Consider the following 140,605-nt stretch of genomic DNA (forward strand, 5'->3'; position numbering starts at 1 on the left):
CTATTAAGTCCACAATTGTCAAAGCAACCTGTCAGATGTGGCAGATATACTATATCATCGGAAAAGACATTATTAGCAATATGGATGATGGCAACTTCTAATTCATACAGATAAGTAAAATTTATTAATGATATTTACATAGCAATTTAATAATCCAACACTAATAATTACAACTAGAAAAGAGTTAAATCAATTTAATGCTATTCATATAAACATAGACTATAGGCTCTTCTTTTTTATTGATTCTTTTTTATTGATCTATTGTCGTATTGGATATTAATTATATTATAGATGTGTTGCTGATCAATTTGGTGTTGGCAAAAGAATTGCTTGGAGATGTGTCCAAAAAGTTGTAAATGCTTTATATTCGCATCTTGACACATTTATCACATGGTCACAGAGAAAGAGCTGAAGAAATATGGACATGTGTTAAAAACAGATATAAATTTCCAAAAGTTATAGGCTCGATAGATTGTACTCATGTAAAAATTACAGCACCAAAAGTACATCCTGATGCTTACACAAATTGGAAAGGGTATCATTCCATACAGTTGCAGGTATATTTAAAATTGTTACAGATATATTGAACATTCAAATTAGGTATGTACACTGCGCGTCAATGATCCTGTCCTACGCGGGGCAAGAGGACGCGCAGTGTACTTAATATGGCAGAGAAGTCATTTGGACACAATACGATTGAACACTCATATCGACCAGTGCCTTTTAATTTTCTTTCTATTAACAATTGCAGACTTTAAATTTTAAAATGCTTATTTTAAATTTAAAACACCTAGCCCAAATAAATGAATAAATTATCAATTATTAAAAGTTAAAATATAACTTGTAAAGATTTAAAATATATATTATTTTTATACATGTCTATATTTAGAATTTGTATTTAACATTTTTATAATTCTATATCCTCTTTATAAAATAATAATTATTGTTTTTTGCAGGTCATATGTGATTATGAATTGAAATTCACTCATGTTTATGCAGGACAGGTAGGATCAGTGCATGACATGAGAGTTTTTCGTTTATCAGGTGTTGAAAACTTGTGTACACCGCAAAACTTCCCTGAAAATAGTCATTTGTTGGGTGATGCTGCACATACAAAAATATATAATGGTCCCATTTAAAGATAATGGGCATTTAACTGATGCACGAATCACGTATAATATTCGTTTCTCAAGCTAGAATGATGATTGAAAGAGCAATAGGTTTATTGAAAGGAAGATTCAGAAGTCTTCTTGATAAATTGCCTATGACACGAACTGATTTAATTCCAAAATATATTATTGCATGTTGCATTCTGCATAATATATGTTTAATGAAAAATGACCACATGGGCATATCTATTATTGTGCAAGAAAATGAATTTGAAGAAAATACTGCTCAAAATAGAATGGTCGAATTTTTGCGACATTGACAAACGCAATGCAATTATATATTCTTTACAAAATAAAAATTATAATTTTTTAATAAAATTTTCTATAACAAAATTACAAGTGTTTTCTTTAATAAAATTAATGTAATCTGTATTATAATAAACTTATATATATCCCCAATAGCCAAGTCTGCTAAAGCAGATCTTGTCAGGTAATCTGTTACAAATTTTTGTCGACAGAAAGATTACAGAATTGATGCAGGTTCTGATATATCATGTGATGTCGGCAGAATGTCAACAGAAATATAACAAAATCTGTTCACATAACTGGACAACAGATTATCAACAGAAACCGAGCAGAACTTGTTGATATAATTAACGGCACATTGATAGCAGAAACTGAACAGGATCTGTGCGGCGCAATTTTGACAGCAGATTGGTAACAAAAATCGAGCAGGATCTGCGCAATGAAATTTGATATCAAATTGTCAGCAGAACCCGAGTAGAGCCTGCTGATGTAACTGACGGCAGATTGATGGCAGAAATGGAACAGGATCTATGCGGTGAAATTTGATGTCAGATTGCCTGTAGAAACCGAGCAGGATTTGCGCACACAATATCTGATAGCAGATTGACGGCAGAAGCAGAACAGGGTTTGCATGATTCGATAGTTCCTTCGTTTACCGCTATGTGACATACTTTCTCGCAATCAAATCTCTGTCAAAAATATATATAAAGTCGCGATTATTAATAAAAGATCAAAAATATAGTAACTATTTCTATCACTTTAATTTCTGACATCTGATACAAGCAGATGAGATTCAGAATATTAAACTGATTAGAATCAATAGGATAAATGGTAAATTATTCATTTACTGCCTATTTGAAGCATAAAGCAAGAATTAATTCTAAATAAATTATATCTCGTTTTATAAATTAAATTACTTTTACTTTATTATTAATTTAATTAAATTGAACTAGTCCTTCGTTATGTGAGAATAATTACAATATAATATATATTATTATACATTATGTCATATCAGAAAAAATTGTAATTAACCGATAACTCACCGATAATACTCTTATTTAGCACCTGTAATAATCAATTTTATTGCATTTATACAACATTAATATAAGTAAGCCCAAATCTTGTTCGGTTTCTGCTGTCAATTTGCCATCAGATTGCGTGCGCAGATCCTGCTCGATTTCTGCCGACAATCTGTTGTCAGATTATGTTTACAGATTCTGCTCGGTTTTTGCCGCCAATCGAGCGTCAAGTCATGTTTACAGATTCTGCTGGATTTCTGCTACCAATCTGCTGTCAGATTCTGTGAGCAGGCTCTGTCAGCAGAATATAAGCTGAATGAGGACGCAGTTGATGTCAGTCTGCTGATATACTTTGATTAAATCTGTTACCAGTCTGCCGACATACTGCTAACATTTTGCTTACGGGGTATTATATATATTATAATAAACTATCATAGCGTCTTAAAACGAATATATCTTTGAACATAAGACAAAAATCTGTAATACTGTAAGATAATATCACACAAATTCAAAGTTTTATATAGCAACAATAAGATTATTTATCAACCATCTTTACCATTAGACTTTCCATTTTTATTAAGTAGACCATTTTCTCGTCATATCTTTTTTAAGTATTGCTCTCCTTTTCTTCTTTTAGTTTTATAGATTTTGCAAAATAGTCTTCTATTGCATGAATTATTTTTCCTTTCTTTGGCACTATAACTAAAAGTAAAGTAATTAAACTAATTAAAGGAATAAGTAAACTAATTAAAGGAAAATGATATATACGAAATGTTATAAATTTAAAAAATTGTGTACATATATATTTTAATGTACACTGTCCGTTAATGATTTATTCCGTTTTCCTAATGAAGGTTGGTAATATCCCATACAGCACAGAAGCTTGCATCAATATTGCTGCAATGTTACAACATTGCTCACTGCAGTGTAATATTGCAGAAATAATGCAGAGACATTATTTTGTAATATTACTTTGGCAATGTTGCAGCAACGTTTTAACATAGCGAAAATGTATAACATGTATTTCTATTGTTACTTGCCGCTACGCAGCGATACCAAATTTAACTAACTCTTATTCGAATTCATCTAAAGTGGATATAAGGTCTACAAAGGACTAATGTAGTATTTGTCTTGTGTCAGTTTAATTTCTGATAAACTGACTTGGTTTATTTAATATTCTGAATCCTAATGAGGGATCTAGATTATTAAACAAATAATTTGTTTAGTAAAATCTGGATTCCTCATTGGGTTTCAGAATATTAAACAGATTTTTCTTAATTGAATGGGTAAATAGGAAATAGTTCATTTATTGCACGAATTAAAATATTCTAGTGTCGAATGTATGTTAAATAATTGTATGTATATTATTGAGATAAATATTTAAGAAACATCTAATAAAAAACACTAATAGATGTTTTTTAAAGGCATTTTTTCCTATCTTTCTTAAACATTTTTTTATATTTTCAAAGTTTATTTATTAAATTTAAAACGGTGTCTGCATTTGTAGCAAAACGGGTTTTAATATTACAAATACGTTGCACCGTAACATTGCTACAATCTTACATTGCAATATTCCTAAAAGCGGACAATTTAACGTTGCTGCAATCCCACAACAATGGTACAGCAACATTTTGCAAGTGAATTTGCAACATTGCAATATTGCGGTGAAAAATTGCTGCAATGTATATGCAATTTTTGTGTGCAGTATGGGATCTATCCTTTGCTAATGTATAAGAATCTTATGCTTATATCTTATCTTAGTTAGAGAAACGGAACGAATCGTTGATGCGTATTGTACATACATGTATTTTATATAATTATTCCTTTTTAGAGATCTTAATTACTTTTAAAAAGTGTATTGAGTCCTAGATTCAGTAATTACGTCATATAATAATCCTGAATAAAATACTTTTTGGATCTTCGTTTTCTACGTTATTGTTACATCCAGGCCCGGAGAAGGATGGGCATAACAAGCAAGGGCGTAACACAGATATTTTTCCGAAATCGTAGTAGGAGGTAAGCGACTCGGGTCGAACGAACTTTAAGGCTCGAAAACAGGTAAATGACTCTCTTTGAGTCGCTATTAGGCCCAGTTCCACAACTTACTTTAACCGAAGTTTAACTCGTTAAAGAAGGATTTACATTGCGTTCAACGTCCGATGTATGGAGTGAGTCCCGATTGCGCACATTCCCGATCGGACACGACGACATTTTCCGATTGGACACAGTCCCGATCGGACACAAACCTATGTGAAATCGTACAATAATAGACTTCGTTTTGCACTGAAAGCACAGGGCGGTGTGAATTGAACTCATTTCGCGTGTAAAGTTGCAAACCCATGTGGAACCGTACAATAATAGACTTTATTTCGCATTAAAAGCACAGGGTGAAAGCATGTGTCCGATCGGATCTGTGTCCGATCGGGTCTGTGTCCGATCGGGTCTTTTGCGAGCGCTCGAATTCAAAAATGTATTCTTGAATCAAAGATGCATATTCGCACGGTTGCGTATTCGCAAATTTTCACTTGCAATGCAACGAGTGGGTATATAAAGCACTCGCATCTATAATTGCGCATACAAAATAATGGATTTTATAAATCAAGTTATTGTATTAAATGAATTAGAAGCTGCAGAAATTGCTGCAGAACGAAATCCTCGACATATTTTTCAAGAACGTGATCCCTTTGAATTAAGTGACGATAAGTTTATTAAGATATTCAGGCTGTCTAAAAATTTAGTTAACGAGTTCATTGATGATATTCAACCTTTTATGCAACAACCATCCAGAAAATCTGCTTTAAGCATACAAAGAAAGGTACGTATAAGAAATGTATATTTTTATAATTTTGCATTACACATTATTCAATTATTTTAATAATTTACTTATATTGTTTGCCTAGTAGGTATTCTCTGCATTACGTTTGTTTGCAAGCGGTAATTACCAAATGGATATAGGTCATAATGTAAACATTGCTGTTAGCCAATCTTCAGTATCAAGAAGTATTCACAAAATAATTAATGCCGCTAATCAACCTAATGTGATAAATAAGTGGATACAATTTCCTCGTACTAGAACAGAATTTTATAATCTACGTAATGGGTAATTCACGTTCTTATATGAACGGTAAAATATATAAATATGTACATACAAGTGACATATAAATATTTTTGTTTTTTACATATAGATTTTACCGAAACCACATATTTCCAGGTGTATATGGGTGTATTGATTGTACGCATATTGCAATATTACCTCCTAAAATTAATGATGAAGTTTATCCGGAGCATGTATATGTTAATCGTAAAGGGTACCATTCAATAAATGTCCAGTTAGTACGTATACTTTTTTACAATAGCAATATTTATTTTGTATATATATATATTTTTTTTTAATGGCTGCATTTTTCTTTTTAGATATGTGATTACCGGTTAAGAATCATAAATGTAAATGCACGATTCCCAGGAAGCTCGCATGATGTATATATTTGGAATAATTCAAATGTTAGACAACTAACGGAACAAATATATACAAGGTATGGGAGAGATACATTCTGTTTGCTTGGTATACATAATATTCTGAATCCTCTTTTATCGATAAAAGTGCCTCTAAAAGTGGCATATAAGCCACTTCTGATTGGCTACAGGCCACTTTTAGAAGCACTTTTATTGATAAAAAAGGATTCAGAATATGGACCAATATATATTTATACAATTTTTTATTTCATTCATGCGTTTTCATATGTACGCTTTTATATAATAATTACATTAATTTGCAGGTGACTCAGGATACCTTTTAGTCCCGATCTACAATAGATAATTTAAGCCTTAAGCCTTAAGAAATTGACCAATCACAGCCGAGTATTCTCTTCATACTTGTTGACTGTGATTGGTCAATCTCTTAAGGCTTAAGGCTTAAATTACCTATTGTAGACCCGGCCTTACGACCATGGCTGTTAACACCTATTGCTAACACAGCCGATGACCCTAGAGGCTCGATATAATGAACGACTAATGTCTTGCCATTCGTTAATTGAAAGATGTAACGGTCTTTTAAAAATGAGATTTTGTTGTTGCCTAAAGCATGGAGTGTTACACTATTCTCCAGTTATAGCATCTAAAATAATCAATACCTGTGTCATTCTCCATAATATGTGCACACAATATTCCAGATCCATTACCGGAAGAAGGAGACAACGTATTAGATTTTGGAATGTATGATGATAATATTCCAGAAATTGATATTCCAGAAATAAGAAATGCACGTAGAATAAATCCGGATTTAGCAGCGGGCCGATTAATACAAAATCAAATAGTTAGAAACTATTTTACTTGAATTACAATATATTTTATAATGTCTTTTCTCGCCGTGTATTTACATATTTATATAGGTCTTCTCAACATGTTTGATTAGAAATACACTATTTATAGAAAATTACATTATAATACATTTGTCAAAATTTTATAATTATTACATATAAATTAAAAAATATTCATTTCATAACATTGTTTATTTATTATTAATATTAATTCTTTGGTAAGTTTTCGTAATACATTTACATACGAATATCACAATAGAGAAAGACATTCCTTATAGAAAGGCATTCCTTAAATAAAAGCATCGATTAGTAACATAATCTTACTCTTTTTGTAAGTTAAAACTACTTATGTAAATAAATATAAAATTAATCATCATATATCACGTTACATGTATAAAATTACGAACTTAAAATAAACAAAAAATATTTCTTTAGAAATAATAATCTGAAACTCCTTTAAAAATAATAATCTCTTGAAACTAAAAAACGTTTAAATAAAAAAACAAAAAATAAAAATTATAAAAATATAATCACATTATTTTGCAGTTCTCTGTTGCACATTTCTCTGCAACTGTTGCTATTCGTTCCTGAGCTTTGCCTTCCTGTTCTTTTTCTACATTGTACAATCTCTTCGCAGAATTTCCTCTTTAAAAGATATGTTTTTTCTGCAACTTCGGCTATAATATACGTAGAATCTTTTATTTCGTTAACCTTTTGCCTTGAGCATAACCGTTTCAACTTTGTACGCGTAGATGGATCATAATTTTCAATCTCCTCGTTATAATTAACGTTTGATGTTTTGGTTGCTTGTATAGAGGAAGTAGCTAATGAAGTTTGAACGGCATCGCAGTCATCATCAAGGAATTCTACTTCTGTTTTCGTTAATGGCAAATTATCCTATAGATATAAATAACAATTCATAAGTATAATTACTAATTATTAAACTAAATAAATATGCATTTTGATCACAAACCTCTTCGCCAAAAGTCATGTCCATACATGACTCTAAAACATCTGCATGGCCCTTAGTTAATGACGATGGAATTAATTCTAATACTTGTTCTTCATCTGGTGTAAGAACTACATTGCATTGTGTCCCACCTCCAGTTTTACGCCGTTCTATATTTATTTCTGCTTGCTTCGTTTTGCTACGAGAACGATAATTTTGCCAACACTAGAAATAAAATATGTTTGAAATTTATGTTATAAATTAATATCCTGGATTATTTAATAATTAGTGAATATTCTATAAATATGAAAAAATTAATAGATAATTATTATTGTAATTACCTCGCGCCATGATTTCCAATTTTTCTCAGCACCGTTGCAAGCATTCAAAATTTCCGTCACGTCTTGCCATAACTTTGCAGCATGATCGTACGTAAAGGTTTTAGAAAACTCCTGATATTAATTCTGGATGAGCTTTCATAAATTCGATGAGCAAACATCTTTGCTTTTCTGTTAAATTACTGCTTCTTTTCTTTTTATCCATAGTGTTGTAAGATATATGTTGACATATGCAGAACAAAAAGGTTATATGTAAGAATATTAAACATCAGTTAGGTTAGTATTTGCACTGTTACCAGATTTAATTCACGTTCGTAAAGAAGCGTATACGCACAAGTTTCGAGTACACGAATCTTTCGTTCGAGAATAGCAATTAACGAGCGTATTCGCATTTTCGACCGCTTGAATCGTTCGTATGCGCAAGTTTGCGAATGATTCGAGAATAGCGCCCCTGTGTCCGATCCAAAGCTGCCAGATCTTCTCCGCAAGCAACATGCAACACGTAGGAGGGAGTAACGAGGATGTGAACGTAAGCGTACGTGTGAGCTCGGCGCTTCGGCTAGCTTCGGATAGTAGAAGAGGACAAAATACAGTCTTCTGTCTCCTTCCTACCAAGCTGGCAACGAAAGACGGGCGACGCGCGACGATTCTCGCTTCTCGATATCTCAATGCGTGCGACAACGTTAAATGTTTTTCCCTTATAGCTTTCTATATTATACACATATTTTTTAACTGATAAATATATTTTTTATCTGATAAATATTAATCTATTTAATATATTTTTTAACTGATAAATATATTTTACATATTATACATTTATCAGTTATAAGAAAATATCGATATATTTTTTCATGTGAAAAATAAAATGGCATAATTTTTAATAAACAAATGTATATATATTTATATTCATTTTTAAGAATTATACGATTTGATTTTTTAATATGAAAAGATATCACAATATTTTCTTACAATTAGCAAATATATATAATATATTTATCAGTTATAAAAAATATCTAATATAACAAGCTAAAAGAGAAAAACGTTTAACGCTGTCGTACGTATCGAGATATCGAGACACGAGCAGCGTCGAAAATTTACATGCTTGTTATGTATCTAGCGGAAAGAACGAATTTTAAACTAAGAGCGTAGCGCAGTGGATAAGGCACCTGATTAGTACGCTGCGTGTCGCTGGTTCAAATCTTACCTTTGACTTTTTTTTATTTTATTATTGTGCTATATATTTTTATTATTTTAATAGACAAATTAGTATTTTAATTATAAAATATACTTAAAAATCATTGAATTTATTTATTTGCTATGCAAAAAAAATTTAATTAAATTATGTTTATTTCATAAAAAACTCAAAATTAATTATTATTTATAATTCCCATTGCATAGCAAATAAATAAATTCAATGATTTTTAAGTATATTTTATAATTAAAATACTAATTTGTCTATTAAAATAATAAAAATATATAGCACAATAATAAAATAAAAAAAAGTCAAAGGTAAGATTTGAACCAGCGACACGCAGCGTACTAATCAGGTGCCTTATCCACTGCGCTACGCTGTTAGTTTAAAATTCGTTCTTTCCGCTAGATACATAACAAGCATGTAAATTTTCGACGCTGCTCGCGTCTCGATATCTCGATACATACGACAGCGTTAAACGTTTTTCTCTTTTAGCTTGTTATATTGGATATTTTTTATAACTGATAAATATATTATATATATTTGCTAATTGTAAGAAAATATTGTGATATCTTTTCATATTAAAAAATCAAATCGTATAATTCTTAAAAATGAATATAAATATATATACATTTGTTTATTAAAAATTATGCCATTTTATTTTTCACATGAAAAAATATATCGATATTTTCTTACAACTGATAAATGTATAATATGTAAAATATATTTATCAGTTAAAAAATATATTAAATAGATTAATATTTATCAGATAAAAAATATATTTATCAGTTAAAAAATATGTGTATAATATAGAAAGCTATAAGGGAAAAACATTTAACGTTGTCGCACGCATTGAGATATCGAGAAGCGAGAATCGTCGCGCGTCGCCCGTCTTTCGTTGCCAGCTTGGTAGGAAGGAGACAGAAGAATGTATTCTGTCCTCTTCTACTATCCGAAGCTAGCCGAAGCGCCGAGCTCACACGCACACTTACGCTCACATCCTCGTTACCCCCTCCACTACGCGTTGCATGTTGCTTGCGGAGAAGATCTGGCAGCTTTAGTCCAATCGGGAAATGTCATCGTGTCTGATCGGGAATGTGCGCAATTGGGACGATCCCGATGTATGACGTCTGATTGGATACAATGGGTTTGGGACGCAATGTAAATCCTCCTTTAACGAGCTAAACTTCGGTTAAAATAAGTTATGGAACTGGGCCTTACTCTGTTTCGAACGTTCGTTCGGTGGTCCCCTTTTCGGTAAGGGAATTTAATCTCTTTTACACGGGACAGGATCAAGTGCGATCCTTAACAACTAGAAATGAGAGCAGGGTAATTAATCAATAGAGAAAATTAATCACAAAAATTTAAATTTATTCATAAAAGCAATTGATTAAATTTAAACATAAAGGTAATGATATAATTATATTTTTTATAATTAATAGCGCTATATCAAGTGTAATGAGAGTGTGAGTGTGAATGTATACGTGTTTTCACGCGGGTATTACATAAGTACGGAGGTCGTCAGTCGAACAGATTAAGGGGTGATGCTATTTTTATCTTTATGCTCGACTGGAGCTTACAATGATTTTTTCTCTTTTAATAAATCAAAATTAATTGTGGATGTGTGTAGAAGATGATGGGGACAAAGGAGGATCCCATTAAGAGTCAACGTCAGATTTTAAAATATAAAAATTATAAGCGCAAAGAAGAGAGAAAAGAAATAATTTAAAGATCAGTTAGAGTTTTGCAATAAAGACTTTAGTGGTGATTGAGTTGCGACTCTCAATGGATTCTCCTGGCCTTCAGCATCGAGGATGACGGGACGCTTGTGGCACTTGTTCGATGACCGAAAGTGTCCGCATCACGCAAACTGAAGATGAACTGTTAGAAACCAATGACGAACTGAACTGACTATGAATGATACTGATGTGACTGATTGAACTGACTGATCTGAAGTGACTGACTGAAGTGACCGATGCTTTTTGGAAACTTCTCTTTTTATACCCGATTTGGTTTACTTTTACGTATCTTATCCTTCGATTAGATTTTAGATTCACAACATTTGTTCAGGTGTCTAAGATTTCGAATTTTTGTAAGATTTATCTAGCTATTGTTGATTAGATTTGTCGGTTTAGGTCGGCTAAATTCGTCATCGATTTTTTATTTTCTTCCCTGACAAGTTTCGAAATGTTACTATTTCTATTTACAGAGGGAGATCTATATTGTTTTGTCATCGATATATTTCTCTATTGCTCTGCCTGTATTTTTTATTTTCAGGTAATTATTTGTTAAAGGGATCGGTGTTGCTTCATTGTTAACATTTCTTGCGTGTTTTTTCGTGATTACTCATAGAAATTAGATGACAAATATAGATTATTATGATGCACGAGAGGCTCTATTTGATCAATGATTTTGCTTATTACTAATCGAACGATTCTTGCCGCAACTTCGTGAAAGGAAGGAATCGTAGAGACGGCTGGCGTAACATAAATATCATCCTCCTTTTTATCATCGGGCAGCGAAACTGCTCTGTCATTTTTCTTACCTGCTCTAACATTTCAACCTAGCTACCCTTAGTAAGCCTTAAGCCGTAAGATATTGATCAATCACAGTTGAATGTAAGAAGAATAATTGAATATGATTGATATACCTATTGCGGATCAGTTGGGTATGAACTGATAGGTACCGATCAATTGATAGACCAACATTCTGTAAACAATAAGAATGATAATATGCTGGCAGGGGAGAGATTCATTTAAACACAGTGCGATTGCATACAACCATTCAAATCGACCGATATCTAGTAGCGTTTTCAAGTGGTCGGGTTTAATCGCTCCGGAGTAGTTCATTAATCATTGACCAATCATAGTCATTTTTCAGAAGAATGTAACCATATAGTCTTCAGAAAAATAGCTGTGATTGGTCAATAACATCTAGTAAACTACTCCGGAGCGATTAAACCCGACCACTCGAAAACGCCATAAGATAACCAACACGATCAATGGCCGCATTCAGCAGACTCAACAGTTGGGCAACATTACTAGATTTTCCGATGTAATCCGACACTGATTAGTCGGATCTGAAAGTAGAAACCAATCATGTTCAATTGCTACTTAGCAGTTGAGTCCACTCAATTAGAGGACTTTATTTTCAACTGGTCAATAAGCAGTGTGTGTAATTTACATACATCCTGTTAACAGTACTATTAGTAAATTTTGGAACGTAGCCATTAATGTAATCTGATACGCAAAAATGTTTCACGAACACAGCGGCTCATTTAATTCCATTTATACTAATTCCATTCATTCCATTTCATTATGCTTATTTTTATGTGCCTCTTCAAATTTGTAGAATAAGCTTCGTATAGACTTTTTATTGAATGCTATCGGCTCCTGCACACAGAACGCGGCAACGCGTTATGCGCGGCGGAAGACGATGCGGTAAGCCAATACAAAAGTTGGATTGAGTTCAACTTTGACGCGCGATGGACGTTATGTATCTGCTGATTGGTTATCGCGTTAGCTTCCGCCGCGCAGAACGCGTTGCCGCGTCCTGTGTGCAGGAGCCGATAGCATTCAATAAAAAGTCGCGTGGCGAGAGGCGGCGCGATAGCCAATTAGCAGATACATAATATCCGAGCATCAAAATTGAACTCGATCTAACTTTTGTATTGGTTTATCGCAGCGCCTCTCGCCACGCGCAACGCGTTCGAGAAGAGATCAAAAGATTTTTCGAAAGATTTTTTTGAACAATATTTTACACATATTTTTAAGAGTCGGCTGGAGAGACAGTGGAGACCTCCCGCGGAGAGTCGGGAACTACCAATTCGTAAAAGCATTATTTTAGCCAAAATATAATACAAAGAGAATTGTATTAAAATTATGATATTTGTAATCAGCAGAATCATTTCTAGCTCGCCACAGTCATTTTTTGGAAAAAAGATTTAAAAAATTTTTCAAGTTGCGTGCGGAACTATGCAGCTACTCGCGGGTCAGGTGCAGTTAGGTATCGTCCGTGTATTTTATTTATTATAAATTTTTAAGAGCCAAAATGCAAAATCCGACTCTGTGGCGAGCTAGATAATTTTATAAAGAATATATTTAAAAAAAATTCATGGAAAAATCTCATTTTTTCGAAGAGAAAAAATGTTTTTACGAATATTACTAGATTTATCTAAGAAACAGCTCATGGGGAAATTTCCGTGGTAACATACTGGCGGCTTGACAAGGAGAGATTATTGCTCTGTCTTTGTCTCTCTTTTGCAGTTCATATGTATGTAATGTCTGTGTTGGTACAAACACCAATATACTGCGTACATAAATGACTATTATTGAAGGATAATGCCAGACAAGAATGGGCTATTATCCTTGTTCCTGTCAGCAACCATAATCATAATTTTACAAACCAATAATGATATTTTTTCAATTATATCGATATAAACATATACATATATATACTGGCACATAAATCTTAGTAATATAAAGTCGTAAACGAGTAACATGTAATGACATAATGTGAGGTGTTCAGTCTATCACCCAGTAAATTCAAGTTCGAGTCCGTGCACGTCAGCAAGTTTTAGTTATATATTTTATTTAAAAAAACATACTTTTTGTTATAAATTTAAGAATAATTTGGAAAACATTGAAAATATTTTTACTTATTTATAATTGTATATATGTATAAGATATGAATAATAATTATATAATTATAAATAACAGTTTAATCAGCATATAATTATTTTTAATAATAATACATTTGAATATATAAAATATATTAAAAGGTATTCTCTCTGGAAAGACCATAAATTTAAAAAGAATATTTAAATTTAAAAATAATATTAATCTTTTTCTTTTTACAGTTGCTATCAATTTATTACCTTAAAAAGATATGTCAATGTAATTCAAAAAATAAGTTTTTTACACACACACACACACACACACACACACACACACACACACACACATACACATATATATGTATATATGTATATATATAAGTAAAAATATATACTTTCGATGTTTTAAAAATTATTTTTAAATTTACAAAAAAATGTAATAAGTTTTAAATGAAATATTACATAAAAAACTGTTAACGTACACGGACTCGAACTTGAGTCTATAGGATGATAGGCTGAACATCTTGCACCTCACCATTACGTGTTATTCATTTTATATTACTAATAATATTTTTATGTGCCAGTATATATATGTTATATCGATATAATTGAAAAAATATCATTATTGATTTATAAAACTATGATTACGGTTACTAAAAAATAATATCAAATAAAGATTGACCTCACGCTATCTCTCTATATCATTAACATGATGTACGAAGTATCGATAATGTGAGAACGCAATGAATTACCAAGGTCTAATAGACACCCGTATCTTACATATTACATATTTGTTCACCCTATTATCTATAATTCTACTGTTATTATTCATCAACATACAGGGTCCATTATGAAAGTAATGCGCATTTTCTGGGAAAAATATATTTATTGATCCTATCGGTACAAATGCTTAAAATTCTTCGAAATAGTCCCCTCCTGCATCAATGCACTTGCGGAGACGTGTCTGCCACGCCTGGAAGGCACCCTGAAACTCCTCCACAGGAATGCCTTTCAAGAACGTTGTAACATGCGTTTGGATGTTTTCCACGGACTCCCAATGCTTTCCTTTCAGCTCCCTCTTCAGTCGGGGGAACAAAAAAAAGTCACAGGGCGCTAAATCGGGACTGTAAGGGGGCTGGGGGACCACTGGGGTGCTGCTTCGGGCCAGGAAGTTGGTTACGATGAAGGCCATGTGGCTGGGGGCATTGTCGTACCGCTGTTCAAGCGAACCGTCCATCACGCCGTGTTACAAAGACAAAAAACACACTTCACGCAAAGACACGTCCTTCCGCTCTCACTGCTCGGAGCGAACTGAGACCGGGCGCGTTTGAACGGGCAGACCTCACACCACATTTTCCGACCGGTCCGAGCGCGCTACGATGGATAGTCGCGTCACAATAAAATCATGCGCATTACTTTCATAATGGACCCTGTATAATATCTAATCGCATATATAATTTTAACTATAATTTAAACATACAGGTATATATACACATATATATATGCAAATATAAAATTCACAAAAAGTGGGCGCCCGTTAGTCTTGTTACATTACTGCTTTCTGCCATGAGAGGCCAGAAAGCATTTTCAGGCCATATCTCGGCCGTAAAACGATATGCTAGAGGAAGAAGGATAGCATGATTGTCGATCTTTTGCCCTCTTTCTTCTCTACGGTGCGTCCGCGCGAGCAATGCAATGGTGTTTGTACGTATACGGACATACACCTCTACATAAAGACCGAGAATTTATTTCTTAGGTTGGTAATCCTAAAACCGAAGTTTCGCATTGTCACCGCGTGAGGTCTCCAATATCAATTCGGAGTTTGCCCGTCACTCCAGCCGACCCTTAAGCTGATTTTTCATGGGTAATGAACAATAGTAGCATTTTACTAAGTTATTGGCCGCATTCAGCGGACTCAACCGCTAAGTAGCAATCGAATATGATTGGTTTCTACTTTCAGGTCCGACCAATCAGCGTCGAATTACATCGGAAAATCTAGTAATGTTGCCCAACTATTGAGTCTGCTAAATACGGCCATTAACATTGGCTGCGTTCAGCAGAAAAAGCTGCTTTGCAGCTGTTGTAAAATTCGTGAATCTGATTGGTGTATGCTCTTAAATTCAGTCAAAATTAAAAGCATACACCAATCAGGCTCACGAATTTTACAACAGTTGCAAAGCAGCTTTTTCTGCTGAATACGACCATTTATTAGTTACTAGGATTTATTAGTAAATTACTAAAATCTTTTTTTAAATGATTTAAAATTTTTTTATAAGTTACTAAAATGCTGCTGCTGATCACTTCTTATGAAATATCATCTTTAAGGTACGAAATCGAGATGGCATGTGGCTTAGGCGGCAAGTTACTTGCCTGCCATATGAAGAGTACCGGGTTCAAGTCTCGCTGAGGCAAGAATTTATTTCTCTCTTATTAATACTTTTATGTACAAAATAATGAGAGGAATCAATTGGTGTAAAGAAAACACATAGTTGTTTTGAAGAAAAAATATGTAATTTGCAATTAACAATTCCATATTCTTTCTTAAAAACAACTATATGTTTTCTTTACATCAATTGATTCCTCTCATTATTTTATACATAAAAGTGTGAAGGTAAGATAATCAAGAAATGAATATTTTACAAGATGTTTTACGGTTTATGTAAAATTAAGAAATGATTTCAAGCCTTATAATTCAAAAAGTACTTGAGGGAAAAATATTTTATTATAGTGTTTTGGAAAGCCCTCGAGATAAGCTACAAGAATATGCAATAAAAAATAGAAGGTTCTATTTAAGAAATTGACGGTGACCTTCACGTGACCTTCAAATGATTCTCCAAGGTCAAATCGTTGCCACCATCTGATGGCCCCCTTCAAGCCATACAACTTTTGTTTGAAACATTTTTTTATTTAACTCACTGGTTTAGAGATATTTGAGCGTATTATTTAAAATGGGACACCCTGTATGTCCCGAAGATACGAAAGGGTTAGAGTAAAAATAGCTTTGCATATAAAATTTTCAATTTACATATTATAGCTTGTTTATTATTTACTTGCTCATTTTCTGCGTATTTAAGTTATATACATAATCACTATGCATGAAAAGCTTCAAGTGAACTCTGTATAAGTGAAAAGTGAAAGATGAAAAACAAAAAGTGAAAAATGAGAAATTTAATGTAAAATTACATGATCAACCCCCTGATTTGTTATCACGCCGCTCCGAAAGTGGGAGCCTCGGGGGTCCAGGGGGCCCCCTACCCTTGAAAAGGAGAAAGGTGGCAAGGAGGAACTCGAAAACAGCAGCGAGTTTTCCCCCCAGTCGCCGTAAGGCGAAGGGTGTGACCTTAGGGCCTAATGGGAGATGCGCTGGGGGGGCCGGATAAATCGGCTGGGTCGTCCGCGGGCTCAGCTGCAGAACCCCGATCGGAACGGTTCTCCTTTGCGCATGTGGTTAGAGGGGTAAAATCCCAACAGGGCGGCAGCGGCGGGCCGGCTAAACCGTTTCCTATGGGCTCAGCCACAGGCCCCCGGCTGGACTGGTCGGCCGAAACATCCGCGCCCAAAATATCCACCGGCGCCGAACTCGTAGAGATACGGCTCGTGAGAATGTGCTGGCTCAGTACTGGGGATCTCTTTTTAGAGGTCCCTGTACGCGAGCTGCCCAGTGAGGACGTGGGGGTCGCTAAGGCGTAACCTGCTCCTTCGAAATCCGCGGCTAATACAGCCGCACGTGTGCGCAAGTACTGCGCGGATCGTCTCTCGGAAATTTTGTCTCGAAAGTCCCGCGCGGTGCTACAAATGCTTGGCAATAGGCTATATCGCGAGTACCTGCCGGGGGACCTGACAGGAGGAGGCACTGCTACCGTTGCGGCGCCTCCTCCCACAAGATACATTCCGTGCGGTGTCCCCGAAATATCCACTGTGTGTGGACATGGGACTCCCGACGACACACATCCTGGAGGCGGAAGGCTGTGCCTTCCCCCTCCCCCGGGAAAGAAGAGAGGACGACAGAAAGGTCATGATAGCGGGGATCCTAATTCCTCCGCTTAACGAGTGAAACGGTACGGGGTCCCTTCTTTGAGGGAGTAGGGCCCGCTACTGGTCTTCGATCTGTGTGTGGTGTCGGGGGGGGGGATGACCGTGGACCTCTCGCGGACCCTCCCCCTCCGCTGAGTGGGCTCCTTAATTGGGACATGCCGACCGGTCGCGGGGTAATGCGGTAGCGGGACCGATCCTTGGTGGCTAAGGTTGACGAATAAGAGGGGGTTTTTAGTTAATATATCTAGAATTGCACACCTGGGGGCGGCACTAGGTTGTCTCTTAAGGGCCACAGAATCCAACACAACCCCCGACGCGCCGAATGCGTCGGGGGTGTGCGTAATGCATTTTCCCCCTCTTTGAACAAAAAACCAAATTTGTTTTAAATCAGGAATAGATTTAGGTTAGGTTATATCTTACGAAAGTGGAGCCCCCCATAGAGGGGGGGGGGAGCAGAACCCATTGTATCCATGCATGTACTTTGTAAGATAAAAGAAAATTTATTCTACATCTTACTTCTTACTGAGAGTACAGTTTAAGCAGATTTATCCAAAATAAGTTCAATGGTCTCGCATGGGTTTTCAATTTTTTACATGAAATGAGGTTTACTCTACAGTGCCTACCAAAAGTTCCGGGCCACCTAAATAATTTTTAAATGGCTTGAAATATAAGATTGAAATTTATAGGGATACAATGGGATCACAAAGTCTATTATTTAACCACAAAAACACCCACCTCCACACCCCCGGGGGACGGGGGGAGGGGGAGCAAAAAAATCTTAAATGGCATGTGGGGTTGAGTGAGGGCTCGTTCGAAAGGGCTTTCCGAGACGAAAACAACGCGAAGTCGCCAAGGTCTCTACGATTTATTTTCGCAGAGTTATGATCATTTGAACATTTCTATTGAGATTTTGCGATAGCGAGGGCCCACGGCGACAACAGAAGAAAGATAAGGCTTCACGCGGGCACGCGCGTTCCTCTGTGTGTGTGTGTGAGCGCGTGTCCGGCCAACCAAGGCAAGACCGCTAGCGTGTCCGGCCAACTAAGGCAAGACCGGGATGGGAACACTGATGTATGTGAAGGAGTAAAAACACTAATTATTTTATCAAATGTTTAAATTGATGTCCTTCGACAACTTGGCAGTGTCCTAAGCGAACGTAAAACGTATCGATAACGTTAGTTAAAAAATCGGGTGTGATTGAATTTAAAACGTTCACTATTTTTTCCCGCAGCTCTTCTAAATTGTCGGACCTAGTCTCATAGACCTTTGTCTTCAAATACCCCCAGTAAAAGAAGTCTAATGGGGTCAAATCTGGTGATCTCGGTGGCCATTCTATTGTGCCTCTTCTACCAATCCATCGATTAGTAAAAACATCGTTGAGAATATTTCGAGCTTCCAGAGAAAAATGAGCCGGAGCCTCATCCTGCTGAATCCAAACATTGAGGAAAGCTTCTCCAGCAATATCCTGAATAGCCGGTATCACTTGGTTTCTTAGCAAATTGCAATAATTTTGAGAATTTATGTTTCCTTCAATAAAAAACGGTCCAATAATACGATTAAGCATTATTCCGGCCCAAACGTTAACCTTCTGAGAATACTGCGTGTGACTGTTTCTCATCCAATGCGGATTTTCATCTGCCCAATACCTCATAAACTGTCGATTTACAGAACCATTTAATTCAAATGTTGCTTCGTCAGAAAAACAGATTCAGTTGAAAAACTGACGATTATCAGCAAGTCGTGTCATCATTGTGTCGCAAAATTCTATCCAATGATAGATCATTTTTAGTCTGTATACTTTACATATGTATATTTTATACATGTACTGTTTAAAATACTATATTCTTGAGGTAACGCAAATCCGATACTAATCTACAATAAAACTAATGGACTGTATATACTAATAAAATGAAAGAAAATCCCTTTGATTATCTATGAACATTAATGAAAAGGTTTGAAATTTCAAATAGGAAATCTATTAAGAATGTTTGAAGTAACAAATTCGGATAAAATTATAACATAAGAAACATTAGCAAATTATAACATAAGAAACAATTCAAATATATGACATTGCATATCTAAGCATAAGGAGAGGTTGACATGTATCTAATCACTATGATCAGCGAGCAACAGATGAAAGAGAAAGTAAACAAAAAAAAAATAAGTATAAAGAAATTCAAAAGTGCGAAGATAAAAATGAGCTTAATATCAGAGCTGTATTATCTATTAATGAATTAACAAGTATTATTGTTTTGTTGAATTCTAATTATGGTTAGTTTGGCTACATAAGAAAATAGGACATATATATGTATGTATATAAATAACCATAAATATTTGTGCTTGACGACGAAATTATACCTTAGTTGAATACAATATGTGTTACTTAACTGAGATATATAAAGTTTAATATGTTTGTGTGTATCAACTTAAGACTAAAATGATATATATACACGTAACTAGAAATTAATTCTCTGACTTTTATTTACTGTACAAAAATTAGGTGAATGTGAAAGACAAATGGATCTCTTATGGATCTTATCGAATAAATCACATAAAATAAACCGAAATAATTATGATTACTTTTATAAAGGATAATTTCTCAGGCACACAACGCTGATACTTCGACAATAAAAAAAAAGGATGATTAAAGATCACGCAATATGATATTGATCTCACGCTTCGTGAAGAAATTATTATCTCTGTCGATGAGATATTCCAATAATATCTATCGTTACCTTTAAAGGCGCTCAATATCGTATAGAGAATGCTTATGCCAATTAAAACCTTCCAATAAGTCTTCCGCATTATTCCTGTCCGGTTCACAACGAGAATTAATGCGCACGTAAGTCGTAATGGCGGCCCGTACACGCTTCCGATGCTCGCCCCTTTAGCGGCCGGTTTACACCTTCGGTCTTTGATGTCAGGAATACTCTCACTAAGATTGATCCGAAGTCCTTTTCAGATATAATTAATATTCACAAGACTATAATCTATCGACACTTCGCTGAGAGTTCTTCTACAGAAACTAGAGCGGACTTTTTCGCTTCTCTCGTTCGTCTTGTCTTCTTGTCTCTTCTTTTTTCTTGCCGATAGGAGCGCCGCGATTTCGGTCGATAACGTGGTCGATAACGCGGGATGTTCTTTACCCACCGTTATCAACATTTCTATTTTTAACATTCCGTCCGCCTTCATTAATTACTATAATTAATGAACGAATCAGTTGTGTCCGTGTTTATCGGTAAAAGACATAATTTGGTAATGGGTCGTTTATACTCAGACATCTGTGTCTTAACTGTGACGACTCTTATTAGTCCGTCCTGTCCCGGATGAACCTGAACTACGCGCCCCAGTGGCCACTTAGCGGGTGGATAACGCTCGTCCACAATCAGAACCATGGAACCTTGTTTAATAGGAGTTGTAACTTCGTTCCATTTATAAGTAGAACCTTTGTAAATATTCAGTCGACCATCTCGATCACAATGAATCCAGCATTTTCCGGAGTAGCTGCCATCTGGAAAGCCTGGTTGTTTTTTCATCTTCAAGTGACGGCTCAGGTATTACAGTGGGAGCGCATCCCATAATAAAGTGACCGGGTGTGATTGCTGTTAGATCTTCAGGATCATCCGTCATCGGACATAAAGGCCTCGAGTTTAGAACTGCCTCAACTTGGGCTAAGAGTGTTGTCATCTCTTCAAATGTGAGTAAATTCTCGCCAATGACTCTTGTTAGATGATACTTCATCGATTTAACCCCTGCCTCCCATTTGCCCCCGAAATGTGGCGCTGAGGGGGGGTTAAATTTCCATTGAGTGCCGTCTCGTGCTAATAGTGTGGCTAATCTGTGAGATTCTTCGGTTGCGGCTGAGAAAAGACGCTGTAATTCTGCCTCAGCTCCTTTGAGATTAGAGCCACAGTCGCTTATGAGAGTGGCACAGAGTCCCCTACGATTTGAGAATCGTTTGTATGCTGCTAGGAAAGCTTCAGTCGTATAATCAGTTACAAGTTCTAGGTGGATTGCGGATGTGGAGAAGCAAACAAAGAGTACTACATATCCTTTATATGTGCGTGCGTTCCTTCCTTTCCAAGTCTTAATAATAAAAGGACCCGCGTAGTCCACTCCGGTATTTAAGAAAGGCCGTGAAGGTATGACTCTCTCCGAGGGAAGCTGGCCCATTAACTGTTGAGCTCGTGTCCTGCGAAATCTGGCACAAGTTACACAATTGTATATATGACTACGAATTGTGGATCTGCCTCCTATAATCCAGAATTCTTCTCTTATGAACGAAGATGTGAGTTGAGTGCCTCCGTGTAGTGATCTCAAATGAGCCCAGGAAATTATTAATGTCGTTAATGTTGATTTCTTCGGTAAGATGGCTGGATGTTTGGCTTCATATGTTAAGTTGGACGAACCAAGGCGTCCTCCCATGCGTAGGATTCCCTTTGAGTCGTTAAAAGGGGTGAGTCTAACCAGAGAACTGGTTTTCGGTAACGATTTTCCCGACGATAAAACCCTTAATTCTCGAGAGAAGTTATAACGTTGTACCTCTTTAGTCCAAAATTCCTTTGCCTGCTTAAGTTCAACAGGGCTTATGGGATTTCTCAATGATGAATCTGGTGAACGTTTAAAGCACTTTGCCGCTCTTTGACAAACAGCTGTGATGCGTATCAATTTATCAAGGCTCGAATATCTATCGATTAGATTCCAATTTTGAGTTGACTGAACCATATTAGTTGACACACCAACGGATCGTTCTTCCAATTGAGTTTCATGTTGTTTCTCACAAGGAGTTGAAGGCCAGTATTGCGAAGGCTTGGTGAGCCATATAGGCCCGTGCCACCAGGTTGATAATTCCGACAGTTGTGATGGGGTAACTCCTCTAGTGGCCAAATCAGCAGGATTTTCCAATCCCGGTAAAAATCTCCAACTTGCCATGGGTAGAGTATCTTGTATAAAGACCACTCTGTTATGTACAAAATCCCTCCATTGGGCCGGATGTCCGGTTATCCATGTGAGAGTAATGGTTGAATCAGTCCATAGGTATACTTTAATGTCTTCCCTTTGCAGACTTGTAATTACACGTGCTGTTAACTTAATCAAAAGAACGGCTCCTGTTAATTCTAATCGTGGTATCGTTAAGCGTTTCAAAGGAGCTACTTTCGTCTTTGCACATACAAATTGAATGGAGACTTGCCCATCTGAAGCGATATTCCTGCAAAACACGACGGCGGCCATTGCGTTAAGTGAGGCGTCGCAGAAGCCATGTAATTTCAGTTTGCTTGAAGAAGAAGTACCGATCCACCTAGGGAAATCTAACTTGGACAATTCTTGAGAGTTATTCACGATTTTAGTCCATTTCTGTAATATATTAGGAGGTACCCTTTCATCCCAATCTATCTTTTCCATCCATAATTCCTGTATCAACAATTTTGCTGTTACTGTAACAGGTGACAAGAATCCTAATGGGTCGAAAATCTTAGCAATTGTAGATAGCATAACTCTTTTAGTTACTGTTTCCTTTGGCCCATATTCTGAATCCTCTTTTAGCAGCGCTTTTAGCGAGCTGATTATAAAAGTGGCAATGGTTGCTAAAATCGCGCTACTAAAGTCAGTCATATTCTCAATATACATTTATAGCGCTTTTAACTTAGATGTTACTTTTGACTATGAAGTCACCCATCATATTATTGTATATTTATGATCGCTAAGATGGCGGCTAATGAACGCGCTATAAGTAACAAATTTGACTTCATAGTATTATGTGGAAACATTTGTCTTACAATATTTTTTTTATTACAATACTAAAACTGCAAAGTAAGTATTGAAATACGTAATATATTCTCATAAAAATAGTAATATAATGTAAAGCTATTTATGTATGTTGTGTTAGAGATGACTGAAAAGCAAAGAAAACGCGAAAATTTCTCTCAAGAAGAGAAAATGTTAGTAGTACAATTTGTTAAAGAAAATCATGTCATAATGGAAGATAAAAGCAGTAATGTAAAAACACAAATAGCAAAAAAAGATAAGTGGAAGGAATTGGCTCAGCAAATGAAAGCAACAGGTTCTAACAGAGAGTGGACTGAACTAAGGGCAGCATATCAACGTTGGAAAGTAAGAGCAAGAAAGACAATAAACAATTATAAAAAATACTTAAGAAGTACTGGTGGTGGGCCATCCGCGCCAATGCCCTCAGACATTGATTATAGCATAGCTGACATATGTCCTGAAGATTTTGAAGAAGATCAGAATAATAATGATAGCGATGGCCAAGTAAGTTTTACGTACAATAAAAATTTTGATTTTAATATTACAAACTTATTAAGTCTTTTGCCGTTTGCAAAACAGACACTGATATTATGTAAGTTATCAATAATTAATTAAATTGATGTGAAATATATATATATATATATATATATATATATATATATATATGTACATTTGAATTTAATATAATGGCAGTGAGCATTTATCCATTATATTTGCATAATTATATTGTAGCATTATTGTTGTTGGATGTTTACTAAGATTTTATTAATTTTTGTTGCAGAGACGTAGAGTACAAAATATGAATTCTAATGAATCTTGTGAAGATGAGATAATACTGGATCCTATAACTGGGTAAGATATATTGGAAATGGTTTTTTATAGTAAAATTAGATTTCATATAAGCTATACTTTAGTGTTTTAATGTTATAAAAAAATATGATATTATTTGCTTTAGAATGTTTGTATTTAGAGACGAAAGAAATTCGTCAGTAGAAGGTTCTTTAGTAGATCCTCCAACAGTAACAGATATAGAAGAATGCACAATCTCTTCTTCGGAGAGATCATTAAGAAATACTTTTTCTAATCAAAATAATGAAAATATATCTAGTACATCCGTAAGAAGGAAGAAAAAGAAAGAATTAACTGCATATGAAGAGATTTTACTGGAACTTCAGAAGGAAAAACACAAAATGACTATAGAATTCATGCAAATTGAACATGAAGCAAAGCTAAAATCTATTTCGACAGAACATACACACAGAAACCAACTACACGAGTTACAAATGAAAGAACTCCTATTAAGAATAGAAAAATATCAAAATGATGACATGGCTTAAGCATTTACTAATGATTATTTTAAGATCCAATACTTTAAGTTTGATGTTATGCTAGCAAATTTCTTGATTCTTATATTATTTTGTTGCCAAGTTTTATTTCTAGTTTTTTAAATTACTCTTAAAGTAATCCTATATAATGATGTTACTGTATTTACATGATATTAGGTTTTTTTATGTTATTTATCAGTATTTTATTTATCTGTGATATGTACTGTGACCGTTTATTTTTTTGATACTGGGCTGATAATTGTGGCCGGTGATTTTGGCCCACGGCACACCTTCGGCGCGATTTCTCTTCAAAACTTCAACTCTAAATCTGCATGGGCGCCAGGTGCGGGGATACGCACCGCTCTAATAAAGTCTTTGGACGATATACGATACTTAAAAGAAAGCGAAAGAATTTCAAAGCTATCGCGACGGACACTCGGCTAGCCCCGTATCGAGAATGGTAGAGGGGCGGTCCGTTTAATTTCCAATTTAATTAGGAAGGATCGAGAATACAAGGTCGCTGAAAATAACACAAGCTATTAAGATAATAAAAGTTAAAATATATTTGGCGTAGATAATTATGAACATTAATATTGGATATCAAATCGACGCGGGCGGTTGGAGAAGAAAAATTATACAATCGATTTTAGTTATTTTATCATCGGCAGCAACAGGCCGGTGTACGGGTACAAGCACCGCGGTATCACATGTCCAGCATTGACAAAAAGCGTTGAGAAAGTTTTTGGAATTCCGCGCTATGCGAGGCTTGTCGGAGCCTCGACATCCCGCCATGCAGAGCTGGTTTATCTGGTTCACCAGTTCTTGAGCTTGAGGAATGGAATCTGCGCCTCCAAACAGATCGTCCACGTACCGACCTCTTTCCATAGTGGTAACGGCCTTGGGGTATTTAGATCCTTCGTCATGTGTAAGTTGTTGCAACATACGCAAAGCCAGAAATGGTGCACATACCAAGCCATATGTGACTGTTGTCAACTCGTAGATGACTGGTTCGAATTGTTGATCGTGCCATATTATGCGTTGATACTTCCAGTCTTCCTCATGCTGGTTTATTTGCCTAAACATTTTCTCAATGTCGGCTGAGAATACAAAGCAGAATTGCCTGAACCATAACAGGACTTCAAAGATGTCAGTTTGTAATTTGACTCCTGTATGAAGGATGTCATTTAATGAATACCCCGAAGAAGTAGGGCTTGACCTGTTGTAAACTACTCTCAACCTAGTAGAAAGGCTGTTTTCTTTCCAGACACCGTGGTGGGGAAGATAGTAGCAACAAGATGGTTCCGTTGCAATGTTTTGGACTTGCCTCATATGATTCAACTGTTCATATTCTTTCATGAATTCGAAATACGCTTGAGTGTACTTGTTATGCGTTGAAAGACGTTTGATTAGCTTGTTGTGTAATAGAATCGCACGTCCCTTCGAGACACCTAATTTCTCAGTGGAGTCCTTGAAGGGCAACCTAACAATATATCTACCTGAAGGATCTCTTGAGTGGGTCCTTTTAAAATGCTCTTCACATTCAGCCTCCTCAGCTGTCATAGTTGTTTGAGGGATTGTCGGGACAGATTCCAACTCCCAGAATCTCTGCATTAATTTACAAAGTTTTCCATCATATGAGACATGATAGCTTCGAAATTGCCGTTGTGAAGTGTCGGTTTTAGTGGGCCCTGAGATGATCCATCCTAAATTGGTATATTGAGCTATAGGTGTGCCGTCTTGACCTTTAATAAGTCCCTCCTTTATAATTTGTCCATATAAGTCAGCTCCTATTATAATATCAATGTTTCCTGGAACGGAAAATTGAGGATCCGCTAACTGTAGGCCTTCCAAATGCGACCAGGATTTAGCAGAAATATCCGAAGAAGGTATTGATGTGGTAAGAAAGGGGAGAATATGAGCCGAAATCAAGCTCTCAAACTCTGATGGAAAATAAGATCTAATTTTGAATTGAACAAATCCCTTTGATTTGTTTGAAGATTTTGCTCTCAATCCAACAAAAGTTATTGGAGAATGAAGTCTAGACATTTTAAGTCGTTATGCTAATCTCTCTGTTATAAGAGATATCTCGGAACCTTGGTCCAATAAAGCTCTAACGCGTGTACTATTACCATCCGGAGACAAGACCACAACTTGGGCTGTAGCCAACAATATGTGATGTTGAGCTGTTCTGTTAAAGGCTTTCGAATGTAATACTCTAGCTTCGCTTGTAGATGTAACAGTAGTATTATCCTTTGAGTTCTTAGAATTTTCAATATTTGACTTATTAGGATCAGTGTTTATCTTCGCATCTTGAGGTGCATCAAAATGAGTGGAAGTATGATGCCTTTTACCGCATCTTTGGCATCTTCTTGTCGATGTACAATTGGAAACTCGATGAGTTCCCAAGCAGTTAAAACAAAGCCGATGTTTGCTAATAATGGCAAGTTTTTGATTCCGTGTTTTTGTACGATACTGAGGACATGCCGTGATATAATGTTTGTCTGTGCAAATGATGCAGTTTCCTGTTTCATTAGATTTACCATCCTTAGTTTTTCCGTAATAACAGGACTTGGCAGTTTTAGGATTAGCTTGAGTATACAATTTTCCAGCTCTTGTTTTTTCGAATGCTTGCAGGGATCTTAGCCGAGTGAGGAGAAAGTCACTGAATTGTGCCCATGTGGGTGGGTCTCTGGTAGAACCTAACTGCTGTTCCCATGTCTTTACGGAATCAGCATCCAGTCTTTGAGTTGCAATATATACCAGGAAGTCATCCCAATATGCCACTGGTCGTTGCAACGTTTCGAACGATCGGTAAATCTGCATAATATTCGTATACAGTTGTTCCAGTTCCGTAGCCGACTCTTTTGCCATCCTCTTGACGTTTAATAGTGAGTGAAAGGCTGCGTTTACCAATAAACGCTTGTTTTCATAGAAGGATATCAAGGCATCCCAGGCCTTCTGAAAATTGTCCGCAGTTAAAGTTGTATGTTTAAGTAGTTGAGCGGCCGAACCTACTAAACTGGTCTTCAGATACTGAAGTCTTCCGACTTCCGTCAAAGTAGGGTTAGATAAAACCAACGAGTTGAATAGGTCCTTATATGACAGCCATTCCGATGGATTCCCATTGAACCTCGGTAGATCAATACGAGGCAACCTTGCTTGATGAAAACACGTGGTCGCAACGGTCGAAGAGGTATTCGACGATTTCTGAGTCGTCACCTCTTGATTGGTTCCATGTTCTGACCGTGAATCGAGCAATGAACGCATCTTCTCTGTATTAGAGAGATAACTTTCATATGCAGTAGAAAATAAGTTCTCCGTATAATACGAATGTGTCTTTATTCTTCCTGCCTCCGCTTGAGACAATTCCTGTGTCGCTATATTAATAGCATCATGAATCAGAGAGAATTTTTGCCATATTTCGTCAAGAGAATCGACTCTCGTTTTAATCCGTAAAACCGTTAAATTAACTGAGTCGACCGCGATCAAAAGATCGTATGAGGTTGAAATGAGATTAAACAACTCGTATTGTTGCCCAATGCGAGCCTGGATATGTGAGAGTCTCATGTTTGGCTGATTCATTAAACATACGTATCCGGCTCGAAGGACCTCTATGTTTAAAATACTATATTCTTGAGGTAACGCAAATCCGATACTAAACTACAATAAAACTAATGGACTGTATATACTAATAAAATGAAAGAAAATCCCTTTGATTATCTATGAACATTAATGAAAAAATTTGAAATTTCAAATAGGAAATCTATTAAGAATGTTTGAAGTAACAAATTCGGATAAAATTATAACATAAGAAACATTAGCAAATTATAACATAAGAAACAATTCAAATATATGACATTGCATATCTAAGCATAATGAGAGGTTGACATGTATCTAATCACTATGATCAGCGAGCAACAGATGAAAGAGAAAGTAAACAAAAAAAATAAGTATAAAGAAATTCAAAAGTGCGAAGATAAAAATGAGCTTAATATCAGAGCTTTATTATCTATTAATGAATTAACAAGTATTATTGTTTTGTTGAACTCTAATTATGCTTAGTTTGGCTACATAAGAAAATAGGACATATATATGTATGTATATAAATAACCATAAATATTTGTGCTTGACGACGAAATTATACCTTAGTTGAATACAATATGTGTTACTTAACTGAGACATATAAAGTTTAATATGTTTGTGTGTATCAACTTAAGACTAAAATGATATATATACACGTAACTAGAAATTAATTCTCTGACTTTGATTTACTGTACAAAAATTAGGTGAATGTGAAAGACAAATGGATCTCTTATGGATCTTATCGAATAAATCACATAAAATAAACCGAAATAATTATGATTACTTTTATAAAGGATAATTTCTCAGGCACACAACGCTGATACTTCGACAATAAAAAAAAGGATGATTAAAGATCACGCAATATGATATTGATCTCACGCTTCGTGAAGAAATTATTATCTCTGTCGATGAGATATTCCAATAATATCTGTCGTTACCTTTAAAGGCGCTCAATATCGTATAGAGAATGCTTATGGCAATTAAAACCTTCCAATAGGTCTTCCGCATTATTCCTGTCCGGGTCACAACGAGAATTAATGCGCACGTAAGTCGTAATGGCGGCTTCCGATGCTCGCCCCTTTAGCGGCCGGTTTACACCTTCGATCTTTGATGTCAGGAATACTCTCACTAAGATTGATCCGAAATCCTTTCCAGATATAATTAATATTCACAAGACTATAATCTATCGACACTTCGCTGAGAGTTCTTCTACAGAAACTAGAGCGGACTTTTTCGCTTCTCTCGTTCGTCTTGTCTTCTTGTCTCTTCTTTTTTCTTGCCGATAGGAGCGCCGCGATTTCGGTCGATAACGTGGTCGATAACGCGGTCGATAACGCGGAATGACCTTTATCCACCATTATCAACATTTCTATTTTTAACATGTACATATGTATAAAAAAGCTGAAACAATATATACCATACATATGTATGAGCGGATCGCTGTGCGATCCGCTCGAATAATGAATTCAGCGAATCATCAGCGTATCAAAAACGGCGGATAGTCTGTCATTGGTCGGAGCTCGATACGCCCGATACGCGCGTATCGCAATACGTGCCATAGGACGTCATCCTGAAGGCGAACAGCAGAGCACAATCCGAAGCATCCTAAAAGCGTTAAAAGGCCAGCAGGTAGTGAGAACGCCGCTATACCTCCCACATACATCCCTATCTTTCTCTGGAGGCCTGCCCCGGCCCTATCTTAGGGTCCATCCGCCACTGCTATTTGGTACAGTGGGGATTTTAGTATATACTAGAGGGATCTTGGGGGATGTGGTCACTCTACGGCGTTGTGCTCGTCGGTGCCGTTTCGTACGGAAGACCAGTCGGAAGCCAGCATGCACGCGAATACCTCCACCGGCACTTATTTGGTCAGCGAGCGACCTTTCAGGGATTCTCCGTGGCAATCGGCATTGCATCCATCGAGTGAGATACCAACATCGCTCTGGAGTCGCATATCACTGTGTTAAAAAGCAGCATTAGGTGTGAGGTCTGGATAGCTCAGTGGTCTAGAGCAGTTGCCCGGAAAGCGAAAGACTCGGGTTCGATTCCCGATCCAGCCACTTGCGCCTCACATATTTTTCTAGTCTGCGAATATTGTTTTCTAGCAATTATTCGTTAGGCTGAAAAATGTGTGAATGCTCTCTCCACAGGATATGCGTCAATGCCGTTGCCACGGATGGATTCTGTCGCTCGTTGATCAAATGGGCGTAAAGACACGTCCGACCTCCTCCCACATACATCCCTATCTTTCTCGTGAGAAATGGCAGAAGCTCATTTTGATAAGAGAGTGAGTCGGTTCAGATGTGATAACGATCGAGAATATATCTCAAATGAAACTAGAGATTATTTCGAAAGTAATGGTATACAGTATGAATTTACTATAAGGTATATTCCGCAGCAGAACGGTGTCGCAGAACGAATGAACAGGACGATCATAGAAAAAGCTCGCTGTATGATACTCGACTCAAACACTAATAAAAGTTTTTAGTCTGAAGCAGTACTAGCAGCAGTGTACCTGATAAATCGCAGTCCAACGAATGCCCTGCAAGACAAAGTACCGGCAGAACTGTGGTACGGTGAGCGGCCAAATCTTCGGAAATTGCGAGTATTCGGAAGCGTAGCCTATCTACATACTCCTAAGGAAATTGTAGGAGAATTCGAATCTCGCTCGAAAAAGTGTCACATGATGGGATACTGTAGAGGCGTGCAAATCTGCTCTCACTCCCTCTCGTTCCCGACAGCGAGACTGGATTCTCGAGACTCAGATTATCGGGAGCGCTGTTATCAAGAATAGAGGCTCGAGAACGAGCGAGTCCCGAGTCTCGATGCTCTATTAGACGGAGTGGGGGTAGATTTCTATCCCTACTCCGTCTAATAGAGCATCGAGACTTGGGACTCGCTCGTTCTCGAGCCTCTATTCTCGATAACAGCGCTCCCGATAATCTGAGTCTCGAGAATCCAGTCTCGCTGTCGAGAACGAGCGGGAGTGAGAGCAGATTTGCACGCCTCTAGGATACTGTCCGAATGATTATCGATTATGGTGTCCGGAGGACAGGAAGTTACTTTTCGGTAGAGATGTTATATTCGATGAGACTAAATTCAGTTTTGAAGCTGAAAACTTCTATGATAAAAGTTTGCCAAATCAAATGGAGAAGCAAAATCAAGGAGAAGCGGGAATTTCAAAGAACGGCGATGATATCGGAAATCGAAGTGACGTACTGGCAGGGGATCAGTCAGAAGATACATCGAATGTAGAATCTGAAGAAGAAATACGAGAAAAAAAGGAGCGACAACGTAGAGCCTCGACGAAGTACTAGAACGCGAAACAGGCCAAAGCATCTAGATGATTACTGTGCAATAGCACTCAGCGCGGAAAACTTTCTCGATGAAATTCCCACAAGTCTTAAAGATATAGAAAATAGAGAAGATAAGGATCACTGGAGGAAGGCAGTACAAAATGAGATAGATTCCTTATTGGAAAACGAGACATGGGATTTGGTGAAATTGCCACCAGGAAAGAAAACGATTGACAATCGATGGATTTTTAAATTAAAAAGAGATGAAAATGGAGATATTGAGCGCTATAAAGCGCGTTTGATGGTGAAAGGGTGTTCTCAACGAAAAGATTTCGATTACTCGGAAACGTGTGCACCTGTAGCTCGTTTAATCACCGTTCGATCTCTACTGTCTGTCATTACTCACGAGGACTTGTTGACAAGTCAAATGGACGTCAAGAATGCATTTCTACATGGTCGTATCGAAGAAGAAATTTACATGAAGCAGCCTGAAGGTATCAGCGAAAGTCCAGATCTCGTGTGCAAGATAAATAAATCCCTGTATGGACTGAAGCAGGCACCACGCGCTTGGAACGAAAGATTCGATAATTTCATGAGACGTCTAGGATTCAAAAGATCTGAAATTGATAAGTGTTTGTATACTAATACGAACGGAAATTCCAAGACCTATTTGTTGCTGTACGTAGACGATATTGCCATTGCAAGTAACAGTGAAAAGGATTTACAAAAATTAAAGGCTGACTTAAAGAATGAGTTCTTTATGAAAGATTTGGGAAGCTTGCACAACGTCCTGGGAATTAAAATAGAAAGAACAAAAGCTGGAATGTTCCTGAGTCAGACGGTCTATATGAAAAATCTGTTATCTCGTTTTAATATGGACGAATGTAAAGCTTCGAAAAGTCCAATGGAAGTCAATCCGTGGAAGAATCAGGATAATCAAAACAATGAGAATTTGGAGTGCATCATCGAAAAGAAACCGTATCGAGAACTCGTCGGGTGTCTCATGTACTTGATGTTGACCACAAGACCGGATCTAAGTGCCTCAGTGAATTACTACAGTCACTTTCAGAGTAATGCCACTGATCTGCACTGGAACGGTTTAAAACGTATCCTACGCTACGTAAAAGGTACTCTTAACTATGGACCTTTCTATCGACGGTCTGAAAGCAGTAACGAGACACTCCAAGGTTATGCCGACGCGGACTGGGCAGGTGATGTGGACCGAAAATCGACCTCAGGATTCCTGTTCCAAGTGTACGGTGCTACAGTTTTATGGGTGACGCGCAAACAGATTACGGTGGCCTTGTCCTCTACAGAGGCTGAATATGTGGCACTAGCGAGTGCTGCTACAGAACTGGTTTGGATGCGAAATTTATTGCATGATCTTAATGTTAAAATTGATGGCCCCACTGTAATTTTTGAAGACAATCAATCGTGCATTCAGTTACTCGACAAGTGGTAGACTCAAACATATTGACGTAAAATATAATTTTGTCAGAGATCTCTTTACAAAACAAGTAATTCGTGTAAAGTATGGTTCCATCTACAGAACAAGTGGCAGATATTTTTACCAAAGGTTTACCACGAGAACAATTCATTAAACTACGAGAATCTCTTGGTGTTGTTGAAGTATGATTAAAAAAAAAAAATATTTTATTATCATTTTTGTTTGTTTGATGAAAGAGAACTTTATTTTGTAGTTTTGTACGTATGCCATTTTGGTATATTGAGGCGGAGTGATAAAATAGGCAATATGCAAAATGTCGCGTGTTCATGTATGAGGAGTGCGCTCGCGTACAGTTCGTTTTTTATGTTCTTTTAAGTATCTGTGTATTACTTATTCCATGGCGTGTGCGGCGCCACTGCTGAGTTTCCTATCTTATTTTATAGTCTTTGTCTTTGTTTTTCTTCTCAACGACTTCTTTTTACTTTTTTGTGCAATGCAGTTACGTCGTAATTAAACTACTGTTATATTAAACGAATACTTTCTTTTTGCCCTACCAAGTATTGAGGTCCAAGCGTACTTTGTCAATATAAAATTAATAAGAAATATTCTTACTATTTATATTTATACCTCAAATAAACAAGAAAATCGTGCAACTTATTTATTCTGTATTTTCTGTTATAAAAAATAAATTTTCTTTCCATTATCTAATATATTATTACGAGCCTTACAATGTTTTCGTGTCACGATGTTATGCCGCCCGTTGCGGTAAAAGGATCATCTTTTATTAATCCTTAAGTAATTATTATCTTCTATTAAATTTTTACTTACTATCATAACATTTAAAGAATGATATAATTTTCTGTTTATATACAAATATCCCGTGAGGGGTTGCTAGTTCCCCCATCGGGCGCCTCCCCAGGTGGCGGATTGGGGAATGCTCACCAGCTAGCTGGAGAGTACCGGGGAAATAAAATACCCGGGGTGGACCATAACTAGCACCAACAAACAATGGATAAAACACAAACGGAAATGATTACCCCAGGTGGCACACCAGTTGAACTGGAAAATCCACCCTCCTCGGAGGCAGGCCTCATGGATTCTGGGGGAGGCCAACCATTGTTTTTTAAAGATTCTCGAGAAAAAAGCAACCTACTTTGGAGTCCACATATTAGACATCGGTCAAACTCTTTTAGTGAATTCAGATCACTGAAAACGAATAAAACTCCTAAAGACAAAAATTCCTCGCCAGTCACTGCTAAAACAAGCAAGGCAAAGATTGAGAAAGAAGGAAAATGGACAGAAACAACCTCAAAAAGAAGATTACAAAATAGTCCAGATTTCTCTCAAGGGAAATGCAAACAATCTAAGCTGGATGGTTACTGGCTAAGCGCACCGGTACCCGTGTCTAACAGATTTGTATCCCTTGAAAATAATGATTGTCAAGAAAAAATAGCTAATTCCGTTGAAAAACCTATCAAATCCCCTCCAATATTTATTGACAACGTAATTAACATCCAACCCCTAACGGAATTACTAACAGAAAAAGCCAAAGGGGATTATGAAATTAAGATCCTGCGGGATCATCAAGTCAAAATCCAGTCGAAATTCACCCAAATATACGAAATAATCGTGAAGGAACTTCAGGACAAAAATACCGAATTCCACACGTATAAACTCAAGCAAGACAGAAGCTTTAGGGTGGTCCTGAAAAACATGCATCCCCTTATTGATGTAGAAGAGATTAAAACCGCAATAGAGGACGAAGGACACAAAGTTGTTATCAACATTTGGAGTATCAAAAACCGGGCAACAAAACAACCTCTACCAATGTTTTTTGTAGACCTTAAACCCAGTCCAGACAATAAGACAATATATGCTATTAAGCACCTTTTACATTGTCGAATCGTCTTTGAAGCACCTAGACCTAAACGAGAAATCCCGCAATGTGCCAATTGCCAAAGATATGGTCACACCAAACGATATTGTCACCGGAAACCTCGATGCGTAAAATGCGCGGAGGAGTACCTAACAGCAAACTGCCCAAGAAAAGGACGATCTGACCAAGTCAAGTGTGTTTTATGTAACGGAAACCATCCAGCCAATTATAAAGGATGTGTCGTATTTAAAGAACTACAAAAATCCAAATTTCCTCCACTAAGACCAAAAAAAGTAATAAACGCTGGTGAAGATAAAGCCCATCAAGATAAAGATATCAAAAAAAAAGTAAAACATAGATCTCCTTCCTATGCCGGAGTGGCACGTCAAATGCAAAACAAGCCCACAAACGAAAACCCTCAATCACAAACTAAAGCGCTGCATCAATCTAACTATCTTCAAGATATCAAGCACATACTCCAGACAGTAACGAATCAAATGATTGCCATCACTAATTCGATGGCTGATCTCATGACCAAATTGGAGCAGCATTCAATTCATTAAACCTAGCACTTTGGAACGCCAATGGGCTATCACACCACGCGGAAGAGCTAAAGCTCTTTCTAAATACATACAATATTGATGTAATGCTCGTCTTAGAAACTCACTTCACTGAGAGAAGCCACCTCCATATTCCCAATTACTATACTTATTACACAACACACCCGGATGGTACCGCTCACGGAGGTACAGCTATACTGGTTAAGAATAAAATAAAACATTATCAGGTTAGCCCATATCGGAAGGAAGAAATTCAAGCAACATACATTATTCTGGAGGTTTGGTACACTCTTATAACCATAGCGGCTGTCTACTGTCCATCTAAGCATAACATAAAAGAAGATCATTTCATTAATTTCATCAAAACCTTAGGAAATCGATTCATTGCCGGCGGTGACTACAATGCTAAACATGTCTTTTGGGGATCGAGGTTGACTCTACCTAGGGGATGTGAACTCTTTAAGGTTGTTGAAAATCTGGGTCTTGGCATTGTGTCTTCGGGGCATCCTACGTATTGGCCATCGGACACTGGAAAGATTCCTGACCTCTTAGATTTCTGTATAACAAAAGGTATCTCAAGTAATTACATCATATGCGAATCCTCCCTAGAATTATCTTCTGATCATACGCCCGTACTTGTCAACCTAGCAGGGGAAATCACAAAGCAGCCAATGAACTGTACTCTATACAATAAAAGAACTGACTGGACTCTCTTCAGGGACATTATTAGTCAATCTTTAAATTGTAATATAAATCTAAAAACTGAAAATGACATAATCGATGCAGTGGAACATTTTAATAACACCGTCCAAAATGCTGCTTGGGAAGCTACTCCTGTAAACGCAATAGTAGAGGCTAAACTACATTATTCTAAAACCATAGTTGACAAGGTATCCAAAAAAAGGCGACTGCGGAAACTGTGGCAACAGACCAGATGCCCCTCCCTAAAAACCAAATTAAACTATGCTATCAAAGAACTTAAACAGTTACTAGAAAACGAAAAAAATAATGGTATTCAAGCCTACCTACAGAACCTTGATGCCATTGCTGCAATCGACTACTCCCTTTGAAAGGCCACCAAGAAACTGAAGCAACCTAAAACCGTCTTCCCACCACTGCGTCGACCAGATGGGACTTGGGCTCGTAGTGACGAGGAGAAAGCAGCAACTTTTGCAAACCATTTGCAAACAGTTTTTTCACCGTATTCGTACGAAGGGTCACCCGAACATCTATTAGAAGTACTGGGTATTCTTGAAAACAACTACATAGTGGATCAACACATAAGAGGATACGCTAGGGGTGAGATACTGAATATCATAAAAAAATTAAAAAGCAAACAAGCTCCGGGCTACGACCTGATCACGGGTCGAGTTTTGCGAGAATTGCCATCTGAGGGAGTCGCCTATCTAACACTGCTCTATAACGCAGTTATAAGAATGAGTTTTATACCTCCACAATGGAAGGTTGCGCAGATTAAAATGATCCTTAAACCTAATAAGAGTCTTGATGACCCAAAGTCCTATAGACCTATAAGCCTGCTTCCTGTCGTAGCCAAGGTGTTTGAGGCTCTACTGATGACAAGATTATTGCCCATTATTATGGATAGGAAGCTTATTCCTGACCATCAATTTGGTTTTCGTCAAAAACACAGCACTATAGAACAAGACACAGACTTGTGGAAAAAATCCATCAATCTCTCGAACGGAAATAGTATTGTTTGGCGGTCTTTTTGGACATCTCGCAGGCCTTTGACCGTGTCTGGATGAAGGGCTATTATGTAAAATCAAGCAGAACCTTCCAGTAAGCTTCTTCACCATCCTGAAGTCTTACCTAGAAGATCGCAAATTTCTTGTTAATCATGGAATAGCACAAACCGGACTACATAACATCCTAGCTGGAGTACCTCATGACCTCGACAGGGGGCGGTAACCCGACCTCCTCTCCCCCGGCCGAGGAGAGATGAGGGGTGCTGCCCCGAGCGAAAGCTCCCCGCGGCTCCCAGCACTCCACGGCAGACGAGGTGGAGCCCTCCTGGGGCGTGGCTGAATCCTAATCCCATAGGGAAAAGTAGGGAGCCCGCCCCTGGAAGGACACGGAGAAAGAGCCCGGGGTGCTGCCCAAATCCCAACCCCTCTGGGAAAGGAAGGGTGGCCCACGGGCTCGGGGCTCGGGGGGCCGGGGCTCGAGCGGGAGACTCCGGGCCCCGACCCCGTCCCCCGGAAACACCGAGGAGGGCGTGGCGTGGAGGCGGTGCCCCTCCGCGCCACAACTAGAGCAGATACCGCCGCGCAAGTGGCGATGTGGGCGGGCCCCTACCCGGCATATTATTATGTTGGAAGGGGTCCGCCCACGAGGTTAAGTCGAGTGGGTGGGGGGAGGATGTCCGGTAGACATCGCTAAGCGCACCCGATCCTCCCCCCAAACACCCGAGTTGGCACCCAGTGGGTTTTAGTGGGTAAACCGGTCCTTCAGACCGGGAGTCCCACATAACCCGCCCTCCCTCCCCGGAATAGGGCGGGTATCCGTAAAGGATTTCCCCACCGATATAAAAAAAAAAAAAAGCTGGAGTACCTCAGGGTAGCGTACTAGGACCGATACTCTATCTACTATACACAGCAGATCTACCCATAACCGAAACTGCTATTACCGGGACGTTTGCTGACGACACAGCAATCTTGGTAACCCATGAAGACCCTAAAATAGCTTCTTCGATACTACAACGTAACCTAAATGGTATATCTTCTTGGCTCAAGAAGTGGAATATCAAAGCTAACGAAAGCAAATCCGTTCAGATCACTTTCACATTGAAGCACTCAAACTGTCCACCCGTTACTCTAAATGGCATTCAGGTCCCGCAGGCTGAACATGTGAGATACCTTGGAATACACCTCGACAGACGCCTCACGTGGAAAACGCATATTTTCATCAAGAGGAAACAACTAGGACTTCAACTAAGGAAAATGTATTGGTTGCTAGGTCGAAATTCTCAACTTAATATGAAAAACAAGATTCTGTTATACAAATCCATAATTAAACCAATATGGACATATGGGATTCAGTTATGGGGAACCGCATCTCACTCAAACATTGAAATATTACAAAGATTTCAATCTAAGATTCTTCGTATCATAACGGACGCACCTTGGTTTGTCTCGAACAAAACCCTGCATCATGACTTAAACATCTCCTTTGTCAAGGAGGAAATTGTACGATTAACCAAAACTTATAAAGATAGAATATCAGAGCATCCAAACAAACTAGCTAGTCATCTTATGACAAATAAATCTACAAAACGCAGATTGAAGCGGAAAATCCCCCTTGACTTAATCACTATATAGTAATGTAATCCTTACAACTTGACTATGATAAAGACTTCCTTGGGAGTATCAATGGATTCTCACCAAGCAAGACGTATATACTTATTACAAAATCTTTACTGAATATCCTTAAATGCGATAGATTGTAAAGGATAGTGGGAGTTTAAAAAAATCAAATATTCTCCTCTTCTAACAGGTGGCCAAATCGCTGTGTGTGTCCATCAACAGCTCCTATTATGCCTGGGAAATTAGCATTAGTCCAAAATCTGAAATATGATGTATTATATTTTAATATTTTATAATATAAAAAATTTCTTATATTGTAAATATCGTCCTTATAAAATCGGATAATTAAAAAAATTCAAAAATTATTTTTTAATGTTTGAAAAATGAGGAAAATGATAATTTGATTGAACTCACTGTTGTTGGATTGCCTCAATCTTATTAGCTTGCACAGGAAATTTTATCCATTGTGGCATAATGGCATTTATTGCATTTACAATTTCATGTAATGCTCCATTAATAGATGCTTGGCACATACTGCTTAAAAAATTTTGTCCTACTCTTTTTTGATAAGACCCTGAACTTAAAAAATTTAACATTGCTAAAACCTTTAAAAAAAGAAATAATTAAGATATGTTTACAAAATAATTACATATAATACCTTATATATATTTATATATAAAATATATTTATATATATTTATACCTTTAATTCAAATGGAATCGCTGTTGGTCTTATAACTCTTTGCACATAAGGTTGTATGTTTTCGCATAATGTGAATACAGCATCTTTTGAAAGCCTATGTATTAAATATTTTTAAAATATACTTAATCATAATATATTTACGATGTTATATACAATAAAATAAGCAAGTATATAATAGACAAGACAAGCTATAATAAAATGAAAATTTTATATGCAAAAACTATTTTACTTTAAAATATGTAAATCACTATATATTTATGCAACTTATACTTATATCATTTATTTTTCGTCATATTTTTTTATTTTTAATTTCTAATTCTTTATTTTTAATTTTTAATTTCTTAAATTTAAACAGGCCATAAGAGCTAAACGCGGATGATAGTGCGTAAGTTCAACGAGAAAATAAGTTTTTCGTTGAAACTTATTTGTGTGCACAGGGCACAAATTTTCTTGGTACGATACCAAGCAAATTTAAATAATTCTCAATTCGAGAATTTATTTAATTATTATCCCTCTTTCCCCCCTGTAATGTTGTAGGCGAGAAAAATATCGGGCCGAAAGTCGCTGAATCGGGAATCGAACCCGAGTCTTTCGCTTGCCGGGCGACTGCTCTTACCACTGAGCTATTCAGACCCTTCAACTCGATACTTCTCGGTCGCCTACAATTATATATTAATTAGAGCAGTCGCCCGGCAAGCGAAAGACTCGGGTTCGATTCCCGATTCAGCGACTTTCGGCCCGATATTTTTCTCGCCTACAACATTACAGGGGGGAAAGAGGGATAATAATTAAATAAATTCTCGAATTGAGAATTATTTAAATTTGCTTGGTATCGTACCAAGAAAATTTGTGCCCTGTGCACACAAATAAGTTTCAACGAAAAACTTATTTTCTCGTTGAACTTACGCACTATCATCCGCGTTTAGCTCTTATGGCCTGTTTAAATTTAAGTTTATGTTTTAATACACAGAGCCTAATTTCTTATAGTTATTTTAATTTCTTGTTAAAGTATTTTTTACATACCGACATAAAGAAAGAAATTGTGTCTGGAATTTCGAAAGGATTAATTGCATTACGCAGTTGTTTTCTTTGTATCCTTAACAAATTTCTTTCTTCTTCATATTCAAGGTATAAAATCCACCATATTATAATTATATTCCCTATTCTCGAGGCCTTTAGCCTCGTTGTCGAAATTTTCTTTAAGGAAATGCTTTTGACGGAAGAAATATGATCTTTAATGCAAAATAAAGTTTTTCGCATTATTACGACGCATAAGAATATTGCACGATAGCGGCATGACATAGCGCCGCAGCGACGGAGCGCTCACGCACACTATCAGGTGCGCGACTTAGGCCCGAATTCATAGTCATTTCTCAAATCTTAGATCTCATTTCCAATCTCAAATTTCAGCCATGAATCTATATTATAGATCCATGGCTGAAATTTGAGAAACGACTATGAATTCGGGCCTCACTGACATGCGCCCGGCTAAAGGTCGGTGCTTATTGGCACAACTTTACTCAATAATTACCGCTATATTAAGCATTATAGAAAAAAATGGTTTAGAACTTTTCAACTCGATTTTTAATCAGGAATAACGCTATTTGCTCCGTGGGCGCTTTTTCAGTTACACCCTGTATATTAAACATATATTTCATCAAATATAACTTCTTAAACGTACATGCTGTCGCAAAATCATATTATATTCATTAAACTTTTTTCGTTAATAACTTTTTAATAAATAGTAAGCGACACTTAAAACTTTTTGATACTTACTCAGGACAGTGAGCTTGACAACATATGTCAAGATCATTGAAATCGGTGAGATCGTCCGTAAAGTTCATAATTACCCCTCTTTTTTACTGGGCAGTACTAACGGACAGAATGTATCACACTTATTCTAATTCCAAAGTATCTTTAGTAATTCTCTAGATTTCCGCCACCAAGTTTCATGGCGAAAAAGTTCACGTGAAAAGTTTCATATTTTCGCGGTTGGGAAAGTTAATACATGATAGTGCAAAATCGTTCATGATCATAAAGTTCACGTGAAACTTTTCATTTTTCATGTTTCCGCCCTAGGGAAAAAGTTACATGATCGCTGCCCTGGTATACAAAAAATACGTAAGCAGTAAGACAAAAGCAGTAAGAAAATCAACAAATTGGAATTCTTACGTTTTAATATGGCTGCCTTACTGCTTGATCACGATTGATCGATTTCCTTACCGCTCACGTATTTTTGTGTGCCAAGGTCCTAAGAATTCCGATTTGTTAATTTTCTTACTGTTTACCATTGAATAAAGAATACCAGGAAGGAGCATGAAGCGAAACTTCAGTAGTGGGAGTGCAACGGATTTACGTTATAAAACTGAACCAATTCTATTAGTGACACCTGACGGGTTACAAGCTAAGTTTGTAACACAACCTCAATTTCGTTGATATGATCGAGTGTGTCAATAAAAAAATTAAAACAATTTTATGATTTATAATAAGTGAATTGGTAGAAAGATGGTAAATTGTTATTTATATGAATATTTAAAAATTGAGGGACATACCGAAACGTCTCATATGTAAATATATTTATGTTAATAAGAGATTTGCAAATTAAATATAAACGTTTGAAATTTACTGCTGTCCTTTCGCTTCCGATGACGTCATAAATACGTCATGAATACGTCATAAAACTAAACCATTCCGGGCCCACCCGTATTGGGACATGCTCCTGCCATAGTTTACGTGACATACACTATAGATTTTCAGTACTGGCAGTGAATATTGGAACATAGCCCTGGTATTCTTTCAATGCTGCTTACGTATTTTTGTGTGCCAAGCAATGGCGTATATAACTACCCGGTAAGCAAAATGCGCGCAATTTGTCAGCAGATTGGCGACAGATTTCCACAAAAGTTACTAGCAGATTGGCATCTGTTATGTCCGCAATAGGCTCACGATTTGCTAGCAAAACCTGTTCACAGAATCTGACAGCAGATTGTCAGCAAAAACTAAGCAGGATCTGCTAACATCACTTGATGTCAAATTGTCGGCAGAAACCGAGCAGGATCTGCGCGCGCGTAATCTGACGGCAGATTGCAGCAGATCCCGAGCGGAATCTGCAGCTTCTGGTCATTCATATAAATAAGTAATATAAATACAATAAAATTGATTATTACAGATACTAAATAAGACTATTATCGGTGAGTTATTGGTTAATTACAATTTTCTTCTAATACAACATATAATATGTAATATAACGTTATATCGTAGTGATATCTCACATAGTAAAAGAGTAGTTCAATTTAATTAAATTAATAATAAAGTAAATAGTGAAAATAATTAACCCTTTCATACCTCCGGGACATACATGTCTCACCTACGAAAAAAATCATAACTTTTAAACAAATAATCCTATCGATTTTTACCTTAGCTTGTTTTAAAAAAAAAGGTTCAAGCTATATGTAAAGAAATGACGCACTTTGAAATGTTTACAATAAAATATAATTATCTAAACTTTGCAAAAAATCAAACTTTTAGAGAATGAATATTAACCATATATTAATCGAAAAATCATAAAATTTATGCATTAATTATAAACTTAAAGTTTTATTTAAACGTGATTACAACTTTATTATGATAAATATTATAATATTTTATATGTGTAATCAAAGTAAGACGATGCGTGCGACGGGCATCCAAGTCTCGGCAGATGCGCGGCTTGCAAAAAAAAGTGTATAACAACGCTACCAGTTGAACGTGTGTGTGTATATTTAAGAAAAAACATAATATATATTTAAAAAAATAAAATCTAAGCTTATATTTTAAATATATTGATATTTAAGCTTTTCATAGTCGCCATCTTGAATCTGCTATTTTAAATTTAAATTTTGGTGGTAAATTTGGAATCAGCACCCCCAAAAACCTATAAAACTGTCTTTAAATGAAACACATCTCTTTTGGGAAAGCCGGAGGTACGAAAGGGTTAAATTTAACTTATAAAAGTTATAAAACTTATAAAACTTATAAAACTTGAGATATAATTTATTTAGAATTAAATTCTCCCTTTATGCTTCAAATAGGCAGTAAATGAATAATTTTCCATTTATCCTATTGATTCCAATCAGTTTAATATTTTGAATCTCATCTGCTTGTATCAGATATCAGAAATCAAAGTGATAGAAATAGTTACTATATTTTTGATCTTTTATTAATAATCCCGACTTTATATATATTTCTGACAGAAATTCGATTGCGAAAAAATGCATCACATAACGGTAAGCGAAGGAACTATCGAATCAAATACAGATTGTTGCCAATTTGCCATTAGATCACGCATGCAAACCCTGTTCTACTTCTGCAGTCAAATTGCGCGAACGCAGATTCTGCTTGGTTTTTGCCGACAATCTGATATCAAATCATTAGCAATGTTCGGAAATTGACAGTTTAAGACAGAATGAGGACATTAAACGGCATCTATGCTTTCCTTTTCTATCGTACAAGAAGCAAATGACCGTTCTAAAACTATCAAGAGCTATATATACCCAGGTAGCAAGCACACGTCATTTTGACGTTCCAAGCTGGTCATTTTTGGTCATATGTTGTCAAAATGACTGATTTGTTACTTAATATTGATGTCTTGATATAACATTATTTTGACGTCATATTTCAGTCATGAACAGACGATTATATTATTATTAATGTGATTAGTTAGTACATCGATCAAATAAAAAAATCTTTTAAAATTTTTTATAACATGACTTTCGCGATCAGACTTTAATAATTTTTCTTTCGACGCATGCGTTTATCTGTGCACGATTCATGTTGCTTAACTACTCAAGTGTTCATTAAATTAGTGCACAGTGAAAATATTAGCTATATCAATCAAGTGTAATTAAAGTGCCAAAAAATTACACATTTAATACACATATTTTTCTACAATTGTTTGGCAAAATATATTTTTATAAAACGCAGACAACGAAAGACATTAACCATACAGCACAGAAGCTTGCATCAACATTGCTGCAATGTTACAACATTGCACATAGCAATGTAATGTTGCAGAAATATTGCAGAGACATTATTTTGTAATATTACTTTGGCAATGTTGCAGCAACATTTTAACATAGCGAAAATGTATAACATGTGTTTCTTTACTTGTCGCTATGTGGCGACACCAAACTTAATTAACTCGTATTCGAATTTTCATCTAAAGTGGATATAAGGCCTACAAAGGACTAATGTAGTAATTATATTTCTTGTCTTGTGTCAGTTAAATTTCTGATAAACTGACTTGATTTATTTAATATTCTGAATCCTAATAAGGGATCTAGATTATTAAACAAATAATTTGTTTAATAATCTGGATCCCTCGTTGAGATTCAGAATATTAAACAGATTTTTCTTCATTGAATGGGTAAATGGGGGAAATAATTCATTTATTTCACGTATTAAAATATTCTGGTATCGAGTGTATGTAAAATAATTGTATGTATATTATTGAGATAAATATTTAATAAGATACATTTGATAAAAAACACTAATAGATGTTTTTTTTCAAAGGCGGTAAATGTTTTTTTCCTATCTTTTTTAAACATTTTTTTATATTTTCAAAGTTTATTTATTAAATCTAAAACGGTCTGCATTTGTAGCAAAACGCGTTTTACACCGTAACATTATTAAAATCTTACATTGTAATATTTCTGAGGGCGGACATTTCAACGTTGTTGCAAGCTTGCAGTAATGTTGCAGAAACATTTCGCAACTTCTATGCAATATTGCAATGTTTTTGCAATCTTTCGGTGCTGTATGGGTATTTGTTAAAATTTTATACGATATTGGATGTAAGTTTATTTACGTTTAAATAAAATAATAATAACAAATATAAAACTTGTGATCTACCCAAACAGCATTAAGTCGACTGTTACTTGACTGCCAGTCGGCAGAAAAAGTCTAAAGTCGACTTCAAAGTCAGACTGAATGTCAATTTAAAGTCGACTAACAGCCGACAAATGATTCGACTATAGTCGACTGTCAGTCAGCCAATAAGTTGACTTAGAAGTCAACTTTATGGCGATTATAAGTCAATTTTCAGTCAATTTTCAGTCAATTTAATGTCATCTCCATTATCTACTAAAAGCCAACTTTACATTTGTGTTAAGAATTGTTTAGATATTCTTCATAGGCTTAAAGATATCCACGAATATGAAAAATAGCTATTATAGCTATTGTAGATATCCAAATGTCCGCAATTCGAGGTTTCATAAATATCTACAAAATATGTAAACCAATATCCTGTAAATATCTGTACAACATTCAGTGGATATTTATCATATATAGATACATTTTTTATTACGTATATATTGATATTTATTTTTGGGTGGATATTCATTTAATGTTCTGTATATAGATACATATATAATGGAATTAGAAAATAATTAACCGTCTGCGGTTAATTATATGGAGCTCTGGAGCTTCTTGCAAAAGGTAGCCTTTGCGAGAGAAGATACGACTATAATAGTCCGCGCTCTTTAACCGATAAGCCGTAATTCATGGGACTGCAGAGCTGCCAGATCCGGGACGCAAGCAACATGCAACACGTAGTGGAGGGGGTAATGGACATGTAAGCGTAAGCGTACGTGTGAGCTCGGCGCTTCGGCTGGCTTCGGATAGTAGAAGAAGACAGAATACAGTTTCTGTCTTCTTCCTATCAAGCTGACAACGAAGGCGACGGCGGCGTCAACGCTGCTTACTTCTCGATATCTCGATATGACTCACAGTGTTAAATGTTTGTCTCTTACAGCTTTTTATATTATATATTTTTTCATACAAAAAAATCAAACCATGTAATATTTAAAAACGATGTATACATACGTATACATATATATATATATATATATATATATATATATTATTTTATTTATTTATTTTTTTTTTTTAATATGAATGCAATGAGCAGCGACATATTTTTTAAGAACAATTATATGTTTTCTTTACATTAACTGATTCCTCTTATTATTCTATACATAAAATTATTAAAGTAAAATAATTGAAAAATGAACATTTTATCAGATATTTTATAATTTGTATAAAATTATGTCAACTTAAAGAATCAAATATCTCGTTAACTATTCAATTTTTGACTATCCTATCTTTATAACTTTTTACACGGAATATTGCGAGGAATCGATTTATATAAAAAAATTAGGATGGTTCCATTAAAAAATATGAAGATAATCTTGAAATCTCTGAAACGCTTCCACTTACGAAAACAATATTACTAGCATATCATGGTCCTTTTAATCATACAATTTTCGTAATTACAATTTTTTCATATCTGTAAAAATAGCGTAGATATTTCAAGTGAGCAAAATTATATATATATATGTGTGTGTGTGTGTGTGTGTAGCGTATACGGGAGTTATGTGAGCAAGCGAGAAGGTAATAAGAGAGAACGAAATGGCAATAAGAGCGAGCGAGATAGCAATAGCACGAGCAACGAAGACTCGGAAATCGAGTTTTTCTTGCAGCCTGGCATACTATTTCTCTCTCGCTCGCTCCTATTACTATCTCGTACTCATATACTGTCATGCTCATCTCGTTATCAAATCTGCCGTTGGCAAGCGGCCGATGACAAATTGTGACAAATAAATAAGTTAATTATTTTAAGATATATTTAGAAGGGTATGCGAGTAATTTTAATGGAATAATGAAAATTTTGCGATTAAAATAACATCAAACACGGTATCAATCGGATAAATGTAGTTAAATATAGTTAAATATATATAATCAAAATTTTTATTATCAGACTAATTAAAAATTATTCGATTTACGTCGTGTTTGATATAATTTTTATCACAAAAATTTCAATAATTTTTTATTTTATCGATATGAAAGTAATTTTAATTAACAATTCCATATTTTTTCTTAAAAACAACTATGTGTTTTCTTTACATCAATTGATTCCTCTCATTATTTTGTACGTAAAAGTATTAAGGTAAGATAATCGAAAAATGAATATTTTACAAGATATTTTACGGTTTATGTAAAATTAAGAAATTATTTCAAGCCTCATAACTCAAAAAGTACTTAACAAAAAAATACTTAATTATAGTGTTTTGGAAAGCTCTCGAGATAAGCTACAAGAATATGCAATGACAAATAGTAGGTTCCATTTAAGAAATTGAAGGTGACCTTCATGTGACCTTCAAATAACTCTTCAAGGTCAAACCAATGATACCATCTTATGGCCCCCTCGAAACCAAACAACTTTTGTCTGAATCATTTTTCCGTATCTGTCTTAGGTACAAAGAAATTTGGGTGCATAGATTAAAATGGCCCACCCTGTATATATATACAGGGTGACCCATTTTAACTTAGGCAGCCAAATAACTCGAAAAATAAGCAAGATAGAGAAAAATGTTTTAGACAAAAGTTGTATGGTTTCGAGGGGGCCATAAGATGGTATCATAGGTTTGACCTTGAAGAGTCATTTGAAGGTCACGTGAAGGTCACTTCAATTTTTTTAAATGGAATACCTTATATATTTTTGTACATTCTTGTAGCTTATTTCGAGAGCTTTCCAAAACACTATAATTAAGTACCTTTCCGTTAAGTACTTTTTGAGTTATGATGCTTGAAATAATTTCTTAATTTTACATAAACCGTAAAATATCTTGTAAAATATTCATTTTTCGATTATCTTACCTTAATACTTTTATGTACAAAATAATGAGAGGAATCAATTGGTGTAAAGAAAACACATAGTTGTTTTTAAGAAAAAATATGGAATTGTTAATTGCAAATTACATATTTTTTCTTCGAAACAACTATGTGTTTTCTTTACACCAATTGATTCCTCTCATTATTTTGTACATAAAACTATTAAGGTAAGGTAATCGAAAAATGAATATTTTACAAGATATTTTACGGTTTATGTAAAATTAAGAAATTATTTCAAGCCTCATAACTCAAAAAGTACTTAACGAAAATGTACTTAATTATAGTGTTTTGGAAAGCTCTCGAGATGAGCTACAAGAATGTACAAAAATATATAGGATGTTCCATTTAAAAAAATTGAAGTGACCTTCACGTGACCTTCAAATGACTCTTCAAGGTCAAACCAATGATACCATCTTATGGCCCCCTCGAAACCATACAACTTTTGTCTAAAACATTTTTCTCTATCTTGCTTATTTTTCGAGTTATTTGGCTGCCTAAGTTAAAATGGGTCACCCTGTATATATATATATATATATATATATATATATATATATATATAGAGAGAGAGAGAGAGAGAGAGAGAGAGAGAAAGGATCGCAAATTCGTCATTTCTCATTTATATTAAAATTTATTTGATATACGTAAGCATCTTGCTATACAGCACTGGTGCTACCGACATTTTCGCACATAGCACGGAATAGATCCAGAAATTGTGCACCTTATATGTTACCCTCTGAGAACATTCATGTACCTTGGTTTCGTAGTTTAGGTGCACGTTTCTAAGGTCCACAGAGGGCGTATCGCTTTCAGGGATCACCTAAAAGCGGGCCGTGACATCTCTCATTCTTCTCTCTGATGGCCTTCATGGTCTTCACACATAAAATTCCATAAGCACGTAAGACGTAAGCGTAAGGAAATCGACCAATCACGGTCGAGCAGTAAGACAGCCATATTAAAACGTAAGAATTCCGATTTGTTGATTTTCTTACTGTTTACGTCTTACGTGCTTATGGAATTTTATGTGTGAAGGCCATGACCAGAGAGAAACCTGAAAGCGGCCACTGGCCTCCAGAAGCAAATTTCTCGACGCTTGACGCGCCGTCTGAGAAAGTGGACGTGAACTATGTACGTTACGCTCGGTAACAATACATGGTTCGTGTCCATTCTATGGTTCATATCCGAACTAGATAAGATGGACAGAGTCAGACAAAGACGGACAATCAATCGCTCTGGCTTTGTCTCACCAACGCATGAGCAAACCACGCGGCGAGCTAATAGCGATTTGTCTTCCCCGTCTCGTTTTTAACTTATTGATATTTCGAAAAGGATAAGAAATATCGGAAAAAGATAGGAAATATTGGAAAAAAAAGTTTCATATATATATTTAAAATTTTATATATTTTACTCAAAAATTGTATTTAGGAGACGTGTTTTATTATGTACATGTTTTTTATTTCTCATAATAAAATATCTTTATGTCATCACTTTTGCCTTCGCCTGCACCTCTACCCCGGCCTCTACCTCTTCCTCTACCTCTACCTCTACCTCTTCCTCTTCCTCTATCTCTCCATCCCCTTCTATCCCTCCATCTTCCTCTTTGGACAAAAATATTGCTAATTACAGTTTGCAACTGTTCTGTTTGCAACAAAAAAATAAATATATTATGTAATAAATATTATATTTAAAAAAATAAATATGTGTATAATCAATATTATATTACCGTAATATAATATTAATATGATAAATATTATATTAACTCTAAGGCAAATTCTGAAATATCCGCGTGCAAGACGTTAAATATGACATATACATGACAGATAAAAACAATATGCTTTCTTAAATATATATGAAAGTGAGACAAAAAATCAGGCAAGATAAAGCAAAACATTCCGCGATTCCTTTTATTAACACTGTCAATCGCACACGGATAACATGCGATATATGCGGCCATCAAAATGTTAATTATAATATGAATATTGGTTATAATATAAAATTTATTAATTTTTTACTTACAGTTAATATAATTGGCTCGGTTGTCAACACCGTCGGGGCCGTCGGAGTCGTCGCCGTCGTCGCCACCGAAGCTGCCGTGGCCGTCGGGACCGTCGGTGACGTCGCCGCCACCATGGCCGTCGAGACTGTCGGCCCCACCGAGGCCATCGTGGCCGTCGGGGCCGTCGCCGTCGTCGCTACCGTGGCCACCGTGGCCGTCGGGGCCGTCACCGTCGTCGCCACCATAGCCGTCGGGACCGTCGCCGTCGTCGCCACCGAGTTTTTTTTAGATTTAAATTTGCTTACTTACAAAAAATACATAAATGGATAAAAAATAAATTAAAAAATGAAAATTTACATTTTTTACATTAATATTACAAATATAATTATTAAATATATATTAATAAATTTATTTATCGTAAATTATTATATATTAAATTAATAATTTAAATTAATTTAAATATTTATATATTAATGGATTCTTATTAATTAATTTAATAAAATTTATCATTAATATTCAAATAAATTAATAAAAAATTAAACAAAAGAAAGAGAGAAAGTATAAATCTGTAAATATAATTATATATAATTATTAAATATTAAATTTATATATAAAATTTATAAACTTATATTATATACTTCACATATTTCTACAGCATATCTGAGGTGTCCTACCGAAAGTACAAGTAGATCTCATTAAATTAAACTAAAAAGTCCTATACTATTTTGCAAACAACATTGTAAAATTTCAAGATTTATTAAAGAAAAAGATTAATTAAAGAAGAGCTGATGAGCACGTCTCATTCCTGTGGCTAAATCGTGGGATGTACGCGCTAGGCGTGCCAGCGGCGAATAATAAAGCACGATAATAAAGTTTGGCTGTACGCCGCCCGATTCTTATCTTTTCGTTGCTGCAATTGCTTGCAAAATCATATAAGACTTTTTAGTCCAGTTTGTACTTGTACGAGATATACTTTCGGTGGGACACTTTACATGAGACACACCCTGTATACGTAACACATACTTGGATTTTCCATTGCTAGCATGTCAATATATAAAATAATGACATAATTATTGCACAGAGACCTACCTGTATTGCGTATCCACATATTGCATCTTACATCTTCCTGCTTTGGAAATCTGAATAGTCGTTTTCCATGCGATTTTCCACTCTTGCACTCTTTGTACACACACCTATCATAATAACAGGGCACTGACTCGACATTGTTTATTAAAATGCGATGCGAAAAAAAAATTTAGAAATGAAGTAAAAAAATGAAAAATACTTAAAAAGAAGAAATACAACACGTGAAAAAAACAAACACAAAACCGACACGATAGAAGTATACATATACGCGTATACGCGAAAATATTGACGGGTAATCGGATGCCGGATCAGATGTCAGATAAACGAAACGGCAACACGTGTTGCAAAACACACAGATTTTACAGATCGCTAAAAAGAATATAACTTTGAAAAAGAGAGCCGTGTATACAGGGTGTCCGATTCGTGAGGGACCAAACGAAAAGTGATGATAGATTGGGTCAAACTAAGAAGAAAAGTCCTCTACCATTTTGCAAAATTCGCAATAATTATTAAGTAATAAGCAAAAATGTCACATGAAGGTTACCTTTAATTTTTTAATGGAACCTCCTATTTTTTATTATGTATTCTTATAGCTTATCTCGAGAGCTTTCCAAAACACTATAATAAAGTATTTCTTCATTGAGTACTTTTCGAGTTATGAGGCTTGAAATGATTTCTTAATTTTACATAAACCATAAAATATCTAGTAAAATATTCATTTTTCGATTATCTTACCTTAATACTTTTATATACAAAACAATGAGAGGAATCAATTGGTGTAAAGAAAAAACAGTTGTTTTTTAAAAAAAATATGTAATTTGCAATTAACAATTACATACTTTTTCTTAAAAACAACTATGTTTTTTTATACATACATACGTACATATATACGTACATACCATACACACACACACACACACACACACACACACACACACACACACACACATATTACATACTATTAACTGTGCGTAATCTCTTTTGTTTTAATACATATTAGGAATTCGAATAATTGATCATATGAGAAAAAAAATTATTTCACACTGAAAATGTTTATCATAAAATTTTGCGAGACGTCTTTATATGTGCGTGACGACACACATATATGTATAAAGATGGCTCGCAAAATTTTATGATAAATAAGTATTTTTAGTGTGAAATAGTTTTTTCTCATATGATCAATTATTCGAATTCATAATATGTATTAAAACAAAAGAGATTACGCGCAGTTAATAATATGTAATAAAAATTAATAAATGTATGATATGTTTCGTACTTTTGAGATCCACAATTATGGATCTAGCACGGACATGAACCAATCGGTCGTTTTACCGTGGCAGCGAAAAGTGGATCCGGCCACGTAGTACCGCCGGCCATAAAATGGATCCAGTTAGCGCCACTTTATGGCGGGGAAAAAGCGTTCCCTGAAAAACGGCAGCGTGACCCCTCTCAGTCTTCTCTCTGTCTCAGGCTTCTCTCTGATTGTAGAAATACAGTATATCGTCAGAAATACAATTGGTCACACTGAATTATTTTGTCATGTTGGCAACCCTTTAATCAACGATTGAGTGTCTTTCACAGACTTCTAATATAACTAGACTGCTAAAGGTGAAAGCACATAAAATTGTATAGGCGCATAACCATAAGCATAAGGAAATTGATTGGTCCACAAATATATGCATAAGAAAATGAACCAATCAATTTTCTTATGCTTATGGTTATGCGCTCCTGTAATTTTATGTACTTCCACCTTAACTCCCCATATTTTGCTTATATAAAATGTCCTCACATTTTATGTACTAACGTGACTTATTCTGCACATGCGCAGATACCATCGATATAGATATATATCATATACTTAACCTAGCTTGCGTATGTATATACATCCCAGCAAACACAGAATATTACGGCAACATTGCGGCAATATTACAACATTGCAGCAATGTTGCTACAATATTCTGTGTTTGCTGGGATATAAACATGCGTTATCGCAGAGCGCATGCGCAGAATAGAATACCTTTATATACCTATCTGTGATTTGTACATAAAATCGAAGCCGTCTTATATATAAGGAGTTAGCAGTCTAGTATATATAGAAGTCTGTGGTGTCTTTACGTTACGATTTCTTCTGTGCGTTGACTGAAGTTTAATTTTACGTACGGAGTTAAATTTACGATCTATACTTAACATAACGTAATGCGATATGGAACACCTTGTGCGGAGGCCCTTAATCGGAGCTTGGTCGAAGCGGCCCTAAGCAATTAGACTTCTTTTTGATAACATCAAATACATTTGATAAGATGTCTAGACTTTGGCAATATGGTATACCATTTATGATTTTTATACTTGGTGGATCATTTGGCCTTCGAGAATTTACAGAATTACGGTAATTAGTTATTTTTACCAAACATTTTTTACCTGAATTTTTTGATATTAAGTGAATTTTTACACTCAGATATAGGTATAAAAGAACAACTGAAGTCCCTTCGATACGGGACGAATTGGAGAAAAAAGGAATCCAGACAAGGCCATTAGAAGAAATCACCTTAGAAAAAGAATATGAGAAATTACAAAAAGTACATGCCAGGATAGTAATAGATTAATAACACTAATGTTGCAAGCTTTTTGAAAATATAACTTAATATATATGTAAAAAATAAGATTCTTCTAATTTTATTTGATTAAGATAAAATGTTTCTAAATGTCTTTTAAGAGAGAAGAGAAAATAATTATAAAGAATATAAACTTTAAATAGAAGTTTATAGAGGAGAATATTACTCCATATCAATATTCTATTCTAAAAATTTATATATATTCTCATTTCAAATATCTTTAATCATGACACATTCGTGAAGAAATATTGTAAAATATGCTCAGTTTAAGTATACTAAATAATTTAATATTGAATTGTTATTTGGCATTATATATATTTTCTTATACAGAATTATAGCTTTTATATTCAAAAAAAAATCCTACTGCAATTTGTTTTGACACATTATATATTTTTTCTTTAGGTGGATCTAGACAATTGGCAGAACATCCGAATACCAAGACCATGGGAAGAATCAGAAAGTACAAAGGTTTAATTATCAATTTTTATTGTATTTTATCATTAACATAATAAGCAATATACAATTAACATAATAAATAATATATAATTTTTATCAGTCTTCAGAAAAGATTTATGATCATCTTTAGTTATATATGAATTTTTACTAAATAATTAATTCTAAGTTAATTAACAGATAAACATAATAAAGCAAATGGTTATAATTTTGTATAATTTATTCTGCTTAATTTGAAGTGAAAAATTTAACAAAAATTACAAAATACCTATTTTTTTATAAAGAATGTTAAATCATATAATGCTAATAATCTTGGAAAAATATTTGTCTGATATTCAAGTTACTATCATAAACATATTTGTAATAAGTATTAATTAATTAGCATATAATTTGAGATTTCACAATTAAAAATTAAGAGCTCGAAAATATTCTCTGAGTGAATTGTTTTGCTCATAAAATAGAAGACTCCTTATATATAAAACTATAATTCTTGAATCCATATTCAATTTTATAATCAAATCATTATTATATAAATTCTTATGTTCAATTCTATATATAAATTAAACTCTTTTTCTCACAATTAGAAATCATACATATATAAAGCAAAGTCTGAAAGGATAATTTTGTCTTGTGAATCATATTACATAGTCATATTTAAGAATCATTCTAAAGAAATTTCATTACAAATTATTGCAAAGGAATTTTACTAATATAAAGTAAGAGATAAAATATTGAAACATTTCTTAAAGATATATTGTACATTACTAGTGTTGTTTTTTAGTTGATAATTCTTGTATATGGCAACTTCTATATGGCAGTACAGATAAATAAACAAGATAGAATTCGCATTTTTCTGCTATATTGATTTACACGCGATTTCCATCTTAACTAAATATTGCTTATATGTTTATATTAATGTCACGCTAGTTGTTACATCTCTTTAATTATAATCGAATTCTATTTACAATATTTTGAGACATTTGAAGAATATAATATCTATTGAGATACTTGCAAAAATATTAATAATACATCCAGATTTTCTCAAAATGAATGTTTAAAATTTTTTAAGTCAGTGTTCATAAATCCCTCTGCAAGGAAAATTACAAATTCCATATTCTATTTTTCATTATATATATATATTTTTTTTTTAATTTTGCATGAATTATATGTGTGTGTGTGTGTGTGTGTACACGAACTAATATATACATATATATATATATATAATACATGCAAAATTAAAAACAAAATTATTTTTATATTTACCTTTTTTTGGAATCCATACATACTCAATAAACTTTGCTGTCTTGCAACCAATGATAATTGTTTACTTTGATGCAATTGTTTTCTTTTCGTTATTGAATTAACTCCTTTTACCTGCCAAAAAAAATTTTAATTTTATTAGTAAAAATTAATTAAAACAACTGTCTTTTCTATGGATTTCAGTGAAACTTGTTTATATAAATATATATTTACCAGATTTATTGAACTTCGTTTTTTGAAAATTTTTTTCTTATGTAAGGAAGTTTGTTGATCTTTAATACTTGAGCATTCTGATAAATTATTTTGCAAACTATTTTTATAATTAATTGAATCATTAGCAACTTCCATATTAGAACTCGATGATAAACATTTATCTAAAATGTAATCTTTATCAATTGTACAATGTGATACTTCAGTTAAGCTGTAGTTACATGATTTTTTAGAAACATCTTCACAAGTGTTAGTCAAATATTCATTTTGCTCTGATAAGAGTGCATCATCAAAATCCGAGTTTATAATTTCTTTATCCGAGTTTATAATTTCTGGGTGGTTTACTACAGATAATGTTTCTAATGGTTTATGATTTGCTCTGATATCACATATGCTATCACTTGTTTCTGGAATTATATTACATTTTGTATTTTTCAAATCGACACCTTCAATTCTCTTATTCTTCAAATCAAGTACATTGATCTTTTCATCATCTTGTTTTGAGAAATATTTGCTTTCTACTATATTTTCATCTATGATAGTTCGTCTTATACGCATTAAATTTTTTCCTTTTCTTCGACTATTCCCATTGAACAAAACACTCGGCGAGGTTGTGAGATCGGATACTCGTCTAACAAATGGATTTCTGAATTTAAATAATTCTGGTGACGTATTATTTCCTGCAAAGTATAAATATTCTTCTACTTTCTCTTCAGAGCTAGAAATTAGTTTAGCATCTTGACTAGTATTATACATATCTAAAATAGCATTTTCATCTGAATCCTGACATTCTGAAAATTTATTGCATGGTATAGTCGGATTATTATGCAACTCTGATGGAGTGTTTTCATCATTTACATTTCTTTGCATAATCAGCTCTTTTTTAGCAGTACTTGATGAATTTATCGCATTTTTGGAAAATAAGATATGATTTTTTGTTTTTAATTTATATTTGGTTGACCAAATGCTAATGTAAATCAATGTCAATGTTTGTCCTGCTTCCATGTCTCGTTTCCTTTTGCGCTCCTATAATTTATAATACAAATTGATATAAAACATTTTCAATTTAATTGCATATCATATTATTTTCAAGGCAAATATAATGCAATTTAATAACAACTAATATAACAACTTACAATTTTATCTGGATTAAAATTGTGAACTATTTTTAAAGTAGACGGATCGCAATTGCCGAGGGCTAATTGGAAAGCAAGGTCCGGATCTAATTCTTTACCAGCATATTGTAATTGATCCTCGGTAATATCAGTCGTGGGTGGATTTAATCGCACTTGCTTTCTTTGTAATGGACAGAACACTAATTGATGTTTGAATGTTATATCTGCCAATATAAACGCATCTCTATATTCCTGTGTCACAACTAACGATTTCATATTGAGTACTGATCCTATACGTGTCAACGCCTTGAAAAATATAAACATTAAAGTTAGGAAAAAGAGAAGGTATACAAACATAGCTTTCTGTGTTATTACAAAAATATTTGTATAAGATTTTTGTTAAATTTTCTTTATCTTATATCAGAAAATTTGAAAATAATATATCAACTAACTCTATGTATATTATGATCTGTATTTCTTGCAATAAATTTTCGCGCCTTTGCCAATCCGATACCAGGAAGTGAAGGGAGATAATCACAACCAGACAAAATACAAATGTAACGGAACTTATTCATATCAAACTCTTCAGGTCGCATATTCATTGCTAAATGTAATCGGTCTTGCTCAATTAAAACCCCATTTCCATTAAAATCCATTTTGAAAAATATCTACAATAAAACAAGATATAAAATTGTTTTATTTATTAATAACAAATAAGTGATTTATATTTCTAAATTTTCTCTGTCATAATTATTTATCTGTCTGTCATCATTTGTGTTATTTAAAAAATTTTTTAGGAAAAATTGATAATTTTTTAATAATAAAAATATTGATAGAAGTTTTTTTATCTATAAATATCATAAGTATTATTTACATTATGTTTTACAGTATTATAAATAACTATACTTATATTAAATCATTACACAAAATATCTCATAGCTATCGATTTTAATTTCAATAATAGATACTTTGACAAATTTAAAATGAAATTTTCTTTAGTAGGAATTTCTTAATATATCTGGTTTTCAAGTAATGAGATTAAAAAAACGAGTTTATACATAACTTTAGGAAGCTAAATGATATTAATAAAATCACATTCTTCAAACAATCTTAAATGGACTTCAAGATTTAATTACAGATATATAATATTAAAATATATGTTTCAATGCATTATTTTGTATATATGTATTATTCTTTTTGAACAAAATACAATTGTAAGTTGGTCAAAAAATCTGTCATTAAAAATTAATAGAATATTGTCATGAATATCATATTTCAAAAATAATGAAATTTATTGTATATTTGAATATATTTTTATATGCATATCATTATAATAGGTTATAAACAAAAAATAAATTTGAAATTATAAATACACACACACACATATATATATATATATATATATATATATATATGAAATATACATATGAAAAAATATACTCACTTTCTTACATCCAAATAATGTCAAGTCACTATCCTCTGTGATAACAACATCAGCTATATTGCTAATATTTAAATATGCTAATTGTGCATCTGCTTCATAAGGAGCTACAATGCAATCAATATTCTCATTTTGGCAATGTTTAATTAATTCTAATGCTATTTCATGAGTAATATCTATAGCTCGTTTCAATAAATTTCTTCCCTCCGCAACTTGACCCATTTGTATTAATTCAATTGCTTTTTGACGATTTATTTGTCTGGTCCTAATAAATGATGTAATATAAATTATTATTTATTGATAGTTCAATAATTGTAAAATAATGTCAATTGATTAAATTTAAAGCAATTTTAGTATAAAATAAATCTAATTTATAAACATTCCTTAATAATATTATTTAATAATATTAGTAATATTTAAATGATTCTAACATACTGTCGTCTTTTAATTTCCGTGTGTTCCTTAGCAGGCAACCGTCGACCGTCAAATACCAAAATTGGTTTTATTTTATACTTTAAAAGCATGTCTATATACTTCATACAATACAGAACATACCTATGACATAAAAAAATATATCAATCTTTGATATTCTAAGAGTGTCAATATGTATATAATATAATAATTGTGTTCTTACGCATTTGTTGTCTGTCCCATCATCAATTTCTCAGCACAAGAGAATACACCTTTGTGTAACCAACAATATGAATCAATCGCGACAACACTACCGGAAAATTCTTTAATATTTGTCCTTTTAGAAGACTTTTCTAAGAATGGTAGCAAACCGGTAATACCCATATTTATGAATTAATTTGTTCTAAACAATTAAGAAGCAACTTAAAACAATATTTTTTCTGTGCTGAGATTGTGTCGCCGGCAATTGCCGCCAAATCACGTAAGGATTGTTCTTTATTGCTGCACTGAGTTCATACAGAGAGAAACCTGAGAGCGGCCAGGACGGCATTTTGTCTGTTACGGTTTTACTTGACTGCTTGATACGCCCCTTGCACCCATTTTCAAAGTTGGAACTATTTCGTACACCCATTTTTCTGGTACTGCCGGTAATGTCTCCACTTGGTGCGTGTCCGAGCTACACACACTTTCTGACACTGCCGATAAAGTTTATATTGGGTGCGTGTCCGTGCTACACCCATAATTTTCGTATTGAGAAACACGGGCATCGAGTTCATTTATGCGTGATCTTTTCTCTTTATATATTTCTATGAAAACATTAACACTTGTACACACGCTTATAAAATACATTACTCCCAGTAAAAAAAATAATATATTATTATTATTATTATTATTATTATATATAATTTATATGATATAATTATTATTAAATATAATTATAATAAATTCGCATAGATGAAATAAAATGACATGACAGAGAATGAAACTATATATATATACAGGGTGAGCCATTTTAATTAACGCACGCAATTATTTAGGAAACAAAGCATTTTAGAGAAAAATGTTTCAGACAAAAGTTTTATGGTTTCGAGGGGGCCATAAGATGGTATCATTGGTTTGACACTGAAGAGTCATTTGAAGGTCACGTGAAGGTCACTTCAATTTTTTTAAATGGAACACCCTATATATTTTTGCACACTCTTGTAGCTTATCTCGAGAGCTTTCCAAAACACTATAATTAAGTACCTTTTCGTTAAATACTTTTTGAGTTATGAGGCTTGAAATAATTTCTTAATTTTACATAAACCGTAAAATATCTTGTAAAATATTCATTTTTCGATTATCTTACCTTGATACTTTTACGTACAAAATAATGAGAGGAATCAATTGGTCTAAAGAAAACACATAGTTGTTTTGAAGAAAAAATATGTAATTTGCAATTAACAATTCCATATTTTTTCTTAAAAACAACTATGTGTTTTCTTTACCAATTGTTTCCTCTCATTATTTTGTACATAAAAGTATTAAGGTAAGATAGTCGAAAAATGAATATTTTACAAGATATTTTACGGTTTATGTAAAATTAAGAAATTATTTCAAGCCTCATAACTCAAAAAGTACTTAACGAAAAGGTACTTAATTATAGTGTTTTGAAAAGCTCTCGAGATAAGCTACAAGAATATGTAATGACAAATAGTAGGTTCCACTTAAGAAATTGAAGGTGACCTTCATGTGACCTTCAAATAACTCTTCAAGGTCAAACCAATGATACCATCTTATGGCCCCCTTGAAACCAAACAACTTTTGTCTGAAACATTTTTCTCTCCCGGGCTTGGTTTTCGAGTTATTCTCCATTAAAGGTTAAAATGGTCCACCCTGTATATATATATATATATAGTTTCATTCTCTGTCGTGTCATTTTATTTTATCTATGGGAATTTATTATAATTATATTTAATAACAAATATATATATAGCAAGCGAGAAGGTAATAAGAGCGAGCGAGATAGGAATAACACGAGCGACGAAGATTCGAGAATCGAGTCTTCCTTGTACACTATTCCTCTCACTCGCTTCCATTATTGTCTCGCTCGCTCCTATTATTGTCTCGCTCGTTCCTGTTATTGTTTCGCTCGCTCTTACGTAGTCGTCTTGTATATTCTCATCTCGCTTGCTATCAAACCTGTCGCTGGCAAGCGTGACAAACTGTAACAAATAAATAAATAAATAAATAAAAATATATATATATACATATATATATATACATATATATATATATATATATATATATATGTATATAGAGCTTGTATCACCCTGTATATATATATATATATATATATATATATATATATATATATATATTGAGCTTTTGTACATCATATTCAATTGACTTTTATTTCAAAAAAATTAAAATAATTTATTTCACTGCACAATATATAGACCCTGGTGAAAATTAAACGCTTCTCGAAGTGTCAAAGAAGCGTAAACGAACAGAATAAACGCTTCTTAGAAGCTTCATTGACTTCCCATTAACTCTTCGCGATTTTAAATCTTCGTGCATATTTCTCGAACGCTCCATAAAGTGTATACGAAGCATTCCGTTACGCTTCCCTTACGCTTTAATACTTCATGTTTTCCTTTACGTTTCCCAAACGCTCCATAAAATATGAACGAAGCACTCCGATACGCTTCCCACACACTTCAATGATCGACATTTAGAAACTCTTCATTTACACTTCCTAAACGCTCCATAAAATGTGAACGAAGCACTCCAATACGCTTCCCGCACACTTCAATGATTGACGTTTTAGGAACTCTTCATTTACACTTCCTAAACGCTCCATAAAATGTAAACGAAGCACTCCAATACGTTTCCCGTACATTCAATGATTGACATTTTAGAAACTCTTCATTTACACTTCCTAAACGCTCCATAAAATGTGAACGAAGCACTCCAATACGCTTCCTATACACTTCAATGATTGATTGACATAGAAACTCTTCATCCACATTTCTTCAATGCTTAAACACTGCACAAAACATGTATGAAATACTTTCCATACACTTTAACAATTTAAAGAAATTTAAAGAAATTTTTAAGGACGTCAAAGTTTCGCGCGAGCACGCAAGAATCTGTTAGTTCGTTCGTTTACCGCTACGCGACGTGCGATGCGCTATCTTTCTCGTATTTAAGTTTAGTTATGAGAATTATATAAAGTTTACAAAGAGTAACAAATAAGATTAAAGATATACTTCAATTTAATTTCTGATCTCGATGCAGGAGAGATATTAAATTGATTTTATAAGTCGGACAAGTAAATGTCTGGCGAATAAACGAAAATAATCCGTTTATTACCTATTTAAAATGTAAAGTGCAATATTAACGGTACAGTATAAATACAGTAGAGTATAAACATTTCATTCGTCTTCGCCAATAAGTTTGATGACTCTTCAAGGTCAAACCAATGATACCATCTTATGGTCCCCTCGAAACCATAAAACTTTTGTCTGAAACATTTTTTTCTAAAATGCTTTGTTTCCGAAATAATTGCGTGCGTTAATTAAAATGGCTCACCCTGTATATATATATATATATATATATATATATATATATTTATATATATAAGAGGTATATATAAATAAAATAAAATAAGGTGAAAAAAGCACCATTTTCACATTAATAAGAGATGTGTTTATTTATTCTTAAAGAAATATATATACATATATAATGTGAGATACGAACACATTTTGGAGAGCGTTACCGTTATATATTATAATTAATACTTATGGATATATTATAATTATGGATTAGACTATTTTCTAGACATGAACTATATGGCATATAGTAATATGGGATATTTTTTATTTTATTATATATATTACCCAATCGTTTATCAATCGTTTATCAAACGTACAATATATTACACAATCGTTTATCAATCAACTATAAATAAAATAAAAAATATGCCATATTACTATATATATCCAGGTAAGGTTTGCCAACTCTTGCACAACGTTAAACATCGGGCCGACATTGGCGATATCACGGCAAACCGACTGTCATTATTCGATCGCGGCGCGACGTCGGCTCAAGCAAGGTTAGCCGACTTTTGCCCGATACCGACTCTCGGATCGACGTTGGCGATATCATGGCAACCGACTGTCACTATCCGATCGCGGCGTGACATCGGCCCAAGCGAGATCAGCCGACTCTTGCCAGATACCGACTCACGGGTCAACGTTGGCAATACCGCAACAACTGATGTCCAACATTGACCTGACATTAAAAAAAAAATTATATTCGTATATTTATTTCGAAATTTTATTACTTTCTTAAAACTGAATTTGTTTCTTAATGATAAATTTGGTTCTTAAAATAATTTATGGAAAATTATATATTTGCGCTAGTTATGACATATGTAGATAATATATAACACTTAAATTAAATGAAGAAGTAGTCTACCACGTAAGGCAGTTGGCTCACAATCCAGAGATCCCGAGTTCGAGTCCCACCAAGGTAAGTGTGTTTTCCAAATACGAGAAAATATTTAATCCATTATAAAAAACGCTAATTTTCAGATAGAATCATCATATAGGCTGCATCTTAAAAAACAAACGTAGTTAAAAAAAGTAATAAAATTTCGAAATAAATATACGAATATAATTTTTTTTATGTCGGGTGAATGTCGGAAATCAATGTCGGAAATCAATATATATATATATACACGTGATTACAAAGGATATTGTACTGTATCTTACTGTATCTTAGTTAAATGTAAGACAATAAAAATGCGATGTAACACTTAGTAAATAATTTGTAACAAGCACGCAACAATAAAAAACAAAAAAACCTATATTTGTTACTTTCATTATAAAAATATACCTTTATATAATAATATACAAATATATATACAGGGTGACCCATTTTAACTTAGGCAGCCAAATAACTCGAAAAATAAGCAAGATAGAGAAAAATGTTTTAGACAAAAGTTGTATGGTTTCGAGGGGGCCATAAGATGGTATCATTGGTTTGACCTTGAAGAGTCATTTGAAGGTCACGTGAAGGTCACTTCAATTTTTTTAAATGGAACATCCTATATATTTTTGTACATTCTTGTAGCTCATCTCGAGAGCTTTCCAAAACACTATAATTAAGTACATTTTCGTTAAGTACTTTTTGAGTTATGAGGCTTGAAATAATTTCTTAATTTTACATAAACCGTAAAATATCTTGTAAAATATTCATTTTTCGATTACCTTACCTTAATAGTTTTATGTACAAAATAATGAGAGGAATCAATTGGTGTAAAGAAAACACATAGTTGTTTCGAAGAAAAAATATGTAATTTGCAATTAACAATTCCTTATTTTTTCTTAAAAACAACTATGTTTTCTTTACACCAATTGATTCCTCTCATTATTTTGTACATAAAACTATTAAGGTAAGGTAATCGAAAAATGAATATTTTACAAGATATTTTACGGTTTATGTAAAATTAAGAAATTATTTCAAGCCTCATAACTCAAAAAGTACTTAACGAAAATGTACTTAATTATAGTGTTTTGGAAAGCTCTCGAGATGAGCTACAAGAATGTACAAAAATATATAGGATGTTCCATTTAAAAAAATTGAAGTGACCTTCACGTGACCTTCAAATGACTCTTCAAGGTCAAACCAATGATACCATCTTATGGCCCCCTCGAAACCATACAACTTTTGTCTAAAACATTTTTCTCTATCTTGCTTATTTTTCGAGTTATTTGGCTGCCTAAGTTAAAATGGGTCACCCTGTATATTCATATCCATTTATACATAAGCATATCTGTTTTTATATGGACAAAATTGATATATAAGTTTGTATAACTAGATATAATCAGTTTTGTCTAATTATATATGAAAAATTTTTTATCGGGGCTCCGTTTAAATTTAAAAGATATTTCGTTCACACTTGTCGGAGAGTTTGATGACGCTTCGTTAACGCTTTTCTAACACTTAATAGCCGCTTTCTTTACGTTCCGATGTTTCAATTTACACCTTTTAATAGCTTCGTTTACGCTTCCGTCACTCTTCCGTTATATTAGATTTACTCTCCAATTCATGCTTTGTTAACGCTCGGTTTACATTTTATTTTCGCCAGGGTCGGGTCGTATCTGAGAAAAAAATGTGAAATAGTTGTATAAATACGACTATAGTCGTACGTCTGGCAACACTGTACCATAAATATCCATACCAAAGAGAAGCTTGAGAGGGGCCACGCTGCCGTTTTTGATGGAACGCTTTTACTACGTCGTACACCAACGGTGCATCCATTTTACGCCGCCTGGAACTACATGGCCACATCCACTTTTCGGTGCCATGATAAAACAGTCGGTTGGTTCATGTCCGTGCTACATCCACAATTTATAGACCAGAAATACGTCTCGCATATAGACGTAATTAATATGCTTCGTTATCGCGATTTCTCTTTTTCATTCAAGCATATATTATAAACCTCAATAGACGTAATTAATATACTTCGTTAGCGCGATTTCTCTTTTCCATTCAAGATTATAAACATCAATACCCAAACAGAAAAATTTATCTAATAGATATCTAATAAATATCTAAATGTCTATATGAGCTCCATATCCTCTATAGATAACTAGTAGATGTATATATAACATCCACATATCTATATCCACTAAGTAGCTACCAGAAACCCAGATAGCACAGAATATTCTATGGATGTTCATTTTATGCTCATTTTACATCTGCACGTCCATGGACATGAAATGACCGTTCATCGTACATCCGATTCGAGACATCTGTTAACGGCCAATATTTGGACACAAAATGTCCGATCTTGGACGTCAAAGTTTCACGCGAGCACGCAAGGATGTGTTAGTTCGTTCGTTTACCGCTATGCGACGTGCGTTGTGCTATCTTTCTCGTATTTAAGTTTCAGGTACGAAAATTATATAAAGTTTGCAAAGGGTAACAAGATTGAAGATATATTGTTTAATTTAATTTCTGATCTCATTGCAGGAGCTTCAGATATTAAATTGATTTTATACATCGGACAAGTAAATGTCCGACGAATAAACGAAAATAATCCGTTACCTATTTAAACTTGCTTATTGCACTTTACATTTTAAATTATCTACTTAAAATGTAGAGTGCAATAAGCAAGTATAAATCTAAATAAAATTTTTACATGAATTTTATGTAAAATTTTATATGAAATAGATAAATTATATTATTTAATTTTGTTGGGCCAAAAAATATTTTATATGTTATAAAGGCTGCATAATGCGATTTATTTATGTATAATCAAAAATAATTTTATATATATGATTAAATTAAGTCAAAATCCATACATAATTATATCTACACAATTATATATAATTAAATATAAACTTTTTTCTGGGTTTATGAATTTTTGATGTTTATTTCAACAATAATTTGGAAGAGTAGGGCACTGAAAATGACGTCCATTTTAGGTCCTTTTATGAGTATTATTTTGAACGTCCGAAGTTGTGAAAAATCGACGCCTTATGGACGTTCAATGGATGTCCGTCGAACTTAATTCACACGTCTTTTGGATGTCCCAATGTCCGAACTCGGACATCCACTGGATGTCAATGGGACGTTCATGTGCTATCTGGGAATATCCTAGATATACACATGTATATTATGTTTTATTCACATATCTACATTCACACATAAAAGATACGGGCCACTAAATTTTAGTACAATTTTTTAACATCTTTCAATAACAATAAATTATCGAAAAATCATCGTATTAAGATGAAACAAAAATTTAACAAAAATTTTTATTTCTTAATACAAAAATGTATGGTTTTTAAAAAAGCTCATTTATTTCCTAATAAATTCATATTTTAATCAATTTTCTATGATCTCTTTTGATAAAGTTATCGATTGATCTTTTGATAAAGTCGATTTGAGGAAAGATTTATATCTGACCGTCTATCTCTATGTGAAGCATCTTGGATCGAGTTACACTTTAATTTCTTTTCTGAAAAAATTTTCCATGATAATTTGTTTCTGAATTGCAGATTTTACAAGGAACGTTTCATTTTGTAACATTTTCTTCAAAACGGTATAACTTTATCAAAAAAAGTTATAGAAAATTTATTAAAATGTGGATTTGTTAAGAAATAAATAAGCTTAAAAACATTTTTGCATCAGGGAGCCGATTTTCCTGAGCAATACAGCAGTTTAAAAAATAATTTGTTTTCTATTTCTCAAAGTCTATCTTCAGCATTCGTCATTTTGTAAAACATTTTTTGTAACTAAATTTGGTTTGTAGCCCGTTTTTTCGAGTGTGAGTGTATATTCACCAAGTAGCTACCAAAGATATCCAATGGATATTCATATATTTCCACGAGATTCGCCTCGCCGCTAGGTAGCGAAAAGGAAAATGCCTAACCCGAAAGTGGGATCCATCTAAGACAGTACATAAGGCTGCGGCACAGGTCCCGCGAGTCACGGCTTATCGGTCAAAGAGTGCATTAGCTCGAAGACTGTTATAGCTGTATCTCTTCTATCTTTTGTGAGAGGAGCTCCAGAGCTCCAAAAATTAACCGCAGACGGTTAATTTTTTTTATGGCGAATTCCATCATATACAGGGTGACCCATTTTAACTTAGGCAGCCAAATAACTCGAAAAATAAGCAAGATAGAGAAAAATGTTTTAGACAAAAGTTGTATGGTTTCGAGGGGGCCATAAGATGGTATCATTGGTTTGACCTTGAAGAGTCATTTGAAGGTCACGTGAAGGTCACTTCAATTTTTTTAAATAGAACATCCTATATATTTTTGTACATTCTTGTAGCTCATCTCGAGAGCTTTCCAAAACACTATAATTAAGTACATTTTCGTTAAGTACTTTTTGAGTTATGAGGCTTGAAATAATTTCTTAATTTTACATAAACCGTAAAATATCTTGTAAAATATTCATTTTTCGATTACCTTACCTTAATAGTTTTATGTACGAAATAATGAGAGGAATCAATTGGTGTAAAGAAAACACATAGTTGTTTCGAAGAAAAAATATGTAATTTGCAATTAACAATTCCATATTTTTTCTTAAAAACAACTATGTGTTTTCTTTACACCAATTGATTCCTCTCATTATTTTGTACATAAAAGTATTAAGGTAAGATAATCGAAAAATGAATATTTTACAAGATATTTTACGGTTTATGTAAAATTAAGAAATTATTTCAAGCATCATAACTCAAAAAGTACTTAACGGAAAGGTACTTAATTATAGTGTTTTGGAAAGCTCTCGAAATAAGCTACAAGAATGTACAAAAATATATAGGGTATTCCATTTAAAAAAATTGAAGTGACCTTCACGTGACCTTCAAATGACTCTTCAAGGTCAAACCAATGATACCATCTTATGGCCCCCTCGAAACCATACAACTTTTGTCTAAAACATTTTTCTCTATCTTGCTTATTTTTCGAGTTATTTGGCTGCCTAAGTTAAAATGGGTCACCCTGTATGTATAATAGAAGATAGAATAAATATCCATGCAAAAATAAATATCAAAACATAATAGTAAATGTATTTATATTAATAATAAATGTATCTATCAAGCGACGCGGTAGCGTCGCGACGCCAAGTACATAAAAAAATAGATCCGAGCATTGAGAGTCATTGTTCTCGATAAAAGATTGGATTCGAGCATTGAGAGTCACTGTTCTCGACGCGGCGCTACCACGTACCTTATTCGGAATTTTGGGTCCTATAAACTTTCGATTAAAATATCTCAAGAACTAAAGCTGTAATCATAAATCTAACGGCACTTTATTATACAGGGTGTCCTAGACCACCCGTACACCCCTTTTCTTTCAAAAACTAAGCATTTTAGAGAAAAATGTTTCAGACAAAAGTTGTTTGGTTTCGAGGGAGCCATAAGATGGTATCATTGCTTTGACCTTGAAGAGTCATTTGAAGGTCACGTGAAGGTCACTTCAATTTTTTAAAATAGAATACCCTATATATTTTTGCACATTCTTGTAGCTCATCTCGAGAGCTTTCCAAATGAGCTCACCAATTGATTCCTCTCATTATTTTGTACATAAAAGTATTAAGGTAAGATAATCGAAAAATGAATATTTTACAAGATATTTTATGATTTACGTAAAATTAAGAAATTATTTCAAGCCTCATAACTCGGAAAGTACTTAATGAAAACTAACTTAATTATAGTGTTTTGGAAAGCTCTCGAGATGAGCTACAAGAATGTGCAAAAATATATAGGGTATTCCATTTAAAAAAATTGAAGTGACCTTCACGTGACCTTCAAATGACTCTTCAAGGTCAAACCAATGGTACCATCTTATGGCCCCCTCGAAACCAAACAACTTTTGTCTGAAACATTTTTCTCTAAAATGCTTAGTTTTTGAAAGAAAAGGGGTGTACGGGTGGTCTAGGACACTGTATAATATGAGTATAGACTTTTGATTGCGACCAGTTTGAATAAGATTGGTGCAGTCAATCCCGAGAAATAATGATCGCATATCAGAATTGTGACATTTTTCGTTTTCCATCATCATGTTCATTTCCAGGTTCAGACTCACGTGCATATGCTCGCACGCACACACGTAAAACGAATTTGTCCCTCAAGGCACGTTTGCAGCGCTCATGTCGATTACTCTGTCGAGTGTGCAAATACGCCTTAAGAAATAAGATTATATGTATATGTGCGTGCATACACGTGTAATACGTGTGTATGTGTGTATGTGTGTGAGAGATTAATTTATCATATAATAATTTTCAAAAATCACCCTTTGGGAGATGGAAATTAATATCTCAGGAACGCAAAAATATGGAACTTATGTGATTAAATAAAATTCTTAAAAAAATAATTGTCATATAAGAACAATTTTGAAAAATAGTAATAATTTAGAAACAACCCCTTGGGGGTGAAATCTAATATTTCAGAAACGGTGCACCACAAAAATATAAAACCTATACTGTTAGTTAAAATTTCTATAAAGATTAATTTAGCGTATAATAATAATTTTTAAAAACCACCCCTTGGGGGTAAATCTAATATTTCAAAAACGGTACACCACAAAAATATGAAATCTGTACTGTTAGTTATGACTCGTAGAAAGACTAATTAAGCATATATAATAATAACAATTTTTAAAAACCACCCTTTGGGGGTGAAATCTAATATTTTAGAAACGATGCACCACAAAAATATAAAACCTGTACTGTTAGTTATGACTTGTAGAAAGACTAATTAAGCATATAATAACAATTTTTAAAAACCACCCCTTGGGGGTGAAATCTAATATCAGAAAAGGTATACTACAAAAATATAAAACCTGTGCCGTTAGTTAAGGTTTCTACAAAGACTAATTTGCTGTATAATAACAATTTTTAAAAACCACCCTTTGGAGGTGAAATCTAATATTTCAGAGACGGTGAGCCATAAAAATATAAAACCTGTGCCGTTAGTTGAGGTTTCTACAAAGACTTGTAACGATGCACCCCCGTGGCACGTTACTTTTTCCCGGCCGAACATCAGCCGGAAGCTGCCGCCCGGAAAACAACCGCCGGCCAGGGACAGGAGCGCGCCGCGTCGCGCCGATTCACCGATAATTTCAAACCGATCAACGGCCGAAGTCGTCGGCAAGCCCCGCCGACGACAGCCGAGGGCGCCCGAAGAGCCCTGGGTGAGAACTCCCGTGCCCGGCTCCGCCGCGCCCCACCGAGTGGATCCGTTCCGCATCGTTTTTCCGCCGCTCGGTGGGGGCATCCCGTTTTTACGCCGACGCGGGATTAATTACCCGGGGTATAAAAAGGCCCTCAGCGTAATCACGGCACCCAGATTCCGATTCCGCTTGCGATAGCAAGTACGATCCGAACCTAGAACCGATCCTGGAAAACGCCTAAAGCCTCGAACAGAAGGTGGAGCGAACTCCTCCTCAGCCGAGCACTCTCGGTTTCGGGCCTACGGCTAAGATCCAGATTGCATTTGAATTCCGCTAAAAAGAATATTGGAACGATCTCCGATATTGTCGAGTGATCTCGACTTCGGCAAAAGATCCCGCCGCCGCACCGCCGTTGCAATCAGTTACCGAGGTAGAGAGGAGAGCTACCTCCGACGAGCTGCTCTCGTCGGCACGGCGTATCCCCGCGATTTTCCATCTGCGCGAATTATTTAATAACCGATCCAGAAAAGGAGCGCGTTCGATATATCGAAAACGACGCTAAGACCGCGCGTCAAAACACGGCACAAAAACACCGGCACGCGTCGTGTAACGTCACGCGGTCATCGACCGCATGCCTATAATAGATCGGCGAAACAGCTGACAGGGTTTTTCTGCATCGCGCGAAGCCCTTTAATACATTCCGATCTCCGCGGCGATTAAACTAACGTTCAGCATTTTATGCACAACGGTAACGCCTATATTTAATATCGAGTATTTATACCGCACACTCACGCCGTACATTATACATTGTACATTTACATCGTACCGTTCTATCAAACAGTTATACATTTATACTGCACATTCGCCCTGTACAATCACACCGTACACCGTACATTTATACTGCACATTTGCACGTATATTTATAGCGCACAATCACACCGTACGTTTACACCGCACAATCACACCAAACATTTATACTGCACAATCACAGCGTACATTCATACAATACACAAGACACGTTTGTATTTTCATATACACACACTCACATTTCTCTTTGTACACACTCAACACTTGAATAAATCAATTTTAATTTCTGACATAAACACCGAGAGAAATTCTTAAGCTTGCCTAAGAAATCGAATCCTGATCCCGGCTGCGATTATCCGCCGGCGTGCGCGGAGGTCGTCCGTGACAGACTAATTTAGCGTATAATAATAATTTTTAAAAACCACCTCTTTTGGAGGTGAAATCTAATATTTCAGAAACGGTGCACCACAAAAATATAAAACCTGTACTGTTATGACTTGTAGAAAGACTAATTTACCGTACACACACAGTAACAATTTTCAAAAATAAAAAATTATCCATAAAAATAATTTACTAATATTTTCCCCCAAAAAATAATTTAGAGAAAGCATATAAAATTTGACAAAAAAGATGTGAAATTCTTCTAAAAAAACCTTGCAAAGGTAAAAAAAAATACGCCAAGTACATAAAAAATATTTCGCTTTGTATGCAACAAAACGTTTAATAAAAAAATGTCCCTAAAAATAATTTACTAATATTTTCCCCAAAAAATTAATTTGTAGAAAGGATATAAAATTTTACAAAAATATGTGATATCCCTCTAAAAAAACCTTACAAAGGTTAAAAAAATACGCGAAGTACATAAAAAATATTCTACCTTATATGTAACAAAATGTTTAATGAAAAAAGTCTTTAAAAATAATTTATAATAATTTTCCCTTACAAAATCATTTTTCCAAAAAACAAAACCTCAACAAATAATTATCATAAAAAAATATAAGAAAATAAAATATCAAAACTAAATAGGAAATCAATAATTACTATTAGCCAAGTACCTAAGAGCAGCGGAGTGCCACCACTGCGACCATCCGCACGACTCGGCTCAGCACACGCTGGAAGCCTGTCCGGCATGGGCGGCCGAGCGTGCGGGCTTAGTGGTCGCAGTGGGGGCGGATCTCTCGCTCCCGGCCATCATAAGGGCGATGGTCGGGAGCACTGAGGCTTGGAAGGCTGTGTCCTCCTTCTGCAGCAAGGTGATGCTGCAGAAGGAGGACGCGGAGTGGGAGAGGCGCGGCGAAGGTCGTCGCTGCGCAACTCCCCCTCCGCCGGGAGACGGGGGTCGGATGCCTCCGCCGATCGGACCACCACCGAGAAGGCGGAGCCCCCATCACCCCCCTCAAGGCAACAGGGGGGGATGACCTCGACAGGGGGCGGGGACCTGGTAAACCGGATACTCCTCCCCCTGCCGAGGAAAGAAGGGGGGTGCTGCTCCGGGGAGCAATAGCTCCCCGCAGCAGCACCCCGCGGTAGGAGATGGCGCCCTCCTGGGGCATGGCCGAATCCCGATCCCATTTGGGAAAGGGAGGGAGCCTGCCCCAGGAGCAAGGCTACCAGATTGCATACGCTGCGCCCAGCGGCAGCACGATTTGTATCCCCACCATTTTCGGACACAAAGGCATAAGCGCTCGTTGAGCTAGATGCCTTTGTGTCCGAAAGTGGTGGGGATACAAATCGTGCCGCCGCTGGGCGCAGCGTATGCAATCTGGTAGCCTTGCCCAGGAGGGACATGGAAGAAAGAGCCCTGGGGTGCTCCCGAATCCCAATCCCTCTTGGGGAAGGGAGGGAGGTCCACCCTGGGGCTCGGAGGGCTCGAGCGGGAGACTCAAGCCCCGACCCCGCCCCCCGAAAACACCGAGGAGGGCGTGGCGTGGAGGCGGTGCCCCTTTGCGCCACAACTAGAGTAGTTGCCGCCGTAAAGGCGGCGTGGGCGGACCCCAACCCAATAACAAGTCGGAGAGGGGTTCGCCCACAAGGTTAGGTCGAATGGGTGGGGGGAGGACGTCCGGACGAATGCCTCGGGCGATACCCGGTCCTCCCCTCAAACACCCGAGTAGGCACCCGGAGGGGTTTTAGTGGGTACACCGGTCCTTCAGACCGGGAGTCCCACATAACCCGCCCTCCCTCCCCGGGGTAGGGCGGGTATCCATAAAGGATTTCCCCTCCGATATAAAAAAAAAAGTACCTAAGAGCAATTTGTAAATTTGATATAATATTTGCCATGAAATCAATTTTACATTGTAGAAATATTATAAATAAATTCTTCGTAAGAAATTAAAACGCATTTTATATTTATTCAGAAAAACTTGATTTTTAAAATATTTAAAATCAACACTAAATGAGAATTAGGATTCCTAAAACATTTTTTATATAATGTATATAATTTAAAAAAAAACGTTTTACGTAAGTTTTAAATTGCAGTCTTTAAATCGAAGTAAGTTATGAAAACTTGGCGTGCCCGGATCGTTTACATTATAAACAAATATATCCTCAATAAAATGTAAAAACTTAGACATTATACAATTAAATATTAAATCTGTGTTTGATTACGATCCGGGCACGCCAAGTTTTCATAACTTACTTCGATTTAAAGACTGTGCGATTTAAAACTTGCATAAAACGTTTTTTTTTAAATTATATACATTATATAAAAAATGTTTTAGGAATTAAAAAAATCCTAATTCTCATTTAGTGTTGATTTTAAATATTTTAAAAATCAAATTTCTCTGAATAAATATAAAATGCATTTTAATTTCTTAGGGAGAATTTATATATAATATTTCTACAATGTAAAATTGATTTCATGGCAAACACACTCGTCAACAAAATTATCGCATAGGTAATTTCATGTCAAATTTTCGCATAACTTCAAATAAGTATAACTCCGTCAAAAATGGTCGTATTTGAAAATTTTTTTTTCATTCTTAAGCTTAAAGCCTCTTTTGAAAATCATTTGTCAGATTTAGAATTTATCCTCCCCCTCTCTCGTCATCTCCTCAAAAGTAAGGACGTGTTACGTCTCCAAAAAATTGCATACTTTGACGCATTCCACGGAGTGGAATAAATTTTTTTCGCAAATTTCATGATAATCATCGTAAAATATGGACTTTTATGTGTGAATTTAAACAAAAATTTCTTTTGTACGATTTTTTTCGCGGAGTTACGACATATCAAAGTTACCTATACATTTTTGTTCATTTACCGCCAGCATTAGCATTACCCGATGCGCACCACGAGGAGGTTGCTGGTCGGATTTGGCGCATCGTGTGTGTGTGTGTGTGTATGACAGCAAAGATAAGGACCCTACGGTTCATCACTCCCGTAGCATTCTTTGACTTCAAACCTTCTCTGCTGTGTGTTGTGTGTGTTCGTCTGTGTGTGTGTGTTTGTCTGTGTGTTAGAGAACGGAAATGTGGAAATGTTCACACACACACACACACACGATGCGCCAAATCCGACCAGCAACTTCCTCGTGGTGCGCATCGGGAAATGCTAATGCTGGCGGTAAATGAACAAAAATGTATAGGTAACTTTGATATGTCGTAACTCCGCGAAAAAAAATCGTACAAAAGAAATTTTTGTTTAAATTCACACATAAAAGTCCATATTTTACGATGATTATCATGAAATTTGCGAAAAAAATTTATTCCACTCCGTGGAATGCGTCAAAGTATGCAATTTTTTGGAGACGTAACACGTCCTTACTTTTGAGGAGATGACGAGAGAGGGGGAGGATAAATTCTAAATCTAACAAATGATTTTCAAAATAGAGGCTTTAAGCTTAAGAATGAAAAAAAAATTTTCAAATACGACCATTTTTGACGGAGTTATACTTATTTGAAGTTATGCGAAAATTTGACATGAAATTACCTATGCGATAATTTTGTTGACGAGTGTATTATATCAAAGGACCCCGCACAAAACATGGGGAAATTCGGTACCGGCCAAATTTGATAAAACTGTGCCATTTTGTACTTTGAGTCATGCTGATCAAAAGTTGTCACGGGCGCAACCCGATCCTATGGGCCGTTTTAGAGCTACAGTGGCTCAAAGTGCGGAAATGCGACCACGCCATAACGCTAGTTGTCTTAGATATAGATTTGTTCTGGGTTCTTATTAATACGTATGTGCAGTGTGTCATGCACTATCCGTTCTCAGCGCTACCCAAAATCAACGGCGTGGACGTGACGGATGTTTGATCCCTTTTGTGCGTGCGTGCGTGCGTGTGTGTGTGTGATCGTATAACCCATGTGTATGAGAGAGTGCGTAAATGGATTGGGTTCTAGTTCTGTGTACTAATGGCATCTGAGAACGGATAGTACATGACACACTGCACATACGTATTAATAAGAACCCAGAACAAGTCTATACCTCTAAAAAAAACCTTACAAAGGTAAAAAAAATACGCTAAGTACATAAAAAATATTCGACTTTGTATGCATCTTTAATAAAAAAATTCCTTAAAAATAATTTTTTACAGTAATTTTCCCTCAAAAAATCATTTTCCTAAAAAACAAAACCTCAACAAATAATTTTGATAAAAAAATATTAAAAAATAAAATATCAAAACTAAATATGAAATCAATAATTACTATTAGCCAAGTACTTAAGAGCAATTTGTAAATTTGATATAATATTTGCCGTGAAATATCAATTTTACATTGTAGATATATTATACATAAATTCTCCCTAAGAAATTAAAATGCATTTTATATTTATTCAAAGAAAATTGATTTTTAAAATATTTAATGAGAATTAGGATTCTTTTAATTCTTAAAACACTTTTTATATAATGTATATAATTTAAAAAAAAGTTTTACGCAATTTTTAAATCGCACAGTCTTTAAATCGAAGTAAGTTATGAAAACTTGGCGTGCTCGGATCGTAATCAAATACAGATTAAATATTTAATTACATAATGTCTAATATTTTACATTTTATTGGAGATATATTTGTTTATAATGTAAACAATCTGAGCACGCCAAGTTTTCATAACTTACTTCGATTTAAAGACTGCGATTTAAAACTTGCGTAAAACTTTTTTTTTAATTATATACATTATATAAAAAGTGTTTTAAGAATTAAAAGAATCCTAATTCTCATTAAATATTTTAAAAATCAATTTTCTCTGAATAAATATAAAATGCGTTTTAATTTCTTAGGGAGAATTTATGTATAATATTTCTACTGTATAAAATTGATATTTCACGGCAAATATATCAAATTTACAAATTGCTCTTAAGTACTTGGCTAATAGTAATTATTGATTTCATATTTAGTTTTGATATTTTATTTTTTAATATTTTTTTTATCAAAATTATTTGTTGAGGTTTTGTTTTTTAGGAAAATGATTTTTTGAGGGAAAACTACTGTAAAAAATTATTTTTAAGGAATTTTTTTATTAAAGATGCATACAAAGTAGAATATTTTTTGTGTACTTGGCGTATATTTTTTACCTTTGTAAGATTTTTTTTAGAGGGATTTCACACCTTTTTGTAAAATTTTATACCCTTTCTACAAATTATTTTTTGGGGGAAAATATTTGCATATTATTTTTAGGGATCTTTATTTTTGAAAATTCTTACTGCATAGTAAATTAGTCTTTCTATAAGTCTTATCTGATGGCACATGTTTTATATTTCTGTGGTACACCGTTTCTGCAACATTAGATTTCATCCTCAAGGGGTAATTTTTAAAAATTGTTATTATACAGTAAATTAGTTCTTTTACAAGTCTTATCTAACAGCATAAGTTTTATATTTTTATGATGCTCCGTTTCTGAAATATTAGATTTCACCCCCAAGGGGTGGTTTTTAAAAATTGTTATTATACGGTAAATTAATATTTCTATATGTCATATCTAACGGCACAGGTTTTATATTTTTGTGGTGCACCGTTTCTGAAATATTAGATTTCACCCCCAAGGGGTGGTTTTTAAAAATTGTTATCATACGGTAAATTAATTTTTCTACAAGTCATATCTAACGGCACAGGTTTTATATTTTTGTGGTGCACCGTTTCTGAAATATTAGATTTCACCCCCAAGGGGTGGTTTCTAAAAATTATCATTATACACTAAATTAGTCTTTTTACAATTCTTATCTAACGGCACAGGTTTTATATTTTTGTGGTGCACCGTTTCTGAAATATTAGATTTCACCTCCAAGGGGTGGTTTTTAAAAATTATCATTATACGGTAAATTAGTCTTTTTACAATTCTTATCTAACGGCACAGGTTTTATATTTTTATAAACGCAATATACGGTCCGGATGATAACAAATCAATTAATAAGAAAGAAAGGCTGAAAGACCGTGGCACAAGATGTTAAAGTGTAAAAAATAATAACGACTCTAAGTAAGAGACATAATATATTAATAATCAGTTAAAATTAAAATTACATACGTACGTTTCGATCTTTTCACGATCCTTTTCAATGTTCAAGAAGTCGTTAGAAAATAAACAAAACATTAAAAATTTCAATCATAATAACAATAACGGAACGCGATTAAAACAAAGACAGAAGCGATGGGACAACAAATAGACATTGTGTACAGTAATAACGGACGCAGCTTTTTTTAAAAACGCTAATAATTGATGTAACGAATGACAGCGCAAGACAGTTAATGAATTAAACGGCTAATAATGTCTGGCTACTAGCCACATCTTCCAAAAAAGGTAACGCACCCATCATTCGAGACGGTATAATAAATTCGCATACGTGAAATAATTCTTCGTAAAATACATTGTATGACGATCCCCCGATGAAAAAGGCTCAAAATTTTTCAAATAGGTCATGGAGTCGTGAGGATAAAAATGAGCTTGGTCAAGATTTTTTTAAACAACAACCAGAAGTCACTCCAGGTAGAAAGTCCAATAAAGGAATCGGTAGAGACAAAACAAATCGCTTAACCGATGAGCGAGATGGAAGCCTATGTAAAAAAATTCAAATGAAAGAACGCAATATATCAAGAAACAAAGAACGCAAATGTCAAATATAACAGCAATCACAAAAAGCCGTTAACAATGATTAACAATAATTAGTCATAACAGCAATTAAATATTAAGTAAGCAGAATGGAAAATATTTAATTGCTAAATTAATTCGATTAATATCGTATGTCGATTAATTCGTTTACTAATGTCCCTCATGACTTAATCATTGGAAGCATCGCAAAAAAATGGCATTTTTTAGAACCGAACACTGACATTCCTTACGAAGAATTTTTAAGAGCTCTCAGACTCATCCTTGATTCAACATATTTTGTGTTTAACGACATTATCTACAAACAGATTTTTGGTACGCCAATGGGGTCCCCGCTCTCACCTATTTTAGCCAATTTAGTTTTACAAGAGTTGGAAGACAGAGCCATTGCCTCCTTGTTAGTTTCGCCTTCCTTTTATTACCGTGTAGACGATATCATTATGGCAGCGCCTTCTTTACATATTTCTACCATATTGAAAGTTTTCAATTCATCCCACAAAAGATTGCAGTTCACTATTGAATATATGTCGGGCAATACAATTAGCTTCTTAGATACGTTATTAATTATCAATGAGAATCGTTTAGAATTCAACTGGTACCGCAAACCTACCTTTTCTGGTAGATTCTTGAATTTTCTTTCTTACCACCCTATTTATCATAAAATTGGTGTTGTCATGGGTCTCGTCGATAGAACCTTTCATCTTTCCCATCCAAAATTCCATGAAAAAAACCTTTCCTTTGTTATCAACATTCTCCTCGAAAACTCATATCCTCTCCAGTTTATCCACAGAATTATGCTACGCCGATTAAGATTTCTTATCCACAACAGAGTCTCTCACCCCACAACTCCTCTCCCTTCCTCTCCTAAATCAAGATTTTTCGTCATTCCTTATATTAAGGGCCTTCCAAAAAGTTTTTGTTCAATGATCCAAGATAATGGTGGGAGGTTGGCGTTCACAGTGAACAATAAATTGAGTGGCATCATAAAATTACACAAAGATCCGTTGCCCAAGATGTACCATTCTAATGTCGTCTATAAGATTTTTTGCAGGGACTGTGATGCATCTTACGTAGGACAGACTGGCAGACGGTTAACGACTAGATTAAAAGAGCATAAGTCCATGGTTAATTACTCTTCTGAATCCCAGACAGTGGTTTCGTCTCATAGACTCTTAGGTCATGACTTTAATTGGGAGGACACGACAATTTTCGATGAAGAACCTTTTTATAGAAAAAGATTGGTTTCTGAGATGCTTCACATTAGCCAGCAAAAAAATGGGTTGAACTTACAAAATGATACCTCATTATTAAAGGACGTTTATCTTCCTATCATTAAGAAATGTCTTGCTTTTTCAAAGTCTCCCGTCCCATTGCTCCCTACTCCCTAAGCCCCCCCCTTTTTTCCCTTTCCTCTTTCTCTCCCCGTTTTTTCCCCTTCTCCTCTCCTTCTCTTCCTTCACATTTGATCGGCTATCGCTCAGTCGTTTCACAATCCTTCGCTTTTAGAGATGGCCTCTTCTTTGTCATCTCGTTTATCCGTCTTCCATCTTGGTAGGTTTTTAACGCAGACTCTTAACTTCGAATTAAATATTTTCCATTCTGCTTACTTAATATTTAATTGCTGTTATGACTAATTATTGTTAATCATTGTTAACGGCTTTTTGTGATTGCTGTTATATTTGACATTTGCGTTCTTTGTTTCTTGATATATTGCGTTCTTTTATTTGAATTTTTTTACATAGGCTTCCATCTCGCTCATCGGTTAAGCGATTTGTTTTGTCTCTACCGATTCCTTTATTGGACTTTCTACCTGGAGTGACTTCTGGTTGTTGTTTAAAAAAATCTTGACCAAGCTCATTTTTATCCTCACGACTCCATGACCTATTTGAAAAATTTTTTTGAGCCTTTTTCATCGGGGGATCGTCACACAATGTATTTTACGAAGAATTATTTCACGTATGCGAATTTATTATACCGTCTCGAATGATGGGTGCGTTACCTTTTTTGGAAGATGTGGCTAGTAGCCAGACATTATTAGCCGTTTAATTCATTAACTGTCTTGCGCTGTCATTCGTTACATCAATTATTAGCGTTTTTAAAAAAAGCTGCGTCCGTTATTGCTGTACACAATGTCTATTTGTTGTCCCATCGCTTCTGTCTTTGTTTTAATCGCGTTCCGTTATTGTTATTATGATTGAAATTTTTAATGTTTTGTTTATTTTCTAACGACTTCTTGAACATTGAAAAGGATCTTGAAAAGATCGAAACGTACGTATGTAATTTTAATTTTAACTGATTATTAATATATTATGTCTCTTACTTAGAGTCGTTATTATTTTTTACACTTTAACATCTTGTGCCACGGTCTTTCAGCCTTTCTTTCTTATTAATTGATTTTATATTTTTGTGGTGCACCGTTTCTGAAATATTAAATTTCACCCCCAAGGGTTGGTTTTTAAAAATTATCATTATACGCTAAATTAGTCTTTATAGAAATCTTAACTAACGGCACAGGTTTTATATTTTTATGATATACCGTTTCTAAAATGTTAGATTTCACCCCCAAGGGGTGGTTTTTAAAAATTGTTATCATACGGTAAATTAGTCTTTCTACAAGTTATAACTAACAGTACAGGTTTTATATTTTTGTGGTGCACCGTTTCTGAAATATTAGATTTCACCCCCAAGGGGTGGTTTTTAAAAATTATCATTATACGCTAAATTAGTCTTTTTACAATTCTTATCTAACAGCACAGGTTTTATATTTTTGCAGCACACCGTTTCTGAGATATTAGATTTCATCCCTAAAGGGTAATTTTTAAAAATTATTATTTTATGCTAAATTAGTCTTTGTAAGAAACCTTAATTAACGGCGTGAGTCCCATATTCCTGCCACGCATCATTTTCGAGATATTATTTTTCATCCTCAAGGGATGGTTTTTGAAATTTGCTTTTATAAGGAGTGGTTTTTTGAAAATTGTTACTATACGATAAATTACTATTTTTAAATTTTATTTAACAGCAGAAGTTCCGTATTTTTACGGCTCCGTTTCTAAGATATTAAATTCCACCCCGAAGGGATAGTTTTGGAAATTGTTATTGTACGATAAATTAATCTCTCACACGTACGTACACACATACATATACATATCACACGTATGCACGCATATGATTTTGTCTCTTAAAGCATTGTACTTATCGAAGCAATAATCGTATACGCAGCGGTGTGAACGCCGCTTGAGGGACAAACTCGCTTTGCTTGTGTGCGTGCGAGCATACGTACGTGAGACTGAAGAAAATCCGGGAAACGTAAAATGTCACAATTTTGATATACGATCATCATTTCTCGGGATTGACTGCACCGATTTTATTCAAACTGGTCGCAATCGAAAGCTTATATTCACATTACATAATAAAAGTGTCGTTATATTTTTGATTACGGTCTTAGTTTTTGAAATATCTTAATCGAAACATTTACATGACGTGAAATTCCGGAAAAGGTACTTGGTAGCGCCGCGTCGAGAGCAGTGACTCTCAATGCTCGGATCCTGTTTTTTATGTACTTGGCGTCACGACGCTACCGCATCGCTTGATCTAATAAGGGTGCGGACCCATGCAGCGGAATAGCGGAACGCGGAACGCGGAACGAGAGCGGAACCAATCGCGAGCGTTCCGCGTTTTTCAGCAGCTTTAGCGCAAAGCTGCCAGATCTCCGCCGTAAGCAACATGCAACACGGCGTGGAGGGGGTAATGAGGATGTGAGCGTAAGCGTACGTGTGAGCTCGGCACTTCGGCTAGCTTCGGATAATAGAAGAGGACAGAATACAGTCTTCTGTCTCCTTCCTACCAAGCTGGCAACGAAAGACGGGCGACGCGCGACACTGCTCGCTTCTCGATATCTCAATGCGTGCGACAGCGTTAAATGTTTTTCCCTTATAGCTTTTTATATTATACACATATTTTTTAACTGATAAATATTAGGCACTGCGCACAATAGGAAAAATATTAAATATTAAATATTAAATATTAAATTTATAGAAAGAGAAAAATAGAAGAGAAGAGTTTCTTTCTCTTTCTCTCGTTCTATAAATTTAATATTTAATATTTAATATTTAATATTTAATATTTAATATTTTTCCTATTGTGCGTAGGGCCTTAATCTATTTAATATATTTTTTAACTGATAAATATATTATACATTTATCAGTTGTAAGAAAATATCGATATATTTTTTCATGTGAAAAATTAAATGACATAATTCTTATAAACAAATGTATATATATATATATTCATTTTTAAGAATTATACGATTTGATTTTTTAATATGAAAAGATATATCATATTTTCTTACGATTAGCAAATATATATAATATATTTACCATCGTTAATTTGCAATTAACAATTACATTTTTTTTTTCGAAACAATTATGTGTTTTCTTTACACCAATCGATTCCTCTCATTATTTTGTACATAAAAGTATTAAGGTAAGATAATCGAAAAATGAATATTTTACTAGATATTTTTTATGGTTTATGTAAAATTAAGAAATTATTTCAAGCCTTATAACTCGAAAAGTACTTGATGAAAAAATACTTTATTATAGTGTTTTGGAAAGCTCTCGACATAAGCTATAAGAATATGCAATAAAAAATAGGTGGTTCCATTTAAGAAATTAAAGGTGTCCTTAACCTCACCTTAACGATGCCATCCAAGGTCAAACCAATGACACCATCTTATGTTCCCCTCAAAACCACACAATTTTTGTCGAAAACGTTTTTCTCTAAAATGCTTAGTTTTTGAAAGAAAAGGGGTGTACGGGTGGTCTAGGACACCCTGTATATATACATATACATATATATATATACAATATAAGTATTATTATTACTGTAATTATGAACTGTAATTATGAAACAAATTTGAGGAACTCCGCTGCTTTGTCCTTACTTTAGCATACTTAGTATTCTATTTCATTAATAAAGAAGCTTCTCTCTCTTTCTCTCTTTCTCTCTCTCTCTCTCTCTCTCTCTCTCTCTCTCTCTCTCTCTCTCTCCTTTCCGCATTATAATTGGATTTATTTACAGTTACAGGTATAAATAGTGTTTATATTATGACAATGCATGTATATTTTTCAGGAAACAAACCTTGTAACGATATCGCTCTTCCTGAGTCACAAGATGCGGAAATGACAACGGACGAACTTCTAATAGCATGTGTTGCTCAGAAACCCGCTTTGTACGATCACCGGTTACCAGTTGCCGAGCGGACATTATTAAAAAGAAATGCTTTGTGGCAAGAGGTCTGCAATATGATGGGAGGTATATAATTGTAAAATTTATATAAAAATCAATTGGATGTTTTAATACAATCAGTATTCTAAATTTTTAACTGTATACTGATTTTATTGTATTTCATGTATTATATGTATGTATTGAAAAATATAATCTTTTGTAATAATATCTTCAATACCACAAAGAAATCATGGACGTTGCCACTGCCAAAAAAAGATGGAAGTACTTGAAAGACTGTTATGCAAAGGAAAAGAAAAAAAAACAATGAATACATTCCAAGTGGGTCGGCAGTTCCTCCAACACGAAAAAGTGCTTTCCGCTTTTATGAGGCTATGAATTTCTTAAGCGACTGTATGGAAATGAGACAGTATGTATATTACCTTCTTAATGATTAAGAACTAAAAATGTAGTTTTGTTGATCAAATGTAGTTTTGTTGATATCAAGTTGTATTTAAAAAATTGCATGCTTTATCATTATTTAATTTTTTAATTCAATATTTATTTTAGGTTTTAAAAATTAAACGTAGAAAATGTCTTTATGTTGTATCATATTTGTAAACATGTATTTTTTAATACTTTTTAAATAAATTTTTACAATCTCTGAAATAGTAGTAAGGGTGATTGTATATTTACGATAAGTTATTAACTAATTTTTCAACGTTTATTTTTTTTCTTTATTTCATTAGGACAGTAAGTACTCAGCCTAGAAATTTATCGATATCATTTTCATCGATATCACCGTTATCACCGATATCATTCGCATCAGATCTCAATGTATCGAGAAATACTGCACCGATATTGCCTGCGAATACAGAAGAAGGTTCTACATCAAGCTTAAGTAGCAGCTCTAATTTGCATTCATCGAAAAGTATGTACAATTACTCTTATATGTATAATTTATTTTAAATGTTTGTTATAATTTTGTTTCATGTTAAGCGTAAATGTAAATCATATTGTAAATTATAAAAATCTATTTATAAAAGCGCCTAGATATATATATTCATTTTTCAATTTTAAACTTACAAGAATCTGAATTCAAAACCGAATGTTTCAATAAGTTTTTGTTTGTTGGGTAAGATAAAAACTCATTTTTTAAATTAAATATTAATCTTATGTATTACTTATATGTTCCTTTTAGGAAGAAAATCATCGAAAAAAGATGAAGGCAATTTAGAAGCCTTCATTACGACACTGATGGCCGAGCCAGTAACGCAAAATGACCCGACATCTGGCTTTGTGCTAAGCTTAGCTGAAGGGCTTCGTCGGCTCCCTTCTAAGGAGAGAGCAAAATTGCAAATAGAATTTCTTAGCAGGGTAATGGAAATTCAAAACAGATTAGGTAATAATTGCACATATATTAGTATATGTACGTATATAATAAGCATATTTGTATGTATAGACAATAAGTATATTCTCGTATGTATATAGACTTATATGTGTTCTGCTTTTTTTTTTGCATCCATTCTACCAAACAAATATTTTCATTTCAGATTCGGAACTCTATCCATCATAACATTACGATGTTAGTGACAAGTTTATGTGATAATTTTTTCACTATTTTTAGTTATGTTATAATTATTTTTTCGTATTCACTGTTTCATTACAATTATTTTTTTCGTTTATTCATTATTACATACATATATAAAAAAATTGAAGTTATATAATTTTTGTAACTTTTACTAAAGTATATTATATAAAGTTTATTATATACATATGTAAAATGTTACTACATATATAAAAATTAGATATTTATATATTTTAATAAAATAAAGTTGCTTAAATATAATTAAATACAATTAAATATAAATTAAAAGTACAAAAAATAAAGAACAAGGATAATTGTTATATGTATTATGAGAATATATAATATGTATTTAAAAATCATTGTTCAAGGCCTTATCCCACTGCCATTCGATTGCACCGGTATTCATAAAAAAATCAGCATAATTCTTTCGCACTTGTGTAGCATATTGACCTGTGAGCATATTGGCATGTGAATCTGTATTGAGCGCATCCATTTTTGTAAATGCACCTGCATGAATCAAGTTCGTATTATCTTCTGTGCTGTTCTTAGAGTAGATTCTTTCTGCTGAAGGTTGTGTCGCCTCATATTGCATAATATAATTATGCAAAGCTGTTGTAACTTGCATAATTTTTACCGCTGTGGTTAAAGAGGTGTTAATCGGTTTCCGGTAAATTCTCCACCGAGCTGCAAGCAATCCAAAGGCACTTTCGACTACTCGCCTCGCTCTGCTTAGACGATAATTGAATACTTTTTTCTTTACGTCAAGGTGCTTGCTTCGAGGAAAAGCATCATGTACGGTGTTAAAGCAAATGCCTCATCTGCCACTAATACATATGGAAGTTCCGGCCCATTCACTTTCACTTGAATTGGTTCAGGTAAATCCATATTTACATTTTCGAAACCGATACCAATTTCGCTTCTTCGAAATACACCTCCATCGCTTTGTCGACCTTCAGCACCAATATCCAGCATCAGAAAGCAATATTTTGCATCGCTAATCGCCATTAAATTTTAGCTATGTCTTCCTTTATAATTATAGTAAGTCGATCCACTATTTGCCTGTAATAATACAAACAAATTAATTAAAAATTGTATTCAATTATTACATTATATATATATAGGGTGTCTTATAATAGTTGTTCTACCCGTCATGTACAAGTAGAGCGGGGCAGCTATTATAGGACACGCTTTAGAAATAATATTTACCTCAACGTCTACGTGTTTACCATCTACTGCTCCAATACAGTTGGGATAATTCCACAGATCCTCAAAGTCTTTGGCTACCTTACGCCAGTTTTCTGCCGTCGGATTAAGGAAAACTTTTTCCCTTAATTCATCCCAAATGCATTGACACGTTTCGGAAATTATTGTCGATACAGTATTCTTTCCTACACGGAACGCATACGATACAGATGCCATACTGTCTCCGCTGGCTAAATATCGTAAGGTAAGTTCCAATTGTGTCTGTGATACAATTGGATCTCGAACTGCATACTGCTTCTGAATTTTTGGTCCCATAATCTCCAACAGTTTCTCGAATAATACCGGTGTCAATCGCAAGAAATTACAATATTTTGGATCATTGGAATGCAACATTTCAGGGATCAAGTTATCACTGGCACCCTGCAAAAATCTTCTTTCGGGCGTGAAAATAGGACGAACCCAAAATTTTTTTTCCTTTTTTTTCATTACATTCTCACGTTGTATTTTTTTATATATTATATATAATTTGAGCAACTTCCTTTGGTTCGCTCTCTGATATGTTGGAGATTGTCTTAATTTCTTCCAATACTTGTACAAGCATAATAATGCAATTTTAGAATCCATCGGATTTCCTTGTAGCTGTCAATACATAAATTATCACATAAAATTACAATATTCATACAATATATATTGTTAATATATTATATATTTCATTGTATATCATATATTGCCTGCCAATTATTAAGTTTCAATTTTCTTTTATCCCTCAACAATGAGTAATAACTTGTAACAATTAATAATTTACCTCTGTTCTGTATTGACCATGCTGTTCCGTAATTCTTCTTCTTCTTCTTCTTCTTCTTCTGCAATTTGGTTGGCCTCGTCCCTTTAAGGGTGTAATCCGGCCATCAACTGTAAGTTGGATGGAGGTTGAGAACTTATTTGGTTTATGGTTGAATGATTATTGTCCTTGAAGTGATCTGGTCGTAGCTGTCTAAGAAAGTTGTTGAGTTGAGTTAAGCTAGGATGTAGATGTCGGGCAAGAGAGTGATGATGTTTCAAATTTTATATGAAAGGGAAGTGTGCGAGAAGAAAGGAAAGTGTACATTTATCAGTGTGGAAACTATTGTGATTAGATATAGAGTTCATTTTTCTTGATAAATGAGAATACGGTATTGACAACTCCGAGGGTAGGTTTCCTCAAGATTTCCTGCATTTGGAACGGAGGATGTACTTTATTCTTGAGAAGTTGCTTTATGAAGACCTCTCTAGTGGCGGTGAGTAAAGGGCATTGCCAGAATATGTGGTCAGCGTCTTGAAATGGATGGCCACAGTGACACGATGGATCCTGTACGATATTACATCTGAATAAGCTTGCGTTGAGAGAATAATGGTTACTTCTAATCCTATTGCAGGTGACTATAGCTTCACGATCCGCTTCGATGTAGTAGAACCATGGCTTGGATTGTAGTTCGGCGAAGTGTTGGAAATACTTCTTGCCCTTGTGCTGAACTTGATTTTTCAAGATTCTGGTGGAGTTATCCTGATAAGTAATTCTAGCAACTGAATAGAAGTCCGAGTAAGGAACCGGATCGTTAATAATCGTGCCATTCGTGATCGCGTTTTTTGCCAGGCAGTCTGCTGTCTCGTTGCCGAGAATGCCACTATGAGAAGGTATCCAAATAAGGGATACAGTGTAATCGAGTCTCTTCATTTCTAACAATTTTTGTCTGATAATGTATATGATGTAGTTGCATGAGTGTCCAAAGTTGTAAGAAGTAAGGGTGTCTAAAACACTTTTAGAATCTGAAAAGATCACCGCCTTGAGGATATGATTATCGAGGATATAGTTTAGGGTATATAGGATGGCTAGGGCCTCAGCAGAGTAAATTGAAAATTGAGAAAGAGCTCTAAACATGAGCTGGATGTTTCTTGAAGGAGAGTAAACAGCAAAACCAGCCGGAGAACCCGTATCCAGCTTAGAGGCATCAGTGTAAAAGACAATTTTATCGACTGTGAGACAATGATATATATTCAAAAAAGTGAGGGTAGGAAACGCAGAGTTTTTTATATCCTCAGTTTGTTTAGAGGAAGTAAAGAGTATATCCGGAATATACGTAAGCGCTTCGAATAGGGAGAGTGAATAGGGAGAGGGATAATCAAAGTCTGCTATATTTCTTTTATGTTTTAGCATTTGTCTGAATGAGTGAAATAGGAGGAAGGATTGCTCGGGATCTTTTTTCCTTTTTCTCCTAGTGGAGTACCAGTGCAGTTCAGAAAGCTTGTTGAGAGCGGTGTGAGAATAAAGAGAGAAGATTTTGAGAATGTATCTAGTCGTCAGAAATTTAAATCTTTCTGTCAAGGGGCCCTCTGCGGCTTCAGCCAAGATTACATTGGTAGGAGTGGTTCTGCGGAGACCCAAGCAGAATCTTAAAGCTTTAAATTGAATACTGTTGAGTTTAGACATAAGGGAAGAATTATTATATGGAAAGAAGGCGCATCCATATTCAATGGATCCTCTGATTAAGCCTTTGTATATGCATAATAGAGTGCGGGGTTCACCTCCCCACCAGGTGCCTCTCAGAGATGAGATAGCGTTAAGAAGATTGGAGCAGCGTTTGTGAATATATGACACATGTTCTTTACCAGAGAGTTTATAATCGAGGATGATCCCCAAAAATCGACAATAGACAGAGGAATGAATGATCGAATTATTAATTAAGATAGAATAAGCAGACGGATTTATGTGCTTCCTCGTAAAGAGGATGAGGGAGGATTTGGAGGGAGAAACAGAGAGTCCCTTAGACGAAAGATATTTAAACACTTTGTTAGCTGAAAGTTCAAGATTAGATAGAGACTTGGCTATGTTGACAGAACTAGAAAAAATTGCTATATCATCAGCAAATTGAATAATCTCGCAGTCTTCACCTATATAGTTTTTAAGTTTAGCAACATAAATGTTGAATAAAGTGGGACTAAGGATAGAACCTTGTGGAACTCCTTTACAGGTATAGTGGTCCTTTGAAAGCTCTCCGTTAATTGAGAATTGTATAGTTCTTAGGTGAATAAGGTTATATATAAATTTGCTTAGATTAATAGGAAGACCCATTTGGATGAGATCTTCGAAAAGAATATTAGGTATGACATCATCAAAGGCATTAGTCAAGTCAAGAAATAGGCAAGCCGTGGCACCTCCTCTCAAGAAACTGATATGAATTTCAGAGATAAGTATAGAAAGGTTATCCAGGCATGACCGCGATTTTCTGAAACCGTACTGAGAGTTTGGAAGTTTATTATATCTTTCCAGCCACCAATCCAGTCTCATGAGTATGAGTCTTTCCAGAGTTTTAAGTACACAGGATGTAAGAGAAATTGGTCGGTATTTGCCAGGAACCGGTTTGGGGATTAAGAAAACTAAAGAGCGTTTCCATGAGTCTGGAAAATTTCCAGTGGAGAAGATCTCGTTTAATATATCAAAGAACGCAGGAAGATAAATTGCAGGAGTGTGACAGATTATAGAGTACGTAATTTGGTCCAGGCCTGGAGAGGTCTTCTTTTTTTCCATTAAATTAAGTACATAGCGAAGCTCTGTGATAGAAAACGGAGCTTCAAAGACAGAGGCTTGCGGGCGGAGATTGTAGTAAAGCGAAAATTCTGGAGGAGGAGCAACACAAGAGGATGGACATAAGGCAGAAATGGAGTTGTGCATGCCATTAGGCATCTCATAATTAGTGGAAGGAGGGGGAGAGGAGGTAGAACTGAGATATCTATTCTTATAAGATTTGATTAGTCTCCAAAGTGTATTTAAGTTGGTAAAAGAGGAAATATCTTTGCAAAAGGATCTCCAACTCTTACGTTTTTCTGTACGTAGAATTTTTCTAGTAGAGGCTTCCTGCCTCTTAAGATTAAGGTAATTATCTTGGGAAGGAAACTTTTTAAAAAGACGAAAAGCTTGTTTCCTAAGAAGAACTGCCTCTGAGCAAGTGTCGTTCCACCAGGGAGCAGGAGGGGGCGAACGTTTCTGTGAGGAGAGGTTTTGATTCGAGCAGAAATTTTTTTGAGTTTGATTCAATTGTTTCGGAGGAATAAGGGATAATACAGTGTTTTTAAAAGAGTTGATAAGGGTTTCATATTTGTCTAGGTGAGAAATATTAGGGTCTTGTAGTTGAGGTAGGAGATCAGGAGCTAAGGAGATCAATGTGGATTGATATGTTTTCCAGTCAAGCCCGGATAGACTCAGTTTGTGGGAGTAGGTGGAAACCTTTTTTACTGATAGATTAATACGGATAATAGAAGGAATGTGGTCACTGCCCAGGGCGTCCTCAAATGATTCCCAAGTTGCAAAAAGAGTTGTCATTGAGGAAACAAAAGTAAGATCGATAATAGACGGGAGGTTGCGAGGATGAGCGAGACGAGTAGGGGTGCCATCGTTTATAGGAAAGAAGTGGTGTTCTTGTGTGGACTCAAGTAAAAGTTTACCTGTGCTATCCGAGTGATGACTACCCCACGCCGTGTGATGGGCATTAAAGTCTCCAGTAATAGTAATGTGGCGGCTACGATCCACCACACAATCAGCGCCTACTGAACCGTACACCGTACACGCGCTACGCGTACGGCGGTGCGAGCCCTAAGGCGATTCGGTACGCAGCGAGCCGACAGATGGCCGCAGGGGCAAACCATTTCGCATAAGTGAAATTCGGCAGCCTCGCTATATAAGACCGCGCGAGACGACAGGACACCGAGTCGCGGCTTGAGAATAGTACAGCATCATAGCTCTCTATATCGATAGCCAAGACTTGTTCTTTTTTTGCACGAGGAGATAATACCTCCTCGGGAATTAATTGTGGAAGAGCTTCGCGCTCTCGCAACATTACACGGCGGAGGAGTCACATTCCACGGCCACTCTCGACGCCCCGATCACCAGGGCCGGTCAGATCACCGTGGAAAGAGGCGCCCAGGGCACCTTGCACCAACCAGTCAGCAGGAGAGAAAAAGGTCTCGTTCCAGCTTCTGCCCTGGAAACTGGAGAAGATAGACCTGAAACCACCGAGATTTACTCGTCCACCAAGGTACCTGCTCGAAGTCTGGGACATACGCATACGAAGATACACTTCGCCAACTGGACCTTGGAGCGTTCCAGTCGTAGTCTCACCGCTGCCGCCGTCGCCGTCGTGTTCACGAACGGACCAGGCCTCACAGACGGTCCCTTTAAGCCGTGTCCACAGGGGGACTCAAGTCGGCGCAGTTCCCACTATCGATCAGAGCACTCAATCGGACTCCGATTGGGAAACGCCCAGTCACAGCACGGCCACGCAAACGGACCAAGTAGACGAGAACAACAACTGTCTAGGGTCCTTAAAAGTCACTAAGGCCTGGCCACACATAACTTATAGAGAGCGGCTATAACTCCGCATACAATAACGGCCCTTGTAAGGGCCACCAAAAACAATCTAAAAATAATTGTATATAGTGTACAGAATAAATCAACTACTGTTACATCGCCTCGATTATTCACGAGAATCTCAGCAACCTCTGCAAATCCTTCCACGAGCGAATTACGAACACGCCTGAACATAAGCGCTACATTGGTGACCAACCGACGTTGGAGGAAAAACAGACATGCCGAAGAAGGAGAGCACAATAATCGTGGAAGATGACGATACCAGCATCAACCGAGTCGCAATGCGCATCCCCCCTTTCTGGCCGGACGATCCGGAGCTGTGGTTTGCGCAACTCGAAGGGCAGTTCGCTCTAAGCATCATCACCGACGATGACGTCAAGTACGGATACGTTCTGTCCAAATTAGAACCACGACAAGCGAGGGAGATTAAAGACGTAATCACGAACCCCCTCTCCAGCAACAAATATTCAGCTATAAAGAGCGCTCTCATACAACGGCTGACAGATTCGCAAGAGCAGCGGATCAGGCAACTTCTGGAGAGAGAAGAGCTCGGAGACAGGAAACCATCACAATTCCTACGGCACCTTTCAACGCTAGCAGGAACAACAGTCTCCGACGACTTGCTGCGGACACTATGGCTAGGGCGCCTTCCACCGCAAACACAGGCCATCCTGGCCACAAGGAAGAGCGACAAACTACAAGACGTAGCAGAGCAGGCAGACCGAATCCACGAGGTCAACGGCCGAGCTCTCGTTCTAGCCACGGAACGTCCACCAGCAGCAGCAGCCAGTAGCCCACAGAACGCATGGACATCACAGATGGAGACACTTACCCAGCAGGTAGCCACCCTCACAGAGCAGATGACCAACATGGCCAAAGAGCTACGGAAAGGACGCAGTCGAGCCCGAAGTCGATCACGAGGTAGACCACGCAGCAAGACACCTATCAAGGAGGGTCTATGTTACTACCATCGACGATTCGGAGCAGACGCCCGCCGTTGTGCACAACCATGCACATTCCAGAAAAACGAGTAGGGCACTCATTGCTGGCGGCCAATGACAACAGCCCGACACCGTGCCGCCTATACGTGACAGACCGCAATACTAAAACGAAGTACCTGGTGGACACAGGTTCAGACGTTAGCGTTTTCCCGCAGACGCTAACAAGCAGTAGAAGGCGACCAGAGGCATATGAACTCTTCGCGGCAAACGGCTCCCGCATAATCACATACGGCTCCATAACCATCAAGCCGGATTTCAGCCTAAGGAGAGCATTCCCGTGGAGGTTCATCATAGCAGACGTCGGACAGCCCATCACCGGATCAGACTTCCTCGCATACTATGACTTGTTACCTGATATGAAAAGGGGCAAGCTCATCGACAGGAAGACAGGACTAACAACTACGGGCGCTAGGTGTTACAACCAGGTCTTCTCGGTAAAGACAGTAGTGGAGAAGAGCGAATTCCATGCGCTCTTGGCAGACTTCCCAGACATCACCAAGCCAACAAGGACAAAGGAGGTGATAAAGCACGGAACTCAACACCACATACAGACAACGCCAGGCCAACCAGAAGCCAGCAGGCCACGCAGACTAGCACCAGACAAACTACAAGCAGCAAAGACGGAATTCGACCTACTCCTACAGGAGGGCATTATCCAGCCGTCAAAGAGTCCTTGGTCATCGCCTCTCCACATGGTACCCAAAAAGGACAAAACATGGCGTCCATGCGGAGACTACAGGAGGCTAAACGCAAGAACCATACCAGATCAATATCCGATACCGCACATAGAGGATTTCGCACAAACGCTCTACCAAAGAAAGATCTTTTCAACGATCGATGGTCAGGGCATACAACCAGATCCCGGTACGAGAGGAAGACATTCCAAAGACGGCGCTAACCACACCATTTGGCCTCTTTGAATTCAAATACATGCCATTTGGCCTACGCAATGCAGCGCAGACGTTCCAACGCTTCATTAACGAAGTGCTACGCGGATTGGACTTTTGTTACGCGTATATCGATGATATACTCGTAGCATCATCTACTAAGGAACAACACGAAACACACCTTAAGCAGCTGTTCACCCGGCTCAACGAATACGGGGTTAGAATAAATTCAGCCAAGTGTGTCTTCGGAGTCAACAAAGTACAGTTCCTCGGCTATTTAGTCTCAGAAGAAGGGACACAGCCATTACCAGAAAAGATCGAGACCATAAAAAACTTTCCGCAACCAAGTACGGTGAAGCAACTACGTCAATTCCTGGGCATGATCAACTTCTACAGGAGATTCATTCCAGGAGCAGCGGAAGACCAAGCCATGTTAAACGACGTGCTAAAAGGACCAAAAACAAAAGGAAAAGCACCCATAGACTGGAATCCGGAAAGAGACAAGGCATTCAAGCAATGCAAGGACAGCTTGTCACGGGCCACACTCTTAGCTCATCCAGATCCAACAGCTAAACTGGCAGTAACAACTGACGCTTCAGCTACAGCAATCGGAGCTGTAATCCAACAGAAAACCACAGATGGATGGCAGCCACTAGCATTTCTAAGCAAGAAGCTCAATACAGCCCAAACAAAATACAGCCCATACGATAGAGAACTTCTAGCCATATACGTCACTATCAAACATTATAGACACATGTTGGAAGGAAGGCTGTTCACTATATATACAGATCACAAACCGTTAATACACGCCTTCAAAAAAGACCCACTCCAAAGTTCACCAAGACAAGCACGACATCTGGAATACATAGGGCAGTTTTCAACAGACATCCAGCACATCGAAGGAAAAGACAACACGGTAGCTGACGCACTATCACGAGTCGAAGCAATACAGACGGCTGTAGAACTCGATACACTGGCTCACGAACAGCAAAACGATACAGAATTGCAAGAATTGCTGAAAAGCGAAAACAAAATAAAACTAACACACATCCCTATACCAGGATCCACGAAAACAGCTTGGTGCGACACAAGCACGCCAGTAGTTCGACCTTACGTACCCAAGAGTCTAAGAAAGCAGGTTTTCTTATACCTACACGGGTTAGCTCACCCAGGCATTAAAGCGTCAACGAAACTCGTCAAAGAACGATACATCTGGCCAGGAATACAACAAGACTGCACTAAATGGGCAAGAACGTGTATACAATGCAAAAAGCAAAAATAACAAGGCATAACCATACCCAGCCCGGAACATTTGAACAGCCAACGCAAAGATTTCAACACATACACACAGATATAGTCGGACCATTACCGATATCAGAGGGGTATAGATACTGCCTCACCATAGTAGATAGATTTACTCGGTGGACAGAAGCAATACCAATACCCAACATCACTGCAGAGACAATTGCCAAACACATCTTTACGGACTGGATAGCACGATTCGGCACACCAGCTCGAATAACTACGGATCAAGGCCGGCAATTCGAAGCCGAGCTATTCCAGAACCTAACAAAACTAACGGGCACAAAACACATTAGAACAACAGCGTACCACCCCGAGGCAAACGGGATGGTAGAAAGATTCCATAGACAAATGAAGGCATCTATCAAATGCCACGAGACAGAGGCATGGACACAGATACTACCTGTCATCCTCCTCGGCATTAGAGCAGCCTGGAAAGAGGACCTAAACTCCACTCCAGCCGAGATGGTGTACGGAGAGCCGATCCGACTACCCGGACAGTTCCTCAGCGAACTTAACAGGGATTACGAAAACGAAGACACCCTGGTAACCAGACTTCGAAAGACAATGGCACATCTCCGACCAAAAATCAAACACCACGGACAAAAGGCTACATTCACCTTCAAGGACATGGAGACAGCTTCACACGTATTCGTACGGCATGACGCACCAGCAGGAGCTCTCCACCTACCTTACGAGGGACCCTATGAAGTACTAAACAGGGGTAACAAAACATACAAACTGCGAGTGAGAGGAAAGACAGTCAACATCGCAATAGACAGACTAAAACCGGCGTACATAATGGACGAAGAAGCCCCAGACAAAGCGGAAGCCACCAAACAGGCTAAACCAAGCACCGAAGCCACCACCAAGACAACAAAGTCAGGACGAGCAGTACGCCAACCAGTCCGGTTCGCGCCAACGTAGGATGGGCCTTACCACAACCAGGGGGGTCCTGTGGCGGCTACGATCCACCACACAATCAGCGCCTACTGAACCGTACACCGTACACGCGCTACGCGTACGGCGGTGCGAGCCCTAAGGCGATTCGGTACGCAGCGAGCCGACAGATGGCCGCAGGGGCAAACCATTTCGCATAAGTGAAATTCGGCAGCCTCGCTATATAAGACCGCGCGAGACGACAGGACACCGAGTCGCGGCTTGAGAATAGTACAGCATCATAGCTCTCTATATCGATAGCCAAGACTTGTTCTTTTTTTGCACGAGGAGATAATACCTCCTCGGGAATTAATTGTGGAAGAGCTTCGCGCTCTCGCAACATTACACGGCGGAGGAGTCACATTCCACGGCCACTCTCGACGCCCCGATCACCAGGGCCGGTCAGATCACCGTGGAAAGAGGCGCCCAGGGCACCTTGCACCAACCAGTCAGCAGGAGAGAAAAAGGTCTCGTTCCAGCTTCTGCCCTGGAAACTGGAGAAGATAGACCTGAAACCACCGAGATTTACTCGTCCACCAAGGTACCTGCTCGAAGTCTGGGACATACGCATACGAAGATACACTTCGCCAACTGGACCTTGGAGCGTTCCAGTCGTAGTCTCACCGCTGCCGCCGTCGCCGTCGTGTTCACGAACGGACCAGGCCTCACAGACGGTCCCTTTAAGCCGTGTCCACAGGGGGACTCAAGTCGGCGCAGTTCCCACTATCGATCAGAGCACTCAATCGGACTCCGATTGGGAAACGCCCAGTCACAGCACGGCCACGCAAACGGACCAAGTAGACGAGAACAACAACTGTCTAGGGTCCTTAAAAGTCACTAAGGCCTGGCCACACATAACTTATAGAGAGCGGCTATAACTCCGCATACAATAACGGCCCTTGTAAGGGCCACCAAAAACAATCTAAAAATAATTGTATATAGTGTACAGAATAAATCAACTACTGTTACATCGCCTCGATTATTCACGAGAATCTCAGCAACCTCTGCAAATCCTTCCACGAGCGAATTACGAACACGCCTGAACATAAGCGCTACAGTAATGTGAGCCGAGGAAAAACAATTTAAAGAAGAGAAAAAGTTCTCCCAAAGAAGTGGGTCCGTATGACCTGGATGTTTATAGACAGATACGATGATGAGAGGTTTGGGAACGGCTAGAACTTCAACGCCGATTGTTTCTAGAATGCCTGGAAAAGAGGGGATGGATTCAACTTTACGAAATGCTATATTTCTCCTGACAGCTAATAAAACCCCACCAGAATGGTTAGAGGTACCGTCTCGTCTAATAATGTGGTGATTTTTAAAGAACAATTTACGTTCTGGGGTGAGCCAGGTTTCAGAGAATGCAAAAATGTCAAAAGAGTCTAAGTGGTCAGCCAAAACCTCTCTCTTATTGAGGACTCCGCGACAATTCCATTGAAAAATAGAAAGTTCCTTAAGCAATTGAGGATTCATCAACTTGAAGAGATGGAGTAGTAGAGTCTAGTGATTTTAGAAAGCCTTCAATAATCAAGGTTGCTTTTTCTATGAATTCCACCGGTATGTCTGGAGTCATGATAGACTTAGAAAACTTTTTAATGAGATTATAAAAATTGGCGTCGAAAGAAGTTCTGATGGAGTTCGCGTTATTTAGAGGAGATTGAGAGAGGTTTTCCTTATTATTATTATTATTGGAGTTAGTTGACTTGATATGACTAGTACCGCTATGGGATTTGTGTAACGGTAAGGAGAAGGAGACAGAGGAAGAAGATGAGGAGGTTCCAGAACCAGGTCGTGAGAAAGATGATTGGGAGGTTAGGTTATTGTAACAGAACTTTTGATGCTTGTAGGTAAGTATCGGTAGGGAGTTAGATTTAATTAGCACAGGGGCGAAGTGATTGTCTGAGGAAGCGCGAGAAGCTGCTTGAGCATATGTACGAGTAGAAAGTCGTGAGGAGGGCAAGTTATCTGCAATCTTATTGTAGGAAAAGGGATGTGAAGAACGAGAGGGAAGAGATGGGAACTCATCTGAGGAGGAAGAGAAGGGGGGCGGTGATCTTTTACCTCTAACAATATAGTTGGCGTCTGCGATGGAAATGTTCCTGTATGCGGCGTATTCCCTGATGTCTTTCTGTATTTGGAGTTCCGGGCAGTTAGGGTCAGTGACACGATGATCTCCTTTGCAGTTAGCACATATAGGAGGTTTTTGCCAATGAGGGCAGTCGTCTTTGTTGGCTACATGGCCTTTCTCACCACAGTGAAAACATCTTGAGGATCCTTTGCAGGATGCCTTGATGTGTCCGAATCTATAATAAGCGTGGCACATTGATACTCTGGAAACGTATGGTGTAATGATGCAGGATGCAGGATGATTTACATAGTATAGAGTAGCGTATGTGGGTAATTTCTGGCCTTCAAATGTGATTTCTACGGAATAAGAAGGAGTAAGAATATCCTCAAAGGAAGAATGAGCGTTGGTTGTTTGCTGATCTGTGGCAGGTCTGGGGTGATTGATGATTCTGCGGTTCAGCCTTCTAATTGCGAGGATTTTGATAGGGCTCTTGATGCCTTCCATAATTTGTTCTTCGGTTAGTTCTAAAGGGACGTTCCTGATGATGCCCTTTCTGGAAATTCGAAATGGAGGAATGAAGGCGACTAAGTCATTCTCATTTAGACGTGAATCCTCAGTAAGAGAATTCGCAAATTTTCCTGTTTGTAAGAATACGGAGACTTTAGAATAACCAGCTTTTTTAATCTCTATAATTCCTTCAATTTTAAGTTTGTTGAAAAGTCTGCCAATCGTGATGGGATGCAAAGGCGCAGAAGGGTTGCTGATCCGTTGAACATGGATGTCAAACGGGCCATGGTTATTATCAGAGTATCTATTTTTCAGGATAGAATCGCTGATAGTAATTAATGAGCCTGATATAGATGGAGAATGTGTCGTGGGAGTAGAATTAGCTTCCTTAATATGAATTTTGTTAGAGGTTAGAGAATCATTTAGATTCGCCTTTCCTATATCTAAGAGTCGTTTGCGTTGATTTATTGTGGGCGAGTCATTGCTCGAAACAGAGTTTTTTGCATTAGAATTCTTGAGACTTACTTGGTCGTTCAGTCCGGATTCTTTAATGAGTGAGCTGAGAGATTGAGTAAGGAGTGAGTCTTCCTCGTAATCCATCTGTGTATCCTTAGATGGGTGATTACTACCCTCGGAGGTCATGATGAGTGAGGTGAATTACTAGGGTGGAAGATATCAAGGAAAGATGCGGAGAACAAAGGATAAGGGGGAGAACAAAAGCCCAAGATGGCCGTTCTCGAAAGAACCGTACTAACGGTCGTGTATCCGATGTACTTTAGCGAATTTCTGACTAAGGATCGGTTGGCGCCCAAAACCCACAGTAACCGCGATAGCACTCAAAAAAAGGATAACTTTCTGCCGAAAATCACAATTGATTAGCCCAGAGATGGGCTGTTTGATACGAAATACGCGAGGCTCGCACAAAATCACGTGTAGTTAACTTTGTTGCAAAGATGGCGCTCCTGTTCCGTAATTCGTTGTCACGATGAATTTAACAAGATATATGTGTATACATATATACAGTTCTGTCATTTTTGTTGCGCGGAAACATAGGCCTCTAGTCCCCATGTAGCATAAGTAAACTTTGCGCAACCAATCACGAGTTATTATTTCAAAAGTGTTGAAACACGTTATAATTTATTTGATAGATTTTAACATTTTCAGTCAATATTTCCGATAAGAAACGCATTTAATTTAATATTTATATACATAATAATAAAAACGAGCGATAAAAACAATATTTAAAAGTCATTTTAGGGACGTGCTGCTCGGACTGCTTACGCTCATTCCGCTCCATGGGGATGGGGAGGATTTGAAATTCGCGTAATGAAAACTGCGGAATGCTCGCGATTGGTTCCACTCTCGTTCCGCGTTCCGCTATTCCGCTGCATGGGTCCGCACCCTAAGGGTGCAGTCCCACGTAGAAGAAAAAGCGGAACAGAAAAGAAGTATAGTGAGGGTAACCAATCAGAACGTTTCTCCAAAAGACATCATACCTAGCGTTCTCGTATGTACCATATGTACATACCTAGCATATCTAGTCTTTCTTATTCATAAATAAAATTTATAAATTTATTTTTATATAAAATAATAATGTCATCGGTAAATTTTTTTATTATAATATAAAATATGTGTGTGTGTTTTATTTTCAGATATATATATTAAATTTTGTAACAATTTATTACACTTAACATTAAATTAGGTGAAAATATATTATTCTGAAAATATTTGTTACAATATAAAATGTAATTTTATCATTGTTTCATATAAATAGTTTAGCTTAATTTTATATTTTCACAAAATATAAAAACATAAAATTACACTAAAATAATATATTTCTCTTGTTAAATTTATATTATTATAAAGTTCTTTATTCCATTCCGCTTTTATATGACTGGGTTCCCCATGGAATATATTTTACGCAAAAACGGAAAAAATTCTAACCTAAAATTTACAATAATTCTGAATTACCCGGTAAAAAATTTTTCATATATAATTAGACAAAACTGATTATATCTAGTTATACAAACTTATATATTAATTTTGTCCAGATAAAAACAGATATGCTTATGTATAAATGGATATGAATATATATATTTGTATATTATTATATAAAGGTATATTTTTATAATGAAAGTAACAAATATAGGTTTTTTTTGTTTTTTATTGTTGCGTGCTTGTTACAAATTATTTACTAAATGTTGCATCGCATTTTTATTGTCTTACATTTAACTAGATACAGTACAATATCCTTTGTAATCACGTGTATATATATATATATATATATATATATATATATATATATTGATTTCCGACATTCACCCGACATAAAAAAAAATTATATTCGTATATTTATTTCAAAATTTTATTACTTTTTTTAACTACGTTTGTTTTTTAAGATGCAGCCTATATGATGATTCTATCTGAAAATTAGCGTTTTTTGTAATGGATTAAATGTTTTCTCGTATTTGAAAAACACACTTACCTTGGTGGGACTCGACCTCTGGATCGTGAGCCAACTGCCTTACGTGGTAGACTACTTCTTCATTTAATTTAAATGTTATATATTATCTACATATGTCATAACTAGCGCAAATATATAATTTTCCATAAATTATTTTAAGAACCAAATTTATCATTAAGAAACAAATTCAGTTTTAAGAAAGTAATAAAATTTCGAAATAAATATACGAATATAATTTTTTTTTTAATGTCAGGTCAATGTCGGACACCAGTTGTCGCGGTATTGCCAACGTTGACCCGTGAGTCGGCATCTGGCAAGAGTCGGCTAACCTCGATTGGCGCCGCGATCGAATAATGATAGTCGGTATATGTGTGTGTGTGTGTGTGTGTGTGTGTGTGTGTGTGTGTGTGTGTGTGTGTGTGTGAAACGGTGTAGAAAGCATAATATTAGAAGAAAATTTATTTTACATTTATTTATATCAACAGTGAGATAATTTTATGATTATTTATTTATTGACATCGTATCTAGATCTTTTGCAATGTGTATACATATAAGTATATCCCAATCACAGTTATTAAGCACAAAACAAAATGTTTCACCTATCCGTTGTTCATGAATGCATTGAGGAAAAGATACATATACATTTCGATCAAAATTTCTCGTTTATATAGAATCGTATACAATTATGCATGATTGTATCTGAACTATATTTGTTACTTATATATATTTATATATGACGCAAGACTTATATATAATTATATATTAAACTAACAGAAATCCATATATAATTATACATAAAACATTGTGAACATTATATATAAGTATGCAAAATGCGCACTTATATATAATTATATGTAACAGTTATTGCACTTATATATAAATATATATAATGTCCTGTACTCTATCATTTATAATTATACATATTTTTGTACAATTATATATAGTTTTGTATAATTATAATTACAATTTTGCATGAATATACATGAAAAATTTTTTACCGGGTAGCTTTGTTTTTTCGTAAATTATATTCTATTGGAATTTTCCATTTATTATAAAAAGATATTTTTTTACAAAATTGATTATTTTTGTTAACTATAATTCACAAAAAATAATTTTTTAATCTTACTTATTTCCGCTTTTTCCGGTACATGGAGAACCCGGTTATTTAAAATCGGAACAGATATGTCTTTTGGAGAAACTTTTCCGTTCCGCTTTTCCGTTCCGCTTTTTCTTCTACGTGGGACTGCACCCTAAGACAACTAGCGTTATGGCGTTGCCGCATTTCCACACTTTGAGCCGCACTGTAGCTCTAAAACGACTCATAGGATCGAGTTGCGCCCGTGACAACTTTTGATTAGCATAACTCAAAGTACAAAATGGCACAGTTTTATCAAATTTGGCCGGGGCCGAATTTCCCCATGTTTTGTGCGGGGTCCTTTACAAATTGCTCTTAGGTACTTAGGCTAATAGTAATTATTGATTTTCTATTTAGTTTTGATATTTTATTTTTTTATATTTTTTTTATAATTATTTGTTGAGGTTTTGTTTTTTAGAAAAATAATTTTGTAAGGGAAAATTATTATAAATTATAGGATTATTTAAGGACTTTTTTCATTAAACATTTTGTTGTATATAAGGTAGAATATTTTTTATGTACTTGGCGTATTTTTTTAACCTTTGAAAGGTTTTTTTTAGAGGGATATCACATATTTTTGTAAAATTTTATATCCTTTCTACAAATTAATTTTTGGGGGAAAATTTTTGTAAATTATTTTTAGGGACATTTTTTTATTAAACGTTTTGTTGCATACAAAGCGAAATATTTTTTATGTACTTGGCGTATTTTTTTTTACCTTTGCAAGGTTTTTTTTAGAGGGATATAAATATCCACTGAATGTTGTACGGATATTTACAGGATATTGGTTTACACATCCTGTAGATATCTACGAAACTTCGAATTGCGAATATTTGGATATCTACAGCATCTCTAATGACTGTTTTTCGTATATTCATGGATATCCTTAGTACCTAAGGATATCTAGTAGATATCTAATACTAATTATTTTCCGTATGGGTATATGCTATTAATGAAATAAGTTTATGTAATATACATTGTGCAGGATATTTTATTTTCGTGATAAAAAATAGAAAAGATAAATTATATAAAATTCAGTAAATTGAATTTTATTTGTTAAAAAACGGTCCTAGAAAAAAGACAAATATAAATCATTTCCAGGAGATATCACATGTGAATACTACATTTGATATATATAATTCTTTTAAAAATAAATATAATATTGAATATGGAAATTAAACTTTTTATATTTCCTAATAGTTTATCTTATGGAATATAATTTTAAAATTAACGAGATTCTTGCTAAAAACCAAAAAATAATTATATTAAACAATCCAACATTTCTCATTCGACTAATTTTCGATTAGATATAATTTGTTTACTTATCTAACAATAAGGAAAAATTATCCGAATTATGTCATGCTTGATGTTATTTTAAACACAAAAATTTCATTGATCTATTTTAATTACTTTCACAAAAAGATTAAATAAAATATAAAAATTTTAGTTCTTATTTTATGGATATTTAAAGTTGTAAATTATTATAAGTAACGAAAAAATTCCCGATATCATTGAAAGGAAGAGAGAGAACGAATAGAACAAGTGAGAGTGATGTATTGTAAAGAGTTCCGAAATTTCTTACGTGAGATTCCCTTTCTTTATATTAGTATTTCACTAATATATGTCATCTTACTATAAAAAATAAAATGCATTTTATTTGTTTTGAAAATAATTTTAATGGAATAATGAGAATTTTGCGATTAAAATTACATCAAACTCGACATAAATTGGATAGTTAAATGTAAGCAAAATTTTTATTATCAGACTAATTAAAAATTATCCTATTTATATCGTGTTTGGCGTTATTTTAATCGCAAAAATCTCATTAATTTATTAAAATTATTTTTAAATCGATAAAATAAAAAATAAAAGTTTTAAATAAATGTTTTAATAAAAGTTTTAATTTTTATTTTATAAGATGTTTACATTTTCGTGAATTGCGAATGGATAGAGAAAGCGAGGAAGCCGATTATGAGAAACTTCGGAACTTTTTGATGATAGGTCTCGCTCTCGATTCTCGGGTCCGCTTGTCTTTCCAAGTTGTCTAACAATTGTGAAGTCTGACAGAGAAAATGAAACCACGAGTGTGAGCGAGAGACCTGTCATCAGAGTTCTGAATTGGCTTTCTCGCTTTCTTTATTTATTCGCAATTCACGAGAATGTAAACATCTTATAAAATAAAAATTAAAACTTTTATTTTTTATTTTATCGATTTAAAAATAATTGTAATGAATTAATGAGATTTTTGCGATTAAAATGACGCCAAACACGATATAAATAGGATAATTTTTAATTAGTCTGATAATAACAATTTTGCTTATATTTAACTATCCGATTTACGTCGAGTTTAATGTCATTTTAATCGCAAAATTTTCATTATTCCATTAAAATTATTTTCAAAACAAATAAAATGCATTTTATTTTTTATAATAGATGACATATATTAGTGAAACACTAATATAAATAAAGGGAATCTTGCGTAAGAGATTTGGGAACTCTTTTTACAATACATCTTGTTGTGCCGGGAGCGGCACGGGATGTGGGGTGCAGTCGAGAGATATGGAATCTCTCAGGCCGCCGAAGGATCAGAAGCCGGGGTGTCGGCGGTGTTTAATAACTTAATGTATTTTCTGTTTGAATTATACTTTGTGTTTTAATCTTTAGAATATACATCAATTCGTACAGGAGTCTTTCTTATTTCCGCTATAGTTGGGTTTTTTCGCCTTGTCCTTTGACTTTGATTATAACTTTCAAAGTAATTTCACACGTAATTGGTTCGCACTTAACACTGGTTACACTTGCTTTACGACTGTTCGCCGTGCTCTTCCGGTGATTCGTATTTAAACCCTTGTTTGAGGAGGTTTTTTGAGAGGGGACCGCTTAGTAACATGGCCATACGGGGTCATGGTGCGGTCAAGTTGAAGTGCAAGCGAAGATGATTTGGTGTCGAAATTCGTTGCACTTCCGCGTTTTTGGCGAATCCGCTGGTGGTTCGCTGAGACAGTGATTTTATGAGGTGAATGCTCGATATCGCATTTAACAATAATATTTTATGCTAACGTTTAATATTTTAATTATGTACGGGTTATAGTCTGTGAGACTATAACAATCTGTTAGGTTTATAAGAAATCTGAGATAAACCGTAGATACTGGAAAAAGTAATTGGTGGTTTTATTTTAAACAGAATATATAATGATGATAACACTGGTAACACGTATAGCTTGTATCGAGAATTCTTACAGACTAACTGCTTTACATTAAAGTAAAGATGGCGGAGATAACCGCGCATGCGCAGTACAATTACCGGTACCTTCGAGACATGCGATAAATTCAAATCCCAACACTCCCGCATTTGAGTGCGTCATATCGGTAATTCCCCACGTATCACAAAGAAATTTTAATTTATTCTTTGGCACTGCTTTGGTGAACATATCTGCTGACTGCAGATCCGTTGAAACATATTGCACAGTAATATCGCCATTTTCAACTACTTCCCGAATATAATGAAACTTAATGTCTATATGTTTAGTGCGTTTATGGAATTCGGGATTCTTGATCAGTCGAATTGTACTCTGATTATCGACGTGCAGCACCGTTGCACCATTAGGTAAAAACCCGAGATCGCTTAATAATTTTCTAAGCCACACAGCCTCTTTTGTTGCAGTCACTGCCGCTACGTATTCAGCTTCCGTCGTACTTAAAGTGACTAGTTTTTGTCACTGCGACGACCACGACACAATCCCATTCGCAAAACAAAACGCAAAATCGGTAGTCGACCGTCGCGTCTCCGCATTGCTTGCAAAATCTGCGTCTGAAAATTCGGTAAGTACGGATGTACTCTCGCCGCTTCTATACTCTATGCCGGTTTTCGTTGTCCCAATTAAATATCGGTAAATTTGCTTTACCGCTTGCCAGTGGCTCTTACTGTGTGTGTGTGATTACACAAGTATTTACTAACTGAATTTACTGCGTACGCAATGTCTGGTCGTGTTACGACCACAAGGAACATTAGAGAACCAACAGCTTCGCGAAAAGGGACTTGAGTCGACTTTTCGATATCGATATCATTCGAGGTTAACCGAACATTCGGATCTGCCGGTACAGCCGAAGCTTTTGCGTCGCTCATTTTAAATTTATTAATGATTCGCCTCGTATAGGCTTCTTGGTGAATGAAAAGTGTTTTCTCTTCGTGATTTCTCTCGATTTGAATACCGACAAAAATATGCCCGTCACCGATTGTAATCTCGAACGCATTACGCAAAGATTTAACAATTGACTCGAGAGCTCGATGAGAATCGGCAGCGATGAGCCCGTCATCAACAAATAACGCTAAGTACACATACTTTCAATGCGACCACGAAATATACATTTATCGGCCTCGCCTTCGCAAAAATCGAATTGTCTGAGAAGCTCGCGAAACTTTTCACCCCAACACCGGGGCGCTTGTTTCAAACCGTACAATGATTTGTTCAGTTTGTAAACAACGTCTTGACTGTCTTCTCTCTTGAGATCCTCCGGTAATTCCATGAAGAAATGTCTTCCTTCATTTTTCCGTGAAGGAACGCCGTTCGTACGTCGAATTGTACGAGCTCCAAGTTTCTCTCAGCCACTATAGCCAAAAAAACAAGTAACGAGTCGTATCTCACGACTGACGAGGTCTCTGTATAATCCAGTCCTTGCTTTTGTAGAAACCCTCGAGCGCAGAGTCTTGCCTTGTACCGGTAAACGTCGCCCGACGTGTCACGTAAGACTTTGAACACCCATTTCGAAACTATGGGCTTCCGATCTGTTCTCCTCGATACAATCGTCCATATCTCATTCTTTTCGTGGGCATGGAATTTTTTATTGACTGCCTCGACCCATTTCTCAGCTTCAGGACTGTTCATCGCTTCTCTAAAAGAATCTGGTGGATTATACTCGGTAAAATCAACCTCATCGATACCTTATCGGTGCTCGAATGAGACTCCGATCGCGGAGTTGTCATCCTTGAGCAGGTCGTACTTGGTCAGCCCTGTCCTGATCAGCTGGTTCTGCGTCGCATACTACCTATACAGCTTCGTTACGTACGTCTAGTACGGCTTCTTCGTTGCTTGTACGTCTTCTTCGTCCTCTTCAGGGGCTCCATGCTCGACCAGTAACGGGTATCAATCCCATGCCTCCTTTTCCTTTGGATATTCCCCAAGAGTCCTCTCATTGAAGATGACGTTTCTTGACACCAAGACTTTCTTTGTACGAGGATTGTATAACCGGTAGTTCGTGGAATCGCCTTGATAGCCAACCAAGACCATTTTGACTGCTTTTGAGTCGAATTTTTTCCGAAATTGTTTATCTATGTGTACAAAAGTATCTGAACCAAATACACAAATATGTGATACGTCTGGTATCTTAGCCGTCCACATTTCAAACGGTGTTTTATCGGTACCGCTTGATATTACACGATTCAATACGTAGACCGCCGTGTTGACCGCCTCTGCCCATAGAAAGATAGGGAGATTCCTTGCCTGAATCATCGTCCGAGCGTTTTCGACTATTGTCCGATTGTCTCGCTCTGCCTTCCCATTTTGTTGGGATGTGTACGGTGCCGTGTTGACAAACTCGATCCCTTGAGTCACGAGATACTGCTTCATTTCTTGATTGCAATATTTCCGTCCGTTGTCCGTAGCGTTTTCATTGTTCGACCAAACTTGTTGTTGATCAATTTCTCGAACTCTTTAAAACGAGCAAAAACGTCAGATTTGTGTTTTATGAAATAAACGTACCGGTAACCAGACGCGTCGTCCTTGAAAATCACAAAGAATCTTGAACCACCGGTGATTCAGTCGACATGGGGCCACATACGTCTGTGTGTATGATTTCTCCTGGCTGCGCGTTTCTCTTCGGTCCATTCTTTTTGAAAGGCAAACGATGAGACTTTCCCAACGGACACGACTCATAGAAGAAATCGTCGATTTCAGTTAGCTTCACGCCCTAAACCAATCCCTTTTGTGACATTTCACATAGCACTTTGTTGTTTATGTGTCCCAGTCTCTCGTGCCACACGCAGGTTCGTCGTTGCTACGTTCACTTCATTTTTTGCATTCGGAATTTTCGGTTTGAAAAACATTCGGTAAATGTCATTGTCTTGTTTTACACCGGTCGCGAAAACCTCACCGTCTCGTAAAACATCCACGACTTATCTCGAAAATAACACATCATATCCCTTTGATGTGCATACATCGACTGAAAACAAATTTTTTCGAAGTTTTGGCGCGTAGAAAACGTTTTCAATTCTCGCTTCGCACCATTTCCCGTTCACGAGTCTATCGATTAAAATAGTGCCAGTATCGGTAACTTCGCACGTTGCATTATCACCGAGTGATATCTGTCCGCCATTTTCCGGATGAAACTCTCCAGATACCAAGCGTGCAATTCTCATACGAAATACCAATACCGTAGTGTTATTATACTGCTACGAGATGGCGTAACTGTACGATACCAATACAAAAAGGTACATGCACAGACTTCTATAATACACTAGACTGCTAACATCTGTATAAAATGACTCGAAAAAGTGATGCAAGGTGCAAATGGTGGTGGGGATGGCAGCCATATTTCGTGTGGGCAAATTATACTGGGTGTTCAGTTCGTATTGTCGATGTTGTCAGATAAGTCTGTGGTACAATCCTCTTACAATCATAAAATAACATTTTGGACATCCTATATAATATGCCCACACGAAATATGGCGTCACGTGCACACCTGTGCATCATGTCCGCCTGTATCTGTTAGCAGTCTAGTGTATTATAGAAGTCTGTGGGTACATGATACTGTTACGTCCCGGTTACAAAATAATAGAAAACTACAATACCGAGATGGGTAACTTAATTATTTTATTCAAATGCCTCCCGTATTTTTCAGTCACCCTGCATTCACCGGGTTTACTGGGGATGAGGGAGATTATAATCTATTATCAAATTTAAAATTAAATTCTAAATGAGGATAAACAGAATAAAAAGATAAAATAAAATAATATAATATAACTAAATGATTAGATTAAATAAGGAAACGCAATTGATCATAAAGTAATGCCGAAAGAACGAATAAAATTAAAATAATCAAGATTAATATAAATATTATTAACTCAATCATTTTATTTATTATTAAATGATAATAATCAAATAATGATAATGAAATCAAATAATAGGATAATTAATAATTATAAATCGAAGTAATAATTATAAATTATAGTAATAATTATAAATCGTACAAAATAATTATATCAAGTAAAGTAATAATGACAAAATTATGTTAAATAATCCAATGGAAATTAAATTAATGACATTAATTATAATAATAATATGATAGAAAAAGGATTAAAATAATCTTAACTCATCTAGTTTCTAATTATCCCTTACTTACTAGGAGAATAATTGATATTCTTCCTTCCTTCTAGATCTGTCAGAAGTATTGCTCGAAATTCAAAGATCCCGCAGTGTGAATTCTCCAATGGATAATGGATTTTAAAATTCGGCGGTAAAGAGTGGTTCTCAGTAAAATCTCTCGTAGAACTTTCCAATTAACTATACATTTATATTGTATAGAATAGAAGTGTATAAGTAGTTACAATCAAGTCAGTGAATAATGCAGTGAACAATCAGCGAAAATCAGAGTACGTCTTGACTGTAAGCCGGAGAAAAAACGCTGGTCCTCCTTAGTACGATTTGGTGGGGGATTAGATAATGCAAATTTCGTCATCTTCTTTGTCCGTTGGAATATCGATCGGCCAGAGCTTGGTATGCGGATGTTATGTTTAGCTGATTAGCGAGACCAAGTCGCCGTGTGAAATATGTGTATGAACGAATCCTCTTAATAATATTACAATTCTATTACAGGTTTAGTTCCTTTTTCCAAATTTGGCTATGTAAATACAATTTTGAATTTTGCTTCTTATTATCTAATTTCGATATTACTTAAGTGGAATATTTAATTAACCGAAAATTTACAAATGATGTCATAACGAGGGAATGACGACCAGTAACGGTCGTTATCCATGATTATGATTTATATTCCATAATAGATAAAAACGCTCGCCGAATCTTAAAGGCGTTTTAATATCGCTCCTTTGTACAATGCATTATTCGTTGATGAACCTATAATTCTTTTTATATAAGTATCCTTATAAAATTAATACTATAACTCTAATAAATTTGGTTAAAATAATTATTTAAAATAATTAATTAAAATTAATTAAAATATAATTAAGGATAAATGTAATTATGATGCTAATGCTAACAAAAGATGATATTTCCTTCAATCTTGCTCTTTTGTAATTAGATGGAATTGCACAAATTTCAATAAGGTAAAGAAGGAATACACTTATATGATAAAAAGAAGAAAATTATTGATCGGGACGTCACAATACTATAGTCGAGATACTATTAAAGACCGATGGTCTTATGGGACTTAGCGTGACCAGAAAAAAACGTGCAAAGGGCTACTGTAGGTAACAAAATCTTTATATTGTCGATAATAAAATAATGATTTGATACATAATTTGTCATTTTTGAAGCAGGTATATAAAAGATTTATACATTTTCGATAATACAACAATAACTGATTGACCTAAAATACTCGTATGATTTAAATAACTCTTGTAATTGTCTTCAATATAATCAAAACGGCCGGTAATATCATCAATCTTCTATTATCTCCGGGCCCACCGGACCCACTTGGTGGTCACGAAAATTTACCCAGGACTGTCGGTCTTTAACAGTATCGGTGCTATAGTACAACATACCATCATCGTACCTTTACTGCGTATTGTACGGTACATATCGTATAATATGTACTGTACCGTATCAGTACGGCGCATTGAATATGTACCAAAACCTAAAATGAATCAAATTAATGTTTAATAATACATAATTAATTAAATAATGTTTCATTGAAATTATTATAATTTTTTAAATTAATTTAGCAATAATATTTTCATTCTTAATTGATTAATAATGAAAGTTTGAGTTGCTTATACTAAAGTTCTATTCGTTTGTACTAATATTTTAGCGCGCGTAAGGGCTACTGCACACAGGACGCGGCAACGCGTTCCGTGCTGCGGAAGCTGACGCGATAGCCAATCAGCAGATACATAACATCCACCGCGCGTCAAAGTTGAACTCAATCCAACTTTTGTATTGGCTTACCGCGTCGTCTTCCGCCACGCGTAACGCGTTGCCTCGTCCTGTGTGCAGTAGCCCTAACCGATGCAAGCGCAGCGAAACTAATTTAAAATAATATTTAACTTTTTATCTGTAAGTATTCATGTTCCACTCTTCCTTATGCATCTATTTATGTGTAAATATAGTTTTTTATTTTATGCAAATGTTATTCTTTATTGTATTTAATATTCTACAGCCTATATTTTTCTACATTTTACAATGGCAATTTTTGTGTAAATTATTTTCCATTTTCTTTCAGAAATAAATTGTTCCTTTGCTGATTATGTGTGAATCTTTTGTGCATTTTTCTTATTGATACATTGATTTTTTCTTTAAGATTTGACTTAGTTGTTCAACCTAATAATGTTACTGAGTTCTCCAATTTTTTCTTTTTATTTTATAATTTTGACACTGAAAGCATTTTTTCACCATTCACTAGCTTTAACGTTTCTGATAAATATTATCTTTTCATTTTTGACATTCATTGATAAAAAAGCTTTTTTGTTTAAATTAATTCTTATTAATTTTTCTTATTAATTTTGATCAAGATTAATTTCATCAGGAATAAAGTCTGTAGGAACAATTGTCTCCTACTCCGCCTCTGTTGTACATACATACGCACATATACACACACATACATAATCGCACACGTATAAATTATATTTCGCATATTATATATATCCTTCATATATTTTAAAAATTCAACTTTCTATTTCCTGCATGCATGCATCCAACATCTGTTTTCAATACTTTAGAAATTTACAACCCTTGCATGGTACTCAGCCTTCCATCCCTTCGGTCCTCCGATCCCTTAGAACAATTAACATATGGCAAGCACACGTCGTGCACCTACGCGACCGGGTTACCGTCCCTTCGAGATTTTTTCTATCATAAAACTATCTCCCGGATCGTGCATGCTGATTCCTGATTTCCAAAAAGAACATTACGTATCGCCTTCACGGAGTCTGCATCGCGATTAAATTTTCACATAGTGACTTAACACAGTACACACGAGACACACAGTATACAGGACATTCAAATTATTATATCTTACACTATTTTCTTTTTAATCCATAGGTCAAATTGTCGAGGTAATTACAACGGACAAGTTTGTATAATTTGTTGCAGGTATTTTATTTATCTTATTCTTATTTATTGTGTAAGTATATGTGTGATTATTTTCCATAGATTTTTAATGATATATTATTTTCTTGAATCAATTGCAAGCATTGTGCATATATTGTCAATTCTTTTTTTCTATTCTATTCTAATTTAATTCTTTATTTTTTCAGAGTTTTATTATATATCATTCATGAATTTTAAGTTAACTAGAAAAATGTGTGTTTTTTTTGGTTTTAGTATTTTTCACTTCAGACAAACTTCATTTATTTTTCCTAGAATTATTATTTTTTCGTCTCGTTCATTTTTTAATTTTTAATTTTATCGATATGTTGCGTTTGGCGAACAGACGTAGTCGCAAACCTTATCATTTATTATCTACAGCCCATCGTCGTCATCTAAAAAATCAATTAGAAAGAACTGCATATAATGAATACGAATGTTTACAACAACACAATTTAGATATTCCTAATGCTAGGGCCGATTCAGACTTTGTCGACAAAGATCAATTTCCTGCGGAATGTAGTCAGACTGAGAAAGATGAAATTTTTACATCATCTGATAATGTGTAATTTGCTTCTAATGACATCGATGAGGTATTAAGTTCTTCAGATGTTGTTGAATCCATTTCAGATTTTGATGATGCGGGGAATGTTGTACCTCAAAACACTATTGACAATTTTCAAGAACGTCTTACTGAAGTCTTCATATATAGTAATATATCTCATATGCAAATAAATGCTGTTTTACAGGTTGTTCGAACACATTCTTGATTCCGCTTTACCAAAAGATTGTAGAACGCTTTTAAAGACTCCACGGACTGCGCATCCCACATTTAACATTGCAAGGGGTGAATACAGAACGAATGGCTATTTGTCGACTGATAGTCGACATTTTTTAGTCAGCTTGAAGTCGTCTTTTTAAGTCGACGTTTAGTCAACTATTTCTAGTACAGTTTATTGTCGACTTTAACTATTGACTATGAGTCGACTTAAAGTCGACCATTTTCAGAAAATTAAAAATCGCCTTTCGGCAAAACGAAAAGTCGATTAAATTAGACATTTTCAATTAAATTAAGCATTTTCAAAGCCTTGATTGATTTAATTTCATTATTCTTTAATTGTATTGTATGTAACAATAGAAATATCATATACTTCCACGAGCTTCATGCTTCGCCGCTAGGTGGCGAAAAGGAAAACGTCTATCTCGAAAGTGGAATTCATCTAAGATAGTAATATAAGGCCGCGGCACAGGTCCCACGAATCACAGCTTATCGGTCAAAGAGCGCGGACTATTATAGCCGCATCTCCTCTAGCAAGGCTAGCTCCTTTTACAAGGAACTTCAGAGCTCCATATAATTAACCGCAGACGGTTAATTATTTTCTAATTCCATCATATATGTATCTATATACAGAACATTAAATGAATATCCATCCAAAAATAAATATCAATATATACGTAATAAAAAATGTATCTTTATATGATAAATATCCACTGAATGTTGTACAGATATTTACAGGATATTGGTTTACATATTTTGTAGATATTTATGAAACCTCGAATTGCGGACATTTGAATATCTACAGCATCTACAATAGCTATTTTTCATATATTCGTGGAAATCTTTAAGCCTATGAAGAATATCTAGTGGATATCTAATACCAATTATTTTCCGTATGGGAATTTAATCGATTAAGTTTTCGAGAAATGACATTAAAATAAAAATTTAGTAGTTAATGGACATGATATTAAATTGACTGAATATTGACTTATAATCGCCATAAAGTTGACTTCTAAGTCGACTTATTAGCTGACTGACAGTCGACTATAGTCGAGTCATTTGTCGGCTGTTAATCGACTTTAAGTTGACATTCAGTCTGACTTTGAAGTCGACTTTAGACTTTTTCTGCCGATTGACAGTCAACTAACAGTCGACTTGGTGGTGTTTGGGCAATTAACTAACAGTCGACTTGGTGCTGTTTGGGTATCTTCATTTAGGATTTGCGGCAGGAATTCTTTCCATTCTTCAACAAACTTCTTTAGAACTGATTCCACTTGATATTTTAATGGTAGACTTTAGCACAGATGGTGCAACATTAGATTGGCAAAATTCAAATATGGCCAATACAAATTAGAATTGCAAATTTTCCTCGAAGTAAACCTAAAATTGTAAGTGTCTGGCGAGGTTCATCCAAACCAAGTAACGCGCAGAAGTTATTAATATTTTGTGGATGAAATTCGGGATGTATTAAATCGTGGAGAAGTTGTTTTCCATAATCAATTAAAACCGATTAAATTAAGGTGTTTTATAGCTGATTCTCCTGCGCGAGCATTTGTATTAGGTCATAAAGGTCATGACAGTCTATTTCCATGTTCGAAATGTTGGATTCGGGGAAATTGCCTTCGTCGTGGAGTAATGGTTTATCGTGGCATTCAGCACAAACCTCGTACAGACGAAAACATATAGACATCAAATTGATGGAGAACATCATACAGATTCTGATTCTCCTTTGCTTTCTTTGGGAATGGGGGTTGATAGCTCAAACGTTCTTCGATTACATGCACATCGTTTGTCTTGGTGTCGTTCCAAAAATAAATAGCGTTCTTGTCGATGGAAAATATAATTCAAGTTTAAAACTCTCAGTCAGATCTCTTGAAATTATGACGATACATTTACAAGTTAAGAATTACTGCCCTAAGGAATTTTCGCGAAAACCGTAATTAATGAAAAAATATGGAGGATTTAAGGCTACAGAAAACTTCTTTTATATACTGCTCCAGTTGTTTATTACGGCCTCATAAATTCTGCTGTGTACAAACATTTTCTTCTATTACACTCCGCTATTCGAATTCTAGTCAGTTCTTCCTTATCAGAAGATCGTCTTCATTTTACACATACAGCATTAAATATTTTTGTGAATAAAGCAGAAGATATATATGGACCAAAATTTCTTTCCTACATTACTCATTGTCTTTTACATCTCGTAGATGACGTGAGACGCTTTGGTTCATTAAATGAATTGTCTATGTTTCCGTATAAAAATAATATGACATATTTCAGCAATGCTTGTCGTAAGCCTCATCAACACTTGCAGCAAATCGTAAATAGGCGATTTGAAAAGATCCAAGTTACACAAAACATTGTAAATGTAATTGAAAAAGTAGTGCGTCCCAATAGACCTTGGATTAGTCCTGTAGTTTTTAATGCTCCGCTAGACAGTCACCAGTTTCAGATCTTAGACACAAGAAAATTTCGTATATCAGTGAAAGATCAAGATAATACAGTAATATTACAGAATTCCAAGATTTGTATTGTTCAGAGTATCATTCTTTCGCGTGATTATTATCAGTTGGCAGTTAAAGAGTTTTGTAGAAGATTTGATGATTTTGTAGAAGATTTTTTCGATGTTGGTTTTGCACGGTCATCAGTAGATGTCTTTCGATGCTTTATATTATCTGATGAAATCACTATAATAGATCTCAATGAGGTACAAAATAAATATTTTCGCATGCCTTATTGGCACACTGAAGAGCATAAAAATCCTATTGCTGACGTTTGAGTAGTTGCAGTCATTTTACATACCATGAATTAAGATACCATTGTCTTTATTATGTAAATACTCTCAAAATTTCTTTAGATGAGTCAACAAAGTTGAGAGAGAGGAAGAGAAGCGAATAAGTTGACACATAAAGCATTAGAATTGCTAAATACGAATATTGCAAAATATCGCACATCCCATTCACAAAAATTGCAACAAAAACATGTAAAAGACATACATATACAAACATATAACACAAGATATAATCACACTTACTACTACAAAAACAGATAGCACCGCAAAATCAACATTTACAATCTTCAACATCATCTTTGCATGCTCTATCATCATCATCATCATCATTCTTATCTTCACAATCAAATACATATAAACACATGCCTATTCCATCAGCATCTCCATCATTACAAAACAGATCTATTTCATCACATTCATCTTCAGCAACCATCCAATCATTTGCACGAAATATTCTTCCAACATCAAAACCAATACAACACAAACAAATATCATCGCCTTTACCAGCCAAACAATTATTCATACAAAACATTCATCCAGCATCTCCAAAATCACCACTACATTATAAATAAACATTATCACGATTACAACATAAACAAATATTATCACGATCACCATCACCATCTGCACAACGCAATCGCCTAACACCAATTAGACAAGGACATGAAGAAGAGCGACAACATGACCAATTAGACAAGAACATGAAGAAGAGCGAGAACATAACAGACGAAGCAACATCCTATGATATAGTGCGGTCTCTAAAGTAAGTGTCAAAAATGATTACATTAACACACATAAAGATAATCATCTATGTACACGAATAAAAATATTAAATTTTATTTCAGAATGATCATGACGCAACTACGTCGTATAGAACAACGACAAATTTCTATTGAAAATAAAACCGAGTAAGTATTAATAATTTTACTAAAGAATAGAGCAAACAATTATTATAAATTAATTTTTAATCCCATAATTTTATTTTCTTTGCACTGAAAATACAAAAGCCATTAAACGATTAATGCGAGAGTCTATAATGAAGAGACCAGTGAAGCCACAGGGGATTTTGTTTCGAACCGTGGACGATTTCTTGACCTTCGAAGAAGTTGACGAAGAAAATAATGATTTGGTAAGGATTTTTTTTTTAATATACAGAATGACCCTAAACTGACGATAAATATTTTAATGACATTCTTTTCTAAGATTTTAAAATGAAAATACTAATACAAAAATATCGACGTTATAATAGTTTTTAAATGGGAAAGCTTTAAATATCACAAATGACAGGGCTAGAATTGTGCGCTTTCAGGGATGGCAAAATGGCTAGTGGTAAAGGTACTTCCATAAACTAAATGTCTTTAATAATAGTAAAATTATTGTAAAATATTCAAAGATTATAAGAATCTATTTATTAGTAATGAATCATAAGAACAATTTAAGATATTTTTATTCAATAGTTTAATATACCGATATTTATGTGTCAGCTGTCATATTTAGCTGTTTGTTTTCTTATCGCGAAGACAACTAAATATGATAGCTGACACATATCAATATCGATACATATTAAACTATTGAATAAAAACATTTTAAATTGTTCGTATGATTTATTACTAATAAAAAGAAATAGATTTTTAATGAAATTCTGGAATATTTTTATATAATTTCACCATTATCAAAAGCATTTGGTTTATGAAAATCTTTACCACTGACCATTTTGTCATTCTTGAACGCGCGAAATTCTAGCTCTGTCATTTGTCATCTTCAAACTTTTTTCTTTTAAAAACTATTAAGCCTTGACATTTTCATATTAGAATTTTCATCTTAAAATGTTACAAAAAATTTGTCAATAAAATATTTGTCGCTAATTTGCAGACATCCTGTACATTTATAGTATTCTTTTTACTACAAAAATTTTGTTATAGGTGAGGTATTTTATTTATCTTGGACGAGCCAATCCAGTTGATTGCGCTGCGCAATATTTTCGTAACATATTTCCCGAAGATGAGGAGATTTCACCACACCTTATCTTAAATGGAAGAATTGGACCAAAGGGATGCAAATTGCAAAATAGCCGCTTTGCTCAAACATGTCAAGGTTCATAAAAAAAACATCTATGTTTATATTGAATATATGACGATAACTAAAATGTTTCTTATGGATTTTTTCAGATGCTATTAACGCAAACAAAATTCCCCAACCCCAATGATGTCGAATTTCATGAAGCCTTAGAGAAGGCTCTGAAAAGTCTTAAAACCAGAAAATGGCGTTACAACAAAAAACGATGACAAGCTCTTCTTCATGAGGAAAATGAGAAATTTTCACCAAATCAACGCCGGCGAATTAATGTTGACTCTGAAGAGGACTTACAAACCATAATAAGATGCAAGGATACCCAAGAGGAAATTGAGGATTCTAGTGAACTGGAGGAGACCACGGAGGAAACTGAGAACGCCGAAATAGACAATATTCAGAATACGGATGCAGAATACGGAGCTGAAAATAACAACATCGATTTATATTCGGATACTCAGAATATGGATGAAACTGAAGGCGACGACCAGATCCTGGCGCAGGATAAAAATCTATTGTTGCAGGGTAATTTGATGGAAGATGAGGAATATTTCCAGATCTATAATGATGGACAAGATTGGTAAGCTAGTTCTTTTCAGCAGTCTATCAGACTGTTGTTGTTAATGGTAAGTTTTGCATTTCCTTTTTTAATATCTTAAAATTATAATATCTTTAATTTGCAGATATACTTCACAGAGAAGTTGCGCGTATTATTATCCCTATTAATTTTTTTTCCTTTTTAGGCAAAGTATGGAGAGGCATATTATTTGGTTGTGCCTCACAGGAAAGGGCGGGGATAGGGCTCCTTTCCACTTTCATAATTTTTTAAATAATTTATAATTTAAGTGTATATTAATTATGTTTTAATTATATAATTAATTGTAAATTTTTTAATTATATATATATACATATATATATAAATACACGTATACACATATACATTATACATACATTATTTACATATATATATATATATATATATATATATATACAGGGCGATCCCGAAAAACCGTCCATCTATAAAATGACGTATTCCTGACACCATTCTAAGACAATTTTTCCTTTGGCAAAATTTCGTCCGAAGCTTAGTTTTTGAATTATTAAAGGAAGTAGTTAACGTATGACGGGTCGAATACAAGAGGCAGGCAAGGGTGGCGCGATTCACCGTCAGACGCGGGTGCTTACGCGGGGCGCCTGCTGCGATAAGCTGGTCGCTATACACATACAGACACACATGCGAACACATACATTCTCTCTCTGTCTGTCTGTCTGTCTGTCTGTCTGTCTGTCTCTCTCTCTCTCTCTCTCTCTCTCTCTCTCTCTCATTCGCTCACTCACCTGTAATTTTTTTTTTTACGAGAGAGGGGAAAATGCATTTTATGCATACCCACCGGTCAATCCAGTAAGTTATGTGGGACTCGAGTACCAACTCGGTACTCCCTACCCACTAAAAACCCCTCTCTTTTCACGAATTTCCTTTGACACACTGTCCCTCTGACTTCCCGAGATCTGTTTTCACATAACGTCAAAAAATAGTTATTATTACCTTGTTCGATGACTTTTGATGTATTGCTGTAATTGCTTGAAGGAGAAATGAATTTTCCGATAGATCGTACGTTCTCAAATTTAACGTAGATATCACGTTGCAAAAGACAAGAAATCCACACTAAATTATTAACTGAAAGTTTTTCTTCTTTCATGAACTGTATTCTTTTATAAACTTTAACGTAATCACATTTATTTACTCACTCGATGAGACGAGAAATTTACTAATGACTCTATCACTAATCACTATTAATCACTGTCGAATAATAACTGTTGGCGATTAAAAATCACTCGATGAAAGAAACACGCGCGGACACGTTACTACACGACGCGACGACGCGACAATGCGACGATAATTATTCGGCGACTGCAAGCAGTTTTTTGTCATGGTAGGTTGCGGTAGGTTAAGGTACTACTGGCGCTATCGAACGCGATCATGTGTTCGATTGAAGAATGCGGTAAACATAATAAACATTTAACATATTAATATTATTATTATCATGAATGTGTGTGATATCCATACATCGTATGATATCTATTTAAAAATTAATTAGATTAAATAAGTGTTTTTAAAATATTTATTACTTTTACTATTATCATATAAAATATTAATATTAAATATTTATTTAAGATAATAGTAAAAGTAATAAATATTTTAAAAACACTTATTTAATCTAATTAATTTTTAAATAGATATCATACGATGTATGGATATCACACACATTCATGATAATAATAATATTAATATGTTAAATGTTTATTATGTTTACCGCATTCTTCAATCGAACACATGATCGCGTTCGATAGCGCCAGTAGTACCTTAACCTACCGCAACTTACTATGACAAAAAACTGCTTGCAGTCGCCGAATAATTATCGTCGCATTGTCGCGTCGTCGCGTCGTGTAGTAACGTGTCCGCGCGTGTTTCTTTCATCGAGTGATTTTTAATCGCCAACAGTTATTATTCGACAGTGATTAATAGTGATTAGTGATAGAGTCATTAGTAAATTTCTCGTCTCATCGAGTGAGTAAATAAATGTGATTACGTTAAAGTTTATAAAAGAATACAGTTCATGAAAGAAGAAAAACTTTCAGTTAATAATTTAGTGTGGATTTCTTGTCTTTTGCAACGTGATATCTACGTTAAATTTGAGAACGTACGATCTATCGGAAAATTCATTTCTCCTTCAAGCAATTACAGCAATACATCAAAAGTCATCGAACAAGGTAATAATAACTATTTTTTGACGTTATGTGAAAACAGATCTCGGGAAGTCAGAGGGACAGTGTGTCAAAGGAAATTCGTGAAAAGAGGGGTTTTTAGTGGGTAGGGAGTACCGAGTTGGTACTCGAGTCCCACATAACTCACTGGATTGACCGGTGGGTATGCATAAAATGCATTTTCCCCTCTCTCGTAAAAAAAAAAAAAAATTACAGGTGAGTGAGCGAATAGAGAGAGAGAGAGAGAGAGAGAGAGAGAGAGAGAGAGAGAGAGAGAGAGAGAGAGACAGACAGACAGACAGACAGAGAGAGAATGTATGTGTTCGCATGTGTGTCTGTATGTGTATAGCGACCAGCTGATCGCAGCAGGCGCCCCGCGTAAGCACCCGCGTCTGACGGTGAATCGCGCCACCCTTGCCTGCCTCTTGTATTCGACCCGTCATACGTTAACTACTTCCTTTAATAATTCAAAAACTAAGCTTCGGACGAAATTTTGCCAAAGGAAAAATTGTCTTAGAATGGTGTCAGGAATACGTCATTTTACAGACGGACGGTTTTTCGGGATCGCCCTGTATATATACATATATAATTTTAATTAAAATTATGTATCTTTATATATATATATATATATATATATATATATATATTGCCAAACAGTAGAGGACCTTCCTTTTTAATTTGAGCCAATCTACCTTCACACTTCGGGACTGCAAAAAGTTATCAGACATCCTGTATATATATATATATATATATATATATATATACAGAATGTCTGATAACTTTTTGCAGTCCCGAAGTGTGAAGGTAGATTAGCTCAAATTAAAAAGGAAGGTCCTCTACTGTTTGGCGATATTTGCAATAATTAACGAAAAATTAATTAAAGAAGATCAGCCAATGCGCGTGGCTAGAAGCGCGCAGCGGCGAAGGCGGTCTCATTGTACATAATGGCAGCGCGCGGTAAAACGGTGATTGAGGAGGGGAGGAGCGATGAGTGTGTAGGCACGCGGCGAAAGCTCCTCTCCTCCCCAATCACCGCTTCACCGCGCGCCCCATTATGTTACAGTGAGACCGCCTTCGCCGCCGCGCGCTTCTAGCCACGCGCATTGGCCGATCTTCTTTAATTAATTTTTTGTTAATTATTGCAAATATCGACAAATAGAGGATCTTCCTTTTTAATTTGAGCCAATCTACCTTCACACTTCGAGACCGCGAAAAGTTTTCAGACACCCTGTATGTATGTATATACAGGATGTTCCATTTTAACTTTGCCATCGAAATATCTCGTAAAGTCTAAAAGATACAAAAAAATATTTCAAACAAAAGTTGTAAAATTTCGAGGGGGACATCTAATGATGACTTTGACTTTGACCTAGAGGTCGAATTTAGTGGTCATTTGAAGGTCAACTTAATTTTTTTAAATGGAACTGCCTATTTTTTATTACATATTCTTATAGCTCATCTCGAGAGCTTTCCAAAACACTATAATTAAGTTAGTTTTCATTAAGTACTTTTCGAGTTATGAGGCTTGAAATCATTTCTTAATTTTACATAAACCGTAAAATATCTTCTAAAATATTCATTTTTTGATTATCTTATCTTAATACTTTTATGTACAAAATAATAAGAGGAATCAATTGGTGTAAAGAAAACACATAATTGTTTCGAAAAAAAAATGTAATTTGCAATTAACGATTAATTTTTTTCTTAAAAATAACTATGTGTTTTCTTTACACCAATTGATTACTCTCATTATTTTGTACATAAAAGTATTAAGGTAAGATAATCGAAAAATGAATATTTTACAAGATATTTTACGGTTTATGTAAAATTAAGAAATGATTTCAAGCCTCATAACTCGGAAAGTACTTAATGGAAACTAACTTAATTATAGTGTTTTGGAAAGCTCTCGAAATAAGCTACAAGAATATATAATAAAAAGTAGGCAGTTCCATTGAAAGTGACCTTCACGTGACCTTCAAGTAACTATTCAAGATCAAATTAATGACACCGTCTTATGTCTTCCTTGAAACCATACAACTTTTGTCTGAAACATTTTTGCTGAAAATGCTTCGTTAAAGAATTATCGAGGTGTGTTTTTTAAAATGGGACATCCTGTATATATATATATATATATATATATATATATATATATATATAATCGTACAGTTTACGCGCGATACATATTGGCTTTTTCTATAGTCAGTTGATATAAGCATCTAATTTAAAAACCAGATTAATATCTTCATTGACGAAGTAAACTCCGACATGATCTCCAGTTGTGGCACAATATGAAAGATATTGTGAAAGACATTTTGTATACATATTTTATTGTACAATTAATATATCTTTACGGAACTGTAGTTATTGTAAGACTAAATAAATGAATAACGAATAAAAAACGTGTTGTTATGTGTAATTGAATATTTCGTTTCTAATATTTCATTAATTTCTTAATAGTCAAACGAAGTGATCGTCATGAATAAACTTCAATGATATAAATGAAAAAATAATAAAGTTTTACTTTATATATTTATTTTTAAAAAATTTATTTTACACAATTTTTATACTTAATTATTAAGACACTAAAAATGTAACATTAGAAATTAAAAAATTATGAAAAAATATCAATCTTTTTGTTAAATATCAAAGTTTTTGTTAAAGAAAAACCAAACCAAAACTAAAAACCTATTTTCGAAAGAAATATCATCCATGTAAGAAATTACATGGATTTTTTTTAATTTTATATAAACAATTGCCTTCATCTCTCTAATGCAAGATTGTTAACGTTACTTAATTTTTTCTGCATTTTTTGTTATATTATATTTTATATTAAGCAAAATTTTTTATATTTTTTACATTTGTACTATTATAATAAACAAATTAAAAATTTTTAAAAATTCATTAATTTTTCCATCCCAATTATAATTTAAATACATTTTAATTATAATTTAGTATATTAAAATTTCAAATACTTGAAAAACATAATTATATAGGTCGAAATATAATTATAAAATTAGGAAATTAAAGATTATTAATGTTATTAGAGAGACGAGTAAGTTCTATTGCTATAGCGTTAGGTAAATCGTTTCCCACTTGAGCGTCAAAGTATTTATTCAAATCTTCAACCTCTTTCTGCCAGAAATCTTTCGGAAGTCTAAATAATTCCGCCATATTTACATCGTTGAGATTATCTAAATTGATAGATCCTGGTTTTGGTAATAAGCCAATCGCTGATTCTTCAGCAATGTCTTCGCCGTCGATCCTTCGAAAGATCCAATCGAGAATGCGAGAGTTTTCACCAAATCCTGGCCACAAAAATTTTGCGTCTGAATCTTTTCTAAACCAATTTACATGAAATATTGCTGGCAACTTGGCATTCTTCACATGCGCCATGCCTAACCAATGGGCGAGATAGTATCCAAAATTATAACCGAAAAAGGGTCTCATGGCAAATGGATCGTGCATGATTACTTTATCCTGTAAAATACGTTATATAGTTTTAATTGAAATCTCAATTAGTCTTCCGGAACTTTCCAGCTCTCTTAATCTTTAAATGTATTTTGAAATTTACATAATTTCTATAGAAGTTGATGTGTGTTACCTTATGTTCAGCAGCAGCTGTAGTCTCAGATCTCATTGCAGCACCAATGAAAACGCCGTGTTGCCAGCTTCTGGCTTGATAAACCAAAGGTACACCTTCCGGTCTTCGACCCCCGAATAATATAGCATCGATTGGAACACCGGCTGGATCTTCCCAAAATGAATCGATAATCGGACATTGCATAGCTGGAGTGCAGAATCTTGAATTAGGATGAGCAGCTGGTACTTTGGAACCTTTGAACCAATTGTTACCTCTCCAATCCTTCACCTACGATAAAATAAAGTTTTTTTACATTTTTTAAAAAACAGTAACGTATTGTCTCGATCATTTATATTACTCTACTAATTATATTATTCACCTTGATATTATCACCGATTTCCTTCTCCATTCCTTCCCAATATACTCCTCCATCACTAGTAGATGCTACATTGGTAAAGATAGTATTTTTGAAGATAGTTTTCATCGCATTAGGATTCGTAGTCAAACTTGTACCAGGAGCGACTCCGAAAAATCCATTCTCTGGATTAATAGCACGTAAGTTTCCTTCATTATCAAATTTTATCCATGCAATATCATCCCCTACGCATTCGATCTTATAACCCGGTAGAGTAGGTTGCATCATGGCTAGATTCGTTTTACCGCATGCGCTCGGGAAAGCAGCGGCGATGTATCGTTTCTTGCCCTTGGGATTTGTGATACCCAATATCTGAAATAAAACGTGTAAACAGTATTTTGTTATATATTAAGGTGGATCTCAAAAGTAAAAGATTTCATGTTTTATTATGATTTTCATTTACAATTTATGTAAATTGAACTTATTATGTTAAAATAGAAACAAATGACAACTTTTCAATATAGTTTTCGAACAGATTGATGCATTTATCCCATTTTGGCATGAATTCGAAGATTCCCTCTCTCGTTAAAAATCTGTCTCTTGATGTTTAATTTTTAAATAATATTCTGTACTGTTGCACAAGGGAAAGCAATTAAAGAAAAGGTCAGGCTTATATTTGTGAATTTTTTTTCACAATAATGTCCTTATTTGGACCTTATTCGATATCGAATTCAGGAACTTTTTTAAACTATTTAATTTGATTGCAACATAATGGAGCATCCTTCCTACAACTCAGATTTGACTTCTTTCGATTTTCATCTGTTTTAGGTCACTGAAGAAACATCTTGTAGAAAAACGATTTTTAGATACTACAGCGGTACAAAATGTTACTCAAAAATGATTTAAACAATAAAAGTCTGATTTTTATCGAGAGAGAGTCTACAAACTCATACGAAGGTGAAATAAATACATCAATCTTCTTCAAGATTATATTGAGAAAAGTAATCATTAATTTATATTTTAACACAATAAATCCAATTTATATATAAGTGATCATTATAATAGAAAATCTTACTTTTTGATTCACTCTAGTATATTTATATATTTATGAAAAGATAAAAAAGAACATACAAGCATATGTTCGGCAAGCCAGCCCTCCTTCCTGGCTATCGTCGAACCAATTCGTAGCGCGAGACATTTCTTTCCCAATAAGGAATTTCCACCATAACCACTTCCGTAAGATACAATCTCATTATTGGCCGGTTTATGAAGGATGATCGTTCTCTCAGGATCGCACGGCCATAAATAATTTATATTGATCTTTGAATTGTGTTTTGGAACGCCCACTGAATGCAAACATTTAATGAAATCGTCGTTTCCCAGAATTTCGAGCACCTTCTCTCCCATCCTGGTCATTATTCTCATCGAGCAAACTACATAAATTGAATCGGTGATTTCAACACCGATTTTTGAGAGCGAGGAACCTATGGGACCCATACTGAAGGGTATCACGTACATGGTACGTCCTATGTTAAGATTTTAATTATTGTTACATGATATATATATATACACACAAAGATTGAGGCATAACTCTGTCCACCTGGAATATCTCCGCAGTGCAGCAATCGTTAAATTCCTGAAACACATACACTTCCCAATACTTCCGGACTGATTTTTATGGGGAACGCTAAAAAACATCGTGTACTAAGAAAGACTAACCACGCCAGAAAATATGAAACAACGAATTATTGACCCATGTGCGAAAATCAGTCCGGAAGTATTGAGAAATGTACGTGTTTCAGGAATTGAATGATTGTATCGATGTAAACGGACGTCACTTCGAGCACCTCTTATGAGGTAACAATCTAAAATATCAAAAATATTATTTTACTCCATTATTTATTCGAAACTCATCCGAATATCATCCAAATGATTTTTAATTACAGGTCGTTGAAATCGTCTCAAAGTACGCTATCGAACTAACGATAAAAAAGTATAGCATTAAAAAAATAGAAGTGACCTTGAAATCTCTGAGGTGCCTGCACTTTTTGAAAAAAATATTTTTACCACATTATGGCCCCTTTGATATAGTACAACTTTGGTAATTACAATTTTTTTCATATCTCTAAAAGTAGCGGAGATATTCGAGGTGGACAGAGTTATTGCCTCACGCTGTATATATACAGGGTGTCAGGAAATTTTTCTCAGTCCCGAAGTGTGAAGGTAGATTGGCTCAAATTAAGAAGGAAGGTTTACTGTTTTGCGATATTTGCAATAATTAACGAAAAATTAATTAAAGAAGATCGGCCAATGCGCGTGGCTAGAAGTGCATGGCGGTGGAGGCGGTCTCCCTGTAACATAATGGCGGCACGCGGCGAAGCGGTGATTGGGGAGAGGAAGAGCCTTCGCCGCGCGCCTACACACTCATCGCTCCTCCTCTCCCCAATAGAGACTGCGAAAAATTTCCTGACACCCTGTATATATATATATATATATATATATATATATATATATATATGTACATATATATATATGTACATATATACAGGGTGGAACTGCAACCATGTGAAAAAGCACCCACGGAGCAAATAGCGTTATTCCTGATTAAAAATCGAATCAAAAAGTCCTGAAACATTTTTTTCTATAATGCTTAATAAAGCGGTAATTATTGAATAAAGTTGCTCTAATAAGCACCGACCTTTAGCCAGGCGCACGTCAGTGAGCCGCACGCCTGACAGTGTGCATGAGCGCTCCGCCGCTACGGCGCTATGTCATGCCGCTATCGTGCAATATTCTTATGCGTTATAATAATGCGAAAAACTTTATTTTGCATTAAAAATCATATTTCTTCCGTCAAAAGCGTTTCCTTAAAGAAAATTTCGACAAGGAGGCTAAAGTTCGGTGCTTATTGGCGCAACTTTACTCAATAATTACCGCTTTATTAAGCATTAAAGAAAGAAATGGTTCAGGACTTTTTGACTCAATATTTAATCAGGAATAACGCTATTTGCTCCGTGGGCACTTTTTCAGTTACACCCTGTATATGTACATATATATGTACATATATATATATATATATATATGTGTGTGTGTGTGTGTGTGTGTGTGTGTGTGTGTGTGTGTGTCGTCGTATCATCTATCAAAAAATACTATAAGTAGACCTCGTTAAACCGAATTAAAAAGTCCTATACCATTTTACAAACAATCACGTAAAATTTCGAGATATTAATTAAAGAAGATCGGCCAATTTGCGTGAGAAGAAGCGCGAAGCGAGAAAAGCCGTCCCACACAGTGGGTGGGGCTTACTTATGAACGTAATGCTGAAGCGGCGAAACGTGAAAATGGCGATGGCGGTAACGGGTAGCGGCGCGCTGTCCCTCCTCTTGCCGCGCGACGGCAGACAATGTCTGACACGGTGGGCCGTGCTATAGCTCGAGTGGTCGAGCGTTTCTCTCATTCGTCTGATTTTAATAATTAATATTTCTATTATTATTTCGAAAATCGTTAAACGGTATAGGACCTCTTTATTTAATTTACTATTCTCTATCTCCTCACAAGTGCGTGATAGTGTTCAGGGACACCCTGTATACACACACACACACACACACACACACACACACACACACACACACAGTGTCCCTGAACACTATCATACACACACACACACACACACACACACACACACACACACACACACACACACACATACAGGGTGTCCCTGAACACTATCTATATCTATATCTATATATCTATATATATCTATATATATATATATATATATATATATATAGTGTTCAGGGACACCCTGTTATTTTGAAGAAAAAATATGTAATTGTTAATTGCAAATTACATATTTTTTCTTCGAAACAATTATGTGTTTTCTTTACACCAATTGATTCCTCTCATTATTATGTACATAAAAGTATTAAGGTAAGATAATCGAAAAATGAATATTTTACATATTTTACGGTTTATGTAAAATTAAGAAATGATTTCAAGCCTTATAACTCAAAAAGTACTTGAGGGAAAAATATTTTATTATAGTGTTTTGGAAAGCTCTTGAAATAAGCTATAAGAATATGCAATAAAAAATATCATGTTCCATTTAAAAAAATGCACTTCCGGTCTGAATCGCCTATTTCCGGCCGGGACCAGAAATTGAAAATATCACCATTCAATAGAGCGCACCCGATTTATAAAGAAAATGTTTCTACTTTTTTGAAATAACCACCTCTAGTTTTTAAATGGTTGGTCTGAAACACCCTGTATATATTGTTCATATATAAAATGTCCAAAAATCAATAGTTGTTAATAGCACATACTGTGATTAATTTGTAGTCGTTTTTTTCTTAGTGATAATATTAAAAAATTAATATTAAAAAGTTACCATTTTTTATACATTTTTTTCATAAAATCTTTTTACAATTAAACCTCAAATTAAAATTTTATTAAAGTGTATAAACGTTATTTGAAATTAATTAAAAAATATATTTTCATAAATTTTTCAGCTCCACAAAATTAAATTTACGAAAAACGCTTCTTTTTTTTTCAATCATTTAATACTCGTAAATTATTGATGGCTTGATGTTTCATTAAAAAAGTGCTTTGAATTAGATAATCTAATAAAATTAAAAAAATAGGAAGGTTGTTTTGAAACATCTTGTATAATTCATATAATACGCGCATATCTCAATAACAAATTACGAAAATGCAATAAAACTACTGACCCTTCATACAGTTTGGAAAGCGTTCTAAGATAGCTTGTTCCATGTCATTCGGAGAGATCCAATTTCCAAGTTCTCCAATTATACCTTTACGTGGTGTAGGGATAGTGTCGCTTTTTAAATCTGTGCAGATAAATGTACGTTTCTCGATGCGTGCCACATCCGCAGGATTAGTTTTTGCTAGCCAACTGTTGTATATTGAAAAAAATAAACAGTAAATATTTACCTTTACACAGCCAGCTCCAAATGACTTGACCTTGACATATATTGTCACTGCCCTGAGTAACATCCAAAAGGTTTTAGGCGTCGCTCGTTGTTTATTAAAAAGTTATAAACAAAAGAAGTTTTATAAATTTTATAGAACTTTTGGACACCATGTACAATAATAGACCTTTCAGGTAAATATGGAGAAAAATTACAACCTCACTAATGACCTTGACCTTGACATATGTTGTAAAGCTCATTATTCTGAGTCATACACCGTATGAATTTTGTGGCGGTCTCTCCTCGTTCCTGAGATATGCGATTTTGAAATTTTATACTTACTTGTATCATCTTTTCGTTACATTCTAAATATGTTTATATTTTTCTGTTTACATTTCCCGAGGTCATCTTTCTGAATAACTTTCAAAAGGTTTTAGCCGCTTGTTATTTATTAAATAGTTATTAACAAAAAGAGTTTCATGAATAGAATATAATTTTACCACATCATGTATGTTCAAGAAGAAATACATATATTTAATAGAATATATGTATTTGTAAACTTTGCTTTGTCTTGCAAAGTACATGCGTGGACACCGCATGTTCCGTCCCCCCTACGGGGGGGCTCCACTTTCGGAAGATATAACCTAACCCAACCTGTGTCTGAAGTGTAGGAAATATCTTGATATATGACATTTTGCTTTACATGGTTCATATGGTTTATATAAGTTTGCAACTTTCTATGCGAAGCCAGGTATATTTCATACTTCAGACACGGGTTGGGTTAGGTAATATCTTCCGAAAGTGGAGCCCCCCGTAGGGGGGGAGACGGAACATGCGGTGTTCACGTATGTACTTTGCAAAATGAAGGAAGTTATATACAAACACTTATTAAAAGTTTAGGTAAAATAAAAAGCACAATTTTTATTTAGCGAAACTAAACAATAATTCTATAGTTTAACGACATGGAAGGGACAACGAGCAAACATAAACAAAAAAATATAAACACACAAGTACAATATATTATGAAATCGTGATGAGCAAATGTAAACAAAAAATGTAAAACATAAATAGGATATAACGAAAAGATGACATACAAGTATGAACCTTTTCTCCATATTTATCTGAAAGGTCTATTATTGTACATGATGTCCAAAAATTCTATAAAATTTATAAAACTTCTTTGTTTATCTTTTTAATAAACAACGAGCAACGCCTAAAACCTTTTGGATGTTGTTCAGGACAGTGATCTTGATAATATATGTCAAGGTCAAGTCATTTGAGGCTGGCTGTGTAAAGGTAAATATTTACCAAATAAACATTTACAATATTGAAAAGAATAAACAAACATAACAAATCAGTAAGCTTTAAATACTATGGAAATTCTGTGATTTTAATATCTGATATAATATATATGTTAACTATTATATGATGTTTCTCATTAAATTATAGACCAGTATAGAGATGAAATCATCGAAAAGTAAATTTTTAAAAATTTTAGATATTTCATATATTTTATGTTTATATATTTTCTTTTTTTTAATACGGAATATTAAATAAACAGGATGATTCACCACTATTGTACCAATTAATTGTATATAGAGGATATAATTTATTATATAAAACATTTTTCACGAAAATGCGTATTTGAAAATTAAATAGTTATAATAATTTTTGTTTACTTTTTAGTAAATAAAAATATCAATATATAATATATAACTAATGTTATCAATATGTAATTAGTGTTTATTTCAACTTTATTCTGCTGTGTGTGTGTGTGTGTGAAAAAGATAATCAATATTATAAGAAATATGTGTTATAAGAATAGTTTGTAAAAACTCTCATTTTGACTATTAATTCCTTAAATTTGATTAAACGAGAAAGTTAAAATTTAACAAAAATATATAATACAATGAAATATTATAGCGAATAAATATGAAGTACTCACCAATTTTCATATTTAGGCAAGCTCTCGATAGTTCCAGTTTTCTGGAGAATTTTCAGCATTTGCATATATTCAGTGTCTGTACCATTGCATATATAAATATCTTTAGGACAGCAAAGCGAGGCGCATTCCTCGATGTAATGGCGAAGTTTCGATGAGATTTTTATCGTGCATGCGTTTAGTAACGGTACTTTACCAATGTAATCATATCCATTATTAATTACTGGATCTTTCGCGGCGTGAGTTACAATAAATTTTGACATTCTGAAAAAATATATATAAATACATGATTTACAAATACAATGTTGCGCTAATAAAAATATATTGCAAATATATTGAGTATCTTATTCATTTGTCGTACTTTCTCTTCCTCTCTTTCTCTCTCTTTCTCTCTCTCTCTCTCTCTCTCTCTCTCTCTCTCTCTCTCTCTGTCTTTTTCTCTTTTTGTCAATAAATATTCTTTAAAAGTTTCTTTAAAATTTATATTTAATTTTTTCTTCGGGAAAATATATTTGATTGAACGATATTGTTGTAACTTAAGAATCTGGCTAATGAATCAGAACTAAAGTCACCCAACTGAAAAAATGTTCGAGAAAGAACTGATTATAATTCAGTAACTGTGGTCTGTTTTTAATATTTTGGATTTACTGTTCACGACTCGGTAAAAAAATTCTGTTTTAGATAAAATCCTATTTAGATAGCCATGCTAATTAATAAGTAGGTAATTTAAATTTTTAATAGCAAACGTTGTTAAAAAAGCATTTTGCAGACGAAAAATAGCCAGAAACTAAGCAAAACGAATCATAAATGATAACTAGTTTATGTCTAGTCAAAGGTCAAAATATTTTGGTTATTATTTTATGGTCAATAATTAGTTAATAATTTGATAGTACAAATTGAATAATAACTAGAATACATTGGTATTGAAATAAGATAATCGAAAAATAAATATTTTATGAGATATTTTATAGTTTGCGTAAATTTATGTCAACCTAAAGTATAAAATATCTTGTAAACTATTTAATTTTTAGCTATACTTATAGCTTTTTACATGTAATATTAGGAAGAATCGATTTACATAGATAAATTAGTGTAGTTCCATTTAAAAATACTAGATTAACCTTCACTTGATCTTAGCTCCTACACCCAAAGTAATATTTCTTTTTTCCTCCTCCAAACCCTATAATTAAACCCAATAAAATTAATTATAATAAATTATAATATTTTTATTTGTAACATTTTTTTGAAAACGCATTTTTTGTTTTCGAAATATTACAGTATCTAAGTTAAAATGAAACAGTCTGTATATATAGGGATTGATAAAGATTGGACCAACGTTCGTGAGAGAGTAGATCATAATAAATTGAACAGAAAAGTTCTTTACTATTTTGCAATTTTCGCAATAATTATTAAAATATTAATTATATGTATAATAAAAAGAACTGACGAATGATCGTGCGTTTCGCACGGTTATATTGTGAAATGTGTGCTCTAGGTATGTCAGTGACGAGTAGCAATGAAGGCCGTGCTCTGACTCTTGTCTTTTCGTTTCGTGCGACACTCGCTATTGACATGTCTAGAGCACATATGGATTAGCTGCATGAAACGCATGTATTTGCCAATGTATTTTAATTAATATTTCAATATTATTGTAAAAATTGTAAAGGAATTTTTAACCAATTTACTGCGTCCCCCCCCCCCCCCCATTCCGCTCACGAAGATTGATTCAATCTTTATTAAATACCCTGTATGTGTGTGTATATATATATATATATATATATATACATATATACAGGGTGTCATGAAAGTGAGCATGACTTTAAAAAATTAAGGTAGATTGGCTCAAAATTAGAAGAAAAGTCTTGTACAGTTATGCAATATTCGCAATAATTAACAAGAAACAAATTAGAAGAAATAAAGAAAATCGGCCAATGCGCGTGGCTAGAAGTGCGTGGCGGTGAAGGCGGTCTCATTAACATAATGGCGGCGCGCGGCGAAGCAGTGATTGGAAAAGGGAAGAGCCTTCGCCGCGCGCCTACACACTCATCGCTCCTCCCCTCCCCAATCACCGTTTCGCCGCGCGCCGCCATTATGTTACAGTGAGACCGTCTTCACCGCCACGCATTTCTAGCCACGTGCATTGGCCGATTTTCTTTAATTTATTTCTCGTTAATTATTGCGAATATTGCATAACTGTACAAGACTTTTCTTCTAATTTTGAGCCAGTCTACCTTAATTTTTTAAAGTCATGCTCACTTTCATGACACCCTGTATATATATATATATATATATATATATATATATATATATATATACAGGGTGTTTCATTTTAATCCGACCAGTCGAATATCTCGAAAACCAAGCCCGGGAGAGAAAAATATTTCAGACAAAAGTTGTTTGGTTTCGAGGGGGCCATAAGATGGTGACAATGATTTGACCTTGAACAGTCATTTGAAGGTCACATAAAGGTCACCTTAAATTTCTTAAATGGAATACCCTATATATTTTTGCACATTCTTGTAGCTGACATCGAGAGCTTTCCAAAACACTATAATTAAGTACCTTTTCGTTAAGTACTTTTTGAGTTATGAGGCTTGACATAATTTCTTAATTCTACATAAACCGTAAAATATCTAGTAAAATATTCATTTTTCGATTATCTTACCTTAATAATTTTACGTACAAAATAATGAGAGGAATCAATTGGTGTAAAGAAAACACATAGTTGTTTTGAAGAAAAAATATGTAATTTGCAATTAACAATTCCATATTTTTTCTTAAAAACAACTATGTGTTTTTTTTACACCAATTGATTCCTCTCATTATTTTGTACGTGAAAAGTATTAAGGTAAGATAATCGAAAAATGAATATTTTACAAGATATTTTACGGTTTATGTAAAATTAAGAAATTATTTCAAGCCTCATAACTCAAAAAGTACTTAACGAAAAGGTACTTAATTATAGTGTTTTGGAAAGCTCTCGAGATAAGCTACAAGAATGTGTAAAAATATATAGGGTGTTCCATTTAAAAAAATTGAAGTGACCTACACGTGACCTTCAAATGACTCTTCAAGGTCAAATCAATGGTACCATCTTATGGCCCCCTCGAAACCAAACAACTTTTGTCTGAAATATTTTTCTCTCCCGGGCTTGGTTTTCGAGATATTCGACTGGTCGGATTAAAATGAAACACCCTGTATATATATATACACACACACACACTATATATACAGGGTGAGCCATTTTAATTAACGCACGCAATTATTTCGGAAACAAAGCATTTTAGAGAAAAATGTTTCAGACAAAAGTTTTATGGTTTCGAGGGGGCCATAAGACGGTATTATTGGTTTGACCTTGAAGAGTTATTTGAAGGTCACATGAAGGTCACCTTCAATTTCTTAAATGGAACATCCTATATATTTTTGCACATTCTTGTAGCTTATCTCGGGAGCTTTCCAAAACACTATAATTAAGTACCTTTTCGTTAAGTACTTTTTGAGTTATGAGGCTTGAAATAATTTCATAATTTTACATAAACCGTAAAATATCTTGTAAAATATTCATTTTTCGATTATCTTACCTTAATACTTTTATGTACAAAATAATGAGAGGAATCAATTGGTGTAAAGAAAACACATAGTTGTTTTGAAGAAAAAATATGTAATTTGCAATTAACAATTTCATATTTTTTCTTAAAACCAACTATGTGTTTTCTTTACACCAATTGATTCCTCTCATTATTTTGTACATAAAAGTATTAAGGTAAGATAATCGAAAAATGAATATTTTACAAGATATTTTACGGTTTATGTAAAATTAAGAAATTATTTCAAGCCTCATAACTCAAAAAGTACTTAATGAAAAGTTACTTAATTATAGTGTTTTGGAAAGCTCTCTAGATAAGCTACGAGAATGTGCAAAAATATATAGGGTGTTACATTTAAAAAAATTGAAGTGACCTTCACGTGACCTTCAAATGACTCTTCAAGGTCAAACCAATGGTACCATCTTATGGCCCCCTCGAAACCAAACAACTTTTGTCTGAAACATTTTTCTCTCCCGGGCTTGGTTTTCGAGATATTCGACTGGATGGATTAAAATGGGCCACCCTGTATATACAGGGTGAGCCATTTTAATTAACGCACGCAATTATTTCGGAAACAAAGCATTTTAGAGAAAAATGTTTCAGACAAAAGTTTTATGGTTTCGAGGGGGCCATAAGATGGTACCATTGGTTTGACCTTGAAGAGTTATTTGAAGGTCACATGAAGGTCACCTTCAATTTCTTAAATGGAACTTACTATTTGTCATTGCATATTCTTGTAGTTTATCTCGAGAGCTTTCCAAAACACTATAATTAAGTACTTTTTTGTTAAGTATTTTTTGAGTTATGAGGCTTGAAATAATTTCTTAATTTTACATAAACCGTAAAATATCTTGTAAAATATTCATTTTTCGATTATCTTACCTTAATACTTTTATGTACAAAATAATGAGAGGAATCAATTGGTGTAAAGAAAACACATAGTTGTTTTTAAGAAAAAATATGGAATTGTTAATTGCAAATTACATATTTTTTCTTCAAAACAACTATGTGTTGTTTTTACACCAGTTGATTCCTCTCATTATTTTGTACGTAAAAGTATTAAGGTAAGATAATCGAAAAATGAATATTTTACAAGATATTTTACGGTTTATGTAAAATTAAGAAATTATTTCAAGCCTCATAACTCAAAAAGTACTTAACGAAAAGGTACTTAATTATAGTGTTTTGGAAAGCTATCGAGATAAGCTACAAGAATATGCAATGACAAATAGTAGGTTCCATTTAAGAAATTGAAGATGATCTTCATGTGACCTTCAAATAACTCTTCAAGGTCAAACCAATGATACCATCTTATGGCCCCCTCGAAACCAAACAACTTTTGTCTGAAACATTTTTCTCTAAAATGCTTTGTTTCCGAAATAATTGCGTGCGTTAATTAAAATGGCTCACCCTGTATATATATATATATATATATATATATATATATATATATATATACAGGGTGGCCCATTTTACCATCTTATGGCACCCTCGAAACCAAACAACTTTTGTCTGAAACATTTTTCTCTCCCGGGCTTGGTTTTCGAGATATTCGACTGGATGTATTAAAATGGGCCACTCTGTATATATATATAATGTTTCATTTTAATTGCCACAGGCTGTTATTCCGTAAACAAGATAACGAAAAATGTTGCATACAAAAGTTTTATTACTTTATAAGATGGTATCATTGGTTTGATCTTGGGTCAATGCGCCAAAGTTATATGGAGGTCATTTTTTTAACCTTATTTTTCATTGTATATTCTTATAGCTTATCCTGAGAGCTTATCTTTCCAAAATACTGTAATAAAGTATTTTTTCATTAAGTATTTTTCGAGTTGCGAAATTTGAAAAAATTTCTTAATTTTATATTATAAAATATCTCTTTTTTAAACTATAAAATATCTTGTAAAATATTTATTTTTCGATGACCTTACCTTAATATTTTTATGTTTAAAATAATGGAATCAATTGGTGTAAAAAAACTAATAGTATAATATTTAAAAACTATAATAGTAGTATAATAGTTGTTTTTAAGAAAAACATGTAATTTGCAATTAACAGTTATTTTTTCTAAACAAATATGTGTTTTCTTTACATCAATTGATTTTTCTCATTATTTTGTACATAAAAATATTAAGGTAAGATAATCAAAAAATGAATATTTTACTAGATATTTTATGGTTTATGTAAAATTAAGAAATTATTTCAAGACTCATAACTCGAAAAGTACTCAATGAAGAAATACTTTATTATAGTGTTTTGGAAAGCTCTCGAGATGTGTGTAATTAATGAGCGTAATTTGACTTGGTATCATATTAATTATGTGTATAGGGTCTTCAAAAAGTCCCGGAACGCTAAAATATCTCGAAAACGATCAACTATAATGAAAAATATGTAAGGAACAAAGTTGTAGGACTAAATAAAATGTACCTAATGATGATAAGAATTTGACCTTGGATGAAGTACTCAAGGTCATATGAAGGTCAAGTTGATTTTTTTAAACGGAATCCCCTATTTTTCATTGTACATTCTTGTAGCTTATCTCAAGAGCTTTCTAAAACACTATAATAAAGTATTTTTTCATTGACTTTTCGAGTTATGAGGCTTGAAATAATTTCTTAATTTTACATAAACCGTAAAATATCTAGTAAAATATTCATTTTTCGATTACCTTACCTTAATACTTTTATGTACAGAATAATAAGAGGAATCAATTGGTATAAAGAAAACACATAATTGTTTCTAAGAAAAAATTTGTAATTGTTAATTGTAAATTACATATTTTTTCTTCGAAACAACTATGTGTTTTTTTTTAGACCACTTGATTTCTCTCATTATTCTGTACATAAAAGTATTAGGGTAAGGTAATCGAAAAATGAATATTTTACTAGATATTTTACGGTTTATGTAAAATTAAAAAATTATTTCAAGCCTCATAACTCGAAAAGTACTCAATGAAAAAATACTTTATTATAGTGTTTTAGAAAGCTCTTGAGATAAGCTACAAGAATGTACAATGAAAAGTAGGGGGTTCCGTTTAAAAAAATCAACTTGACCTTCATATGACCTTGAGTACTTCATCCAAGATCAAATTCTTATCATCATTAGGTACATTTTATTTAGTCCTACAACTTTGTTTCTTACATATTTTTCATTATAGTTGATCGTTTTCGAGATATTTTAGCGTTCCGGGACTTTTTCAAGATCCTGTATATATTTTAAGGAGATCGTGTTTTTTAAAGCACTGAGCATCTTTACAATCATAAATCATAACATTGAAGAATTGAAATGTCACAATTCTGGCAAACACGGTTACCATATCTCAGAATTGATTGCCAATTCTATTTAAATAAATTTTATTCAAACTGGTCACAATCGAAGTTTGCATCTATGTTATATTAGAAAAATATTGTTAGATTTTTTATTATGGCCTTATTTCATGAGGTTATTTTAATTGAAAGTTTATTTAACGTAAAATTTCAGATAAGCTACTTGGTAGCGCCTCGATATATCGAAAGCAGTGACTCTCAACGACTCTCACATTCAATTCTTTCATCTACTTGATGCCATAATGATATCGCATTGCTTAATTAGTTATATAATTAAATATTATTAATTTTTGATAGTTTCATGTCACATTAAGTATAATAAAGTTCGGTAAAATCTTAATATTCTCACCTACTATATTTCATCAGCTGCTAATAACACATTCAAATTTTAATAGAAACATTAAAATAAGAAAATATCAATGACTTTACAATAAGGTCAATAATATTAGAACTACAAGTAATTCGACTGTAATTGTAAGTTCTTCACTTACGATATCTTCGATTTTTGTTTTTTAGAATTTATTACTTTATTAATTTAAATATTCAGTTTTATTATTTATTCATATCATTCAGAGATAGAAAGAGCTAAAAAGTATGATATGTTTGAGTCGTTTGATATGTTTGAGTCAAAATAATATCGTCAAAAAAAATCATAATAAAAATTTAAACTCAAATTCTCTTATAGTAATTTTTCTTTATTTTTTTCAAAGGAAGAGCTTTTATATGTAATAAATTTAAAAGAAATTTCCGATATTACGAAAATGATATATTATTAATAATGTATGATTTAGGAAAAATTCACATTTATCATTATTTAGAGAGAATTGGACTTATATCTCTCTGATGAGTCATGTGACTGAACACGAAATATATGACGTCGAGCACAAACAAGACTTAAAGTTCTTGTGTTCTCATTGCAGTCATATTGAATTATAATATCAGAAGCGAGAAATTAGATGTTTTTTTCTTGCGAAATATATCGAAATAAACAAGTTTTTTTTTGTACGCCATCATTCTCGTGTTTGATAGTGTTATTAATAAAATATATTGAAAATTTTGTTTTTTGTCATTCTGTATTAATAAATGCATATATAACTGATCTGTATGTGTTTTACATATGCGAAAATAAACTTCATGACACTCGATAAAGATTTATAGCTATTTATTAATCTATTGAAAAAAGAATCCAACGAAAGAATCTAAAAAATTAATATATATTACACTCTTAGAAAGACAAGATAAAATCAACTCGAATTATATAAATTAATAATGCTTCTTCTGTCTATACCTATTCAAATCAATGTAGAATGATTGTTCTTTGAAATCAAATTTATTTTAATTCTATTAAATTATTTGTCAAAAAGCTGACAGAGATTTTTCTCTTTCCTAAAGAGAAAATGTATTATTGTTTTGTTTTATTTTTACATTATATTGTACTATTTTATATGATATGTACTTAAGGACTAGAAAAGAGAGTAGAAGAAAAGAGACTAGAAAAGGGAGTATACTTACTGTGAATTACAAATATCCACAGCATGCGGTATCTTATTGACTTTTTCGATCGTAAGTACAGTTGATGCGAAGAAATGCACAAAACGATTAATCTTCGGATAATGAATCGAAGTTAAGTTGAGCGAATTGTCATCAATGAAATATCTGATGGAGAAACTCTTCTTACTGTCAGATCGTCGCGAAATTCTCGTCAGATTCTTCCAGCTGATGCAAAAGAGCTTGGGCAGCATATTGTCAAAATTCTGGCTTTATATACGATAACTGAATGTATTTTGTTCGCAGGCGAGCCCTAGTAATTTTTTATTTAATTGGTTGATAAAGAGAGTTTCACTTCATTAGACTTCCGGTTAATAGTGGGGA

The 140,605-nt window shown here is 34.8% G+C and overlaps 9 protein-coding genes, 1 long non-coding RNA gene and 1 pseudogene across 17 annotated transcripts in view; 3 read left to right on the forward strand and 8 right to left on the reverse strand.

Moving 5' to 3' along the window:
* Positions 1–7,000: 7,000 nt before the first annotated feature.
* Positions 7,001–8,509, reverse strand: LOC145971766 (uncharacterized). 2 transcript variants are annotated; one of them, XM_083099780.1, is made up of 4 exons: positions 8,372–8,509; positions 8,041–8,225; positions 7,724–7,924; positions 7,001–7,647 (listed from the first exon to the last, which is right to left on the reverse strand). In XM_083099780.1, exons 3-4 carry the CDS (start codon positions 7,745–7,747, stop codon positions 7,267–7,269), a joined length of 405 nt encoding a protein of 134 aa, XP_082955906.1. In that variant the 5' UTR covers positions 7,748–7,924; positions 8,041–8,225; positions 8,372–8,509; the 3' UTR covers positions 7,001–7,266. The 2 variants fall into 2 exon arrangements, with proteins under 2 accessions (XP_082955906.1, XP_082955905.1); XM_083099779.1 differs by having other exon boundaries at positions 8,041–8,230.
* A 12,844-nt stretch (positions 8,510–21,353) lies between these two features.
* On the reverse strand, positions 21,354–23,492 carry LOC145971869 (uncharacterized). Its single transcript, XM_083099940.1, has one exon. It carries the CDS (start codon positions 23,490–23,492, stop codon positions 21,354–21,356), a length of 2,139 nt encoding a protein of 712 aa, XP_082956066.1.
* A 2,078-nt stretch (positions 23,493–25,570) lies between these two features.
* LOC145971870 (uncharacterized) lies at positions 25,571–27,016 on the reverse strand. The gene has a single exon (XM_083099941.1). It carries the CDS (start codon positions 27,014–27,016, stop codon positions 25,571–25,573), a length of 1,446 nt encoding a protein of 481 aa, XP_082956067.1.
* A 9-nt stretch (positions 27,017–27,025) lies between these two features.
* LOC145971871 (uncharacterized) lies at positions 27,026–28,237 on the reverse strand. Its single transcript, XM_083099942.1, has one exon. The coding sequence runs from the start codon at positions 28,235–28,237 to the stop codon at positions 27,026–27,028; it is 1,212 nt and encodes a 403-aa protein (XP_082956068.1).
* A 21,714-nt stretch (positions 28,238–49,951) lies between these two features.
* On the reverse strand, positions 49,952–50,723 carry LOC145972585 (uncharacterized). 2 transcript variants are annotated; one of them, XR_014439221.1, is made up of 2 exons: positions 50,479–50,723; positions 49,952–50,060 (listed from the first exon to the last, which is right to left on the reverse strand). It is a non-coding gene; the product is annotated as an uncharacterized LOC145972585 (long non-coding RNA). The 2 variants fall into 2 exon arrangements; XR_014439220.1 differs by having other exon boundaries at positions 49,952–50,100.
* Positions 50,724–53,631: 2,908 nt separating this feature from the next.
* L(3)neo43 (cytochrome c oxidase assembly protein COX16 homolog l(3)neo43) lies at positions 53,632–54,708 on the forward strand. Its single transcript, XM_083099623.1, has 3 exons — positions 53,632–53,930; positions 54,000–54,120; positions 54,559–54,708. Exons 1-3 carry the CDS (start codon positions 53,845–53,847, stop codon positions 54,628–54,630), a joined length of 279 nt encoding a protein of 92 aa, XP_082955749.1. The 5' UTR covers positions 53,632–53,844; the 3' UTR covers positions 54,631–54,708.
* Positions 54,709–54,724: 16 nt separating this feature from the next.
* Positions 54,725–59,765, reverse strand: Tos (Exonuclease tos). 3 transcript variants are annotated; one of them, XM_083099622.1, is made up of 8 exons: positions 59,270–59,760; positions 59,071–59,190; positions 58,639–58,900; positions 57,647–57,862; positions 57,216–57,500; positions 56,083–57,105; positions 55,873–55,983; positions 54,725–55,697 (listed from the first exon to the last, which is right to left on the reverse strand). In XM_083099622.1, the coding sequence occupies exons 1-8, from the start codon at positions 59,428–59,430 to the stop codon at positions 55,686–55,688; spliced, it is 2,190 nt and encodes a 729-aa protein (XP_082955748.1). In that variant the 5' UTR covers positions 59,431–59,760; the 3' UTR covers positions 54,725–55,685. The 3 variants fall into 3 exon arrangements, with proteins under 3 accessions (XP_082955748.1, XP_082955746.1, XP_082955747.1); XM_083099620.1 differs by having other exon boundaries at positions 54,725–55,983; positions 59,270–59,762; XM_083099621.1 differs by lacking the exon at positions 59,071–59,190 and having other exon boundaries at positions 54,725–55,983; positions 59,270–59,765.
* A 5,165-nt stretch (positions 59,766–64,930) lies between these two features.
* Positions 64,931–110,422, forward strand: LOC145971872 (uncharacterized; annotated as a pseudogene). Its single transcript, XR_014438992.1, has 6 exons — positions 64,931–65,415; positions 83,701–83,883; positions 84,042–84,223; positions 84,543–84,724; positions 84,995–85,195; positions 109,721–110,422. The product of XR_014438992.1 is annotated as an uncharacterized LOC145971872 (transcript).
* Positions 86,276–87,058, reverse strand: LOC145972485 (uncharacterized). Its single transcript, XM_083101151.1, has 2 exons — positions 86,588–87,058; positions 86,276–86,440 (listed from the first exon to the last, which is right to left on the reverse strand). The coding sequence occupies exons 1-2, from the start codon at positions 86,975–86,977 to the stop codon at positions 86,393–86,395; spliced, it is 438 nt and encodes a 145-aa protein (XP_082957277.1). The 5' UTR covers positions 86,978–87,058; the 3' UTR covers positions 86,276–86,392.
* A 4,124-nt stretch (positions 110,423–114,546) lies between the features above and the next one.
* LOC145971684 (uncharacterized) lies at positions 114,547–119,151 on the forward strand. The gene is made up of 5 exons (XM_083099610.1): positions 114,547–116,936; positions 117,019–117,081; positions 117,181–117,302; positions 118,096–118,267; positions 118,342–119,151. The coding sequence occupies exons 3-5, from the start codon at positions 117,195–117,197 to the stop codon at positions 118,377–118,379; spliced, it is 318 nt and encodes a 105-aa protein (XP_082955736.1). The 5' UTR covers positions 114,547–116,936; positions 117,019–117,081; positions 117,181–117,194; the 3' UTR covers positions 118,380–119,151.
* Positions 119,152–123,519: 4,368 nt separating this feature from the next.
* Positions 123,520–140,605, reverse strand: part of LOC145971454 (phosphoenolpyruvate carboxykinase [GTP]) — a 17,437-nt gene continuing 351 nt past the window's right edge. Inside the window, exons 1-7 of one of the 3 annotated variants that reach the window (XM_083099113.1) lie at positions 140,246–140,605; positions 131,818–132,078; positions 129,672–129,856; positions 126,076–126,290; positions 124,969–125,316; positions 124,611–124,877; positions 123,520–124,486 (exon numbers count right to left, since the gene is read on the reverse strand). The exon at positions 140,246–140,605 is cut by the window's right edge and continues 351 nt beyond it. In XM_083099113.1, coding sequence (XP_082955239.1) covers positions 124,031–124,486; positions 124,611–124,877; positions 124,969–125,316; positions 126,076–126,290; positions 129,672–129,856; positions 131,818–132,078; positions 140,246–140,475 — 1,962 coding nt within the window. In that variant the 5' untranslated portion in view covers positions 140,476–140,605 and the 3' untranslated portion in view covers positions 123,520–124,030. Of the gene's footprint in view, positions 124,487–124,610; positions 124,878–124,968; positions 125,317–126,075; positions 126,471–129,671; positions 129,857–131,817; positions 132,079–132,175; positions 132,428–140,245 lie in introns of those variants that run through there. The other 2 variants (XM_083099112.1, XM_083099114.1) reach the window with 2 other exon arrangements.

This window comes from Camponotus vicinus, unplaced genomic scaffold, assembly GCF_025532165.1.
Source record: "Camponotus vicinus isolate PSW18456_S1 unplaced genomic scaffold, iyCamVici1.0 SCAF_5, whole genome shotgun sequence".
In the NCBI taxonomy this organism is placed as follows: domain Eukaryota; kingdom Metazoa; phylum Arthropoda; class Insecta; order Hymenoptera; family Formicidae; genus Camponotus; species Camponotus vicinus.

Excerpts from the sequence above, each read along its gene's own strand:
- LOC145971766 (XM_083099780.1), bottom strand. The coding sequence starts at position 7,747 with ATGGACATGACTTTTGGCGAAGAG. Across the intron at positions 7,648-7,723 it reads ACATGACTTTTGGCGAAGAG|GATAATTTGCCATTAACGAA; the intron begins GTTTGTGATCAA and ends TTATATCTATAG.
- LOC145971869 (XM_083099940.1), bottom strand. The coding sequence starts at position 23,492 with ATGACTGACTTTAGTAGCGCGATTTTAGCAACCATTGCCACTTTTATA.
- LOC145971870 (XM_083099941.1), bottom strand. The coding sequence starts at position 27,016 with ATGTCTAGACTTCATTCTCCAATAACTTTTGTTGGATTGAGAGCAAAA.
- LOC145971871 (XM_083099942.1), bottom strand. The coding sequence starts at position 28,237 with ATGCGTTCATTGCTCGATTCACGGTCAGAACATGGAACCAATCAAGAG.
- Tos (XM_083099620.1), bottom strand. The coding sequence starts at position 59,430 with ATGGGTATTACCGGTTTGCTACCATTCTTAGAAAAGTCTTCTAAAAGG. Across the intron at positions 58,901-59,070 it reads ACGGAAATTAAAAGACGACA|GACCAGACAAATAAATCGTC; the intron begins GTATGTTAGAAT and ends ATCATTTATTAG. Across the intron at positions 57,863-58,638 it reads CATTATTTGGATGTAAGAAA|ATATTTTTCAAAATGGATTT; the intron begins GTGAGTATATTT and ends GTTTTATTGTAG.
- LOC145972485 (XM_083101151.1), bottom strand. The coding sequence starts at position 86,977 with ATGTTGCATTCCAATGATCCAAAATATTGTAATTTCTTGCGATTGACA. Across the intron at positions 86,441-86,587 it reads GTAAACACGTAGACGTTGAG|GCAAATAGTGGATCGACTTA; the intron begins GTAAATATTATT and ends GTATTATTACAG.
- LOC145971684 (XM_083099610.1), top strand. The coding sequence starts at position 117,195 with ATGCGAGAGTCTATAATGAAGAGACCAGTGAAGCCACAGGGGATTTTG. Across the intron at positions 117,303-118,095 it reads ACGAAGAAAATAATGATTTG|GTGAGGTATTTTATTTATCT; the intron begins GTAAGGATTTTT and ends ATTTTGTTATAG. Across the intron at positions 118,268-118,341 it reads CTTTGCTCAAACATGTCAAG|ATGCTATTAACGCAAACAAA; the intron begins GTTCATAAAAAA and ends GGATTTTTTCAG.